Source organism: Lutjanus erythropterus, chromosome 14 (assembly GCF_056507025.1).
Source record: "Lutjanus erythropterus isolate fLutEry1 chromosome 14, fLutEry1.hap2, whole genome shotgun sequence".
In the NCBI taxonomy this organism is placed as follows: Eukaryota; Metazoa; Chordata; class Actinopteri; order Lutjaniformes; family Lutjanidae; genus Lutjanus; species Lutjanus erythropterus.
The window spans coordinates 17,686,427-17,830,605 of record NC_139330.1 but is presented as its reverse complement, the minus strand read 5'-3'; the positions used below and the strand labels follow the sequence as shown (position 1 = coordinate 17,830,605).

The 144,179-nt window shown below is 39.2% G+C and overlaps 3 protein-coding genes across 18 annotated transcripts in view; 1 reads left to right on the top strand and 2 right to left on the bottom strand.

The window, feature by feature from the left end:
• The window catches only part of hif1an (hypoxia inducible factor 1 subunit alpha inhibitor), a 10,698-nt gene extending 5,008 nt beyond the window's left edge, over window positions 1-5,690 (top strand). Inside the window, exons 4-8 of the mRNA XM_084735760.1 lie at window positions 87-232; window positions 1,305-1,411; window positions 3,173-3,236; window positions 3,332-3,442; window positions 5,147-5,690. Coding sequence (XP_084591886.1) covers window positions 87-232; window positions 1,305-1,411; window positions 3,173-3,236; window positions 3,332-3,442; window positions 5,147-5,203 — 485 coding nt within the window. The 3' untranslated portion in view covers window positions 5,204-5,690. The remainder of the gene's footprint in view (window positions 1-86; window positions 233-1,304; window positions 1,412-3,172; window positions 3,237-3,331; window positions 3,443-5,146) is intronic.
• Window positions 5,691-9,501: 3,811 nt separating this feature from the next.
• Window positions 9,502-15,346, bottom strand: cuedc2 (CUE domain containing 2). Of its 2 annotated transcripts, none has more exons than XM_084735823.1 (9): window positions 15,219-15,346; window positions 13,343-13,507; window positions 13,105-13,248; window positions 11,306-11,367; window positions 10,974-11,095; window positions 10,675-10,842; window positions 10,504-10,568; window positions 10,365-10,425; window positions 9,502-10,280 (listed from the first exon to the last, which is right to left on the bottom strand). In XM_084735823.1, exons 2-9 carry the CDS (start codon window positions 13,414-13,416, stop codon window positions 10,134-10,136), a joined length of 843 nt encoding a protein of 280 aa, XP_084591949.1. In that variant the 5' UTR covers window positions 13,417-13,507; window positions 15,219-15,346; the 3' UTR covers window positions 9,502-10,133. The 2 variants fall into 2 exon arrangements, with proteins under 2 accessions (XP_084591949.1, XP_084591950.1); XM_084735824.1 differs by having other exon boundaries at window positions 10,974-11,092.
• Window positions 15,347-77,697: 62,351 nt separating this feature from the next.
• On the bottom strand, window positions 77,698-115,262 carry pax2a (paired box 2a). Of its 15 annotated transcripts, none has more exons than XM_084735190.1 (12): window positions 114,654-115,262; window positions 112,962-113,139; window positions 111,723-111,920; window positions 107,336-107,421; window positions 106,375-106,494; window positions 105,428-105,472; window positions 96,076-96,251; window positions 92,763-92,883; window positions 84,272-84,487; window positions 82,867-82,968; window positions 81,260-81,346; window positions 77,698-80,486 (listed from the first exon to the last, which is right to left on the bottom strand). In XM_084735190.1, exons 1-12 carry the CDS (start codon window positions 114,694-114,696, stop codon window positions 80,365-80,367), a joined length of 1,494 nt encoding a protein of 497 aa, XP_084591316.1. In that variant the 5' UTR covers window positions 114,697-115,262; the 3' UTR covers window positions 77,698-80,364. The 15 variants fall into 15 exon arrangements, with proteins under 15 accessions (XP_084591316.1, XP_084591317.1, XP_084591318.1 ...); XM_084735191.1 differs by having other exon boundaries at window positions 112,962-113,127; window positions 114,654-115,261; XM_084735192.1 differs by having other exon boundaries at window positions 77,698-80,505; window positions 114,654-115,260.
• Between the last annotated feature and the right edge of the window lie 28,917 nt (window positions 115,263-144,179).

Sequence of the window (144,179 nt, the reverse complement as noted above, 5' to 3'; positions counted from 1 at the left end):
CAGTGTAGGATAATACGGCTCCTCGTTTGTCACTGCACCCAGTGTTTTCCACACATCACACTTTCTATTAATATTCTCCCACACAGGCAATGTGACACCGGCACATTACGATGAGCAGCAGAACTTCTTTGCACAGATCAAAGGCCATAAGAGATGCATCCTCTTCCCTCCAGACCAGTTTGAATGTCTCTATCCATACCCTGTGCATCATCCCTGTGACAGACAGAGCCAAGTAAGCTATTGAACTTCATTTATGGAGTAGCATATGTAATTTAGTTCAGTTAGTTTCATCCCTAATGGTAGAAACAATTCACAGAAAGAGGGAATCCACTCAACATACATACATTACACAGTGGTGTCTAACCATTAAATGCATGGTTTGTTTTATTAGAGGTCGGGTTGCATTAGGTACTTATTGACAGTCAGTGTATTAGCTTCAGTAGGTGGCAGTTGACACACCCCAGGTTAGAGAAACAGAGAGAAGCACCAGCACAAAAGCTAAGCAGTGTACCACTGTGGACAGGATCAGCAACAAAAGGTATTTTTTTTAAAAAAGGCCCATCTAAGGAAATCACTGCTTTGACATCACACAGCCTTTTTCGACAGGTGTCAAGTGCTGTTACATGAGTCAAATATAGCTCTCACCCGACCGACCCAACTCCATAGGCAAAATCAGTAATTTTACACAGAAAGCAGGAGTTGCTGGTCTTCTACTGCCTCATCCTTTTTTTGTTGTAATGTATGACTTTGTTTTTTTTTAAAAGGATAGTTTGGATTAACCAAAGTCACACAATAACAGAAAACAAACAGACACACAGATTGTCGCAGCAGTAAACTAGCAGCTCCCACATTCTGCAGGATAAAATTACTGAATTACTGATTGGAGGTTGGTTGGTTTGGAGAGTGCGATATTCGGCTAAAGACGGTTTCCCTTCAGAAAAGGCAGTCTAATGTTAAAGAATAGCAGTGGATATATTGTGGTGCCCCTCTCTGCCTCTTCAAACTGGGGGCGTGCTGACTGCCATCTACTGTAGGTAACAGACTGACTATTGAAGAACCTCATTCAACCCCACATCAAATAAATCTGAACTATCACTTTAGGAAAATTATTATGAATATACTGTGTTAAGATTACTTGAAGTAAGCGCATACATTTGGTAAAAATTGGTACAATATTTTAAAGAATTACTTTTTTTTAAAGCAAGTGTCAGAAAAGTAGGAAGGATTTAAATGTCTTTTACATTATAGAAAACAGATGTATATTTATGTTCATGTTTTGTAATGTGTCCATTTTTCATTTATAGGTTGATTTCGATAACCCTGATTATGAGAAGTTTCCCAGGTTTAAAAATGTTGTTGGCTATGAGGCTGTTGTGGGCCCAGGAGATGTGCTCTACATCCCCATGTACTGGTAAGCAGTACCTCTGTACGGCCTTTCTTTGGAAATGATATATACCAACATCACTGATGTAGAAAATGCAGCTCCACCACTAAATCAGCTGATTATCTCCAGGGCATTGAGTTTCTTTGATGAACTGCCAGTTGATGTGTTTTCATGCTCTCTGCATTTCAGTGTGTTATTCTTTGATTTAACTGCTCAACATGCTGTTAGAAAATCATTTGTCAATTTTTTTTATATTGCGCGTTTACTGTTGCCTTATTGATTGGCCCAGAACTGGCAGACGTTTGTGCTGTCAAAAGTAACCACTGTGTAATGCAGTTATAATTGTTGGTAATAAAGTTGATGTGTTGGAGCTAGGGCTGCACAATTAATCGAATATTAATTGCGATCGTGATTTTGGCTTTCCACAATTAAGTGAACATGATCAACTGTGATATTGACGTTTAAAATCTGTGCTCCACTCATAGAAAACTCTGCTGCATGTCACATCAAGCACTTCCTAAACTAACAGCCAGCCGTCCTGCAGCCTGGATTTTGTAGCTGCAGTCCAGAGTAGAATAGAAATATCCCACAGAGAGCAGACAGGCAACATGAAAATCAAATCTCTGGAGCAGATGGCCAAGTATTAGTCCTTGGAAACAGATCATCATTCAATTCAATTCACTGGAATTGAATTTAGAGCAGGTCATGTTAAGGAAGAAAAAAATAATATGCAAAGAAAATGACACTGCACAATCCTGAGTTCTAAAATAAGCAAAAATGGTTTGGTGACAAAGAAAAACATGCAAAAGTGTTTCGTAGCTGCAGTTTTCAGGCAGAAATCTACATGCACATGAGCTCAAAGATCAAGCAAAGTTAGTCTGGCAAGCTGTCACTGCACCCACTCGTAATGTCTACACCGAGCAATTACGTTTCCTTGCGTTGGCATTTATTTTCAGGGAGTTGTCACCACTCATAAAAAGTGCAAGACAGCTGTGTGTTACCTGCTTCATGTATTTCCTCTTTCTCCCACAGTACTACAAAGGGTCTGAGATGATCTGTCTCTGTCCATCACACTCTCTGTCTCTGTCTGTCTGGGTGCAGGTCCTTGAAAAGTCTTGAAATGTTGGAAACAGACGTACAAATAAAAGGCCTTAAAAGTATTAAATAGTCTTAAATATTTATTTACTGAATGCTGTAAGAGACTCCAGCAATATTGAGCAAAAGATGAGCTGTTGAAAGTGGCAGTCAGTCTAATCTACAAGAGGAAGTTGACTAGATTCATCATAACAACAGACTGTAGGCTACGTGACACATGATGGCACGTACCTGTTAATTTAAAATTCACAAGAAAACTATAAAACATCAGTCAGGAAAAAATATATATATGTTTAAAATATAATAATAATATAATAAATAAATGCATTTCTATAAATGTTCTTTAAGTCAACCAGTTATTGTAATTTTTGCTGACAAAATATGTATTTAGTCAAAAGACTTCATCTATATTTTCACACTTGATATTTAGTTTTATTGCAAAATTAAATTAAATTTGATTTAGTTTTGGCATTAAAACGTTTTTTTAAAGTCTTACATTGAACTTGCTGACACATTTAGACACTCTTCTTTTATTTCTACATGCTTATACAGCTTGTAATTTCTCAACAATCTTTTACTTGCACACATGATGGTGACATTAAATAACAGGCTTGGTGGCAGTAAGAAGTACAGGAAGTTCCTCTTTTATAGCCAGAATTTGATTAATTTATTTATATTTTCTTCTCTCTTCAGGTGGCATCACATTGAATCACTGCTGAATGGTGGAGTGACCATTACTGTCAACTTCTGGTACAAAGTATGCATACATAAATGATAACACTTCTTATTTTAACATGTGTGTTGTGTTCACGTTTCTTCATGATCACTTACCCAGTTGACTCATTTGTTCAGGGAGCCCCCACACCCAAGAAGATAGAATACCCGCTGCGAGCTCATCAGAAGGTGGCCATCATGAGAAATATTGAGAAGATGCTGGGAGAAGCACTTGGAGACCCACATGAGGTAAAAGCACTTGCTTTTAAACAAACTCTGTCCTACCGTCAGTGTACTGATTGCATAAGTCACACATGAATGTCACACTGACAGTTTCTAGAACATCAAATCAGATCCACATTTAGGTCACCTGTTACATGAAGTCCCTGGGGCATGCTGACCCTTCCAGCAACCCAATTACTGTGAATATTTATGGCGCACCTGATTTAGTACAAAGGAAAGACTCATGCAGTCTGAGACAATGAACAACTCTGATTCCAAAAAAGTTGCAACACCGTGTAAACTGTAAATAAAACATACTGGAATGATTGTGAATCCTTTTCAACCCGTATTTAATGTAAACAACGTTCATCAGGTACCTTCATCTGGTACCTGATGAACATCATTTAAACCAAAACTTTAGTTAATAAAGGTATCAGCAGAAAGTGAGACAGTGTGCAGGAGTTTCTCTAATTGCCTTTGAGATGAATCTTCCTCTGATGTACCTGTCACACATTCAGGTGTGCAGAGATTTTTAAAAATATTTTTGACACCGATGTTTAATGAAATGCAGTACAGAGACGAGATATTTAATGTTCAAAATGAGAAAGTTAATTGTTTTCTGTAAAATATAGACTCATTCTGAATTTGATGCCTGTAACACATTTAAATAAAGTTGGGATTAGAGCAACAGAAGACTGGGACAGTTGTAGCATCACCTGTTTGGTGATAGTATCATGGTTGGATATGAAAGGAGCATCCTTGAAAGGCTCAGTTATTCACAAGCAAGAATAGGGACAGTTTCCTCGCTTTGTGAAAAACTGCGTGAGCAAATAGTCCAAACAGTTAAAGAACAACGTTTCGCAACACACCAGTGCAGGGAATTTAGGGATTTCATTATTCACAATCCACAGTATCTTTAAAAAACTTAGCGAAGCCATACAAATCTCTGCATGTAAGGCCCAAGATTGAAAACCAAACATTACATGCCCGTGATCTTTGACCCCTTAGGGAGCACTGAATTACAAACCAACACGAAAGGTGTTTGTCACTGCATCTACAAATGTAAGTTAAGACTCTACCATGCAAAATGAAACGCTTACAAAGGAGAAGGGGTGATGTAACACAGTGGTAAACATGTCCCTGTCTCAGCTTTTCTGGACTGTGTTACATGCATCAAATTCACAATCAGTGTATATTTACAAAAAACAAAGTTAATCAGTTTGAACCTTCAATATTTTTGTACTATATTCAATTCAGTATAGGTCAAAAAGGTTTAAAAATTATGTGCTAACTTTTTTAGTATCAGGGTTGTATAATACGGGGTGTCCACAAAGTCTCTTTGCAATTGATGAGATATGTTAATTAGATTTGTTCTATGTACTCAGTGGTTATCAAAGTTTTTAATCACATTCATGCTTCACACATGAAGCATAAGATCACTGATGCCATTGCCGCCATTGATGAGGCTATGTTACAGCGAACATGGCAAGAAATCAAGTACCATCTCGATGTGCTTCGTGCAGCTAATGGTGCCCATATAGAGGTGTATTAAATGAGGAAAAAAAACTTCAATATCTACTTTTCATTTTGTAATAATTTCCACAGATTTGTCTATTCATTTGCCTTTGTAATAAATCTGTTAAATTGTAAAGAGACTTTATTGACACCCTGTATGTCTAACACTACATGAAGTAGCTCATCCTAATCAAGAATCCTTTTGTTTTTCTGCAGGTTGGACCTCTACTAAAAACGATGATTAAGGGCCGATATGACCAGGATCTCAGTTAGAGCCACACCCTTTAAACTGTTAAGTAGACTGCTTCTGAAACGGTATGCGTGTGAAAATGAGACTGCTGCGTGTGTAATGCACATTCTGACTTTGGAGCTACGTGTCACTGCATGGCAATGAGCGGCCATCTCCAAACCATTCTGCTTAAGTTGTCTCCGAGTGCCATGGTCATCGCAAACAGTTACCGAAGACACGTCTGAAAAATCTCATGGGAATTCACCTACTTGAAGATGTCTTTGAAGAGGAGGCCTAATTTGGCTCAAGTCTATATATATATTTATGTGGACCAGTCTCAGCAGTCTCATAATTCAACCTAATGGGTATTTGGGTGCATTTGTTTACCCAGTCAGTAGATGCTGTCTGAGATCGGTACCTTTGGAACAACCTCAGCATTTTGACCACTAATGGATGAGTCAAGGGGAATAATATATACAGTACACATCAGTTAGATTCAGGACATTTCTTATATACACGTAATAGGAATGACCGTACACAAAGACAGCTTTAAACCAGATTTGGTTCATACCACTAGAGTTGACAGGTCTTGTGTTTTTGAAATATTTATCAATGTAATCTGCATTATCTCCACACCTACTCACATGATTTTAGGGAGTGATCAGCAAGAATTCTCTGTTGCAAAAAAGAGCATGAAAACAGTAATAAAACACAGAAGTACAGTGATTAAAAACAGTGATGGAATGAGAAAAAATGTGTGGGTGTTAAAAAAGGAGGCTCATATCTTCAACTGAAGGAATATGTGGCTGCTTGCAGCTAAATTATATTAGCTGAGTGATTGCGTTGTGCTTTACGCTGTTGCTTGTTTGATTTATATTTCAAGGACTTTGTTGGGCGTGCTAGTCTGCTTACCAGTAATAGGTGACAGGGCACTGAAATATGAATTGCATACTTCAATTTTAGTTGCAAATACAGTTAACTTTAAGAATTAAAAGAAAATACAGTAAGTTGATGTATGTGGAGAAACTTCTCAGTGATTACAGATGATGTTTTCTTGGGAATATGATGGTTAAAATTGTTCTAAGTGGTTAAAGTGAACTGTTCAAATGATTTATGTTAATGTGTTGTTAACTGACTGAAGTTGCAGGATGATCTGATGGGATGTAGATTATGTTTCAGCCATTGCTGTGCGACATAACGCACCATCTAGTGGTCAAAGTTTGCAGTTGCATGTTAAGCCTGACATGTTACCTGGTCCATGCACTATACTGCTACAATACGGATATTCAGTATGTTGTGTTAAATGTGACAGATCTGCGATAAAAATTCTACTGCAATATGTACAAAAGTCTAATTTCAGGTGAAAACTTGCTCTTATGATTACTGTAGGTTAACAATCCTCAGAAATCCACTTATTTTTTACTTATATTCAGCCATATTCTGAAGGGTTCAGACTTCAAAGTGCTCTCAAACAGTTTTAAAAATGTACATTAAACAAAAGGGGAGGATAATTTCATGTTTGTGCTGTATGTGCCAAACCAACATACAAACCAGTAGATGTGCATCTCCATATTCAGAGAACTTTGTTTGCATGAATGGATGAACTTGTATGTGGTTAACTATAAAATAGGAATACCCAAGCACTTAATCCACCAGGAAACACTGGCCTGATTAGATTGAACCTTTGAATTGTTGATAATGTGCATATCTATTTCTTACAAATTGCACAGCGATGTAACAGGGCTACTTCCTCTATAAAAAAAAGGATTTACTTTGTTTCATGTCTTGCTTCAATACCCCTGTTTACTGTATGTGCCTTGCTTTATGGTGGCATGGCACTAAGTGTTGCAAGGACTTGATTTTTTACATCTTTATTTTGTGGTTAAAATGTTTTGTTTTCACTCTGGCATTAAACAGCTTTAAATGTGGGACTGACAAGGGTTCATAGAGATAGAGGCATGTTTTCTATTAATGGAAGACTTTTTTTTTTGTTTTAAACATGCAGAATATGCTCTTTTTGTCCCTCTGATTAAAGTTTGTTTGTTGTTTCAAAGTTGTATACTGCTGAGTTGTGAATGACTGCTGGAAGATGTGATGATGAAATAAACTGATGGATTACATGTGGGGTTGTATGAGGTACTTATCCATAGCCAGTGTATTAGCTACAGTAGACATGGACAGGGTCAATAACAAAGGGTATTTCAGCAACTTAACGGTCCATCTAAAACAAACCGTATCAGTTTAAGTTTATGCTATATTCAGAATATTTTCACAGCTTTACCTGCCATCAGACAGCTTTTTCTGATGGCAAACCGTTTCAAATTTTTTTTTTCAGATGGACCTTTTTTAAGTAGCTAAATTACTTCTTGTTGCTGACCCTGATTAGCTTCCATGCTGATACTGCTCTCTGCCTCTCCAAAAGGGGGGGGGGGGGGTCATGCCTCATTCAACCCTACATCAAATAATCTGAACTATCCCTTTACGTAACATGAGTGAATAACTCAAGGAAGACAATGTGACTGATCTACAAAAATTAGTATTTATTGACTATAAATTGTGCGTCAGCGGTTTCCTGAAAGCGCAGGGTTAAAACTGAACAGATGCTCTACAGTAACACCATCATATAGTAATTAAAGACAACATTGCTGCTGATAACAATATGTATCAGTAACAACACATCTTTTCAACACTCGATTGTGTTACATCAACACTCAGGAAAACTATATTTTACCACCAATCAAAAACTTATAGCTTATAGTTGCTCCAAATGGATGGAAAGGGGAACACAAATAAAGTGTTATAATTAACATACACTTGTAAAAAAAAAAAAAACTTGACCAACCCATTTATCCTGATATAATATACTGTATATAACTAACAAGAATCAAATAGGAACCCGATCATAATAAAAAATTCCACAACCAACAATCACAAGCGAAGCAAAATTTCACGGAACACAAATAAGATGAAAGGAGCTGTGATAGAGGACAACTTCAGTAACGTCATGTAAACAGACCCTGAAAAGCACACACAGGCCTCTTCACAATAAATACGTGATCAGAGACTTTGCAAATCTAAACATCTATATCAAAAATAAAGACGATGCTGTGGGAATGAACTTGAAAATCAAGTCCTCCAGCAGCATGTTTCGCTTAACATTTAGGGGGCAAACACAGACCTCCCATTTCAGTATGCCAAAAGTTAGTGCTGTAATAGTTTGGGCACCCCTTGAGAACTGAATTTGTTGTGCTAGAAAATTAATTACCAATGAATTTATTGATAGTTATACAGTATTTTCTATTGCAGTTGAGAAACAAAATGATATGTAAGGTGTGTGTGAAATTAGTGCGCCCCATTTTTTAAATCATGGCTTAGTTGTGTCACTGACAAATATTAAACATTTACTTTTTTGCTGCTCAAAGACTTGCAGGTTTCTCGGGGTAGCAAATCTCATAGGGCTGCAACTAATTATTATTTTCACTGTCAATTAATGTGTTGATTATTCGATTAGTTGTTTGGTCTGTAACATATCAGAAAATGTTGAAAAATGTTGATCACCGTTTCCCAAAGCCCAAGATGGTGTCCTCAAATGTCTTGTTTTGGCCACAATATTCAGTTTACTATCATAATGGAGGTAAGAAATCAGAAAATATTCACATTTAAGAAGCTGGAATCAGAGAATGTGGGCTCTGTTTTTCTTGAATAAATCACTCAACCTAATTAATCGATTATGAAAATAGTTGTTAATTAATTTAATAATTAATGCAGCTCTAAAATCTGACTGTTTTCCATTTTTTAGAAACAATAAACAATAGAAATAATGTTAATAAACAACAAAAATAATGTTATATAGTGTTTTAGCTTAAAGGCATGATGGAAGATAATAAAGAATAACCAGGACCGTGGCCTTCCTCTTCTGAACTCAGTTACTTATTATTAATATTTAATTGTCATGATATGATGCAATAACTGATCCTGGAGAAAGATCGTCTGCCAAATGAGGCCAAAAACTGCCCTACCGCAGCTTTAAAAGTGGTACTTGACTGCCTGAAAGCACAAAACCTTCTTCATTATACAAAGTTATCAGGATAGTTTTGCTCAAACCTGGAACACAGACTGACAAAAAAACAGTCTATTCAGAAAAATCATTCAGATAACTCAGTTAACCTGTGGTTCTGTACACACTATAGTCCAAGTCAACAATGCTGTAGGTGCAACTGGACATCTGTGTCACACCATCGGTATCCAACCATACAAGGTCACATTCCCTCAGGTGAGGACTGCTGTGAGCTAATTGCACAACATACAAATATTCATTAAAAAATATCTATACGTCAGACAATTGTTTCATTTGAAAAACATTTTGTAGCACAACAAACTGTCCTTAACAGGCTTGACCAAACATACTCACAGCACTGTTTTCCTGCACGATGTAAAAATAGAACTTTAAATGAAATTGGCATCAATGATGTAATATGTACATATAAAAGCAGTTGAGACTTTGAACGTCTAGAAGAAACTCTACAGCACCACTAGAACTTATTTACAGAAATGACAATTGATTCATCTTTACAACTCTATGTCGTAAGTATGAATCTATATTGTACTAGGTTAAAGAAAAAGAAAATTAAGACGTTAAAAAAAGAAAATGTCAGTGCAACATCAGACCTGCTGAGATGGCAAAAAGTAGATAGGTTAGGCTGTTACACAAAGAACACAAGTTACAACATCCTCACCAAAATATCACACTAAATTTCAAAAGCTCTTCAAGGAAGTGATGCAACTGAAACACTGTAATTGAACGTTTGAACCAAGGCATATAATGGTTTTTAAAATAAGCCACTGACACAATAACAAATATCTTCCTTTACTTGAGAAAATTCTAACTAATTCAGGCTAAACGAGCTTTAATAAATTAAAAAATAGTGTAAACAATAATTGTCAGTAGCTGCTCTTACAGTATTGTGCTCGTCATCAATGGAATCGGTACTTTCGTGCAGGCTTGAGGTTGACATACGTCTTCTTCATGTCCTCTGTCTCTTCTTTCTTCACAAATTGATATCGTTCTCCTTTGGTGGTTACCACCTGGTTGCCATGGTACCGGACAAGCTTCTTCGGAGCCTGTAAAAACCAGAATGCACCGGTTTTATTCCATGAAACAGATCTGATTTGGTGAAGAATAAGTGAGATCAAGCAGAGGCTTACATCTTTGGGGGCGACAGGGCGGTGTGTTTTGTTATCATCCTCATTGTCCACCAGCATGTACCTATGGAGACAAAGCATAGTTACTAACACAGAAACAAAGATGTTCTACCCCCCACAGGATAATACCAATCTTACTCACTTCTCGAGGATGCTCTCTTTAAGTTTCTGGTCTGCCAGTGGGGAAATACTCTTCCCATGGTTCACCTGTGGCAAAAGGATACCATCAAATCACACTGCTGACATTATACCAAGTAGGCTGTGGCTGACATGAAACACAGTGGCACCATTTCTGTGTATTGCAGAGACTCACATTAAGAGGAGTGGGGCTGAGTTGGACATCGCCCTCTATGATAAGGCGCACAGCTTCCTCCATGTCTCCTTTGGCAATTGACAGGGCACTGCGAGCTTCAGACAGACTACACTTGGGAAACATCTCCAGCAGGTGCTGCTCCTGGGCCTCCCACTCAGACACTGGCGGCTGGACAAATACACAGTCATGTTAACTCTAAAATTTAGACTGATGTCAACATTATCAACAGTAGGACACACTGAGTGAAAGTGAAATCGTGGTAACAAGAAAAGGAATACAATGTGTGCTGAAATGATAACCTTGGCAGTGGCGCCCTCTGTCTGTGTTTTAAGGCACTGTGTTTCACTTCCTGGAGGTTCACTGGGCAGGGTGATGAGTTTCAATGAAATCTCTTGTGTCGTTGCCTTTGGCACAGTGTCTTCTTTGTTGGGTAAAGAGGAAACAAATTAAAATCTGTGCCCTGTAGTACAAATGTTGGGTTGATAATCCCCATGTAAAATGAATGTCACTACCCAATAAAGTTAATTTGTTCAATGACTCTTTTGACAACCTTCTGAAAAACAAGAACCATTTACATCGAGTTAAACTGCCACAATACTGTATGTATTAGAAGTAATAATAAAAGCACTACCTGAAGTCCGAGCAGTGGCTAGTTTTGAAGCCAGGCTGAACATCATTTCGCAGACTTTAACACTGCAGAATGAACACAACACATTTGTAACTAGAAGAGTGCGCCCAGTGGAGAACAAATCTCTGCCAGCGAGCTCGAAAACAATATTCAGATAAAACCCCTTTGTAATCACCAACATTCTGATTAGTAAATGTAATTTAATCACATATTTCCTCTAACGGATTACAATTACATTTATTTTGAATTTAACTAGTTACTCCCTAACATTGCTCATAGGTAAGTTTTAGTCTAGCAGTTGTTGAGGACTTGCAGCCCCAACCAGCCCGGCCACCTATGAGGAGTGAGGAGTCAGCAGTTAGTAGTGGTTATATATAGGTTATACTATATATATATATATATATACACATATATTTTAAGGTTTCTCAGAAATTGTGAATCACTGCAACCAGGAGAGGTCTATGAGTATAAAAAAACATTTAAAGCTAATGGGTCCAGTAGTACACAAGATTATCTGCCATGAAGTTGCTCATTGTTCATGTGCATACAACCTATTGCATGATCTCCTCCAGGCATGTAATAGTATCAATAAATGACAGTGTCATGTAGTTGATTTAGAATGGGAATTGAAAAGATGTTCAACTGTTTTATTATCTCAGTCTGAACACAGTGTAGAAACAGTAGAAAAAAGAAAGATGTTTCCAGAATTTCTGTAGGTTTCAACAAGTTAAATTTAAGACCTTTTAAGTCCATTATAAATGCAATTTAAGGCCTATTTCATCATTCTGGAAAAAAAGTAGTTATCGGTTCCATGTTGGTTTCAGTTTGTAGTTGTTACAGCATGATTACAACAAATATTGCCCAAAAACACCTCTGAAAGTGAGACTGAAAAATGCAACTATACATAAGCAATGCTAACTTCATTGATCCAATTAGACCTATCAAAATCATATTGAAGTCATATTCAAGACATTTTAAGGCCTAAAATACAGATTACTGGACATTTTAAGACCCAGTGGACACCCTGTATTTCAGCCTACTGCTTATTTGAAATGGTCAGTTTACAGACATCACAACATGAAGCCATGCTCTGGACTGGTTCAAGCCATGTAGATGCATGGGTGTGATGTCATTATTTTGCAATGTGCAACTGTCAGAAATACATTCTGGAGTTGATCAACTTGGCCGCACACAATTCTGGTGGGCTGCAAAATTTGGAACTTGCTCTTAATTCCCATCCGTATAGTTGACAGCTCTTGTTTATGACAGCCTCGGGGTGGGGGAAGAATCAATTCTTGGATGCATTGTGATTCTCTCTTGAAAAATTATGAATCAAGGCAGAAAAGTAAATAATCAGAAACTTAAAATTCAGTTCTAAACATTATGATTGCCTGCAACAATTTTTGAAAGACAGGGCTATATATTACTCACAGCCGAACCAAGTGTATGGTGAAACATAACGGACGTAAATAGGTTCATCTTATTTACGTTCTAAACTAGGCTACTGCTTGAATCTTGGTGAGGATGGCTCAGTGTGAGCAACTGCACATGGACACAATCTGACTGACACTTCTTTAAAAGCTAGCGTATGCAGGTATTGTGGTTTCAAAGTTGAAGGGAGACCCCTTAAAAGTCTCAAGTACTCACCCTAAGAAAAAAATAAAGCATGCACAGAAATCACAGATTTATCTATAATCATTTGATAATCGCATCATATCCCTCTGAATCACACTAACTGTGATTCCCATCCCTATCACAGACATAGTGCAATCATAATAGTGAAAATGTGAATGTCTGCTTACCTCTCAATTTCAGCAAAGCCAGGTATGTAAGCTTCTAGCATTTCTGCAAAGACCTCCACATCAAAGTTCTCCTCTGTACTGTGCTGAGAGCCAAGATCCTCCAGGACTCCCGTGATGTAAGACAGAAGAACATCATCCAGTGTGCTGCATTCAAATGTAAAAAACACAGAAGTTACTGTAAAACTGACTGAAATATTTTTTTTTTGTCAGGATGCAAAAATGCTGGGGGACTGTTTACCTGAGATCTGCATTAGGAATGTAAGTCTGAATAAATTCATTCAGTGCACTGTGAATGATTTTGTGAAGATCCATTGCGTTCTCCTACTCTGCAGTAAATGAAATACCGGAGTTTGGATACAGCAGATGGTCAAGGCAGTTATGATGAGCAGCAGTGACTGCAAACCTAGAACCAAACACAACAGTTGTCACCCTTGTGCCAAAAATAGTACACCAGAAGCTCAGACATACATAGAAAGGTTACAAAAGCATTTCTTACGAAAGCTTGGTTGTGAGAGCTGCAGCATCGTAAAGACGTGAGACGCTGGTGGACTTTTGCCTATCAGGGGTGTCAAACCAATTTTAGTTCAGGGGCCACATACACCCCATTTTAATCTCAAGGGGGCCGGACCAGTAAAACCATTTCATAATAACCTATAAATAACAGCACCTCCATTTCTCCCCTTTTTTAATATAAAAACATACAAGTACATTGTGTGAATGTTCCCAATTGATGAAACATCCATCTATAAAACAGATGATGAACAGCCTGAGATGTCTTTAGAAAAATAAGTGCAATTTTAATACAGTCTTAATTTTTCAATTTTCCAGACTTCCAGATTTCCACTGCTGTGTAGTAACACTGGCATCACCACACAACACCAACTAAAGTGGAAGCTAAAGAGGAATAAGGTTAAGTTATCCCTGGCCTTACAACATATTTACTAATCAAGGAATTTTGGCAGCACCATAGCAATAAGGTTCCACTATGGTGACCAGATGTACTGAAAAAAATCAGGACAGCCCTGAATTTAAAGCAGCTGTCTTGAATCCTGTCCTGTTTGTTCTGGAAATTAACTATTACGGTAATAGATAATACCAGGATAGGTAGATAATATCTACCACAGGCAGTATGTTTGACATCCCTATTACATGAACTCATCACTAGCCAGTCAAGTTAGCTGGGATGCAACAACTAACTAACATGAACTTCTTTGAGGAAGCTATTAACTTAATCACTATAGGGTTAAGTTACAAAGTAGGTTTATTAAGATAAGATACCGGGAAGATACAGGGAAATTTAGTGTTACAGCAAAGTGGATAGCAAAAATACAAAGAAGCATCAATTAAAAAATAATAATAAATAAAATAAAATAAAATATAAAATTATGGGCAATAGGAAATATAATAAATATAAACAATTTAAACAAAGGAAATAAAAAAAAAAATAAAAACAGAAACACTAAAGTTAGGAACAGTATCTACAACATAAGAAGACTTAGCAATTGGATTTAAACCACTGTACAGAGGGAATATTCATACTGCACTTAGAATGATGATAATACACCTGATTATTGCATATTGAAGTTAAAGTTCAATTAGCAGGTGAAATATTTATATTGCACACTGAATGATAATACCTCATGTTAAAGTAACCCTTGTAGGTAGCGTTAATATCATCAAACAATGCTTTTGCATCACACTCATGTACATCAATATAATACCACCCTTGCAGGTTAGTTCAGGTGCCAGCGATGGCATTGCAGCTACTCGGACGTAACGTTGGTTATCAGCTAACATAACGGTAATGGTTAATTATTAGCGCCACGGCTACGCTATCATCATCTAAACCGTTGCAGGACAGTCGTGTTATTATCCACCTCATACAGAAAATTGTTCTACGACCTGTCATATTTTCTCAACATAATCAGTGCTCATTCATCGACAAGGTTAAACTTCATCTTCGTATCCAGAAACAACGGTAAGGTTAGGTCGTTAGCGAACTAGCACTAGCTAGGTTAAGTGGGTTAGGGTTAGCTAACAACAACTGCTAGCTAACGGTTAACATTTAACGCTAAATGAACCACCGGGGAGACAGTTAGCAGAGTAACACTTACTGTGACAGAATTTATAGACACCAAAATCAAAGTTTGCCCCAAATGTTTGAAGGGGAAGCTGGTGGTCAGTGCAGTGGTTACAGGTTTTCCATCCGTGCTGCTTGTTATGGTAGCCCGCACGATTCAAAACATAGATACGTCATTTCCGCTGGTGGTAAAACAGCTGGTTTAAAAAAATACAGGTAGCTATTACTTTGAAAAGGTCGATATATGTGAAAGGTCTTTAGATTGATCAAGTTAAAATGGGCTTGAAATGTTTAGTGGAACTATGGCATAAGGACTGTGTTACACCAACCAAGATAAACTTAATCTAAGATTTGTTCTAATCAGAGTTTTGCAGAGCTAGGTTTAAAATAAGTGAATCCAGATTCAAAATTATTCAGAGGTCTGTTGCACACACACTGTAAAAACATTTATCTCAGTTTAGTAAATCCAAAAAATGTCAATTGATTAGTCAATTGACAGAAAAAGTCCTGCAGGACATTTCTATCAATTAAAGGTCCTAGACAATACCTGCATAATTCCTACTGGACTAGAAACAAACTCATATTCTGGATGGACTTTTTTGTAGCTGCTAATCAGAAAGTATTTTAATAATTGATCACTTATTTGAGTCATTTCCTTATTCCTGCTCCTCCAATGTGAAGATTTTCTGTGTTTGTCTGTTTGTATCATTGCAAACTGGCTGCAACGTAAGATTATTTTCACAATGATTAATCTGTTGATAAACCAAGTTTTGTCTATAAAATGTCAAAAATTGTCAACAATGCTCATCACAATTTTCCTAGAGTACAAAGTGACATCTTCAGTTTGCTTCTTTTGTCCAACCAAGAGTCTAAAACCCTGAGACTCTTCATGTACTATCATAATGACAAAGAAAAGCAGAAAAATGGCTGAAACGATTAATTGATTCTAAAATTAGCTGGCAAGTAATTTTATTTTCAATCAACTAATCAATTATTTGATCGATTGATTGAATTGTTGCAGCTCTAAACTAGATATTTCTCATTTTCAGACCGTTGATTGGACAAGACAAGACATTTAAAGGCCTTAGGCTCTGGGAAAATGTGGCGTTTTTCAGAATTTCTTGACATTATATTGACCAAGTATTGATGATAAACCTGTTTCCTGTGTTTTAAAAAAAATGAAGGAAGGCTTAAAAACAAGCAGAGTAAAACAAACAAGAATGGACCTCTGCATCAATATTTGATTCCCTAATAATTTCTTCCGTCCAGCTGTCATCAAACATTTGTCTCCAGGAGATCATATTTTACTTTTTTTTTTCACGCTCCACGGAAAACCAAGGCTTTTACAATAAATGTTAAGCTTTTTGTGACCCATCTTTGGTTCCTGACTCAGTGTCTGAACACTGGTCTAGCCTACACTGAGCCAGTAAATAGTCTACTCTCACTTGGACATTATCTTATATCTTTTGCCAGATCCATAAATAGTTGATGACCGAGGTGTTATCTGAGGCAACATCAGTGATGTCATCAGATCCTGCTCTCAGTTACCTCCGCCTGTGTTGGTATTATAGCAGATATGTACCTGTAAATCATTAATGCCCATTCAATTGTTTCCTTGCTCCCTTGGCGGTATCTCTTGCCGGCTGTAGTATTTCATGGGGAAATATGGTACACGCCGCTGATAAAACAAGCAAGAACAATTCTCAACTTGGCTGAACTCTGTTTCAACTCATGAGCTCATGGCTAGACAGGTGGGGCTGAGGTATCAGGGCAGAGCGTGTAAAATCTACAGCAAAGGAGAGCATCTCGGTTTCCTCCATGTGTGTTAACAGCTGACACTGGGAACAGTCAGCAAGCCATATAACACACACTAATACACGCACACACTTGCAGTAACATCAATACAGTGTAATATTATGTTCACACTGCATTAATCAAGTGTGCAGCCACAAGCTTCAGACAACATTTGCTTACTATACATATGAAGTGAACTCTTAATTGCAGATGTAAGACGTGACAAGAAGTTTCAAATTAGACCAAAAGAAGAAATAACATGGTATTTATTAGAAAGTATTAGACTCTTTATTAGACCCTTATTGGACTTTATTAGAGGATAATTAATGATACATTACAACACAACTGTACTGTAAACTGAAATGTTTCCCGCGGTTAGACTCTTTTTAGAGGGAAACGGGGGCACATTGCAACAGAACTTTACTGTATTTGTATTTGCTACTTCCCCATTTAAAAACATGTGACCCAGATCTACCAAGTAAAGGCATCGGTCTTGGCTACTCTGCCAATACTACAGGACCAGTCAAAGACGGTGTGTCTCAAGTAGCAGACATGTGATTTCACTTTAGTTTACAGTACAGTTCTGTTGTAAATTACCCTCTAATTGAGTCTAACAAGGGTTGAATGAATGACATATTATATAGATTTGTCTAATTTGATAAAAAGGCTTGTTATATCTTGTTAATATACTATAAAATAAAGTGTGACCCAAACATGAATGATCTCTAAGCAACTCTGTGTCCTGTATATAATCATTTTTATCCTTCCAGTTCAGATTTCAGTGGTAAAGCTGAAACTGGTTTCCTTTTTTCTTCTTTTCAAAGTGAAAGCTGTCCCAACACAAGGTGGCAGCATTGAGTTATTAGTGACAGCAGGACCTCATCCATTTCTCTGAGAGACGGTTTGCTTTTGACGCCTTCCATTAGAAACAAAACAACTGAAGAGATTTGTTGCTTATATCAGATCCACAGTAGTTAATTGTATCTTGGGTGAAATACTCTTATTATAATTTTTAGAACAGATTCAGACTTGAACGTTAAAACACAGAGGTTGTGAGTAGAGTTAATCAATAAGAAGCAACATCCATCTACTTATACTTGGTCAGAAAGTAAGAGTAGCTGATGTGGTGGAAGATTGTTACCTCTCATTTTGAAAGATAGCAGTCCTTTATGGTATTTAAGTTGTTTATATTAGATCTGTTTTTCTGATCTGCCTTTTTAAACAAGGACTTCACATCTTTGTGTTTGCAGAGGTGACAGCAGTTTGTGTGACTCCATGCTTTTGTGTGAATGAAAGAGGGAAATACAGAAACATCCTCAGCCAGTGTTCGTGTATCCAATCAGTATTAAAAGTTTCTCATAGAAGTATAGCTGCAGTGATTAATCGATCATGACCCGATTAATAAATCAATCGCCAACTCTTTTGATAATCAATTAATTGGTCTGAGTTTCTCAGAAAAAAAAGTCAGAACTTTCTGATTCCAGCGTCTTAAATGTGTATATGTCCTGGTTACTTTACTCCTTCAGTAAACAGAATATATTAGTGTTGTGGACCAAACAAGACATTTGAAAACGTCACCTTGGCTTTTGAGAAACACTTATCCACGTTTCATCATTTTATTACATTTTATAGACCAAACAACTAATTTATTAATCCAGGAAATGATCAAAAGTTTAATTGTCAATCATTAGTTGCAGCCCCATATCGAACAAAAATGTGGAATTATCTCCACTTTGCAGATAGAACCATTTAATGATAAAAGTTAAAATATTATTTTGGACTCCTGCTGTAGCTACACACGTCCTCAAACAGTATCGCAAACATCCAGACAACCATTCAGCTGTATAATAATTGTATAATCACACACATACAATAAGTTAAATCAATGTATACAACTGATTAATTGATTATCACAATAGTGGCAACTATTTTTCTTGTAGTCGAGTAATTAATTAATCCACTAATCGTTGCAGGTCTAAACTAAATATATTTCAGTATTCTTTCAGGACTGTTGATTTGACTAAAGGAGACGTAGACTGGGAAAGTGTGACATTTTTCATCATTTTCTGGCATTATATAGATCATCCAACTAATTGATCAAGAAAATAAACACATTCTTTAGTGTATTGTGTATAAGACCTGGTTTTAAAGATATATTCTTTTGGGTTGTTTGTCCTGGTGTTCTGCTATCGCGGCGCTCCTCACTCAGACAGTTTCACAAGAAACAAACATCCTGAGATATATTCAGCTGTCTAATCACTGTATAATCATATACAGACCAACACTCATACAGTAAGTTAAATGAGTGTATATAAATGTCATATACTGTCAGTAATAACAAGGAAGACATTGTGCCTTTAGCCTTAAGCTACATTATTATTTAAAATGTTCATTAACGGAGTCAGAAACAAGTAGACTGGTTCAAGTTAAAATGGTGGCAGTAAAATAGATCATTTAATGTATTTACTTTTACTTTTACTTTATGTCAAATGAATGTAATATAAGTTTGAAATAGATATAGTGTCAGTTTGTCCAGAGCACACACACTATATTAAAGGAAATGAAATTGGAAATTAATGCATTTCCTTTGCTTTTAAGCAAAAGGAAAGAAAAGAAGAAGACTGTTTTACAAATGTCTAAGAGGTATTTTATTCAAACACTAAAGAAATAATTCAAAAAGTATAACGGTATAAATACATTTCATGTTAATGTAAGTGGAAGTCAAACCTTAATATGTGCTAATGGTATGTTTACTCATTTCTGCTCCTATATGCCAGGGTACAATCAAGCATGTCATGCAACAATGTCGAGGCAGGGCACATAATGTGGATATTGTACTGGTGGCACAGATTTCCATTTTCACACAGACAATGGGGGCTGGGGGGTTGGCTGGGGCTGGGGGGGGTGGGGTGTCTGAGCGAAAAAAAAAAAAAAAGTCTTTTTTACAATTCTCATCAGAGTCACCAAAACACTGAATGATTTACTGCCAAATTAATTACCCTTTACCCAACTTTAGACAATAATGCTCAGCGCCGTCTGTCAGAGCAGTATTATTCTATTAACGTTCGATTTGCAGTTCAGCCAGAGTGACTTCATATTTAGATTTTATTGTATTTTCTTAGTGAATGTGTAGCTTTGAATCCACAATAGAAAGGCTCAGAATTATCTGACAGTTGAATCACCTGCAGCAGAGATGGGATCAGCACATTATTTGGAGAGAGAATTTGTTAAAAAAATTTTAAACACTCAACATATCTGTTCCAAAGCATCACAAAAGATGCATTTACAGAGTGAATTCAAGCACAGTATACTTTAATTAATTGAAACTTTTACAATATAAGGCCTCCTTCACAATCATAACCCATCTTTAATCAAATCTAAGACTTACTAATCATCTCACCTCTCTCTGCTTGGTTTTGAAGGTTGTGTCGTTCAAAGCGTTATTGTGTCGATTTTTACAAAAGTGCAGTATTAACAACACTTGTGAAATCAAAGTTGGCATATGTTTTTAATTAATTTTCACACTTCTTCATCAAGAGCTGCAGGTTAAGTGACTTGAAGGGACTTGGAGCGCGAGCATGAGATTAGCTGGCCGGTTGTCCGAGGATGCGGCTGACCTGAACCAGATCCGGGCCACCTGTGTGGGCTAGCCTGCCCTCCCGTCTGCCTCCTGTACTGTCTCCAGGAAGTGGTCACCAGGCTGCCCATTGCCACTTTTTCCCCTCCCCTTCAACTTCACCAACCAGATTAATTATTTAAGACAAAAAAGAAAAGAGAAGACGATGTATATGAGTAGGTTATTAATTGGGTTGTGAACACTTTCTAAATTATTAATATGCTGTTTACAACCAATAACAAAGGGGCAACAGTGACCTGCAGCTTGCCAAATAGTGAGCCCACATTTATTTGTACTGTTAAGCCTCAGATCTCATTGCTTGATTAGCATGCTTGATCTTCTCAGTCTGCAGCATTTATACCCATCAGCTTCATTAGATATTTGTAAATAAATTACTAACATTTAACCATCGTCAGCATATCCTAATAGTCAAAAAGTTCCATTTGACTTAGCAAATTAACATATGAAATCACCAAATTCACACATTAAGGCTTTGGTTATATTGTTTACATTAAATTTTCCAAAAGCATCTTTTTACACGTTAGTGGATGTCGCCAAACAGTGTTCAAGGTTTATGTTTTTTTCCTTCACTACCCAGTTGGGCAAACAGGCCAGAAATCTACTTGGCCAACATCAGTTTTTACCTTCTCATGTCTTATTTATTATTTATCAAATAACAATGAAGACTAAAGTTAGTCATCATGTTTGATCTAGGGCTGCAAAATCTATAAACTGAAAATAGTGTAAAATATCCATCCCAGTTTTATGAAGTCCAAGGTGATGTCTTTCAAGGTCTTGTCGTTCAAAAACCCAAATATATTCAGTTTAATATAACAATAAACTGAGACAAGCAGAAAAACTCCATATCTGAGATGATAAGAGCAGCATTTTCTGTCATTTTTGCATGAAAATTTACTTTTTAAAAGTATTTAATTTATTACCATTAATTGATTAACAAAAAACCTTAAGACTTTATTTTTTTTTTTTACCACTTCCCTGATCAAGCAAGTGAATTGCTAGATTGACTTGCCTGACATGGCATGTTACTTGCCCCAGGCAAGCAGGCAATCCTAATTTTTTAGCTCTGCCAGATAGTGAACCCAAACAGATGGGTGAAAACTGCTATAACTTGTTTAGAATTATTTATTGATGATTTATAAAGTGTTTACAACCTAAGTGATGATTTGATTGTAAAATATTTAGAAATCATTTATAAGAGTAGTCTTATTGTTAAGTGATACAGACATTTTGAATATGCAGTCAATAAATATACAATAGACAAATAAATGCAAGATGTAGATGATGAATGTAAGATGTTAGATATTATATTATTTAAATAAAAATAAGAATCAGAAAAAAAGGCATAATAAGGCAAAATGGATGGGTGCAATAAGTATTCAAAAACACAACCAGCCTGTGTTTATGTCAGTGAATGGGCTGGTCTCAGTCGTCTTGGCCTGTGTGTCTCTGTTCAGCAGTCGATAGGTTAACCTGCCTGTGGCATCCATCTTGTGTGGCCCCCCTCGCATTACCATTGATCTGAGGGAAATAAAGAGCACACGTGTTATTATATACAGCCCAGAAAAACACCCTCTCACAGTGATGGAGTGAACAGGCCAAATGTATGAAATATTGCCCCGGCGACATATTCTGTCTTCCTGTCAATAGTGCAGCCTTTGCCCACAACCTGGATCAATAGGGACTTATCTTTTCATGATAACACATAACGATGTTGTCTGTTGTCTTTTTCTGATATTGAAGTTCTAATTCTATCCCTCCGCCTTTTTAAATCATCCATACTGATACATGTACATTTGGACAACTCTTTTTCTTCTGTTTCCTTGTTTTTTTCCCCCCCCGAATGAAATAAAATTGGCGTGGGCCTGCTAGTCTGAGACATGGCAGTTACAAATTTACATGTTGGTTTTCTGGACGTTTCTCTGAAGCTTTTGGGGGTCTCTCATGTGTGAGACTGCTCAGCGGAGAGAAGACACCCCTCTGTAAAAACATCTGTTGTGGAAATGGCTGTCAGACTCCCTTTTGTGGGCTCCGTCTCTTCTTTGCACAGAGATTGTCATTTGTTTTGATCATTTATGTGGGTGAAAGAATAATGATAAAGAATCTGGAGCATGTAGCCATGCAGTTCTGCAGTCTGCAGTTGGGCTGCATTTATTTTATTTTTTTATTTTATGGAGAGGAACATTTCTCTCTGATTTAGTGGCTTTGTGGTCTGCACATTGAGGCATGTCATGTAACTATGTTATTTAATATAAAAGTAAACTATAATGCACTGCGAGTGACATGACAAAGTGAAGTTTTTAGAAATATTTTGCAATTAACCATCTCAGTAAGCATACGTTCTCTGTACATTATGTTGTGTTATGGACAAGCTGCATAAAGATGATAACAAAAAATACTCTTTAATTATTCATGATGTGATCCTTATCATGTATGGAGGAAGTCACTGGAAAAGAGAATTTGGCATTGTCTCTTATTGTTTAGAACGATTTCATTGTGGAAAATGCAATTTCTCTTTGCACTGAGAATAAAATACCAACTCAGTCATCCATTCTGTCAGCAAACAGGTACAATACCATTCAAACGCTGTAAAAAAAAAAAAAAAAAAGCAAACAGGAATTTAATGAAATCAACTAATCTTTTCTCATTAACAATGTAAATATTCAGGTTTTATTTATTCAAGTTAATAAAACTAAAACATATTTTCAGAGGACTTCATAACTTACAAACATGAATTGTTGTAACTTAAAGTCTCTGACTTGACATGATAAGTTGAATAAATGTACTGGACAGAGTTCAATCAATTCATTAATTTAAGTTTCTAAAGAAACACGGCCAGCATATTAGCAGACTTCCCAGCATGCTTTGTTTAAGAGTTAAAACTCTCATAAGATCCTTTTTTTAAATAGTAAACATATATGGAAACTTGCTGTGTTTCTGATACACTTTAAGATCATTAGTTTTCACAAAAATGAAAAAAAGTACGAGCTAGAATTGAATTCTAATTCATGTCCAAACTGAAAAAATGTCAAAAGAAAACTGATATAAGTAAAAGGAAATCAAAATAGTTTGTAATGTTTGTCAGTGTGGCTAAACAGTTGTTCAGTTTAATAACTTATTTAACCTGTTCTCTCAAGTACAAGTGATTTAATTTGACAGGAAATATTTATTTGTATTGGATCATTGCAAAATTACTTCATCTTGTCTTTTCAAATTCAGTCAGTTTAAAATTTTAAGGCAGCTCAGACACAAACTTTTTAAAGTTAAAACAAATTAAATTTTTTACAGTGGAGTGATAAAAGGCTGCTGTCTAGGCCCTCGAAATTTATTGTCAACAAAAGCTCTGTGTTCTGACTTTTTTTCAGATGGCCCAGGGTGACGCCACTATTCTCCACCTACACAGGAAGTGTTTTGAGAGCACCTGTCCAGTCGTGCTACAAGGCACATCACTACCACTCCCAGGTCAGATGCCATTTATCTCAGTCAAGCTTCTCTTTCAGCTATTGTCCACTCACAAATTCTTTTCAGAAATAATCCATTGCTTCATGTGAAACTCAAAGGATTCAGACACGTTTTAAACAGGTGATATTTCCATGCATGTTTTTCTGTGTTTGATGGAGCATATACAACAGGAAAATCTCTGAATTGTTGAATCATTGGTGCCAATGAAGGAATCTGTGTGCATTGTGACAGCTGACTGATCCAGCCAGAGCTGTTTATGTACAGGGTTGGGCCAGAAATAACCAGACAAGTCAAATATTATTTTTCTCTTTAAACATCTTAAGACATTTTCAATGCAAGTAAAATGCATTTTTGCATTGGGTTCTTTTTCTTCCATCCTCAAAGATAGCCTGTATCTCAGACATGATTTTCATGAGTTAACACAGCATTGGTTATCACAGAAAAAGTTTCATGATTTTAAAATGGCCATATTCTAAATTTTTTCTAATATAATTTGGGCTGATTATAGTTTCTTATTTTTTGTAATCTGATTACATAATCCACATTACATGTAATATATATGGACATTTAAAGGTAGAATAAATAGGATTTGTCAGGATTTTCTGTTTGTAAACACACCAGAGGGACAGGTGAGATTGTTGAATGTCATTGTCGGGACATTAAATACCAGTGGGTTGATAAAGTGTCCTGAGCACAGCAAAATAATGAGAAATTTGAAAATATGAATGAGTCGTTTTATTCTATGGATTGTTTTTTGGGAGAATCCTGCATAGTTTGCCTTTAACGTTGACAATATCTCTTATAATATTGTATTAGTAACTGTATTAGATGATAAAAAAACGGTTCTGGACATATAGTTCTTGTGAATCTCAACAGCCTGTTTGGTTTTCACTTGATTTGAAGCATCAATATTGGACCATGTTAGACATTTTCTGAATTTTCACACTGGCTGAAACCAGAATGTCACAGTGGTTTATACTGCAAACGCTGTCATTATATTAACTCTTCATTTCTGTGACTGAGTGTAAGTAATAAGTAGGTAAAATTAAAGTATGCCTCTATGTAAAATACTTAACTGTCACATGAGACCTGGTTTAAAAAGGTGTAAAAGATGTCTGTATTCATGTGATCCGTAACAGCACGATCCCTGCATGAATTAATGGGACGCCTGTTTGTGATTCTATGATTTTCCTGCAGAACAGGTGAGTGTTTGAGCAGAGTGACACCTCATAAACTAGCTGATAACCTGTTCTGTGTCTTCTTATCTGTCTTCCTGACAATCCCAGGTCCCTGAGCGCGTTGTCGTTTCCCCTCGGGCCCATTATCAGATCCCCTCTGTAGGCTCCCAGCAGCTGCAGTTATTGTGGAAGACACTACTTTTATAGCCCCATGATGTCTGTGACAACACTAGCTTTTATGGGTTGGTAGTTTCCTCTTTTTTTTTGTTTTGACCGAGAAGATTCTCCTCCAATTATTTTCTTTTTTCCTCATCAAACAAAATCTAATAATAAAAAAAACGGCTGAAGAATTTAATGCTGAATTTGATATTTTCAGATATTATATCATTAAACATCTTTTTCCGGTCATGTGTCAGCAGTGATCAGCCCCTCACACTATCTGTGGGAAATGTGTTATCTCCCTCTGCCATTCATGTACACATTTATTGGATTCCAAGTCGCTGGGATCAATCTTTTGGCCACCAGAGGAGCATAACTAATGGCAACATTAGAATGGCTTTGTGAGAGGGACTGGCCGGATGCGGGTTAACCAAGCAGGAAATAATCTAGGATTTTATATCCTGCATGAATGGCCATAGGATATGCTGAGAATAAATTAATCCCCCCCAAAATTTTAGCAGTGAGGTTATCTTTTGAATGAAACAGTTTCAGAGGGGCGGGCGGTTTGTTTGGCTGATTTTTTTTTTTTCCTGAGGAGGCGGAGGAGGAGGGGGATGTTTGCTCCCGCCTGCATGAACACATGTGGAATTTCTTGGCGGATAATGACCGTCATCTTAATGCTCAGCCAGGGTCAGAGTATCTATTCTGTTTCTGACCACAGGTCTAGACGGCCTTCCTCTGGAAAGCCCTTTCCCCCTCTTCCTTTTAAAGAGCCACTTCTATTTTCCTGTTGTGCCCAAACAAGGATTTTATAAAACGGGTGACATCGCCACACAAGCTGTCTGCCGAATCCCCCTTAATTAAAGTGACTTTTAAAGCCTTCCTCAGACACTAATAAACCCCCTCTCCATTAAGATCCTCCTAATTACTGTGTGCAAAGGAAAGGGGGACACACTGAGACAGACAGTGTGGAGGTAAGCCTGCTGGCATTTGGCCCCATAAGCTGAGCGCCACACAAAAGAAAATGTCCCCTGGGTTACCCATCCTACCAGAGAGGTTCCTTCCCCTCTCCTGTTTTCTTCTTTATGAATGAAAGTATATGACATGTGGGCCTGACAGTGTCCATTCATGGAGCTGCATGGAGGAATGTGTGAATAAGAGCTTTGAATGAGGCATGAATCACAGCCACCTGATTAGTCATTAAGCAGTCTTTTGACATTACCATTGTTTAAATGTGCATGGTGGAAGTGAGAGTGCTGTCATCTATACGCACCCGTTCACTCGAGTGAGGCTGATTAGAAGAGATGGATGTTCAGATGCTGAAAAGCATCATAAAGCAGAGATGGGAAAAGTACACACATTCTTTACACAAGTAGAAGTGCAGATAGTTGTGTAAAAAAAAAGACTGGTAGAAGTAGAAGTACTGATTCAACTTCTTTACTAAAAGTGGAAAATTATCAGCTCTGAAACGCACTCAAAGAATAAAAGTAAGAACATTTCTACAGGCTGTTTCTAACCGCCAGCGAAGCTAACTGAACCTCTCTGCCATTGAGTCTCCTTCTCTGTCTGTTTTGTCTTGTTACGTCTTTTGTCTTGTTTGTCCTGTTACATCTTTCACAATGTCTTTTGTCTTGTTATATCTTTTTTGTCTTACGTCTTCAACATCTTTCTTTTGGTTACGGCTTTTCTGTCTTTTTTGTCTTGTTTGTTCTTTTAGCCCTTTTATGTTGTCTGTTTAGTATTGTTATGTCATTTTCTTCTTGTAAAGGCTTTTGTTTCTTATCGTTGTGTTATATCTGTATTGTTAATTATCAATAATAATGTATTAAAACTAAAGTAACGAGCCAGATTCGGAAAAAGGAGTAGAGATCACAGATATTTGTGTTTAAGTGTAGGGAGTAAAATTTGTCAGGAAAATAAATACTCAAGTGGTGTGAAAAATCTACTTATCTACAGGAACAAAGTATTTGTACTGAGTTACTTCCCAACTCTGTCATAAAGCTTTTTCCTTGTGAACATTTCAGAACATTCATTTTCGTAAAAATGCTACCTGTTAGGTTTATGTTGCATGTTAGTCCCACATAAATTGATGTGGACAAGACAATCTCATATCGTTACGTCACACTGAACCACAAGTACAGAGTGTGTGGACAGTCACTACAGCTTCAGTGGCAGAGGCCTGCCCAGAGAGGTTAAACGTGTTTGGTTCATGTCCTGGTCTGCAGATTAATGACATTAACGAAGTTTCCATTAGTCGTGCAACTGGGGGAGACATGGGCGTCCATGCGGAAAGCCACATGACCGAGACAGAGATAAGAGAAAATGAAATACGTCTTCGTGGAGACAGGAGGGGCCAGGAAGTGCCACTCCAAATTAGCCGCAGGCCCAGTTTGTTGTTACTTCATTAACCCAACAGCCCCGGGAAAAATAAAAAGTGGGGTCACAACCTTTAGCAATGGGGAGGCCTAAAATTTGCAAAGAGAGGCTTCCTCAAACTTTGGGTTAATGCAACTATTGACACAATACAGACAAGTGTTCAAGAGGGAAAGTCATTGTTACATTTTAGTGTTTTACCTCAAGCAAGTCTATTTGCACTAGTTTTAAATTCAGCTTATTATCAATATAGTTATTAAAGGAACACTGAGAATGTAAATGATAACATGATCGTTAATTAAACTTTGGTTAATAGTTATTTTACTGTTAACAGTCAAATAATGTTTATACATGCTTTATAAACCATTTATTAAGCAGTTGTAAAGTTTTATAAGCATCAGTTGCAACTTAATGGCCGTCCAAATAATGTTTATAGATGTACTACACAGTATTTTAACCATTTACTAGAGGTGAGATATCATTATCTGTATCTATATTCAGATAGAAGATGCAATTGTGCCTACAAAACATAAAATGATTTAATATTGAATCACATCACATTATTTGTACGTTACTGCTGTCGGCATATTCAGGTGCATCCCTACTGTTCACAATCAGGTGCAACTTCTACAATAGCCGCCAAAATATTGTTTTTGGACAACAAGTTCTCACTCCCAACTCGTCAAATATGGCAGCTTAGTCAGTGGCTGAGGTTCAGGAAATATCATGGCTTGGGTTAAAATAAGTGTGTTATTATAAATGTTATGTGATGTTATTATAAAGTATTAGTAATCTTTTACTTCTTTTAAAGCTGTTAAATGCTAAAAATGTAAATGTCATTTTAGTCAATATACCTTTAAATTACACTAGATTCTGTGAGGTTAAGAGAATGACAGTGAGTGTTTTTCCAGTACAGATTATTCTCCTAGATTCACATCTGACAGCATGTGGGTGTAAAAGTTCACACAGCCACTTTGTCAGTCACTGAACCAGCTTTTAGTGCATGAATCAGACAGAAACACAGTGTCCTCAGGAAGGAGAAACCTCACACAATGTTACATGAACGTATCCAACACTAGACAGTAGCATCAATAATATAAATTCATTATCAGCTGTTCTACAAACGAGACTGGATCATCAATATTAGATAATGTGCATTGTGCTCTGTTTGTTGCTCCCTAACATTTGGTGGTGCACTTCAAAACAGAGCTCAGTTGTATAATGGCGTCCTTGTTGTTGTAACGTGAGCTGCGTGTGCAGTGGCTCTTTATTTGCAGGCAGTGACTTTATTAGAGTCTATGGTTACAGACCCTTGGAAGGAGAGCTATTGTATTCTCACCCCTTCTCTGGCAAACATACCTCTGCTGCTGCTCTCTTCCTTTGTACACTCTTCATAACAAACAGGCCTGATGGGTGCTTCAGAGTGTGGGTACAAGTATCAGCATTACTTTGACTTATTGTTTTATTGATTAAAGGGAGGTGGATTTATAAAGTTACTTAAAATTTTGCCTCTTGAATCTTAAAAATTCATTACCTTAGATCCGTATTCCTTGTTTATTTCTTAAGAAGTCAGCTAAATTATTCCTACCTTTTCTCTAGTTTTCCCTCACCACACACACACACACACACACACACACACACACACACACACACACACACACACACACACACACACACACACACACACACACACACCTACTCAGCAACATGGATCAGCTGACTTGGCTAGAAACTCTGTGGCACAGGTAGACAGAAGCAGGGTCCAGCGAGTGTCTACTGAGGCTGCAGACACATCTGCCTGCTTGATTTCACCTGGTAACTGAGCATGTAGTATTTACTTCTCGGCTGAAATGCAATCAGGGGCTGGTAGCTGGCAAGGAAGCAATGAGCCTGCGATTAGGTGCAGCTTTTTTTTTTCTACCCCTCTCAAGAAGTAAGGAAGAGTTGAAAAACTAGGTGGGAAATAATGTACTGTAACAGTCTGGAAACTTGCACAAAACTTCATGTGATTTTTTAAATATATTTATACACAAAGGAAACAAATTATTAAACCATTAAATACAGTACAATCAAGTCTCCTATTCATTTTTCCAGTCTTGTTTTCCAAAAAATATTTTGGAATAGTTGTTAAGGTGAAAAAAAGTTGTGTGGCATATTTCCCATTATTTTAAATTAATTTCATTTATCTAAAACTAAAGCCATGAATATAATAAGATTTTAATACCATATAATGTATAGCAAATAATAAACTGTAAGAAAAATGTCGTTTTAACTTAAAAAGGTTCGTGTCTGGGTTGCCTTAAAAGTTTAAGTTGACCAAATTTGAAGACAAGATGAGATAAATTAGCTTTAATTCAAACAAATAAATTTGCTCGTCAAATAAATTTGATATTAACTGAGTTGTACTCGAGAAAACATGTTCAATAACAACAACTCTTCAGTCACACTGGCGAACAATACAAACAACTTTGATTTTCTCTCGCAATCAAACTGCATGCTGGAAAGCTGGACCTATTTCTTAACTTAGTTTAAACTTAATTTAATGAGTTGACTGAACTATGTACATTCATTCAACTCATCAAAAGACTTCATTGATACTAGAAAATATTCAATATCTAAATTCCTGCATGCTTTTTTTACAGTGTAACATTTTACTACCTCAACATCCAGTTTTCCAGTTTTATTAAACTTTAAGTAGCTTTAATTGTTTAAATCAATTGCAGTACCATGTACTGTGTGTTAGCTTTGTAGATGTGTTGTCCATTGTTTTATACACATTTGGTGTCTTGTATCTTTGGGAATGCACAGCAGGAGTTAATGTGATGATAGACCCACCAGGATTTACGAGGTTAGGTTGTAGTTTAAATTAAAAATAAAACAGCTTTATGCAAGATGATTGAATGTAAAAAGAAATGCATTATTATGAGCTGTTTCACTGCTGACGACCGGAGAGAGCCTTGTGAATTCCTGATGATAAACGTAACAGTGACACTGCTGAGGTTCCTACGGTAGAGTGCTCCCCTGTGCCCGTATAAACATTTACATCCTCGAGACAAGAGTCACCTCTCTAATCTGGCTGGAGAAGTGTGTGGAGAGGCCCTTTATCCCACCCTGCTTTAACCGGTTGCTCACAGAAGAGCCATTTACCTCCACTAATGGGGAGTGAGTCTTTCACCAGGGGCCTGTTTGCCTCTCAGCCGCCTGAAAGAAACTTCAGCAGAGAGGAGACGTTAAGAAAACCAGTTAATCTGGAGCATTCTGTCTGTGTCTACCCGGGGAGTGGACCGAGCTCCTTGGTGCCTTCTCAAGAGGCTTCTCCTCACAGCTACTATAGAAGTGTTAGATCAGCACTTTTCCTCCGCCGCCCTGATGAAGACACAGTGGTTAAACAAATAAGTGGTTAGCCTTTTTTGGTTATTGTTTACTCAGTTTGAAAGCTTTAAAAATGTTGCTGATTTAGGCTAACAAATTAACTGCACAATATTAATTTACTGTATTGTTTGTGGTTATTACTATATGCCCTTTTACATGTATGACAAGGCCTTATCATAAAGAAAAAGTACTGAAGTAGTGCAACAAATCATATTTTTTAAAACATGCAGGCAGCTATGTGAGGCTGTATAGAGCGGGGCTTTGAGTGAAAGCTGAAGTTATGTAACATTTTGGCATTAAAATGCATTAAACTATATTTTGTTGTGTACTTTATCCCAAATTTTTTCAACATTCGCTTCAAACTCTGAGAAAACCATGGTTTATTCAAGATAATTGTGTGTTTCGTTCCAGCTGCTACTTGCTATAATGTAACGTGAGTAAAACTTATCTTGTCCATGAACATGGATTCTGCCTGAGTCACGTCACATGATTTTCATCTTAATTGGAGGTGGTTTAACAATTAAAACAACAACTCCCATGATGCCATAATAGTTCTGATGTCATCAAACTCCTTCTTTTGTTATTGTTTTAACGTGAGAGAGACCCCTAGTGGCAGAATTTACATATTGTTCGTTTAAAGGGCTGGGGTATTGTTATTTATTTTTAGCTTTACCTTTTAAATATCATTCTGTAGCTTCACATTAATGTTTCCTCTGTATTCAAATCTAAACGTTCAAATTTTGCTCCCCTTTTAAGCCCTAGCCCAACTGGCCACAAGCTCCTACATTTGGTGGAGAAAGTATGTTTGTGGTTGCCCAAATGTAAACTTATGAGAAAACAATACAGAAAAGGCCATTTAACACAACTTAACAGCGCCTTCCTTACCTGTGACACCTGTTGTCTGCTTTCCCCATGAATTGTGATGTGGTGCTTCCTAAAGGCACTGTTTTCAATGAAAAATGGCTAGTTGAGGAAACTTGAGGCACAAACTGCAGTACATCACATCCTTACATGTTTCATATTTTAGTTACTCAAACTCCTTCTACCATTTACTTCTAAGTTTTCGTTGTGGATCATTTTTTCATAGCCCACCTTCTTCTTTAAGAATCATGTAAGCAGTTTCAGCCGGCTTTGTAAGCCCAGACTTCAGTAGCCCCAACATATCAGTAGCTAGCTGGCTGGTTAAAGTAAAAACATGAAGGAAGGCAGTCCGGGGATTAATCTTGGCGGCCATGTAAATGGGTTATTTGGTGGCCACGAATTAACCATTAACATTAACCATGTCTTAAGGTCTCACCAAAGTTAAAACAATTCATCCTGAGGAGAACATTAATGTCCCAAAAGTACCAAAGTTCATGGCAAACCACCTAATAGTTGACAAGTTATTTCACAAAAATCCAAAAACATCAACCGGCTTCGGGTGCTGGAGAAAACCCACAAAACGTGGGTTTTAAACAAACAGGGAACAAAACACATTCTTTCTCTTTTACGTTTTACAAATCTGACTCTACCCTATACAGAGAAACAACTTATTGATTTTAGAGCTGTGGGTAACTCTCTGAATGAGGCAATAAAGCTTCGCTCTCTCTAAAAGCAACCTGAGGAAACAGTCGTACCAGGAGGAACAGAAGCCCTACCACACTCACAACCAAGTCACCGTTACTTACCTTTGTTTGTGAAAGTGGAGGCTTTTAACCCTCAGACACTCAGTCTTTACTCACCGTTTATGGAGCAATCCTACTGTGGCAGGAGTGCTAGACCAAGGTCATCAGTGGCTGCAACTGGAGTGACTTGTCGTTAAAGACGGGACAAATAAACACATGAGGAGCTCTGGAGAATGGGGCTAATCATGTGGGTAGCCACAATGGCAGGTGGCTGGCAGGTTTGGATGAGCAGAGAAAACAGTGCAGGGTGGGTGTGGAGTGTGGGAAAAGCATTTTAGGGAAATCCAGCATTGCAACAAAATGATTCAGTGGACAGAATCAGAAATACACAAAACACATCCACACACACACATGTTCCCACAGAGGCATGCATGTATAACACACACACACACGCCCACACACGGGCACTCGCTTGTGTTTCAGTGGGAACGACAGATGCCGTATGGACTCTTGTATTCTCAGCAGTAAAGGAGGGCCCTGAGGGTCTCTGCTGTCTGACAGTACACCAGGGATCAGCTGTGACACAGTGACACCGATCCCCTCATATCACACACAATGCTGTCCTAACACCGCTGTGTGTGTGTGTGTGTGTGTGTGTGTGTCTGTGTGTCTGTGTTGTAGGATTTCATCATGTCAAATATACTACAGCAGATTTATTCATGTCTGTATCACATTGGCTTGTCTGTTTTTATGCACCTTCACAGAGCAAGTTGTCTGCCGCACTATTATACTGATTTTTTTCATTTGTTAGTATCGCTTCAAAATGAGACTTTTGTGAAATAAATGCATGAAAAGGTTTTTTCTTTGTACGTGCATTTCATTTGTTTCACATGTCAGTGTCTGTACAGGCAGAGGGAAAGCTGGGAGGTGCTGTTAGTTGTACTGCTCATGTTTGGCCAGTTGAGGCCATGCTTTCCTCAGGGTGAGCAGAGTCTGACTCCAGCCTCCATGTACCCTGTCACTCTGGCCCACTTCTTTCCTCAAAACGAAGCTGCAGGCTGATATATGGGTCATGCAATTGGAAGCATTTGCACCATCATCTTACAATCTCTACTCTTCGACAGCAGTGGAAATTTAAAAAGTACAAACAGTTTAGTTAAGTTTTTTATGACATTTTGAGGTACTGACGACTTATATTACCACTGCTTGTTTTTTGTTTCTTTAAAATTTTACCTTTCATTACATTTAACTCATTTTTTCTTCTTAGTGTTTACAGTTACTTGTTACTTCCTAGAATATGGTTTTATCTGCAAAACAAATTCAGGACTAGGCTCAAAAAATAAGATATTTTGCCTGAGTGCTGTGCAATGAATCAAGATATTATCAAAATGGCAATATGGCCAAACGCAAGATGGGAATCACAGAAGCTGCACTTTTTTGATATAAGAAAAATGTGTAACAAAACAGCATTATAATTAAGTATTGTAGTGCTGCTGAGATGCCCCGGCCTACAAATCTTGTTCCCCTGTTGTAAGGAAACATGTTTGTTTGGTACAAACCCCAACAAATGTCACATCATTCTAATTTTAATATGTCTATTTTTGTGGTTTGTTTTTTGTTGTTTTTTTCCTTTTAACTTGAAAATGAAAATTGTAATGCAAAAATGACCATACCTGGTATTCATGAATCATATCACAATTGCAAAATATATATAAAATAATACCATATCGTATAGCCTGATTTGTATTAATCATTTAACAACCCATAAGTTGCCCTTTTTACTTACATTTTATACATGTCATAATATATAATAAGTACAATTTTGAATAGAAGAGTTTTTTTCATTGTATTGTTGACTTGACTTACGTGAAGGATTCAAGAATGTTTTTCACTTTTGGCCCATAAAGAAGTCATTCCAACAAATTAGAAGTTTTGTGCAAATAACCTTAATCTTAACAGTATCACCACATTTGATCAGAACAGTTAAGTTTATGATTTGTTACTTGTTCAGATTTTAATTTAATCCTTTTAAAGTTTCTTTTAAGGGGGAGTTTTTCCATACTCTTTCGAGGATCTATAGGACAGAAGATGTTGAACGCTGTACAGATTGGAAAGTCCCCTGAGGCAAACTGTGATTTGTGATATTGGGCTGAATGAATAAAATTTGACTTGTCTTGACTTAAGTGTGCTAAAATGTATTTGATATTGGAATGAGAACCTCCTCAAAACACATTGGTTTAGCAGATATGACATGACATATTTACACAAACCATGAATAAGACTCCCAGTATGTTGGAGACTGATACTGGTTTGGCATCACTGGTCCATGTGCCGAGCTGGTCAGTCTCTCTCCAGGTGCGGACTTTCTCAACTGAAAACCACTATGAGCCTGTCGAATAAGTCAGGCCAAGGGGAGATGTGTGGCCTGTGAAAGGGATATGCTCACCCTGCTAGTGGGCGCAGAGACGCTCCTTTGTTTCCTGGCATGTCTCACATACTTCCAGAGGCCAGATAAGCCCCAGCACCATGAAACACTGCTTTATGTTTGGCCTCGGTAACGTCCCAGAGAGGGCAGAGTGGACTCAGCGGAGAGACCAGTCAGTGAGCAGGTAATATGTCCTCAGTGTCACACCTTATTAAAGGGACAGACGCCTATAAAAACCCTGAAGTATTCAAACACCTGCTGGAAAATACTCCCCTAACCAAACGACTTTAAATATTCCTCCCTCCAACTCCTTCAATGTCATTTTTCTTTTATTTCCGTCCTTCTCCGAGGAGAAGGGGTAAGCTGGAATGGTGAAAGGCAAGGGGGAGTTGGGGGTGGGGAGGTGGGGGCTCGGCTGTTTCCTGAAATCGGATTAGCAGCTACTCTACACTTACATTGCAGGGACTGGGGCTTTAGTTTAGCCCGGCTCAAGACCACCCAACAGGTAAACAGGTACATTACTGTGGAGCAAAAAGGAAAGTGAATGGTGAGGGGATAGAGGATAAAAATACTCTGGACAGATGGATATATAGGGAGTGAAATAAATACGAGACGAGCTGGCAGACAGGTGAAGGTGGATTCCTTAGTGTGATTAATCTGAAATTAATTCCAAAAACGGCTCGATTAAGAGGTGGAAATCTACAAATTGCAATCAGCGGTTATTTTAAAATGTATTATTTACCTGTCAAAAATTGTAGTCAGTAATCTAATCCAAGTATCACAACATGAAAGTAATGTAACTTGATTAGTTTCCGTTACTTTTGGATTATCTCAGCACCAAATATGGTGATGTTGTTTAGCTTAATATAGTGTTTTAAGTTTGTTGTAGGGTTAGCAGTGGGTCTCTGTAGCTAACACTAGCAGTTGGTTTGTGTAGTTTATGTTAGTTGTTGGTCTCAGCTGTAAATTAGATTAGTTGAGTTTGTGGATGATGATGTATATTCACAGATGAAAGCAGCACTGTCACAATATTGTGATGCCGTTCCTATTTTCTGATTAAAAGACAAAATAATGGCAAATTTTTCACCCAATGAAGCATTTTATCACTAGAGGGCATTGTAATGAATTAACAACTGTAAGCTTAGCTGGTTTCACTGAGTGGAGATGTAAGACTTGTGAAAGTATTCTGTATTTTAAAATTGTAATCCTCCTAATAATCCTCATTTTTACCAAATGTATCAGTAATCTGACTACCTTTTAATCTGTAACTGAAATGGAACACAGTTAACTTGTTTTTGTATTCTAATTATGTACATGTAATCCGCTACTCCCCAAGCCAGGCAGTGAAACAAGCAAAAAAGTAAAAAACTTACTTTCAAAATTTATTCTCAACTACCAATTTGTGAACTTCCTCTTCTTGAACCAACTCTCTGGACCCTCACAAAAGACCTACATATCTCAACCCCAGCCCTCCCCGCTCACCAAGATATCTAAACCTCACACTGTCATGCTGCTGCCACTGCATCCCACAGAAAACCTCCTGAAAATTAGTTTTTGGCAACCGGCTCGCAAACACACTCTCCTGTCTGCTGCAAGCCACCAAGGCTTTGTTAGGCAGGCCTGCTCTGAGCCCAGAGCCTTCAAGACCCCCATTATGCAGCAGGACTCAGCGGGGCAGAAAGAGCAGGAGTGTTTTCGCCAGTCATGTGGGCACACAGGCATTATACACTCTTCAGTGGCACTGTAGATATTTTGTGAGTCTTACAAACAGAGGGGGAGGCCTGCAAAGGCTGCAAGAAGTTTTGATAATTGGGAGTTATATAAGTTCCAAAATCCTCACAGGAGGATTTTAAGTTTTTTCCCTTCCTTTCCCCCTATTGTGTGTTTTGAAAAGCTGTGTGTGAAGGCCCCACTGCGAAGGTGACAAATCCTTTGACATAAATCATTGTGTAAAGGTTAAAGGAATACAGTCAAGTGCTCAGGAAGAAGAGCCTCTAATTGCCTGCTTTGCTCCAGCTTTGCCGAGCAGTGTTTTACAAATTAAACACCCCTGCACACTGTGGAGCATTTGTCTGTGCGTGCACGCGCCTCGCGCATGTGTGTTTTTGTGTTTACATGTACTGTTGTGTGTGTTTTATTATGTCTTATTGTAAAAATAAGACACAGATGCGCATATCAGCTGCAACTGGGCAGGAAGAGTTGGAGTTTTTACTAATCAGTGATGGACAAACTCAGGGCTCCCTGCATCTCAGACATCACTGCTTCTGTCAGGGGCCTTGAGTGCAGAGCAGGCGGGCTGAGCAGCTCTGATCAGCAGTGTTGTGTTATGTTTTTTTTCACACCGGATCACACTGGGGAACATGTGTGTTTGAGATGCAGGGATGCATGGTGCTAACCCTCCCCTGAGTGGTAATGCATGAACTGTTAGCAAAACATTGTTGCTGCTGCTGTTGCCTTCTATGTTAATAAGACGTGGATTGGGGTGGGGGGGTGTGTGTGGGGGGGGGTGCACAGATGTAATTCAAGGTTGACATCACAAGATTCATAATGCACCTATAGTGAGGGATATCATGCATTTGGCAGACCTCAGGCGAACTTTCAAAGTCAAGATGCTGGCAGATGATGATTTCACACGAGGCAGCTCAGATAAATAATGACAAAATGATTTTAGATTAGATATTTCAAGTTTTATTATCACAGAAATCAAATTATCCTCATAAAATACATGTATTCAGTAACATCTTGACACAGGAAGCCCTTGCAGCTCATTACAAGCCTTCTGTATTTGTAATCGCTGCACCTTTTATGCAGCATTTCAAGCTGTCAAGCCGCTTGCCTCCGTGTCACTCAGTTATACGTTGTAGAGAGAAGAGTTCAGGGTGTGTAAATGTATTTATGAATGCATGATTTTGTGAAAGTGTGTACTTGGCTCTCTCCTCTTGCTGTCTAATAACTGGTAACCCCAGCTGTGAGTGTGTGTGTGTATTTGTCTGCCTGTGTAAAGCTGAGGCTCGCCGGGGCACTGAGGCGAAACTTGGCCCCAGTCAGGCCAGTGCGCAGAGGGCAGAGACCAAAAAGCCTCCAGCCGTGCTGTCTCTCTTTCTCTTTCAATCTCTCTCTCTTCCACTGGGATTTGGAAATAGGTAGCCCGGAAGATGTAACATGTATTTATTTTGTACACAACACTCAGGGATTTTTTGCCCTTTTGTAAATGCACATGCAGTACATTTACTGACCGTGCTGCAGCAGCTGGCAGGAAAAAACATCAGCTTTGTGGATGATTCAATAAGATTTAATTTCACAAGCAAGTTTCCTACTTTATTGACTCTGTTTCCCAACTATCAAATTGAATAGCAAAATGTGTTAGTAATGGCCAATCATAGAAGCCTTTTCTGATCTTACATGTGCATCAGCAAGATGATGTCTCCCAAAATGATTACACATCACCACTCCAAAATTAAAACCATTTCTTGGTCTCACACAGCTGAGATTAAGGTTTAGTTACGTGTATATACAAAAACAACTCGGTTTGGGTTGAAGAAAGATCATAGTACCACTTATTCCTTAATGTTAAGGGACCTTTATTGTCATGGCTGTGATAATAACCACATGGTTAAGGTCAGGGAGTGATTGTAGTCATGACTTGAAGAAAGCTGCATTGACAATTGTAAGGAAGCGATTAGTTCCAAGTTTTGTTCACCCATCCGTCAACCCTGACCTCTTCCCTCTGTGGGTCTTTAACATGTTATTATTTCCTCCTTTGCTTCTGACGAACAACAGTCATAATGCCTGCTGCCTCTAGGGCTTTGACACTTGAATGCATAGACAGCGTAAAAGAAATGTCCATAGCATCCAGGTCTGAAAAGTGAAGCCAATGTGAAAGTGCTTTAAAGGACCAGTGTGTGGGATTTAGTAGCATCTACTGATGAGATAGCAGATTACAAAAATGTCTCTCCCTCCCGTTCAAAGCGTGTAAGAGAATGTACTGTGGAAACATAAAATGTTCTCTCTAGAGCCAATGTTTGATTTGTCTCTTTTGGGATACTGTAGAAACATGGCGGTTCAAAAACCAAGATGACGACAGCCAAAATGTCAAACGTGAGGCTTCAAAAAACCAGTGGATGACATCACAGTGGTTACTTTTTTACTTTCTTTTGTCACGTCTTTCATACAATGTCTGCTTGAACATAAGCAAATATCATTTTGTGGTGTTTGCTAAAAGGACCTCTTTGATAGCCCACTTCACCTAAGCCTACTTCCTGCGACTGACCAGCACCTGATCACTAATACTGACCGAGCGGGGGAAATTCTGTTTACTGGACTAATACCTCTGTTTTTCTTGAGAGTGGTTTCCTTTTTGTTGCATCATCTCAGTGGACACAGATCCTCTGTGCCTCCTTCTCACCTCCTTCCTCCCTCACAGGACCTTCCAGTAGCCTAAAGAGGAAAACCAGCATGGAGCCAGGGCCACTGGTTAAGCATTTTCATGCTGGATTTGAAATCAGATTATATATGGGCCTGCTCAATTGACTTAATGGATTTGAAGAGACTAGATCCTATTAATAAAGGAATAAAAGAGATGGAGAAAAGCAGAAAAGGGGTGACTTTGCCCCCAAGGCTGAGGCCCCACGAGTGGGACTAGAAGGCTAATCTGCCATGCAAATTAAATCCTGCCTCCATGAACTGGCCCCTCTAATGTCCTCCATTACACACCTTTTATTTGCTGTGGTCTGATATTACAAACAGATACGTTTCCAGCAACAGTCAGGGACATCACACTGGTACAGGAGTGATTACTGGGGAAGATGAAATTTACATCCTTTCTCATTCTGGGAAAGTGCTCTTTGCCTCGGAGGAACAAGCAATGGGAATATTCCAGGATGGTCTTCAGATTGGGACTGACACTCGTTTGGTGTCCTCTCTGGATGTTTTTTTTCCCCTCCTCCTAAAGAATTTGCCTCCATGAGTTCCAGGCAGGATTATGATGCAGTTGAGACTGAGAGGTTTAATCAGTGAGAGTGGCAGTATTTGGGCCGTAACAGAGCTTACCTCACCGTTTTCTCTTTTGTCTTAATGAGGTTGTACTTTGCTTCATTCCTTGGAAGTCTCACCTCTCACACTCTGTTCCTGTCGGGCTGTCAAAAGTAGCTGTAAAAACACACATATGTCACATATGCTAATCCGATTTGCACTTAATCATGACAGGGATTATACTGTACGTACAGTAGCCACAAAGCTGTGAAACTTTCTGTGTTTTCCAGCAGCAAAGTTCACCTTCCTGCGAGTCAGGCACAAGTTTGCAGGGCAGACAATTTGTCTCTGATTAGGAATTAAAAGTAAACAAGGCTAGCAGAGGTAAAATCCTAAGAACTCTTGCATAAGTAGCTTTCAAGGTTCGCTGTTTAGGCTTTGTCTTTGAATAATCGCAGCAAATGAGTAGATGAAATACTGGCTCAAGTGTTTGTTTACTTGCGCACTGGCCAGTTGGTGGGAAAGTCTGCTTTCTGCGCTTGAGACAGTGTGAGCTGATATAATTAATTTTCTCTGGGTCAAGCACTTACTTCAAACACAGCAGATGAAAAGAATAAAGGCATGAAAAACACTTACATATAATTAACTATCTACATCAAACTCTTTCATATAAAACTAGCAGACGTCCCTCAGTACAGTGCAGATCTCTGCAAGACCACCGATAGAACCAGCAGTGGTTTGCAGTTTTTGCTGACCACATAAACTTAATAAGTAAACAAAGAACAGGACAGTGAGTCCAAACTTTTCACTTTAAACACTGTTAGCTATTCAGAATAAACCAAACATCCAGGTGGCCTCATATAGATATATATGCAATATAATAGATAAAGAAATCTACTTTTTTGGAGAAACCTACAAAAGCTGAAATTCTAAATCATTTACACTTGTTGGTGATCAGAGCCTGCATGTCCCAGTGGAAGTTGTATCTATTCAGAAGATTAATGGTTTTGACAAAGAGCTGATTAGGTCACCCTCAGTAACCCCAACAAGTAACCACTATCATGTTCCATTCCTCACATTTATAACAAACCAAATTTCATCAAAATCGGTTCAGGATTAATGAAATTATAGTTGATTTTAGGAGTCTCCATCTCTTTTTTTGTTTAGAGGACCTTGAACGCTCCATACAGCAGTGGTCAGCGAGATAGTCTGCAGTCAAATGGAGATTTACTTTCATGGATCATACTTTATGGAGTATGAAATTAATCTGCAGATGCTCTAGTTTAAGATGAAATGAAACTTTTCTTTGGATATCATCTTTTGAGCCAAAATGTGGCCTGCAACAGAGAGGGTAAGCCTTGTTTTTAGCCTAGCAGTTGTAAAGACTGAGGAGTCAGCAGTCGGAATAAAGCAGAGCAGTCAACGACAGAAGTGGGCCCCCAAAAATAATATCATGTTATTTTGGTGTATTCTGCAATGATATTCTCGACAGTATGACAAAATACTGACAATTATCTGGGGGTCAAAACTCACAATAGCTGTTGATCTCTGGTTTTGGCTCTCCTTGTGCTCATCCGGGTGATTCTGCTAAATTGTGATATGGAATATGCCATCAATAAAATATTTCTTTCAAAAATTGTGAATCACCAAAACCCTGAGAAGTCCTTGCTCAAATAGCCAGAAATGTGCACAAATAATGTTAGACTGATGGGTCGAGTAGTATGTGAGATTAACTGCCATCACGTGATAAACCTGACAGAGATAAGATTTCATTAAACCTTTTAATAAGGGAAACTGCAAGCATCCAAAATAAATTGTATAATTGTAATAATGCATGTTTATGTGTCAAAGAACAAACAATCTACCCTCTCATTGTCTCTTCTTAATGACTGAGGCCAATAAGAAATCATAACTTTCACTTTAACTCCCTCTGTCACGCAAAAAGAGCATTTGACGCTCATATTTTCCTCTACATGTTGAAAACAGTGTTCTCCTCTTTCTATCACCTCCTTTATCAGTGTAGGAGGAGCATTATTTCTGTCCAATCACAGCTGAGGAAAACACACAACTACAACCGAGTGCCAGCATTTCACAGCCTATTATCAGTGTTTGACTGTTTGACCAATCACTGCAAGAGAAACTGCTTGTGCAGGATAAACATAAACTAAATATAGAATATATCCTGTGTCTTTGATATCAACATCCTGCCAAATAAAAATGAATATCCACCTTTCAAACAAAGGTATGCCTGGGAGTGTGGACCTCATTTCAAGCACAATTAACTTGAAATGGAGTGCTGCAAGATCAATAGTCCCCAGTTGATCCAGAGGGAGCTGTCAGTCTATGGAAATGGCACACATATGGTAATATCCCCAGCTTAACAACAACTTAGAGGATTTACTGTTGCTGTTTTCAGACCCACATGAATAACAAACAGTGGGCCACCCCCTGGGAACCATTTTGTTTTATCCCAGCTTCAATTAATCTTTAAGGGGGAGGATACCATTCGAGAGAAATGGCAGGGGGGATATGAAGAGGGCGTTTGTAGATGTGAAAGGTATACTGCTAATTATGAAAATTACAAATAGACAATCGACTCATGCAAATTCAATGATGTGTGTGTGTGTTCCTGTGTTCTCGTCACCTAACTAGCTTTTCATCATCTCTTTTTCTCTCTGTCACACACACACACACACACACACACACACACACACACACACACACACACACACACACACACACACACACAGAGACAGATAAAGTGTGTTTGCACTTTCATTTTCTAATTAGGACACTTTTGTCTCAGTGAGAGCTCCTATTGACAGGCACGCAGACATTAGCAGGATTATATGAGTTCTTACACTGATGAGTGTGATGAGATCTCAGGAGATGTGTATGGATTTTACCTCCTGCTGACTGCACTTCTCTCCTCTTTAGCCTCGGGCCCAGAAACCTGTGGCATAAAAAGGCTCGGCCGAAAAGAAATGAGAGCGCGGATAGCTGGCAAGCGCAGTAGTTATACGCTCCAGTGTGATGTCATTAAGTCAGATTCGTTTAGCAGAGTCAGGTGCGGACAGCCAGCACGTATAGACAATGCAGTGTCACCCGAGAGCGCCAGGACGTAGGTCAATTCGAAATTGATTTACCTCAACTCTGCGATTGATGAAGTCCGTTCAGGTTAAACTGCAGAGTTCTCGATTGGACATGCACTTTGGGGAGTCGCTATTGGAATTGACTTCTGTGTGTCGCCCTCAGCTCAAGCCAGGTGGGAAATTGAGTTACAAAGCACAGCATGAGAGGGATAGATGACCTCTGTGACAGTTATACAGTTTGTGTCTGTCTTTCATAACTCCAGCTGAAGAAAGTCAGTTGATTGAACTGAAAAGGAGACTAAAGTAAAAAAAAAAAAAATCCATATTATTCTTTTCATACTCTTGTAATCTTGAAGGAGGTTGAGTCCTCTTGAGAATAAGAGTACAAAAGAAATGGCGCCATTCAAAAGATGACTGGGAAAGCTCTGCTGTTCTCTACTTTCACAGTATAGTGTTTTCCCAATTTTCCCAGGAGATTCCCGTTTTTCATTGCCCTCTCCTGGCTTCCTCTTGGGGTCACAATTCCAGCACTGTGCTGTATAATCCCTACAACTCCAAACGCCTACTGTTTCCACTCAGACAACAATTCAGAATCCAGTTCTCCTTAAAACATCCGTGTTTGCACCTTGTTCTCCTCAGAGAGAGGAGAGGGATGAAGAGCACCAAGAGAGGGAAGCAAATTTTAGATGTCCCGGAAAGAAGAATTCCTGTTTCATATGGAACATTTTAAAATGAGCACAATTTTTGTAAGAGCTGAGAAAGTCCACACATGGGGCAGAGGTGGGGCAGATGGATGGCCCAAATAAACACAGGTCTTTGACCCAGGAGACTGAGGTGTGTGTCCAGTGTGAAAGCAAAATGTTATTAAAAGCACAAGACTTTTGTCATAAGTGACATATGAGTGACTTTCCGTGCTGTGAGTCACTTTAGTAGTCACTTTCATAGTCATAGTAGCCTCAAACCTAACCATGTAGTTTTTGCGTTGAAACTTGACCAAACTGCAGCCCTTTCACAACGTTAATCACACGTTAAAATGCCATTTCACAGCATTAAGCATGTATTACAGCAGCTAAAGGGTACACAGACGGGCTATGACATTTTAACAGTATGTGACAAGTTGGGATGAGAGTACGCAGGCATTTTTGAAGTTTCAAAGTTGAGTGTGACATGCATTCACTTTATGAGTTGCATATCAGTTTACTTTTCGTCAGTAATGTTACCCTCGCCTCGAAACTTAGTGACTTTCCCTCTTTAGCTTAGTTACCTCACTTTTCAGTTAGCATGGCATATTTTGTTAATAGTATTTAGTGTTTGCAAACAAACAGTAAATAATACTTGTGAAAAGCAAAGTAACTAATTTAAAATACTAAGGCAAAGGTAATGTCACTAAAGCACTGACTGGAAGTAAACAGATGAGCAGCTTGTAAAACGGATACACGTCACACTACACACACTTACACATTGTGCAAATAGAGAATTGGCAAATTACAAAATGATGGGGCAGTAAGAGGTCTGTAAGAGGTATGTAAAACACCCTCCCTCCTTCTCATTCAGGAAGGCGAGATTGTAGGTGGAGACACATGACAGGCACAGAGGCAATTCCCTGTCCTGTTTTCCAGGTAGTGTGTAAAGCTAAATCTAAATTTCTGCTATCATTTTGTCACTCGCCTCTGACGAAGGAGAAGTGATGTTGGTAAAGAAATGAATAAATGAAAAAAAAGAAAAAAAAACTCGCCACAGCCCGCGGCCTGTGGCTCTTCCTGACTCCAGCTTTTATCATGTAAATAAGGCGAATGGGACTGGGTTAGGGGGACAATTCCCCAGCCGCCACTTGGGCCAAATACAACTTTCCTGCGCTTTAGGCCCACAATGAGGAACGTATTTGGAGGCCTCAGTTTTAATTTAACTAGAGTGGCAGCTGAGGGGGCACCAGGGACCTCATCTCATGACTGCTACGATCGCTCGGGTGGAAGGAGGGGAAACCTCAACCTGGTGCCGTACATTTCAATGTGCAACATCTCCTCCACAGCTCCATCACTGCTTCTGTGTGTGTTTATGCGTGTGTTTGTGTGCTGCAGCTGACTGTTGCACTCGCTCCGTAACACCTCTTTGGTTTCCCAGGGAGGAAACACGCTTCTTGCTCCGCTGTGACATTTGATTCATTACGATCTGAAACAGCACATCAGTTCGCTTATTATGTCTTAAAAAATCCTCCCAGCGTCCCAAAGAGCAAGGGGGAAAAAATCCACCAAAGAGGCACTGCCTTGAAATTGACAGCTGTTATTGTGCTGTGCCATCTGGTGCATTTGCCAGGGAACAGAAAAGGGTTAATATTCTATGATGTGTGGTAGCAGTGGCACAGCCTCTTTTGCACAGCCAGAGTGAGATACCGGGTGCCAGGAGTCTGTGCACCCGATGGAGAGAAACCCTCAACATTAGCATGGCACCATATCAACCAATGTGGCTAATTTAATGGGTCAAATACGGTTGGGAGGGTGCCAAAATAACAGCCGTAGCAGCAGAATTTCTAACAGGGCGGAGAATCACAAAGGAAAGTTGCAGCTCCGCTAGGCATTATGCAGCTTTTAATCATAATTCTCTCCTGATAAACTGTAGCAATCCTGGAAATTTTATTTTCCTTTTTTGTTAACCCTATCATTTGGGAAATCTGTGTGCAGCTTGTGTCTATTGGTGTCCCTGTGCGTTTGAGTGCAAGTATGTGTTTTGCTGTGTTGGAGCTGTCATTATTCATTGACCACAGATGTAAATGGATCTAAACAATGGGACGCGCGTGCTGCGGGTAGCGATCGCCCCTGGAGAGGACAGGGCCTGCTGAAATTAATAGGCCTCCCGTGGCTAAATAAGCAATGGCGAAATAAGCCTAAATGTCCCCCAATCGCATGACAGACAGGGCCCAAGAATCCGAACAGCAGGTAGTTATTATATGAATTGCTGGAGAGGGACATATTGCAGACCCAACATGCCACATCAAAACCATCACACTGCACTGGATTTGAATCATTATGTGTGCACAGTACGTTTCAGTGGAGAAAAAAGCTCATTTGCTGCACAATGTGTCCTGCTATTTTTGCTTTTTGCATACCAGTGTTTTTAAATAGCACAATTAATTTGTTCATAGCATGTACAGAGACCCTTAAAAACCAATGCATGACTTTCCATTATATGATTACTGTTAAACTTTTTTTTTTTGGAAGAGATGCAAATCATGAAACATTAAACATTAAAGCAATGTCTTTCTCTCAGAAAATAACACATATGGGCACTCATATGCCCAAAGCTCTAATGTTGAAAAAAAAAATGCTGAAGAATATGGGTATAAATATGCTCCTTAGCTGGAAGACACACTTCTTTGAGCCATCGGCTCATTTCTAATTCTGAGTGCTGGTTCACAAAATGGTCCAACATTTAAAGCAACTGGCAGGGGGTAAATTAGTGCTCCGAGATGAATTATCATACAATTAAGGACCCCAGAATGTGCCAAAACACAAAACACACAATATGGAGGAAAGACCTACTTTCTCACTAATTCATCAGAGACCAGGGTCCCATCTTTTTTTTTAAAGGAACAGGCTTTGACTTTCTAGCCCAGGGATACTAAACTTGCTTTGCACAAGGGTCATTTTTGCAAAAAGATAGGAGTCCAGTGGCCAGTTAAGAAATTAAAGCTAATAATATTTATCGGAAAAAATGAATAAACATTAAAAAGTAACACATCTTTCTTGGTAAAATTCTTTAATTTTCAAATGTGATGACTTAATAAGTCAAGTTATGACTATTCTAGGTCCAATGATTGATAGGCCTATTGGACAGAAGAATCAGGTATTTTACTGGATTCATTAGCTGCAACTGCATTTAAGTTGTAAATGCTTTGGGTGCATTTATAATTTATAGTAATTCATACAACGTAAACAAAGCTGGAATATTTTTTATTATGCAATGACTGAACCAAGAATGGCATATTTGAGCTCTTTCAGTTTGAAGTACCAGCTTTTCATTCATCCTAACATGTATGTTGTAGCTGTTGCTCTCTGTCCTTTCTTCTGGCCTCTGTGTGGTGGTGAAGGTGGCTCTGTTGGGGAGATCTGAGCTGTGTGGAGTGATGGGACTGCTGAGGTGGTCAATAATCTATTACGGCACACAGCCCTCCGCAAAGTGACAAATGTCTGTCAGAGAAATGGGCCCAGAGAGGTCAGAGCTGGGCTCCTGACCTCCGTCCCCCTCAGCCACCGCACATAGATCGAGCAAGCTGACGCAGACTACAGTGAAATACTCAGTTTGATGGCAGGCAGGTGTCTGTTTTTGTGTCCAGCTGCCTTCATGAAAACATAAAGAATTTCAAAATTTCATTTATCTTTGCAGTCGTGTCGTGTAAGCCTCCACAACAACAAATGTTGCAGTCTTGTTTAGTGCCATATAAAATAAAGCTTTAAAATTCATGAAGGGAGGGGGCTTTATGTAGATATGAATCATCTTCCTCTTTAGTGACATGATTCCATCACAGGAGAAGCACCAGTCAGACACTCGTTCACAGTGAGCAACGATCTACAAGGTGCAACTTAACTTTTCATACAGGAATGGATTAAGAAACAAAAGCAATCTGAGCCATCATGGTTTCTAGTCTACTAAGCCTTTTGGTTCTCTCTTTTTTTCTAATACTGTCCCCCTTTGAAATATTTTTTTCAGCTAAGTACCCCCTGAAAGATGCAAAACATTTTTTTGTTTTAAAAAAGCCTATAAAAAGAGGCATAATTCAGTACTGTGCCATCAATGTGAGCTTGTTGAGGTAAATCCCATTAAAAGATATTTTTCCTGGTATTGATGGTATTTTGTTGGCTCTGTTTTGCTTTGTATTTTACTTCTTTCTCTGTGTTTCAACCACAAATCCATTTTCTTGATTTTTGTCCATCATTCAATACTGAAACTGGCTTCCCGCTCACAGTGAACATGATTGCATTGTTGCTTTTTTTCTTCTGTGAAGTTTTATGGCAGTTGACAGCTTCCAGGTTCTTAAATATAACATATTTTGTAAAAATCTCATGTGCCTCCTCCAAAGTAGCTCAGAGTCCCCACATTTGAAAAAAATTGCACTAATCTGCTACTGCACATTTTATATGGGCATCACGGCATACATTTGATTACTTCAGTACAAGCTGATGTCTCGGTCGTCATACTTGTGGACAGAGAGTGCATTTTGGACATTAGCATATGTTGTTCATGTAAACATCATATTCTGGTTCCAAAAATCTATTTTTCTGTGGTACTGTGATCAGACACCTTATCCATGTTTTGTGATTACTGTCTCCCATGCCTGTAGATCCAGCGACAATTGAAGTTGGTCAGTAAAACAAAACAAAGAGAGATGATAAACGACGTAATGATGAAAGTTTGAGTTTGGCGATGCAGAGAATAAACTGTATTCAAGCGCTTGTTTCTAATTACCAGTGACTAGATGGAGAAGACAAATCCAGCAGAGTTCAGACAGCTACACAAAACTAAACTGTGGCTGACATGTTGAAGAATCTGCACAAGGCAATCAGGAACGTGGATACTGTTACGATCATGTATACAGAGATATGAATCACCAGGTTTCTCATGTTCCCTGTAAATGTAACATCCTGATTAAGATCGAAGCCGGGATAAGAGTCAAAAACAGGGTACCAGTGTGCATGTAAATGTACTAAGTGATAACACTGAAAGCTTTGTGACTATGAAATAGATAGGATCATAATCCATAGGTGATTCTCTCCACCGCTGAATATACTTCATGTGAATGAGTCTTAATAGAAATATTTCTAAGAAATCCTTCTAAATGAAGCTTGGATGTGCATACAAGTCTATGGATATAGAGTATGATTTAGATTCTGAGGCCTGTGTTCTAGTCTTACAGTTCTCCTGCAGGAGGCACAATATTCTGTATGTCTTGTTTTTGTTTGTATGTTAGAAGGGTTTCTTTTGTTTGCCTTCTAGTTATATTTTATTGTATCATATATGTATTATATGTGTGTCATATTGCATCAAGGGCCTGGGTTTGTGACATAAGCATAAGTGAGAATTCATTTGGTGCTGAGTGTAGAAAAAGTCGCTCACAGCCTTTTGGAGTCACCCTGAGAAGAGTCAGTGCTCTTTGTGTATTGGCAGCCCTGCTTCCATGTTATAATGATAGGAATGGACGTAGGCCATTTAAGTATCAAATCAATAGCAAATTAAATTTTTTAGCAGTGCAAGCTACACTCAGAATCACCTGTAATTAGCCTTGACAGACTCTGGTTACGCTGCTCTCATGTCACTTCGCTCTCAATACACCCACCGCTTAGAACTACTCACAGCAGATGCTGATTATAATTCATATCTAATTAAAATAGTGCAATATCTATTATTGTTTTTTTGTGTTGTGTGTTCCAGCACATTTCATCAGCCATCTGTGCTCCTTATATGTTTTTTATGGGTGCAGACAAATGGCACATGTATTCACAACGTTACCTGAACACCTGAAGTAGGTTAAGCAGAAACACACGCGTCTAGCCTGGTGGTGTGGTTTGGAAAATGGGCTGGGACCTGATTTAGATAAAAACACGATGACCCACAGGCGCTCCTATAATGAATAATGTGTCCTCCAAGCCTTTCGTTTTCCTCCAGCTTACTACATTTGTCATCTTCATATGAATAAACAGGCCTATTTAATCTCGCTGTCCTTCCATGGGATTTTGTGGCACATATACACTAACAGCAGACTATGTGTAGCCCACAAACATGCTTGTTTTGTCCCGTTTCCTTTGAATGGTTATCAACAGAATCTCCATTGCAAATGAACTACAGAGAAATGCAGCACCAATCTGTCATTCTCTGAATTTATGTGGAAACTTTGACAGTGTTTGGAATTAGATCAGACCTCCACATGTGATCAGGAAGTTTTTGTGTAACACAAACCTCAGTAACAGCCGCAGCTTAAAGGACTACCTCATCTCACCCTTACCTTCCAAGCATGCAGGGGACCCTATGCTGGCTGCAAAACTCATGCAAAACCTGGACGGCCCTGACTAGTGTCTGTTTGTCTGTTCTGGGAAACTGTAGAAATGGTGGTTCAGCATGGTATAACCAAAGTACAGAGTGTGGAGTGGTGGCTGGAGATGTGCCAGTTCAACCCCAAACCCCTATGATCTTGGGGCACCTATGTGTAGAGCCCCCTTGCTCTGACACCTCTCTCAGATGCATGTCTATAGGTCCTGTTTGTATTATGGGCCTGTGTATGTATGTACAAAAAGTACAAAAACAATTTCCCCTCAGAGATTAATAAAGTATGCCTTCTTCTTCTACTAAACCAGTCACAATCTTGCATGGTAATATTCCCAGGATTCAGCAAAAGTGCCTACATATTATTCACAGTTTCATGCCATTTATTCTTGTCACTGTATGTGTGTAAAAGCCTACACAAAAACACAATGATTCTTATTTTCAGGTGGATATACACACACATCTTTGCCATACTCTGTCAATAAACCCCTGCAAATTTCACAAACTGGACCTTTAAGCATAGAAGGCTTCAAGGCTGCAAGGAGAAGCAGTAAGATGGTAGAAGTGTGTGATGCTGACCTGTCAGTCTCTCTGTGCTCACCTCTGCAACACATCTACTGTTGATCAAGTGGAAATTAACTGCACCTGAATGACACGCCATGCTGGGAATCTGCACATTGGCTCTGCCTTTTTAATAGACTTACACCTCATTTGGCCTCTAAAGCCTGTGAAGCCTCCCATGGGATGGCCTGAGGCAAAGACGCACACACTCACACACAAATGCATGCGCATACAGAAAGCCAGAAGGAGATATGTGTACGCCAGAGGGAGAGACTTAGAAAGATGTGGGGAGAGAAAAAGAAGGAAAAATGTAAAAAGGAGGGAGAGAAAGAGAGAAAGATTGCTTGCAGGAGAAAGATGAGAGGGAGTGTTTAGAGAGAGGAGAGCCACCGATCGCGGAGACAGAAAAGCAGACAGGAACAGACAAAGAGACAATGGTAGATAAAGGAGAAAACACAGAATGAGCTTGTGCTGTCTATGTCGGGCGGCAGCGACAATGCCTGATTAGGCCATCGAGGGCTGAACAATGCAGTCCGCTTCCCCTTCATAACAACAGACCTTCCTGTCTGACCCCATAACCTCTGTCACCGGCAATACGTGTCACAGCAGCGACGACACCCTGTCAAACCCACCCCTCCCTCCCTCCCTACATCACCCTCCTCCCTCCCTCTCTCCAACCTCAAGTCCGTCAGTCCAACCCTGTCAGCTGATGAACCCCAAATTATTCACTTTTGGAACAGCAGGTGTGATACAGGAAGATCTTATGTTTATGGTCTTTTCATCATTAGACACAAAACAATGTTGCTCAAAAACTCGTCAGTGTTGGCAGAGAGCTAAAGGGAAAAAGGTATGATTCAATCCTTTGCACTATTTTCCTTCTTCCTTCTTACCATGACCAGCGTTATGCTTCATGTTGGAATATTTTTAAGTTAGGAACTCATTTGAATTCAAGAATAAACTAAAACTTGTGCTGCAACAAAATATGAGCCAAAAGTTTCTGACTTTCAGGAAACTTATTATAACATCATTTGAACTGAAACAGCAGCTGTTTTGTTAATCAGTTAACCAAGTTATTTTTTTGAGCAAATAATATTACCAACTGCAACCCAAACAATCTTTGGTTCCCACTTTTCTGCTTTTATCTGAGGACCGTTGGTTGGACAAAGCAAGTAAAGAAGGACATCAACTTGGGTGTTAAGAAAATTACTATTCATAATAACAATTTCTGACATTTTAAAGTCTGCATGATACATCCAGAAAATTGTAATCAGATTAATCGATGTGTCTGTCCCATATCTCTAATTAGCTAATTAGAGGTACCACATTCATTAAGTTCTATATAAACTGATTATATGACTCAGATTAGAGCATAAAAGCATTTGATTTCTACGACATCCGTACCACTATATGCTGCTTTTTTATTTTGCCAATATATACTGTATGTACTGTTATGTATAATGTGCTTTTAAGTGTGTGACTGTCAGTGTGTCGTCCACTGGTGTCCTTGGTGGTGACAGACAGGTAACAGACAAAAAGAAAATATAGAAAACAATGAAGTCAATACTGTCAGAAATTCTGTTCATATATTGCTTTTGTTTAAATTTGATTCCCAAAATACATTTGAGAAAAATGTAATTATATTTACTCTTTTGTTCCATGAAAAAAGTCGTAGTTAGTGGGTGTGAAAAGTCTCACTTTCATAACAGATGTACAGTCAGTTTTTGATCATCAGTATGACTTGTGCAGAAAACCATGAATAAGCAGTTATATAAAATTTTATATTGATGTAGAAATGATCTTATCTCTAAGTAAAGTCTGGACTTGATGCTGCTGAGTATTGCAGCTTGTGAGGCGTGCACGCTCCAGCCTGTACTCAACTTTGTATTAACTTTATGAAGACTGTGATGGGAATTATCAATTACAGGTGTAAGGAATTAACAGGCTCAGTCTACTGGCAATTTAGTCCACTGAATAATTTGTGCTGCTTGTGTTCAGTCTCCTCTACCATTGCTGTGATCTTGTCTTCCAAAAAGTCTGATTTACTGTTTTGGTTTATCGCTATTCCTGAATGCCATCTTAGAACCTGCATTTATGCTTTATATCTGTTATGAAATCAAATTTAAGCTCAATGTCAGAAATAAATCACGTGTCAACAAAAAAAGCAACTTGTTTAGGAAAAAAACAAACAAACACAAGGTTAAATAATAATAAAATAAACAACTCCTGTGTTGTGCTTCAAGTCCCTTTTGACTTTTCTCAAAATTTAACCAAGACTGTGATCTTTGTCTAATCTTAATCAAGCACTACAAGTAACTTAAATGGGGCTCATGAAATAAGTGGTCACTAAGCATTTTTTTCAGCCATATTCTGTATGAACATTTAGGCAAAACATTTTGGCAGATACACACGACAAAAACACAGGTGACATTTCATCATCACTCAAAACATACTAACTGTCGCAAATTAGCAACATATAAAAATGTAATTTCTGGGAGAATTCCTGAGTTGGTACTACTTTTTTTTTTTTTTTAAAGAAATCTCCATAGATAACATACCAGTGCTCGCAAATTTCCACTGGTTTGTTTTGTATTCAGTCTGTGTAGTTTGATGTAACTCCAGCAGATGGTTACATCAGAGTTAAAAATCTGCTGCAAAATGGCATCCCTCTATCAGAAGTTAACAGTTAACAATTAAAGCAATTCTCCAGTTAAACCAGATCTAATTAGCTTTTGCCAATTTCCCCCCTCTCGTACCCCTAAACATTCCATCTGCTGTATTGGAGCTCCTGATAGTGAACTCCTCTGTTAGGAAGAGGAGCCTCTGCAGAGCTCGCTCGCTGTTTTTTTGTTTTTTTTCTTTCGGTGGCTGGTTTGAAGTCATCTTTTGTCTGCTGAGGGGGGGTTATTGTCTACATATTAAGTGAGGTTCTGTAAGGGTTTCAGCAGCATCTTGACTCCCCTAAGCTGAGGAGCAGCTGAGGTTAAGTGGTCTCCTCGCTCATGGCACCCATCTTCTTCTTCACCGTGACAGCTGGGGACCAGACCGTTGCCATAGATACACTCTCCACCCCCAGTCGACTGCTCATTTGAAGTAAACACACACACACACACACACACACATATAAAGATATGCTGTATACAGTATCAGCTAATAATGACTGATCCTTGATCTTTTTCCTGACCTTTTGACCAGTTTCATGTGTCCTTTTTGTCTTCATATCCTCCTCCCTGAGCAACTAAACTAAAAAGTGAATGTTGAACACCATGCATGCTGACTCTGAAAGCAGAAAACTCTTTTCCTTTCATGCACTCTAAGGTTTAATTGTTATCTATTAGAACTGATTATGAAAAATGGAAAGTCAGTTTTTGGAACAGTAAAAATAAATTTCAGTCACTGTCGATGACTGCTTTTCTGTTTGTTTTGCTCAAATTGCAGAACTTTTCACTGGAGGTGGAAGAATTCCAAGAGATAAACCAGTGATCAGGAAAATAATTCCAAATATTATTTTCCAATAACACACTCCACAGGGCAACTTCTTGTGTGCCAAGCTACAAAAGACACAGGTCTTGTTCGCTGATTGAACAGAAACTGGAATTTTCTTTGTATTCAGGAAGACTTCTCTGAGCCATAAGTTTGGAAATGTACGTATACAATAGGATCTAATTCATGTTTGTCCTCAAGTATACTGAATGACTTTAAAGTTTAAAAGATGGTGAACTAAAAAAGACATACAGTAAATGATAAAAAGACCCAATAAAACAATCTGTTAGACAATGAGGCTCACAAGCACCTTCACATAATTTACCATCAACATTACTGATGATTTACTCTGCTTTTCATGCAGTGACTTATATTAACTGCAAACGCTGAGGTTGCAAACAAATATTTAAGAATAGAAATGTATAAATAGATTAACTCATTAATATCTTAAGGTAACAATGGAGCATTTGTTTGTTTCTTTCTTTCAGAAACTAATGAGGACCAAAGGCATAAAAGGCCATTCAGTCTCATTGGGCATAATTGATCATTTCTCATTAAACAAAAACTATGTTCTAAATAACTGTATTTATTGATGAATATAGCTCATAACATCATATCATATCATATCATATCATATCATCATAATATTATTGGGCTGAATTTATGCCTTAAGCTTAATTTGACCATAGAGTGGTCTCTCCAACATAAAAAATTATATTTTTTATGCAAAAAAAAAACTAACAGCTTGACAGTTCATAAAGGAAAATTTACAGCACCTGACTGACCACTTAAAACAAAAGAACAGCCAATTATAAAATAGAGGAACTTAATGCAATGTCACAAACATAATAGTGTAATAATGAAGGCAGCTGAATAGGCCAACAAAGGCCCGTAACATCAGTGTATGAGTGGTATGTGTTATTATTGGATCGTATTTCAGTCTTTGCTGAACCTGCCAGACTTAGAGACTCAAAGACTTCTCAACATTTTGGTTTAGAGTTTAGACAAAATTCTAATTTTCTTATTTCCAAAGTCAGCATCCAATTATGACTCAGCATGATGTACACAAAAAGTAAGGATGGACCAGCATGATATTTGAGAAATTATCTGGAGATTTATGAATAGATCAGACTATAACACCCCTGAAGTCACTGGGTAACCTTGCTTACCCAGCATGCCTCTTTCTGTCATGGTGAATATAGACAACAAATACCCCCTGTATATGCATAGTCCATGTCAATACCAAGGCAAAATGTGAGTCAATATTTGATCTGTTTTAATTGCACTGTTTCTAATAACAATGAGTTTTTCCTGATCAGTGAACATTCTCTCCCCATGTTTAATAAATCTGTGTGTTTATAAACTTTACAACAGTGAGAATCACTTTTAAAGTGTTCTTGAGATATCTTGTTCCAAAGAAATGGATGACCGGAAAACACAAGGCCTGTGGTTACGGCTGTCACCGGTGCAGAGCCATAAAAAAGGTTTTCAAAGTTTTTCAAAAAATGTAAAACACAGATCCTTCAGCATGCAGCCATGAATGTGCACAAAAAATATTAGTATGATCAGTCCAGTAATGTGCAAGATTAGCTGCAGACTTAGGCCTGGCAGAGATAATTACAGATCTAGTTTGAAACACACCTGAAAACTACTTTTTTTTTTTAGTTGACATTAAATGAAAAATATCATATCGTGCACCTATTTAATAATATATGCCAAAAGTACCCCAAATCAATTATTTTATATTCTTGTATCATAATCTGTTTTATTCTTGTAAAATCTAATATGATGTGTGCTTGCATAAGCTTGGAACAACTAAATTTCACCAATAATATCTTGACATCCATCCATCAATCAGTCTTCAACTTTAGGTGGCACAAAAGTAAAATTTATCAGTTAGCTTGCAAGCAACAGCATGGTACATGGCACAGACACTTGTCACTATTCCTTTTCTGCCTATCCTTTTTCACTCAGAAATATGCTATGCTTATTCTTTCTAAGATCTCCTTTTCCTGTTAACAAGTACACATTACTGATGGTAAATAATTTAGCATTATGAGTTTAAGTCAACAATTTCACATTACTTGTCTGCTGGTATACTCATATTTCAGTGCCTATAGATTATTAGCAGCCCATTACTGTCCATTACAGGTGGAGCTGGTGGGATTGATGCTGCTGTGACACCTCTCTAGGTGTGTCCTGTTCACTCACCAATAACACTGTCCTGTGTGATCAGACTTCAAGAGCAAAGAGGTAAAGCGTTTGGATGGGACAACGAGGAGGCCCCACCCAGGACCCTGGACCAGCAGGCTGAGATTAGAGGACATTTGTTCCACAATATTGCTGCCTCCTGGTTTCCTAAGGCTGGTGCGTTTGCACAGAAGGTGCAGGCAGATATTTGGGCAGCGGCCAAAGCCTTTCCTCGCTAGCGGGCCACCTCGCTAGAGCTGCAGGTGCTGAGAAGGACTCCCCACTGCTTCCTAGTGTGGTCTGCGACCCTACAGGCTGATGGAACAAATGCTGGTCTAGGGAAAATAAACTTATCTCATTTGGATGACAACACATAGCCTCGGGTAACTGTGTTGTGTTGCACCAGTTTTGAGAAACAAGTCGGATGGGGTCAGCAGCTCATGTTGCGTTGTGAAACAGAGAGAGTAGTTCTGATGTACAATTCAGTTTGTCTCAGGATTTGCTCTGTCTGTTTGAGATAGCTCAGATTATTTGATGTGGGGTTGTATGAGGTATTTATCTATAGTCAGTGTATTAACTACAATAGATGGCAGCTGGGACACCCCCGGTTTGGAGAAGCAGAGATAAGCACCAGCTCAGAAGTTAAGCAATGAAATATTGGGGACTTGTTTAGCAACAAAAGGTATTTTAGGCACAAATAAAAAAAATCAATATCAGTTTCAGTGTACGATATATTTAAAACATTTTCACTACTTAACCTTGCTGTCAGACTGCTGTTTCTGATGGTAAATCACCAATATATATATATATATATATATCTTTCAAATAGCTTTCTCTCCAAACCAACCAAAGTCCATAGGTGATATCAGTAATTTTACCTTGCAGAGTTGCTGGTCTACCACTGCATCGATCTGTTACTTAGTTAGTGGTATTGTGTGACTTCAGTGTTTTAAAAGGGCAGTTTGAATTCACTTTAGTCACACAATAACACAAACTGAGTAACATATCGAGGGAGTGGTAGACCAGCAACTACCATGTTCTAAAACTACTGATTTTTCCTATGAAGTTTGGTTGCTTTGGCGAGAGCAATATTTGGCTTGTGCAATGCAGTTTCCCATGAGAAAAGGCAGTGTGATGGCAAAGTAGAGTGGCAAAAATATTTTGAATATAGCATATACTTTTAAGCTAACATTGTTTTGTTTAGGTGGACCTTTTTAAGTGGCTACAGTACCTGTCCACAGCAGTACATTGCTTAGCTTCTGGGCTGGTATTCTTCTTTGCTTCTCCATACTGATAATCAATAAATACCTCACACAACTCCACTTAAAATGATCAGAACTATTCCTTTAATATCTAAAGTTTTTTTTTAATCAAAATATTATTATTTATAATTTTTAGATGGTAAAGATTTTACCTTATGTTTTAGGAGCCTCTGGAAGGTAACTGGGAATGTTGGAGCTATTCTCTGTGGAAGGGCTCTCTTCTGGCTGACCTGGCCCTGACCCCTGAGGTGAACCCCATCACACAGAGGTGTTAGCGTGCCACCCGGCGTGATGGATCACCCCTCAGATCCCTGTGATCTAACAATCGCGGCCAATCACCAGGACTCTCTATCTGTTACTATAATGATCGGCAATGATTCGGGCCTGGAGTATTCAGATGATGGATGGAGGCTCATGCCGGGTCCTGGGAGAGGGCGAGTCAGGCAGGATGGAGCCAGGACTCGATGTCTATTGACAGCATTGGTAGGTTGGGTAGTTGTTAACATCTTTATCATAATGAAGTGGGGATACTTAACCCTGGAGTATGTGGGGGTCTCTTGGTGCCTTAACTCTGATGTTTAAGGTGACCCCCCTTGGGGAGACGCCCACACATTGGCTAACCATTTTGCCAGATGATATGCTAATTTTTGTGACCTTAGATTGAGCTGGGTTACTCCCACGTTTACTGAAAGAGCAGAGGATGACAGAAGATGATGAACTCAGCAGGAATTAAAAGGGACTGAGATTTTATTTACGTCTTTAATTTAAATTTCATTTCACTGTAAAAAATGTTTTAACTTAAAAAAAAAGTCTAAATTTATGTTGACTGAATTTATAAAGACAAAGTGAGGTGAACCAACCAACCAACAACTCGAACATTACAAAAAAATTACATTTTCTCTGTTTGAAGAGTGAGTTCTTCATTGATTCTTCAGTCCTTCATTTCTCAGCTGCTCAGCTTCATTGTTTCAAGTTTCAATGCTGCTCTAACAGTACTGGCACAAAAACAATATGTGAAAATGCTCACAGTCATTTAGTGATTTTTACCAGAGACTTTATCATGGTTTGCAGTGTTTCCATGATTGTGAAAACAGGCAACCATGGCGTATTTTAAAGTGTATTATACAGCTTTTCATGAAAATAAGTGAATATATGCTGTTTTTTTAAATGCAGTTAAACACACTAAAACTACCTGATTGACCCTTTTCCTATTGCTAGTGGACGAGTTTGCCTCTGATTCTATCTGAAGTGTGCTCAAAATTTGAGACTGATCTCTTGTTGTTGTGCAGGAGAGCAGAGAGAAAGGCGGTGGAAAGTGTTGGCGTGTTCAGCTCTCAGCACTTTTGTAGCTTCTAACTAAATCTCTGGTTAGAAGGTAACATTTTCTCCTGCATTGCTGTTTGTAATTTCAGATATCTGCTTTATTCTACTGTTCCATGTTTGGTTAATAGGAGTTGTGTTAAGTTACTGCCAATAAAAAAAACTCCGCTTTCACTGATTTTGCTGCTTCATAATAAGAGTTTTTAGATAAAATAACTTTTATTGTTAAGAATTTATACGAAACAAATTGTTTATCTGGCATTTTACAGACACTTGATTAGAGACAAACATGGGTGCAAACTCCAGACAGTCAAACCGAGTCAAGCCAACAACACAAAAAAATGAAACATGACCAATGCCGAAAATTATGATGGTGATCGTATCCTTTCCCACTGAAGACAAAAGTCAGATGTTAAGATGCCACTCATTGCACTCCTTGACCTCTGATGCAGAAAAGTACAATGGAACCATCACTCAGAATTCCAAGTTAGCAACTCAGGCAAGATCCATAAACACACCTGATGTCAAAGCAATATGGAATCGCATACACAAGCAGCAACATTTTCATCAATTTTTATTATTTTCCCTCGTGTTTGTGTTGTGAAACATGCTCAAACAACTTTGAGCAATGGTGAGCAATTTCCATTTCCATTCAGTTGAGTTGTGACTGATAGAAGTCTCTTTTGAAATGTGCTAATCTGTTAAATCAGTTCATAGACTTAAAGTTCATACAAACATTAGTTTGCTGCGGGAAACCATGTTTCCCAGAGCAGATGCACTGGGATCCATTTAGACTGGAAGTCGGGAACATCAACTTGGAACTATCGACTTCTGACTTGCAATGGATTGCATCATTAGAGGGTGTTAGTGGATTTTTTGTCCAGTGTAAAAAGGGCTTTAGAGACAGCAAGTTTTCATCATACATGTTTTCTTCAAACTAAAGAAGTGTCTCAAGAGATTTAATTATCAAACAATGCATGCTGGGAAGTCTGCTAATATGCTAATGATGTTTCTGTAGAAACATTCACTCAACTCAATTCAAGTCAAAAAGACTTTTTAAATTTTAAGTTTAACTATCTTGAACAAATAAAGCTAAATTCCTGTATGATTTTTTTGCAGTGTTTTTTATCAGTTATTTGAGTCATCAAACAGCAATGCAACGATTTTCCACTACAGTCTTCTCTCATCTATACAAAAGATCAAAGTAACACAAATACTAATGTATACAACATGAGCTCCATTTGTTTGGGGAAAAAAGCATTTCTGCAACACTAAAAATGTTTGAATCTGGGTTCTGTACTGTATCTCTATATAATACATGCAGCGTCTATGTCTGGCCTTGGATTTGGGTAAAGGCTGTCACAAGCTCACATGAGTGCATGCATCACGGAGCAGGGGTACTCATCCAAACCCCACCCAAAAACCCACTCCCCCGGTGCGGGGAATTACTGGGCCTCTCCCAGCTCCTGGTAACCCCTTCATTATCCACACACCAATGGGTCCGGATCAGATTCAGCCTTTCTGCAGGGGGGAAAGAAATGGAAATTGGGAGGCAGGGGCTGCAGTCCATGCATCTGAACAATGCCTCAATGTTTAAGAAATGGCCTCGCGGATGGGAAGTGATAGGGTTCAGTTGTTGGTCCGGACTGAGCGGGCTTCCTTGTTTTCATTTGGTCATTTGTGAGATGATTCCTCTGGATTTGTGGTTATTTTAATTATCACATGCTTAATTAGCTGCATTGCTTCGGAGAAAAATAAATACTTGATCCTACATTTTGCTTTTCCCCTAAACTGTGTGGCCTGTGCTTCACCATCTCTCTGTCTCCATCTCTTTTCCTCTCTCTATGTCCTCTATTCATTTTTAAATTAACCTCCTAATGGACCTCATCTGTCCAGAGAGAGCCTATTAACTAAAGCTCTACTCTCATCCAGGGTCCCTGCCACAGAGGGCTGCAGACCCCACCCACATGAACCTGTCCCTTACCGCCCATCAAATGAACAGCCTTGCACATCAGGAAACAAAAATCAAATGTGGAGAAAACCAAGAGGTAACAAAAGGATTTCATTGTATATAGTTAATTACCTACTGGCCCTTTTCCGAACCGGAGAATTAGAGGGCTTTAATTGCTTTATCACCTGGGCCTTGTGAGCGCAGCAACTCAGCAATCAGCCTGATTTGTTTTAAATGAGCTGCCATGGGATGGGATGGGGAAGCTTGATGCCCTCCAGCACCTATAGGTGAAGTGCTGGACTAAAGGGGTGTAGAGGTTCCTGAATAGCAAATTGAATGCCTGTAAATGAATGTAAATCAACGCTGTCAGTCCCTCAAACTTCCCTGAACATTTTCTGCTGGCCAAAACAGTCTTCAAGAACCAGTATGCTAAAGGGGCTCTCCGTTTTTTTCTTTTTGAACAGAGGTTTCAAAACCCCAACACACAATCTCCCTCAGGATGTGGTGGTAGCCTTGGGATTTCAACACCAGTGTTACTGAAGCAATTAGCATATTCCTGTATTAAAGGAGGGAAGCGTGACAGTGTTTTCCAGGATGTCAGTATGTATCATTAAAAGGCATATTTTAATTAGGGACATGTTAGTTCGTTACACTAAATGGATTAACATTGCTTGTCAAGGGTAGAGATATGTTTTACATTTAAGTCCACTGGGGAACAAGGTCTCAATTTAACAAGACATCTTAAGTTGAGATGGGTCTTGTTAGTGGGGACTCAGAAATGGCACTTAGACAGTTTAATATTTTGAAAATGTGTGAAGACACTGTATCGCTGGGCTGCTGTTTGTGTGTAACTGAGTGTAAGAAGTCAATTATTATATTGCAATTGTCTGCAGGCTGTGATCTGGAAACAATGCACTCAAAGGGCAGACAGTTTGCTATCATTTGCAAACTGTATTATTAACAAAAGACAAACTTCAACTCAAATTGGTTTAGTTTTTCACATTATAATTGGTAAAACGAACACGAACTCTACAAAATATAATACAATATAATGTCAGCACTTTTGTTTTTGCTCCAATACTTTTTCTGTACACACAAAATGTCTATTTTTTATCAAATTTTGTTCACAATTTAAAAAAAAAAATCTATGTTAGTGAGCGCTTCTCTTTTGCCAAGATAATCCACCTGACAGGTTTGGCATATAGAGATGCTGATTAAACAGCAGGATTATTGCACAGGTGTGTCTTGGACTGGTCATAATAAAAGGCCACTTTTTCTCTTTATAAGGCACTGAACTTTGGCTGTTTCACATAAAACTACAGATATCTTTATTTCCCAGGAGCCACTAGATCCATCTACAACAGGATGGTATTTTTTCCTTTATTGTCAGATTGTTGGAACTGAAGTGAGCAGTAAGTACTGACTGATTTGAAATGAGAAAGTCGCTGGAGGTACGTTTGTAATGGACCAGAGATTGATGGTGAGGGTAACGTTGGTGAATTGTTTCGTGGGGTGTATAAAGTGTTGGCTCCGTTGCATTTCGGGTCCAACCAAAAAATCCTGAAGACTGACATGGTGAACAACAGTTTAGCTTAACTCCACAATTCAGTATTACATAGTTCTCAGTCTTTTCATGTGTTTTCAGCAATGATGTTTGTGTTTACAGGAAATTTCCTGAATGTCCTTTACAGTTTAGACAAATTTGTGAAAAAAAGAGAGAAATAAACCTTTGTGTGTACAGAAGAAGTCTCATTTTTATATCAACTCAAACAAAACTATTGCATTTATAATATATTATTATATTTGGTTGAATGTAAGTTAATTTTACCAATTATAATGTAAAACTAAACCAATTTCAGATGAAGTTTGTTTTTCTTAGTGTGGAAATTATAGCAAACTGTCTGCCCTTTGAGTGTATTATTTCCAGATCACAGCCTGCTGACAATTGCAATATAATAATTGACTTTTTGCACTCTGTTAGACACAAACAGCAGCCCAGCAACAACGTCTTTTAACATTTTCAAAATATTAAACTGACTGATTGGTTCTAGCCAATCAGAGGCAGAGTAGGGTGACAACCTCTACAACTTTGCCCTCCTGGAGCAAAAAAAAAAAAAAAAAAAAGGTATCTGTAGCCTTATAAGAAACAGCCATAGTTCAGTGCCTGATAAATGTCTTTTTTCAAGATAAAACTATAATCTCAGAGTGGCCTTTTATATGACCAGTCCAAGACAAAACTCTGTCATAATCATGTTGTTTAATCAGCATCTCTATAGAGTGCTGCAGTGATGTTGTATTTTTTAGGCCAACCTGTAAGTTAGCGTCATTCTGGTTCTGGATTAGTGCGGAAAATTATCTCTGTGCTGAACAAAAGTTTATGATACTATGAAACATTTTGTTCAGCAAGATAATATTTACAAATGGCCACCACTTTTGACTGACTACTTTTGAATGACTAGTGTTTGACGTACTGATGACATTTAATGTCTGAATCAACCACTGTGGTCTCATTAAGCCACTCGTTAATCAGCACTTTTTTAAAAGGCCTGCAAAATTCACAAATTTGTCAGGTGTTTCCTGACAAATTTTGTGTCAAGAAACAAAATGTGACAATCTCTTAAGTTTGTGTTAAACATTGACATTATTTTAGGCAAATAATGAACCAGCTGACTTTGAAAAGGTTTGAATTCCTGCAGCATCTCTATACACCAAACCTGTCAGGTGGATGGATTGTCTTTGCAAAGGAGAAGTGCTCACTAACATTGATTTTAACACATTTGCGAGCAAAATTTGAGAAATAAAAATCTTTTGTGCGCATAGAAGAAGTCTAAAATCTTGTGTTGCATTTATATTTTTGTTGAGTGTATTTGTCCCTTTCAAAGTTTGCGAGGAGAGATTTTAAAGCGAGGAGCTCGCCAGTGCACTTTCTGACGATGCAGCGAGTATAGGTTCTGCATGACCGTTTGGATCAAAGAGTGGTTATCTCTCCTATTGAGCTGTTCTCACCTCTGTCTTCTCTCATTATGGGCTGGACAACAAGAATTTCCCTCCATTAATCAGAACCCAATTCCCGGGTCAGCCATCACAGAACTCCTAACAAGCCAAAATGCAAAAAGAAGTGTGGAAATAAAAAAAAAAAATAAAAACAAGACAAGCATCTCCTGAATGTCATAGATGCCTGAGAATTGATTTCTTCCCTGTTAGTTGGAGAAAATGGGCGAGAAACTACTGCTTAGCCAGAGGTTCTACTAAATTAGATTCACTTTGTGTGTGCAGTCAGCAGTCAGTCAGCAAAGTCAACTTGAACTGGTTGTGAAGTAAGCATATATTCATATAAATTGGCTTTTTTCTGCTGTGAATGAAATAATCCCCCCCACCTGACCTCAGTGGATAGCTCTACATACGTTTAGACAAGTTGTTTCCATCCATACATGAATAATAGCTTGTGTTATATACAGAATGTATTTCCAGAGTTTCTATCAAGAGCACGTCGAAGGATTTTCAGACTATCAGGGTAGTTATTGGGATGTGAACCCTGCAGCTGTGTTTTCACATTTCTCACACATCTTCTGTGCTAACAACACTCCTGCAAGGATTACATCCGAGAGGATATACAGCCTGAAAAAGTGGCATGTACACATTCATGAAGTTCACACTAAAAGATGAGATTCATTCAGACTTGGGCAACAGACTGATAAAAATTCTGCATTTTTAAATCAAATGAATACCAAAGTACATACATCCGGAACTTACAAACCTCCCCGTGTTGTGCCATTTTCCATGATTAAAAGATGATCTTCAGTAGAATATCATCACTCCCCTCTTCTCACTGTCACTTAGCCCTGTCTAGGTATAATGTCCTGCCCTACTTTGCCAGTTCTTGATTAAAATGTTGACTTTTTGCTGGGTAATAACCTGATTAATGTAATTGAATGTAAAAGGGCGTAGCTCAGCAGCACTGCTGATCACTGGAGATGGATTAGGAGAGAAGGCTTTCAAATTGAATACAGTTCTCCCTCCTCAGCTTGTTAATTGTGCCGTTTACCACTACCTGAGTCAGTGACCACTGCTATTTAGTCTCTCTAATGATGATGCACAGTCCGACCCAACCACAGATAATTAAAAAAGCCTTACCCGCACCCACCCCCCCATCTCCCTCTGTCTGGAGTTTGGTGTTGCATTGACAAGCCGCACTAAGGCTAGATATTGAGCTGTCCGCTTCGCAGAGTCTTGGCTGCAGGACCACATAGCCTTCTATAAATGCTGTTGTGTGTTTTCCAGAAAGAAAGTTAGCTATAGATCCTTTGTGTTTGGCTCTGATTGATGGCAGAAAAGTGTGAGGTTTCATCATGTTCTTCCTGTCAAAATGGTTCTCCCTCGTTGTCTCACTCAAGCTAAAACAGCCGCTTTTGAGCTATTATAAATCAAAAAGAGAAGAATTTTCCTTTTGTTAGGCTTTATAAATCAATGCTTACCAGTTGGAAGTCTTCAAGGAATTGTAGTTTATTGGATCCTCTTCATAAGCTGAGTCTGAAATCAGTCAGATTTTAGAACGATCACTGACACTTTAAGCTTTATTACTGTCATAGCATGCCATGTTTATAACCTGTACCTGGGTAAACTGCAAAGAAATCAGCTGATTTTGTTCAGAAAAAGGTTAACAGGCCCACATTACTCTGACATGTCTTACGTGTCCCTGTGTAGCTTTGTTTTGTGGCGCAGAGCAGAGGCTCTCTAAGTTGCGTTGGAGGCATTACAAGCAGCACACTGACATGAGTTTCTAGTCGGCAGGGACAAGTGACATTTTTGTTTGTGGCACTGCTGTGCAAAGAAGTACTTAACCTTATTGTCAAGAACAGGCAGTGAGAGCAAGTACATGCTCTTTTCAGCTCTGCTCGCTGTTTCGTCTCTTGGGTCTATTTTCACTTCTTCTCTCTGAAAGACCTCAGCGGTGAAGAAAATGGACAATGCTAAATGCTAAATTGCAGTATGTAATCTTTGTGTCTTCAATTTGATATATTTTACTTCATTTATCTTAAGATTATTTTCGTCATTGATTAAAAAAAATCATTTTGCAACTATTTTTACAGATATTGCAATATGATTTGTGATTAGTGAAAATTAAAATTTTTGCATCACAGTTTTTATTCTTACTGAAAAAATATTAGAATCTGTAGTGGTATAATTTTCTATCATCAAGTTCACTCCATCCACTGTAGTGATATAATTTTCAAGCACCAGACTCACTCCATCCAAGGCAACATTCCATTCTAAGGTGGATCATGATGCCCATCCAGAAGGATGATGAGGCAAAGGACCTTGTAGGTACTTTCCCACACCTGGTGTTTACCACACGGATTAAAAGTCAGTAAAAGCCAGACTAGCTGTTCTTTTCATGTAATGCATTAACCAGAATTGTCATTTAACTATTTTTAAAAAATATAAGATTAATGCATGCGAACCTAAGGGAAGCAGCAATTTGCTAGAAAATGAATGACATTATGATCCCATAAGGTAAAATTTAATACACAATTATGTTTGATTGTGAGCCAAAATGTTCAAAGTGGGAGGAGGCTCCCAGAGCCTCCTAAACAGTATATAACAAGGTGTTTTGCACCTCTTTCTTCAGTCTAAACCTGGGTTTGACTCAAGCTTGTTGATTTTTCTACCTAGAGAGATCAATAAACTTTGTGTGGCAGAACTTTGTTGCTCTTCCAGTGATTTTTCCAGATTTTGCCTGATTCTTCTTTTTGATGGTTTGAACTCTGAAAATATACAAGTGATAACAGTGGTTTTTTATTAAGGTTTTTAGGGTGTTGTGGCTCTAAGCCCAGACCTTACTGGCCTATTTTTCTGAGCTTTTTTGTCACAACAAATCCAGATGATGTGAGATTTGTTGGGGTCTGCACCAAACAAAAATCTGGAATATCTTTACGGTACTTCATTATAATACTGTTGTGATTTGGATATTTCATTTGTCCGTATTGTGATTTCAATAATATGTTGATTAATTGTGCAGCCATATTCTTTATTAATCTGCAGATTTATTGCATTTAATCAATATACTGTTTAGTCTACAAAATCTCGAAAACAGTGGAAAAATGATCCTGTCTGATCCAATTTCTTATAGTCCATGGTTCTTGTTGCTTCTTCAGTCCAAACAGGTACTTGGTACTCTGCCTCTGATTGGCTTACACTGATATTTTTAACACAACCTCAACAAACACTCCTCATACCTAAACCTAACCCACCCAAAAAAACCCCAAAGAGATTCAATTTAGAATTATATGAAATACAAAAAAGCATGATCTTCTCACATTTTTGAAGCTAGAACCAGAAAAATCTGATTAAATTAGATTATCGAAATAGCTGCAGATTGATATTCTGTTAGATATCAGATCAGATGATCAAATATTCATTTTAGTTCTACTTCATTTGATCCTTAGTTGGATTCCTATATACTCTGTATGTATCAATGTCTTACACTGAAACAAATTTATATTTTTAGCAAATAATGTGAAGAGTATTAAGGGCAGGCACAGGAACACTGTTTTTTATTTTGCATTTTGAGAACAAAGTCAAAATGTCAATAATAAAGTGATGAGAGATGTTGAGACTAAGTCAAAATGCCATTCAGATTTTATCTTTAAAAAGCAAAAAATAAACTGGAAAAAAAATTCTTCTGCCCTGGCACATACTGAAAGCTCCACTTTATTCTCAAGATTTTAACTTTGTTTTTGATATTTCCTCTGTGATTTTTAAGGTTTGGATTAAACATGGGAATGGTAGCTAGACAGTGTTCGCTCACTTTAATGTTATATATAATGCCTGGATCTTCAAATAAATACAGACAAAACAGTTAATTCCCTGTTATATCCAGTTTTAAGTTATGGATGCCTTATGTGTCCACACTCTGTTTGATTAGTAAAATAACCGGATATTATATAATTCCACTGGAAATTATTCAAGTTGAGAATATTTATTCCTAGGAGAAACTTTTTCCAATCCATTGCTACCATGTCAGATTAAAATTCATCCTTTCTAAATGTACCCTGTTGAGGCAGCTCTAGACTGAGGAGCATTTTAAGAGGTCTGGGAGGAGGAAAAAGCAGTCTGTGAATTTTCACTGCTTGCAGTCTCGAGCAAGTGCTGAAATAATTAGGGGGAGAGAAATCTTTGGCTTGTGCAAACTTCCTTCCACCATTGCAGAACAAAATAATAAAGAGAATGTGTGTGAGACAAAGGCAAGAGACCCCCACGGTGCCTGGGTCTCTGCTTCCTGTCATGAGTATTCCTGCGGGGTTTCACATGACAAAACGCAGAAAAGTTGTTTTGTCCCCGTGCCTGTCACGATACACCCTCATAACCGCAGCTGTGTGTATGTGTGCGTATGCGTGTGTGTGTGTTTTGTTGTGCACTTGCACGTGTGTGTGTGTGTGTGTGGCTGTGCTTTTCTTTTTTTGTGCTGGCATGTTGTCTCGCTGTCTTCCCTGTCAGCTCATAGCCTGGCACCTGCTCTCATGTTCCTAATTAGTCTCATTTAATTAATTATATTCTACAGCACATCTCCTCTCTGTTCATATGCAGTTTCTTTCTGTAGGTTTCACTCCCATCCTTCTAATCTTCTAACTCCTTACACTTTATATGCAGAGAATATGAGAGTCTTTGCATGTGTTCAGTTGCAGTATTATGAAATGCAAAGGTGGCCAGAGCTACAGTGGTAGTCTTGTTGAATCGAGCACTTTTTAAATACTAAACAGTCTTTTCAGTTAAATTAAACATGTTAAATAGAAAAAAATACTCCCTTTATTTGATCATGTAATAATATCCTCAAAAGCTGCACTTTTTCCACCTTTCCAAATTTGATGAGAAATGAGTGTTTTCGCTGGCGAGACGCGCTGACAACCAGCTGACTCTCAGACAGAATCTCTTCAGTAAGCTGCAGGAAAACAAGTCAAGTTTCAAGCATGGTGAGTAAACAGAAATCAGGGAAGCACTTTACCTGTGACAGTTGGCCTAAGCACCTCTTTCTTCTCTGTTAGCTTTTCTGTTCCATTTGTCAGGTTCACTTGGCTTGTATGCCAGTGTTGTCTATTAGGTGTATTTTCACTGTGCTTAGCACTACAGTAAAGGACTGAATTAAGAGGAATGGGACAGAGAGAGACAAAGGAAAAGAAATGAGTTTATTAGCCCCCAGAGTCACAAGAGTAATTACTCATCATTTGGCTGCACGAAATGTAAGTTAATAGTAAGAAATATTTATAGTTTTAAAACACAGTTATAAACACACTAAAGTATCTGACAGGAAGACTGGGTTGAAACAACAAAGATTAATATAATCTAAGATTAGTTCTAATTAGAGTTTAGCAAAACTCGGTTTAAAATGAGTAAATCCGGATTGATAATATGAAAATGAAGCGGATCTCTGTTGTGCAATTAAAAATCTAAAGTCTAAGTTTATTATTGTAACTGAAAATGAAAATAAGATTTAATGCTTCCTTACCCAAATTAAAATAAATGAAAATATAAAAAATAAATTCAAGTACTAGTCAACTATAAAGAAAAAACAAATGTTACATTGTGTGCTAGCAAGCTAAAAAGTGAAAAACAACACAAATGTTATGTTTTGGCCTAGATAAAAACTTAAAAAAAAAAAAAAAATCAAAAAATGTTTTTGCTAACTAGCTATGGAGAAAAAAACATCACACTGTTTGCTAGCTAGCTAAATTGTAAAAAACAAAACAAAACAAAAGTGTCAAATCGTTTGGTAGCTAGCTAAATAGTAAAATATATTGTTAGCCTAGTTTCCTCCTCATTATGGCTCATCAGAGAAGCAATTTCTTGATGGCCAGATTAGCAACTGGAGTGAAAGAAAGTGACGTCACAAAACTCAAGTCTAAATTATTATTTTCAATCCGTCTCAGAAAGGCAACTATTGTAAAAGCTAAACCTCAAGTGTAAGTTTAATGTTAATACTGGAAAGTTTAAAGTTTTTTTGCAACATAATTAAATTTAATCTGGGTTTAGAGTAAAAACTAAACTGAGGTTTAATGAGAGGTTTAAATTTTAATCTTTTAAATCTTTAAAAACTAATCCTTGTTTGTGCAACCCAGCCTAAATCCTGTCCTAAAACCACCTTTATGATGCATGAGGTGTGATGATTCTTTAAAACCAAGTGACACTAAGAAGGGGGCATCCAAGGTGCACAAGCCCATCAATGAACGACAGTGGAAACAGCGTTGGATTTCACTTCCTGATGTCAGAGAAGAGGGGTAGCCAGTCGCAGGCAGCCTCCCAGCTGCCCCTCATCCCGTGTTTTCCACTAGAGGATCCTGGGCTTAAAGAAAAGATGCCGTTAATAATTTATAGCCTTGATGAACACCACCCAACACCGCCACAAAAGACAAGATCAAACTTTTGGCAAAGCCGGCGCCGCAGCGGGCCGATAGTGTTTCCCTGCGTCGCTCGCTGTACGTTGACCATATGGACATCATAATCACCCGTGGGATGAATCAGCAGATTCTTGATCTGGAGCCCAAAATCACACGACACCTTAATTAGCTGGTGTTGATATCGCCCTTCACAGTGCTAATTTGTCACCGCCAACAAAACAGCTTCTGGCAAGCATGGTTCTGTTGCATTTTGTCGAGGAAAAAGAGACGGAGCATTTGAGGTGACAAATGTTTGAATTATGGCAGTCAGATCCCCTCTCTGACAGGTAGAAGCATTCCTTGTACCAACAAAGATTTCACATTGAATCATGTTACATATCAACAGTCAATTATGAGGAAATAAGCATGAGTTTGTCCTGGTTATTTCCTGAATAATAAATGCAGCTGCATCATTAAATTATTTGGGACTGTGTTTATTCCCAGTGTCATGCAGATCCCAATAAGGTGTAAATAATTGCTGCCCTCCTTGGGAGGCGTAGCCACCATGAAGCAGTGAGTTGAAAAGGTCAGACGTGTTCTGCACGCCAGCTCTAAAGTGGTTTATTAGCATCCCAACGACATATTCAGGAGATCGTCTGAGACATAATTACCTGGATAAGGTACAGATGAATACTGTATTTGGGGGAGAAGGCAAGGTTGGTTGGATATTGGCTTTGTCTCCATTAACCTGGAGCACGGTGTTAAAGGATCTGTTTGTGGAGAGAAAATGACAGGGAGTTGGGCTGACGGGGCCGGACTGAGACAGTTAAAGGCCCCTCGCTGCATTGGATAATTAATAAATAAAATACCAGGGGAGCCCCTGCCATGCCTTCGTCTATGACAGGGGCTGTCTCCAGTGCGCTAAAGCATTAAATGACCAATTTCTGTCAGACTAACTTCCACCACGCTCTCTCTCCCGCTCCCTTTCTTTCTCCCTCTCTCTTCTGCTTGCCCTCTCGTCTGCTCCGCACTCACCCCTCTTCTCCCTCTTCTCTCCCCCGTTCCCTCCCTCGCTTCCTCGTTTTCTGAAGTGGGGCTACTTTGCTCTCTTTGCACTGAGTTTTTCAGCGACTGATGGCTCTAGTTCATTTCTGCTGAATTAATTGGTCCCTGAATGAATTCTGTTGACAGGGCAATTCATCATGTGTTTGGCCTGACAGTGACTGGGTGTTGGGTAGGGGAGGGGGGGTGGAGGCGTCGGGGAGTGTGTGTGAGTGTGTGTGTGTGTGTGTGTGAGTGTGTTGGGGGGGTGGCGAAGCGGTGTGGGGAGCCAGTCAGAGGTGGTGGGGGTTGGTGATTGTGGCCTCCCACTTTTCTTTCTCCCCTCTTTGCCTCGTCTCTTCTTCTGGTGCTCAGAAAGCTGGACGCTCTTGTTGCACTGTTTTACCAAAACAGTTGGGACTCAAACAAATAACCCCCCCCCCCCCCCTCAGGCTGGACTTCTGTCAGACCCAGGCCCTGTCTCCTAGCTTGAAGGGGGCACACAGGTCAGTGCTACCCCATTTTGGCCTTTTGTTATGCCCCTACACACTTTGGTCCCAATTTATTTTAATGTACACTAACTTTGTATCAAAATAAACAAATCTGGAAATAATATGTTCTTTCTTAGACAGCATACAACCATTTATTAGACCCTTATTAGACTTAATTAGAGGGGAATTAGAGACACATTACAACAGAGTAGAACTGTAAACTAAAGTGTATCATTTCCCACTGTTAGAACTTTATTAGACTTTATTAGAAGTTAATTTAGAGTGCATTACAACAAAACTGTAATGTAAACTAAAGTGTATTGTTTCCCAATGTTAAACCCTTATTAGACATCCTGAGAGGGTAATTTGGGACACATTACAACAGACCTGTACTGTAAACTAAAGTGAAATCACATATCTGCTACCTTCCCCTTTAACAACCATATGGTACATCCAGATGTACCAAAAAAAAGGCCAGAGTTATAGAGGTCAACCAAAGAAAGGGTGTCTCAAGTCATAGATATGTGATTTCACTTTACTTTACAGTATAGTTCTGACATGTGTCACTAATTACCCCTAATATAGTCTATTAAGGGTGTAACAGTGGGAAATTATAGACTTTAGTTGTCAGTGCAGCTCTGGTGTACACTCTAATAACATTTAACAAGGGTGTAACAGTGGGAAATAATACACTTAAGTTTACAGTGCATTGTTTTGTCTTATTTGATACAAAGTATGGCTTGTTATGTCCTATTAGTGTACTCTAAAATAAAGTGTGACCCACACTTCCTCCCCAACCTTGAGTCCCTCCCCACCACTTGAAGCACAAGAACACCATCCCTCGCCCCACAGCTCCTCATCCCTTTTGCAGAGTGACATAATCAGGTAGCGAGGCATATTTAGTGCTTAATTACACAATGTGTCGCACAATGGCCATTCAAAACGATAATTTAGCTCCTGAAGGGAAGTCGCTCTGCACTGCTGACTGATCTAACTGGGATGGGAATGGTATAATAGCATATAGTTGGCAGATGAGGCCTGGGCTGAGAAACGCAGCAATTGCATTTCTCCAGACAGCTCTTCGACTGCTCATTATTCTAATTGCGAACTATGTTACAGTGCAGGATGCACACAGAGCCCGAGCATCCTCTGAGCTTGAACATGGAGGAAACCTCTTTAGGCTGTGTTGAGTCAATCAATGCTCACTCATTACAAACATCACAAAGTCATGTTCTTGTCGCCTGGATGGTCTCACCCGCCAACAGTGAAAATAACCTCATAATCATCGTTCTGTCAGGATCAGGATCATCAGAGACCGGGCTTGAACTCTCTGACTCCCCTGCCACACTGAAATAATCTTACTATGAGATGATGATCTATTTTCAGAGGGGCATTTTCGCAAAGCTTTATTTTAATTTTCAAAGCCTTTCAGCCTTGGACCAGGCTGATAAACATGCAGTTGCTTCTTCAGGGACACTTTATATCTGTATAACGCAAACATATACACGTTCAAGATATAAATAACATGAGAAATAACTCTTAAGTGGCTTCACATTATACCTCTGGAGCACCGTAGTGCTGCCTCTTCTCAACCCAAATCCATTTGGGATTAACAGAGTTAACGAAGGCGCCGTTGTGAACAATACTGTGCCCGTGCAGCCACTAATTAAAGCTGCTTCTAATGAGGGCTCGTTGATTGACACAGCAGGGTTGGCCTCTCCCCTCACCAGCATCAACTATGACAGCCACATGATGAGGCTGATGACAGGCTCCCATGCAGGCAGATGACAGGACGTCACTGCTAGACCACCACCACTCCTCGACTCTGAACAATACCGCACTCGTGTCACACCTCAAGATTCATCCAGTGTTGCTCTTTGGTTGTCTTATCGATGTTTACACAAAGAGAAATGAGTATATTATATGTGTTTATACCATACTGCACTGGTGGAAAAAGTATTTCCAACCTTCACTTTGTTGCAAAGGCTCATTTTTGTTCCCTTTTCATATAAAATACATCTGTTTCAGACAATTGCCCACATACTTCCATATGTCCTTTACAATGGCATTGATGTCAAAACAATACATTGACTAGAGGGCATTACTGAGAGTCAAAAGTTACCCCCAACAGAAGAGTCAAAAGTTTCTGACAACAACAAACATGGCGACACTGGAGGATGTCGGAAAGATGTACCTCTTGAGAAAGAGTCAAAAGTGGAGGCAGCGTTGCAGGTTGCAGTGGTCAATGTTTTTTCACTAACCAATTTACAACAAATGTTCTAATTCTGATACTTCAGGATTTTTAAAACGTCTGCATCGTTTCCAGTGGTCGTGTGTATGTTGAACTATTGGCTATACTGCTACAGTGCCCCCCTCGACGCTCTGTTTATCATGCAGAAATACAGATGAAATGCATGTTCAGGCAGATGAATCCATCTGTATCTGCATACATATCTAACATTTAACGTAATGAGCCTTAAAAGTACCACTGCAACAATATAAAAATAATCCATCTAAAGGAAAAGTCCTTTAACCAGATGTTAAGTAAAAGTACATAAGTATCATTGTAAAATGTAACTTGGCCCACCATTGATTAATATTAATGCATCAAAAGTTGTATTTAATGTTGTTGCTGGCAGGTGCAGCTAGTTTTAAGTACTTTATGATGTTTGTTAGGTTATTCCAGTGGTTTGCAAACTAAAGGGTCACAATTAAATCTGAGAAAGAAGAAGATGCTAAAGAAGAGAAGTCAATGTTCTGCTACACAATTTAATGTTATTCTTTCTATCTTTCTGTGAAATACTGGAATATAAATTTTTGACCTATTTGGGTGTTGAACAGCTGTAAATCTTCCACACTTGACCTTTAATGGAACATCTTAAAAAAGAAATAACTAGCTTTGTCACAATATCAATACTGAAAATCTATCAAAATGAGATTTTAATTTTAGTAATTTAAATCAAAGGCAGAATCTGCAATTCTCCCAGAATGTTTTTCCACTCTAACCCTGCCTACTTGGAGCATCCGGCACATGAGACATAAAGATATAAACAAAACTTCAAAGACGACACAGTCCAGCTTGTCAGCCATTATATCACATTTTATCTTTTAAAGGAAGAAATGCAATGATCTAGATGTTGCCTAGACATCAGTGTTGAACAAAATTGCACAATTGACAACAAGTTTAAATTAGCATGAAAAAACTCAAGTAAAGCACAAGTACCTCAAAATAATACAATGTAAAAAGGTAATTAGTTACTTTCCACAACTAATGTCAACCATCAATCATTTTTAAGAAGTTTAAGTAGTCAAGGTTATTTTAAAAAAATAAATAAAAACTATAGAATTGAATGCAATGTCTCGATGTCTGAATAAAATTTAAACTTTGCAAGGGATTGCTTCAGACTGTGTCCATCCAGCAGCTCTTTAAAATGGGCTTATCTCACTGTATATATTATCAGTGACAGACATGAATCATGCCACAGAGGCCTCGCTGTAGGGCATCACCAAGCCAAGTTGACAATGAGGGTGAAGTGTTTGAGTAAATCTTCGCGCGAGGCCCATTGGCCCCCGTGGCAGGCAGGCAGGCAGGGCCTCTCTGTGTGTGCGGCGTGTTTGAGAAGCCCCGAGGATGACAGGTGCTTTTCGTAATGCCTAACTGATGAGAGCCAATCAGTGCGCCCCATTCTGCTGGTGTGTGTCTCTTCTCCTGTTGTTGTCATCTGGCCCGCTAAAGTAAAGATGAGCTTGACTGACAGATGCATCGCGGGTTCACAGTTTATTGGTTTCTACGAGAGAGCCAGATATGCCAATTTAGACAGGGTAGTGACAAAAAAGTTCCCATCTAAATGGAATAATTTTACCACTGGGAATTCTCAGCTGGGAGAGGAAGGAGTGTGTGTGTGTGTGTGTGTGTGTGTGTGTGTGTGTCTGTATGTGTGTGTGTGTGTGTGTGTGTGTGTGTGTGTGTGTCTGTGCATGTGTGTGTTTTTTCTTTCTTTTAACAAGGGCTGAATGACAAACACATAGGACAGTTAGGGGGCTGACAGAAACAGCAGCTTTTGATGCTTCACAGGGGATCCATGAAATAAACAATAGGCAGAGGAAGCAGGGAAATTGAATTACAACTGGCTGGGCTCGTGTGTTTCAGAGTACAGAGTGCAGAGAGGAGGTGAGGCAGCAGCAGCAGTGTGGTATAGCAGGACGAAACCGATGCATCATTAAATATACTGGAGTCAGAAGCTGCTGGGGCAAAGCTCTCTTGCCTCTCCAACTGTCCTGCTTCTTTGTTTCTCCCTCCTCTCTCCACTCCTCTTTCTTTTTATTCTGTCTCTTTTTCTCTCTCTGTCCTGCACACACAAATCAGGGTTTAGTATTAATGCATTATGTGTTTTATGTAATTAGATTACACAAATAAGACACAATAATCAGCCTGGATTACTTCTGAAAATGTGTAGTCAGATTACAGTTACATTGTCAAAGATTACTTGATTGCATTTTTGATTATGTCTTTAAAATACAGAATTCTTAACCTTCTTTCATAAATAATGCCTGAGTAACTAATTAAAAGGGTTTCTTGGACAACTACTAAAATAGATTTTATTTGAATCAAAAATGTTTTGAGAAGTTTAAAGAAAAAAATATTATGTTTATGGAGCTCAATCTTTTTGTGACTGCATCCAATTTTTTCAGAATTCCTGCATCTTGTCCCCACACTGTTTTGGGTGAGAACAACCTTTCAAATTTGACTGGCCATCAGTACAAATTCCAGTTTGCTAGTTTTAATGCATAAAATAAGAACACTGTTTAGCTATTAAGAGCCCAAATCATTTGGCTAGATAGGTGAGCAATTATGCTTTGTTTTATGTTTTTGACAGGCAGCAATCATGTTACGTAGAAAAAAAAATGAAAGAAATAAGGATCCTTTTAGGTTTTCTCCATCTAAGTGGACAAACCTGACATATACGTTTACCTCACTGAATCTTCAGGTAATGTATTTCAGACATCTGTCATTTTTTATACCATTAAGACACTTTATTTTGCTGTTTTTAGCACTGTTGAGCAAAACTCCATTCTAAAAGCAAGTGTGTTATTTTTTTCACAGTAAAACGTTAGTGACACCATAAGAAAGACTCTTTTCTGATTGATCTACAGACACATTTGGCACACATGTAATTTACTCAGAAACATCATTATAACTTACTTGTGAAGTGTTTGATACAGACACGCCCACTGACTGGCTGCACTTACAGAGTTTATTTTCACCCTCTGGGGGCGTGAGTGCAGGATGGGACATATGGCTGCTCTCATCCACAAGGTGCAATGTTTTCAATGTTTGATTTTGAAGTAATCCAAAAGTTATTAGATCAGATTACATTTTTTTTTTGTAATCCAATTGATTATATTACTAATTACACATATTTCCATATAATTTGTATTCACGGAGTGACTAAATTTGAAAGTAATCTGACCCAACCCTGACACAAACACACATGCTTTAACATCATGCAATTGTCCTTTTTATTGCACACTCAGGCCACTTTTAACAGGAATCATAATGTATATGCTTTCTACACACAAACAGCGTGCTCTGCAGCCATCATGTATTTCATATTTGAGAGCTGTAACCCGTATGAGTGCCTTGACTGTTCATAAAACCAAACATCAATACACCAGCAGCAGCCGGGAACCTTGAACTCTGAATCATTTTCTTATGGGGTTAATAATGAGGGGGACACCGAGTCAACGACTGACATATAAAAGAATTTATTTCTCATGTGCACAAAAAGAATTGGAACAGAACTGAAACAGAACAATGATTGAGGCCACAAGGCTTTCCGTATAGATTTTCATCAGAAATCCTTTTTTATGTCCATGACACGTCTCCTGTATCATCTTTACAACAGCAGAAGACCCATTCCTTCAGAGGTGCTCTGCTTCCTGGAGCAGAGACTTCGCCTGAATGACGGTGGCTTGCACTCTGCGCCAGTGTTTCATTTTCAGATATGTCGAGCTACATGTAGACAGAAATAGGCAAATCCCAAGTGCAATTTGTAGAGAGGAGAGCTTCTCCTGGAGAGCAGGGCCGCAGTCTGTTTTCACTGTTATCTGGTGCCCTCAGCAACGACAGTTAACCCTGGTACCAGATGATGTATTTGCTTGTGTAGAGTTAAAGTAAACTTCATCTTGGATGCCTTAAGAGTAAGCGGTTCCGAGAGTGGAGGGAGGGAGGAGAGATGGGTGGATGTGTTTCTATACATGGAGGCACAGATGACTGTAATTTGGATTAACATAATGATCACGACATCTACTAACAGCAAACAGGACAATATCTTTGATTGTTGCCAAGGACTTCAGTTTGATCACGTCTTCATTTGTGGAGCAAAAGTGAAACCATTTTCACGCTGGAGGTCTTTTGTACTTTTATGCCGTTCTCCATGGGGATTACTTGTTCTGAGCCCAACAACAAAAGATGATACAGAAAGCCATTTAACTCATTGCATAGTGACATAAAACATCATCATGACATTATCATGAAAACAAAATAAAATGACAAAGACAACCTATGTGATGTTAGCATCTGAAACCTGCCACTACAGCACATGTAGCCGCAGGTTATACAGTCGTTGTGCCTTTTCCTCAGAGCACAACATTACATTAAGACACAAATGTAATGTATGTTTTTTTTCTGTATATCTACAAAGGGAGCCAGTACATTAGTATGATACTGCAATGGTGTGTGTGTGATATTATTTACAGAGAAGAATTGTCTTCACATTATTCACAAATCATTCTACAAAGCAGCATTTTGTTGCAAACTGATGGAGTATTGAGTCACTGAATTTCACCTTTTTCATTACAGTCATATGCATTATGTTGTTTGCCATACATGTTCAGTGTTGACTACTTATTTAAAAGATAATACTGCTTTATTTATGCATACATATACTGTAAATAAAATATTAAATATCAAACTAAGTCTTTGGCAAATGTAGTTAAAAGTACATTCACAAAATATTTTTCAAAAAAGCAAACAGAATCAGTATTTCCTTTCAGTCCCGATGGAGAGTAAATGAGCGAGGGTGGTGGTGAATGTGTGTTTGTAAAGGCAATTAATTTCATTGAACAGGCATGAATTTACGTTGAAAAAACAGGTTTGTAAGGCAATTGTTGAAGCTAATTTACAGTTGGTTCACTCAACTGCGTACAGCTTTCTAAACTGTGTAGGCATCTAGTGGTATGACTAAGTAGCTGAATGAAGTATAACCCAGGAGAATTTATTCATGTAGCCATAAGGCCATGGCTTACAGTCTGCTCAGAAACTCGAAAGCGTCGCTTTTACTCAGAAAAAGATGCTCACACAAAAACATGTCTGTCTGTCTGTCTGTCTGTCTGTCTGCTTTGTGTTTCTACACCTACATTATGCAACACATTTCAACTCATGTTTAAAATTGGTAGGTTTATTAAACTTAATTGTAAGTGAATGTACCACATAAATTAAATAAGCTGAGGTTATAGTGCAAAAAAAGAGCAAAGACGATCATGCATGGACATGGACATGACTGGAAAATAAGGGAAATGTGACTGAACTACTCTGATGTGAACTACTCTGAAGAAATCTTTGATTTTTTTACATTAAAAATAGTGACAGAAAAAATAATTTAAAGTATTTAAAATTCTGGCGAGTCCATTTTGTGGCCGCCATGTTTTTTAATACTTTGCAAAATGATTTACATTTTTACATCTGATTGTTTGCCACAGGGAGTGTGATGTTGCCATTGGTCTAAATATAGGGTCAGTAAACGTTGTAGGACATGCTGTGTTTGTCTGATAATGCAGGTGGGACTGGAGAAATGGGAGCAGAAGACGTAGTCAAAGCACCAGAGTAAAGCCCGCCCTAGAGTGTGGAGCCAGGATCTCATTAAGAGTCAGAGAGGCCCCACAACACTGGTTCAAGTCGCTGCACCGTCCAACTATGGGACCACTGTCGTCTCCCCTGGACTTCTCTCTTTAGAGCAGAAAAATACTGCAGTTCATCACATAAAAGGAATGTGAGGATCCATGAATAAAATAACAACAACAACAACAGCAACAAAGAAACAAAAATAAAAACCCACAACATTTTTTTCCACATGGTATTCTTCACACTGTTTTTCTTCAATTTATATTTTATAATATATATATTTATATAATCTCTTAAAGTCATTCTGGAAATGTTCAGGCCTGTGAGAGATTGAGGGCATGATGGGTGAGTTCTGAACGCCCGCGGGCCCCTTTTTGACCCGAGAGTGTGTTAACGCTGAAGCTGGGCTAGATGCACCGGCGTCGACCTCGCCGATCCTTCCTCTTCCAGATCACGCAACTTCACGGGGTTTCCTTTAGGATTCCACCTCGCTTCCCTTTGACCTCAGTGTTTCTCAGACGGGGACAATATGGAGGCCGAAGCCCTGGCCCTGCAGTTTGAGCTGGTCTCCATGGTAACTAGTGGCGGTCGTAGGCAGTGGCAGCAGTGGGAGGTGCGGAGCCACGGGATGCGGCACTATAATAATAAGGGGAACCTGAAAGTTAACAGAAGAGCGAGCCGTTGGAAACCACGAGATCAAACGTCATGTAAGAGGGTGTTATACTGCAAGAACAGATGGAGCCTAGAGGTTTCTATTATTGTTTATGAATATGATTTTGATTAGAACATGGCTAGATGAGATTAAAATTCATTAAAGGGATAATTTGAATTATTTAAAGTGGGGCTGTGTGAGAAACTTATGGATAGTCAGTGTACTGGAGAAGAAGAAATGCCCAAAGTAACAAGAGCAAAGCAATGTGCTGCTGTGGACCGGGTCAGCAACAAAAAGTATTTTAGCCACTTAAAAAAAGGTCCATCTTAAAATAGCAATATCAGTTTAATTGTACGCTATATTTAGAATATTTTTACTTTGCTCCATAGATAAAATCAATAATTTTACTTTGCAGAACAAAGGAGTTGCTGGTCTACTGCTGCCTCAGTCTGTTGGTGTGTTTGTGTCATTGTTGGTGTTTTAAAAGGATAGTTTGGATTCAGCAAAGTCACATAATAACAAAAACGATGTAACAGATCGAGGCAGTGGTAGACCAGCAACTCTTGTGTTAAAATACCTTTTGTTGTTGACCCTGTTCACAGCAGTTCATGGCTTAGCTTCCATGCCGGTGCCCCTCTTTGCTTCTCCTCATGACTGACTATAAATAAGTATCTCATTCAGCCTCACATAAAATTATCTACTATCCCTTTAATGCAATAATATCTTTGATAAGTTTTTGTTTCATAATAGAACTTACTTAGTAATGCTGGATTGCTGAACCGCCATGCTTCGTTGTAAGTGGTGTACTGTGGATGAGAGTAGGGGTTTCCAGAAAAGTCCCCTCCTGGAGAACAAATCAATAAACACAAACATTAGCAAAGAGCTAACAAAGTAAAAAAGCCTTTCCACCAAGTTACATTACAATCTTGTCCCACAACAATATGTCTGTGGTGTTTTTATCCTGGCTGCTTCAGTCCCTTCAGGTGAACTGATTGTTTTATTAATCCTCTGTTAGTCTTTAGGATTTCCTCTATTCTTTCCTTAAGTGAGAATTCCAGCGCTTTTTTTCCTGCTTTTAAGCGATGATGCTTCGCTTCAAAACTCCCTAATAGGTTCTTGGAGACTCTCCTTCGCTCTTTGTCCTCCCTGTGTGGGTCCTGGCGGAGAGGACAGGGGGCTGAGGGGATGTCAGAGAGCGATGCTGTGGGTCCACAGGTTTCTTTCTTTTATGAGACTATAAAGGCTGGGTTTTATATGAAGCTGCTGAAGAATGGCCTTTGCTTTAACAGTGTTTGGGGCCAGTCACTAAATCTTTGTCATTCACTCCCAGATGAAAAAGAAAAACCTACAATCTGGATTAGGAAGGTGATTGTGTGCTTGTATACACACTTTCCACTGACATATAATCCAACAAAGGGTAATTTTCTTAATTTGAGAGCTTTTACCTCCGTGTATATCGTAAAAAACACCGAGCTCCTTTGTAAATACTACATGCCTGCTGTGATTATTGGTCAGTGTGAAAGGTACATGTCTCCGAGCAATAAAGGGAATTGTGTTTTCAGTTGTTTGGAGGAGAGATCTCCACACACGCTGGCAGCTATAGCATCCTCACTGCTGGTCGTGTAACTCGAGCTCATCCCTGAGAGATAGTGATTTAAATATTTACAGGCCCTCCACGCCTCTGTGTTTTGACCCTTAACTGTTTGCTGTGAACCTGAACTGCAGGTTAAGTAGAGGGGAAAGAGATACGCTCTGCAGCCCTGGGTGTCCAGGGAGGCGAGGAGAGGCGCAAAAGCAGTGTTTATCGACGGGGCTGGTGAGAGTGCGCTGTGTGGACACGGTGAGGGTAATGAGCGCTGGGAGCTGGAGTGTAACTGAGAGGAACTGTCCTATCTCACGGCCACTGATTGTGGTGATCGCCTATCGAGTTCATCTAATGTCCTCGTCCGCAGACGCTAACCACAAACTAACCGCAGTCTAACAAAGCTATAACAAGCTCACTTCAATCCTTTGGGCTAAGAGCAAAGGGTTTTAAGGTTTGTTCACTAGTGAATGGGTCTTTTTTTAAAGGTGTAAATGCATCAGAAAGATAGTTTATTGTTGTGTCTCATTCCCAGGAAATCACATACTGATGTTTTGGGTTTGTAAAGAGTCCCAAGCACAGGAAAATGTTGCATATTATATATTTAATGCACGTGTTACATGTACACCGTTCCAGAAGTGACAGAGAAGAATTACCACTTGTTTAGCTTAAAGTGACCTCAAGTTCTTCAAACAAGATCAACTGAAGGGTACTATCTAGTGAAAATAAAACCTGTAAAAGTAAAATTAATGGCATCGTAAAAAGGGAGTAGTGTCACCTACCAGGAACCATTCCAGCGAGTGTGGAGGTGGGGTAGCTGCCTTGTCCTGTGGGGGGGACATGAGGCGGGTAGCCAGGTAAGGTGGTGCTCGCCATGTCTCGACCTGCAGGCACACAGGAAGAAAACTCTTACAAGGATGCTTCAACACAGAAAAGTTGCATAACTTGGCATAGATGTTAATCAACAGTGTTTCCACATTATGGTGATTAAAGAACATATTTGCTGTTGCAAGTAGTAGTACCTAAATATATTGGATTACAAGCATGGACAAGTGTAGGTTCTTTTTTTGTTAAACTTCATTATCATTCAAGTGTCATTGTATCTTGGTACTTTTATCCTCTGCACCCTAAATTATGATATTTTATAAACAAGGACCACACTGAAATCATTAAAGTGAAGTGATGCATATAGTTGCAGAGAATAACAAGCAGTGTCGCTGTCACTCACAATGCATCAGACCATTTCATGTCTTACAGTAGGCAAGATCATTTTGCAAAGAAAAATAGTTAAAAATGGTTAAAATGACCACAAATATGAAAAATCTTTTCAAACTGTGGGGTGGATGTGGTGAATGTATCTGATTTATGTACTATGTAAATGCACCAGAAAGATAGCTGATTATTGTGTCTGATTCCCAGGAAGTCAAATACCAATGTTTTGGGTTGGTAAAGCGTCCTGAGCACAGAAAATAATGAGAAACTAAGAAAATGCTGCAGGAGGGCAGGCTCTCTGTCTCTGCAGGTGCAGCTTGAGGTGGGGAGTGTAAGCATTTTTCATGCCAGAAGTTTGAGAACCGAGGAACACCCATGACAGGCCACCAGGCAAACTAACTTATCTTATCTAACTATCTGTTTTCTGTAGTGTTAATATACGGACGTCCTGAGCAGCTTTTAAACCGAGAGGAGCATCGCTCTGCCCCACATTCAGTCCTGTAATTAACAGTGACAGTATCGGGCCTGGTTGGATGAAGGGGGCACACAGGACAAGCAGATACTGGTCCAAAGCAGGCCACAGCATCAGCCCTGTGTCTCTGCCTGTGCACCCCACTTACCCCCTTCTCCACCCTCTTTGGCCTCCTGTGGCCCCTCGTACCTTGGGCCTGTCACGAGGCTGGAAGGACCTGGAGGCCTATTGTTAACCTGAGAGACGAGCAAGGGGTCAGAGCTGGTGAAAAGCAGGGTGGAAAGGGGGAGAGAGCAGCCGCTGTTAATGAGGGAGCAAACAGTGTGTTTTGCTCCACAAAAGTAGGGCCACAAAGCATGATGGGATTAATGGCTTTGCGATGTGAGAGGCGGATGCCTTAATATTTGAACATTGTCAAAAACGAACACAGAGGGAAATCAACTGAACAGAGAGAGCTTGATTGGATTTTGATCGGTCAAGGGGTCTTATGGGTAAAAGTGTACCTGCTATAAAGGGCTGGCTGGCATACTGGCTGTAGCAGGGGCCGTGGGCATGGGCGGGGTAGCTGGGAGTAGAGGCATCTACAGAGAGGCTCGACTGGTGGGGCAAGATGTCAGCTAGAGCAGAGTCCCCAACAGAGGAGGGGGTGAAGGGGGCAAAGGATGCCTCATGGGGCTCCCGCTTTACACACATGGAGGGTGGATATGATGGGTGAGAGTCTGCCAGGTGGAAAAACAAAAGAAAAAGAAAAAAACTCGATGTGATGCAGACATGTGATGCAACTCCACACATTCTGTACATACATTCAATCAGCCACTCAGAGGGACGGTGCACTCTTAGAAATAAAGGCGCTAACTAGAACCATACAGTGTTGTTTGGCTTGTCCCCATTGGAACACCCTTTTTGGTTCCTGGTAGAACCTTTAATAGAGGTTTTACATGGAACCTTTTGAGAGAGTTCTACCTAGAACTCAACATAAAAAAACGGTTTCACCCAGAACCCCCTATGAGAGAACTCTTCTACGATGTGAGGGTTTCACATAGAAGCCTATTAGGGGTTCTATCCAGAACTGTTTCATCTTCTAAGAGTGCCCACCCAGGAGGTTCTACCGAGAACCTCTTTATATTTTAAGGGTTTGATCTAGAACACAGGACATTTCTAGATTCCAGGGGTTTTATGTGGAACACACAGGAATTTCGACTGCGAACTGTTATGTTCTGAGGGTTTTATCTAGAACACACTCAGGGAGTTGTACCATGATTTTTTTTTAATGTTTTGTTTTAATGTTTATTTAGAACTTACCCAGGTGGTTCTGCTGTGAACTCTTTGGTACAAAGGCACCTTAACAAAAAAGTTCCTTAAGGATTTCAATAATTCTTGAAGAACTTCTTTCACAAAGGGCTCTTAATGGAACCCCTAGTGGTACAAAGAACCCCTAAGAAACTCTTTCTTCAAAAAAAGGTTCTTCAGAAGCAAATGGTTCCTGGTATAACCTCTGCTCTTCAGGAAGAACCATTTTAGATCCCTTGTTTGATGTAAAGCTTTTTAAATGTCCAAATAACAAGTGGAAAACTACTGTACAGGAATCAAAAATGTGTTGCAGGAGAAGATTTTACATTTGTTTTGCATGTAGAGCAATAAATGAAACAGAGAGATCCTTTGCATATTCATGGCCTGAATTAAAGGAAGCCTAAAGGGCGAGGAATACTACATGAAGTGGGATTGCTACCGCACATTAACTTCCTATCTTCTACCAACTTAAGAGCAGACATTTCGTATGAATTCTGAATTGATAAGCAGCATTTAGAAGTTGATTTGTTCATTTACATACCTCATAATAATAATCTCATATGCACCCAGCAGTAATTCACTCAGCTAAGTGGAAACATACACCAGTGAAATGTTGCAACAACACATCGCGCCTGATCAATCAAGCTCAAATGCGTAAAAAATTTCCCCAAGGTTTTGGGGGAAAACAAACAACATAATCTCACGGCTGCTTTCTCACAACAAAATCACTCCCACAAATAACCAAACAATCGGCTCGCAGACAGTTCAGAACTCTACACTTTGATCTAATTTGGCTGATGAGTCTTGGCGTCTTTCATTTCAAACCGGCTCTGCCTCTTGAACCTATGCAATCAATGTGAGCTCTGTCTCCTCCGGCCTCGCCACGTCTGCCGCAGAGCCCGCTCTGTTCGCTGGGGCCTGTAGGGAGAGATGGCTCTTTTTCCCCGACACCATGATAGCCTCATTAGCTGCTTCCCCCATCATTGTTATTTTACAACAGGACTGTGTGTTGCGATTCCTCATTAAGATAAGGGCTGTTCTATGGAAGGGGGATGCAGCACTGTCAGCCCTATGAACCTACTGCCAGGGAACTGACTGCTTTCCCATAGAGGTCTATAGCAGCTTCTCCACATCTCTTTGTCTTTGTGACAGCTGTAAACGTGGATTTAGACAGAGGTAGTGCAATTACACCGACCACTCTCATCTTATTGAGACAAATACCACTGTCACAGAAGGAGCGACACAATGTTTAACAATGTAAGTTTTTAACTTATGATCAAATCATTAAAAAGAGTGGTTGACATGACTCTCTGACACGAACAGGAATATTCTAACGAGTGGGCTTTGCGTTTAATTGGATGGACCTAAAGTTTGTCACGTGCACCGCACAAGTGTGTCATAAATTTATTGGAAACAGGGTCCGACTATAGGAATGAGTGCAAATGACTAGCACTCAGTTCTGCTCTTCAGTTAATTAAATCGAACATGTAGTCTTAAAGTCTTTAAAGTTAAAACAGCTTTCAAAAGTCTAGTTACCCATAGTTCAGTTTGAGTGCATAACAACCTCCATCCACCCCTTATTCACTGATATGAGACAATACAGTGGAAGATGTCAGAATCACCATAAAAGCACTATATTCAACACACACCTTTACCAGTAGTAGATTTACTTGAAATATTATCAAAACTGGAATACGGCCGAGTGCAAAATCTAAATTAAAGACGCACATTTTGGATAGAGAAAATAGATACACTACAGATGTCCTGGCCTACAAATCGTGTTCTTCAGATGTATGAAAGCATGTTTGTTTGGTACAGACCCCAACAAATGTCACATCATCCTGATTTGAATTGTTTTTTTAGTGAAAATGAAAATTGTGACTCTAATTATGAATCATATCACAACTGTACATTTCTGTTTTGTAGTGCACAGATTTTCTTACTGTTCAAGCACAACTGTTTATCACCTACATCAATCATCTTCTTGCACATGCATTTCATACTGTTTAATACTGCTTTATACTGCACAGTATATGTCTCATCTTGTCTACCCTGGTCATCTTGTTCTTATTCTTTTTTCTTACTTTACTTATTAAAGACAGAAAGACACAGGGAACTAAAAAATTCATTGCACTGATAACTTGTTTATTTCTGTGTATGGCAATGAAGCCTTTGAATCCCTTGAACATGATTACTTTTTTCCCATACTGTACAGCCCTATCAGCAGCATTACCATTTTTTAACCCACATGATCGCTGCAAACCTAAACTACAAAAAAACAGAGAAGACATACTCTACAAGTGCTGGCCTTAATAAAACATAATGAAATGCCAGTGTGTGACAATTTAGAAAAGCAGATTGCTTAGATTGCTTATTAAGTGAACCTTGCTCATGCAGGTACAGTATATTATCGCTCTAAGCAACACTTACTTTGTTATAAGAGTGACTCTGGAAGGCTCACATAGTATTTGGGAATCAGACAGTCAAAATATCAGATTTTCATTACATGACTGTCGTGGTCAAAAGATTTCACAATAATGATGTTATTTAAATCTATAAAAATTTTGAAAAAAATGATGCTTTCAGTCAAATAAATTTTTACCTTTGTTTATTGTGCTTTTTTTTGTCTCTTTTTTTTGGCAAATGAGGAGTGACACTGTAACAATAACTGTACAAAACTGTACAAAAAGTACGTTTATACTTAATGGATAGTGAAAAGGTGTGTGTGGGGAATGAGTTGGGGGAGGGAGACAAAGCAAGAACAGAAAGAAAGGGAAATGACTTAAGAGCACACAGTATGTTTAAGAAATGCTGGATTATTTAAACAATATTATTTGTATTATTAACATGATGTATTTCATTTCTTATATACCAAGGTTACCGGTATATAGTGACACAATATCTGGGACATTAGTGTGAACTTAAGGATCAGACTGAGGGTGTTTACACTGTCTATCTGAGACTTCCTGCAGACTAACTGTAGGCTTCTGTTTTCTCAGCGCCTGAGCAACCGTTGTCAAACAGACAGGGGTTACGACGCAACAACAACCGATACAAACGCTGCGTTCAAGACCACTGAACTCTGAAACTAATCAGACATGGTGTTGCTTATTGTCCTGGAGACGAGGCAGAGCGCGGGTAAAGGGAGCCTGTCAAATCACAGGCCCTGATGATGGAGATGGAAGATAAACTCAGGGTCCTTGGGGACTCTTCTCCCCAGCAAACACATCTCTGAGAGAGTGGAGACGCTATAGAGTTCTCCAACATCTGTCTCAGCTTCACCACTGATACCATGTCTGCAGACCCCATCAACCATAGAAATGAACTGTTTAGAACCTGCAACAGTCCTCTGAGTGATGCGCCCAGATATAGCTGCAACAGCCTGCTCTCAAGTGAGCATTTCATTTTTAAACGTACACCGAGGAACTTTGGTGCGCAGACCATTTACTGGCAGAACTCTTGTTTTCAAAAGGCTGACATTCAGTCTGCAGATAACTTTTTTATTCCTAGAGTATGTTCAAGATCACAGCAAAACTTCATGTTTGCATCAAGTACAGCCAGTTAAACCCCTGCCTTCACTCTCCTGTATTGACGAGGTGATAATTTATTACCAGAGAGAAACAGAGGATTGTTTGTTGAAGGCTGTGGTGAGTAAGTAAAGAAAGTTTGCAGGGCCCAAATAGCTTGAATTCCCCATCCACCAGTTTAAAGTCATTCATTATCAAATGTGTGCTCAAAGGTTAGTGTGCTATTGTGGGGGGTGATATAAACATTAATTTCCGAGCTCGGGGCTGCGGGCGTTAACTGAGCTGAGACAAGCCGTTTGTCACCAGGCCACACACCAGGCACGGCAGGTTAGGTGGCTGCTTGTTGTTTGCCACCCAGCAGAGAGGAGCTGGTGCTGCCAAGTCATAAACCGGGCTCAGAGTGTGGTGTAGATTTCAGGTGAAATGAATCTTTTCCAATTAAAGTTTCTCCCACCTCTGCTCTCTCATCTGTACAGTTTGTCAGTCATATAGCGAGAAAGCGAGATATAGGTAAGAGGGTAGAGATGGAAATGCATTGGATCTTCACATCTGCTGGAGTTGTAGTAGGTCAGAGGGGTGCCCATTTACACCCAGCCTCCCCACAGGCTCTGCTGAGAGTGATTATTGAGCCCAGCCTGCACAGAGACCACTGCACTCTCACTGGGCGTAACCCTATTTAACTACTGACAAGTGGCTACAATATTATACTATAATTTGTTCCACAAATGAAGCCGGTGTCACAATTAGAATAACTACAGCCAGTATGCACTGGATCTGCGGGATACTGCATTTTGCTTACTCTGTTTTGCAGACACATAAATGCTGGACCAGAGCCAGAGACCAGGGGTCAATCATAACATGTTGTTCTATCCATGGATGCACTGAGCAGTTCACAGTGTTCATCGACTGGACACAGACGCACACACATGTGCAACAGCTTCTCTGCAGCTCACATACACCAGAAACAAAGTTGTTCTCTTCATATAATCTACTTGCCAGTATTAGCAAAAGGCTAGATTTGTTATTTTCTTCATTATGCAGCAGCCAAAATCATCTGCAAATGACAAACTTGACTTGCAGTCAGGGCAGACAAAAACAGAAATGTTTCCTTACATGTGGAAATCTATCAGGGTTGTTTCACCAGGGACAAATGACTTCTTAGTCCTACTGCACTTGAACCTGGACACTCTAAATCTACGGCAGGAGTGCCCTAAATCTCCCCCTGATTTGGCTGCTGCCCTCCTTCCTAGGTAACCGTCTCTTTCACACATTTGGGTAAACAGAGGACACAAAAGATGGCCGACATTGCTTTCTCTCCAGCGCCCTTGGAACGCAAAACTGAGCACTTCATTAATCATTCATCTTTAATAGATTATGCAAATTTCAGGACATAAAAATCAACAAGATCAATAACTGCATGAATTTTAATTGGGAGCAGAAAACATTTAAGGAATGAATATAATCTCGTAGCTCCATCCAGTATGAGAGTGTAATTTATTGATAATTGGATCCCAGCCTAAATGAGGAAGGTAATTTAGTATATTTCAGCCTTGGCATACATTCCTATTTACAGGGTTTGCTAATGGCAGAAAAAATAATATTATGCGCTGACAACCTACACCCAATCAACTGCTTCATGCATTACTTTGCATAGTCGTTAAAATTAAATACTAGAAGTTTACTGGAAATTACTTCTGGGTTGAATTTCAAAACACTCAGACACATTTTTTATTGCTCACGCTAAAGTATGTTGTCATATTCCACTTTAAGAAAAGTTTTGTTCGTCCTCCTCCTCATTATGCAATATGTGGCCCTCACATGTATCGCTTCAGGAGGCCCCCGGGCCCCCAGGTGGCTTGAAGGCCACCTGCTATGAGTGTGCTCCCTAGAGCGAGACCGCTTTCATAGGAGGAGCCTCAGCGCAAAAGACAAAAACACACCTTTCTTCTCCTGAGGCCCAACTTTCTGGGGCAAATCTACCTCCCACATATTCAGGAATAAAAAAGGGGTCTTTCTTTTCCCATCGCTCTGTGCCTGGGTCTGGGGCCGGACTATAGGGATCATTTGAGAAGGGCCACTGCAGTTTTCAATCATGCTGTCCTCCTCTTTACTCTCTCTCTCACACACACACAGAGACACACACACACACACACAGTGGACTCATTGACTTTGATGCCCACTGCATAATTATGGGTGTTTTATTAAAAGGCTGGTATATTATTCTGGAGTCAGTGTGGCCGTCAGTAAACCTAACCTCTCCTGGGAAAAGGCCTCAGCAACCACATTGAAACAATATTTCAATTAAGCAGGCGGCCATCAACCTCGACAGCAGAGCAAAAGAAGCCGTAGTGCCATAGAGGGCGGGTTGGTGTGGGTTATATGATACAGATAGTTAATACTACAAGATATTCAATACACCGCACCTGCTATTACCTGTTGGCTCCCAGTGGAAGTTACTATTGAAAACAGGGGACACTTCATAGGTTGGAAAAAAACTGTAATTTCAGTGTGTCTGCGTCTCATCTGTATCTGGGTCTCTGTCGCTGTCTCTCTTTCCACAGCATGAGGCAGCCAGCCAGCCACGGTGCTATTCCAGCCGCTGTCAATCAACAGGCTATCATAGCCTTTGATGACAACGTCGTGTCGCGGCGAGAACAGCAGCTGTCTCTTATGAGAAGTGCTCCCAGTCAATCTGTTAGCGGGCCAATCCAGGCTAACACAATAGCCAGTTAGGAGCAGCGTGTGAAAGGCCTGTAGGATTTAATGGGCTCAGATGATATATCGCCCAGACTCTGTCCCTCAGAAATAAACACACAGACAGCTTCAAAAAGTGGCCAGAAAGAGGTCTGTCCATTTGATGACAAGAGTTTTAGATAGAAGTGGCAGTTAAATTCTTGAGGGGTCGATGATGATGCAATATCAAGATGATACGAGTGAACAGATACGTCATTATTTGTATCTGTATCTGTTCAACCAACAAATTTATCTATCTCTGTATCTGTACTTGGATGGAAGACTGGAAGTAGGTGTGGTTTGTACTAGATGTCATGTTTAATCAGGCAAAAGTTGTATTTCTAATCTGATAATTACCGGCAATGCAACTGTTATGCCTTTAAAGCATCTAAATGATTTAACATAAAATGCATTTCCTCATCCTCATACTGTCACTTTGTCTTTAGGTAAACTAAGTTTTATGAACTATCTGAAGCCCACCACCACCTCATGAAAAATCAGAAACTGTGAGGTTTTATAAATGAAAAGATTCTGTTTTGCATTGGAAATATAAACTCTACATTAAAGACATACAACAGTATCAGCTAAATAATCTTGGTGCATTAAACCATTGATTAATTACGGTAGATTTGATCTTTTTGAACTATGTCGAAGTAAACATGGAGTTGATGTTTTCTGAATAATAACAAGCAACTTTGGAAAGCTCTTTCCATTGCGTTAGTTGTACTTTTCCGAATAACGTATTGGATCCAGATGCGTCTCTACAACATGATTCAAGTACTTAGTTAAAGCTGACCAAATTTGAGAAAATAAATTCTAAAAAGTAAATAAATTTAAATCAGTGGAATTTTATGTTTTAAATATTTTAATCCACAAGAAAGAAAAGCTACAAACAACAAACAACTGACTGATTATCATTATTATCATTTAGTATTATTACGTGAATTAAAGTGTAATCTGTGTGTCAAATGGCAGTTTACAGTGTATTTTCAGGACATTTGGGTGCATTTAAAACTCTTTCGATGCTGCCTCCATCTTTATCAGCTGCAACAGCCTGAACATGTAGCCTCTGTTGATTATGGAACCAAATTCGAGTGTTTTTTAATATCTGGAGGATGAGGAATGAGTAACATTTGGACAATAGTTAAACAGATTCTCTTGGGTGGTGAGGTGGGACAAAGGGGGATTTGGAAAAATGGGATACAGTATTTTAAAATGCACTATAAGTATGATGTGCTTGGTTTCATTTTAACTAAAAAACTTCTGGAGAGCAGTTAGGGAGATGCCATGAAACAATATGCAAATATGTTTCACGCACTGTGTTTGTGTTCTGTGTTGAGCTTGACCACCTTGCTGCAGATGTCTCCGACCTGCTGCAGCTGTGTGCGTGTGAGTGTGTGTGTGTATTCTTTTAGGGATCAATCTAGCGTGAGTCAGATTGTACCTGTCACAACAGAGTAGCTCTGGGAGACGCTGGAGGCGAGGTCGGAGCTGGCGCTGGTGGAGAGGCTTGGCTTCACGTCTTCCAGGCCGGTGTTCAGGGACGGGAGAGAGTACTCGTTCGCCTGTGGACAAATACACAACAAATGCAAAAAAAACATATGTCAGTGGAGAAATGCGCAAAAGAGCAGTTCACACAAATAATTTCACATTCCAGCAGATTGTGTCATGATCTGTTTAATATTGCTCATGCACTGCATGCAAGCCCACTTTGGTGCCAGATTTAGAGCAGATTCAGGAGTCTATATATGAAATATGTCTGAAGGAAACCCCTGGTGATCTGAGGAAGCTGTCTGTGATCCTCTCACTGTGTTTCCTTCTGAATATTTCTTGCGAGCACCTCCACACCCCCCCCCCGCCGTCCTGTCCCCGCTCCCCATGCTTTACCAAGACCTATGATGTATGCATGCATTAGGGCTTGTCTGAGGAGAAGGCAGAAAGGGAGAGCGGGATGAGAGAGGGATTGGGAGAGGAGTGAAAGGACGGGGTGTCAGCTGGCTCTTTGTGCTCCACTGCAGTCATCCCTGTGACCAGTCAAGGGAGGAGACATTCAGGGCTTTGTTACAGGAGAGACATGTGGTGTGGTTTTTTAAAGGGGAGTACAACCTCAAAATCAACCTTTGTGCTCTGCCTCTAGGATGAACACATAAAACTGGGTTAATAAAATGATAAAATAGTGTGGATTGTTTTGCACCTTTTATACTTTTATTAGTATTTTTTACTTTATATTGGAGGTTTTCTTTTCAGTTGTGATAAAACACACTGCTGCAGCCATCTTTCAAAAGAAATGCAATACTCTACTGCACAGCGCCAGAAAACTTAAAGGGACAATTTGCCTCAAAATCAAAACTACATGTTTTTCACTGTACACTGAGTGGAAATAAACCATGACAGGGTGATGCAGGACCCTGATGAGCATCAGCCTGCTAAACAGAAATAACAGACCTCAGAATGCTGTAATTCACCAATCACAATCAAGTATTTCACTAAGACATGTCATTTCTAATGGGATTAAATGGTATCCAGCTTCTTATGCTCAAAGTGCAAAAAATGCATTTGAAAAACTTGACACTGGTGTCTCTTTCTAGAGATGTTGTGAGCAGTTTCATGTAGGAACTACTTTCACTCTATAGAACCTACTTTCTTTTTTACTAGAAATAAAGTAAGTTCCTACAGAAAACTGTGGTTTTAAAATGTGTGGGTTTTTTTTGGCACTTTGAGCACCACAGACTCAGTGGCATTTAGTTCCAAAACTCTGCAACTCACACCAAAATAATCTTGATGCATGCATATTACCATAGATAAAGGAAAGATATCTTTTGATTTTGGGGTGAAGTGTCCCTTTATTGTAAGGATCAACCACCAACTAGTCTCTTTAGTATTTATTCCCTTTAATCTGAGGTTAAGACTCTGCTCGCAGCTGTGATGAATCCGGTTTGTTAATGAGATGACACTTCCTGACCTGACTCTTCTTCTTCCTCTTTGAAAGGATAAGTGTGTGTGCGCACATTCTGTGTGTGCGAGTGTTTGCATCAGGGTGCGTGTGTGCATCTGTTTGTCTCAATGGGACTGGGGTCCCACAGGGGCGAGCTGGTGACCCCAGTCTTGTCTGCCTCTATCCCAGATAAACTCTAATTGTCTGCTTACAACTGTTCCCTGGCACTAGGCTGGATGTTCCTCTCTATTCCGCTGGGCCTCAGCAGCACAAGAGCCATTTTGTCATGCAGATGGGCTGTGGGCAGGGCTGGGCAGGGCTGGGCGGAGGGCGAGTGGCGAGCACAGAGGGGCCTGAATGACCTGACCACATGGCTGCCAGAAGTGTGGGAGGGATGAGGCCTATTCAGCCAGGCCTCTTCAAAATGGCTTTTTAATGCCCTGACGCAGACACCAGACAAGCCCCTAATAGCCTAATATCCCACCTTTTCACCAGTTTAAGAAAAGGAGGGGGTGTTGGAAACAGGGAGAAAAAAGGAGGCGCGCGGAAAGAGTGCAAAGCGGCCTGATTAATATTACATTAAATTAAAACTGATTTTTCTGGACCATTCTGATGCCGTTTTTCTCCCCCCTCCTCCACCTTCCTCTCGCCTTTTTAATACCTTCTCCTCCACTCTTTGTGATTGCAAGTCATTTCCAATTCGTTTTGGTATTGATCTTGCCGTAGAAATCACTTTGGTAATTAGCTGCATTAGGGGCTGTATAGCGGGCTGAGGGGCTGTCCCTCTGATTTATCGCCGCTGTAATTCCCCGTGATCGCGCAGAGATGAAAATGAACTCAATTAGGGCACTGCTAAGGCTGCATGGGCACCCACATAGAGTTCCAATGGAAAAATTAATAGTCTCGTGTTGTTTAACAGTCTAATGAATGTAAATAAAGGTTATCCGCTGTAATAGGCTGTAGGCTTGTAGGTTGCTTTGAGCAAGAAGTTGCACAGACCTTTTTGTCACCTGTGTCAGGACGTGTACCACTTAATTCACTATATGATGCTGCAAATCAATGTAAATTATTTTACTGTTGACTACCACAACTTAAGGGGAAAATTTGGCCCTTTTTACGTGGCTGTCAAGTAGTGTTGATAGTAAATGTAGTCAGCTGCTCAGTGTGTACTACTGTGTATTGACCAATAAATCTGCCAACCTATACATATTCATAAAAGTGCCCTCTACGGTGCCCTTACAGTGGAGAAAATGTGATAAAATACCCTCTATGGTGCCCATACAGTGGGGAGAATGTGATAAGGAGCCAAATAGGCTGCCCCACATGCTAGTTTGCCTCTATGAGCCTTTAAATGGTTAAATAGTTAATTTTTCCATTTGTGTTTTTATTACAGAAATATAGTCGTTGCTGTATTTTAAGTCACATAATTAAACAATTTTAATTAAACCAGGGTTTGGAACTGTTTCACCATGAATGCATCACAACTTTTGTTGTGCTGGTGCCCCACTGTTTACAGCTGGTGTCATTATTATTTTTTTACATCCCTGACACTCAGACAGGCTCAGTCTGACACTGCCTGTCTGAGCTATTACTTTGTTGGTCAAAATGTAGTGTTAGGTGACAAAAATACTCATCTAGCACTTCTCCTAAGGTGGAGACTAGAAATCCAAGCATAGTTCTCCTTTTACCATCAATACTGACTGGTTATCCAAATGTACATTGCCAAGTTTTCTCTTTATGGACAGACAGGAAGAAAGAAACCTGCGCAAAAAGATGTAGGCCTAAATATCATAGGATGTAGAAAGAAATCTTTGTGGCCGACCTGCTCAGGTTTGATGTGTTCGGAAGTGGGGAAGACATCAGGGTAAGAAGGACGTTCAAACACGCGGTCCAGGGCCTCCAGCTGTTGCTGGGTGAAGGCGTCTGCTCGCAGGTGCTTCCTTAAACTCTCCACGCTGCCCTGAGAGTCGCTGCCAGGGCCTGAGCCATCAGAGCCATCTAGAGAAAAAGGGGGAGAGGAAGAAGGGCAGATGGGGAGGGAAGGAGGGAGGGAGGGTGAGAACATTCTGCATCAGGGCACAGCTCCAGTCTTTTTGCCTGATATTATTCTAGGAGAATGTTTTTTCTGAGCTCAACGGGTGTGAGAGTGATGGCACGAGGAGCAGGAGTAAATTCAGGGAGACCCACCAGCATGCTTGCCTTTTATCTCCCTCTCACACACATTCACTCAGTCAAGCAGCCTCCCCCCGCCTCCACCTCTCCTCGTGGCCACCATCAGCACGGTCATCATGTGATAGGTCTATGGTAATTGATGGATTACCTTCAGTGCAAATATATACTTGTAAGGGAGAGCGTGTGTTTCAGGAGGAGAAAGTAGGGCTGGCGATTACATACAGAGCCTCTCATTCTGCCAGCGGGAAATGGAGAGCCATTATTTAACTGCACTATTTCCTCCTGAACATATTACCCTTCCCTCTCTCTGTCTCTCCTTCTCTCCCTCCATCCCCCACATATTGCCTGTCTTCTGGAAAACAGAATGGAGTGGGGACGGCACTCAGGGCCGAATGAGGACGGGGCGTTGAGGGCAAGCGTATGCATTTCCTCACTCGGTCACACTCTATATAAACAAATGAGCCTGTGCCTCCCTCGTTCTCCTGATCTCTGACCCTATCAACTCGGCCAGCTAGGGAGCCCGCCGCCACTTGCCGCTGCTGCAGCTCTCCCTTATGCTCACTCATCAAGTCCTGAACACTGGAAGAAAGAAAAAAAAAAATCTGCAGCTAAAACCTCCAGCCAGCATCCCAGGAACCTCCACTCCACTGCCACTGCCACCCTCCCTTCCTCCCTATACCCTGCCGCCAACAGCGGATGAGGGCTTTAGCTCCCATACAAATCTGTCATTCTAAATTTGCAGCAGATTATGTTCTCTCCTGGGCGAGCCAGCGGTGATATATGATATGCAAGGCCGCTATTGATTGCCTGATCCGCCGGCAGAGGAGGGAGGCGAAATGAACTTGGAATGAACATCATGCCTCAACTCATTGTGCGTATAATACTCTACTTAATCCCACATTTTTCTGTGCTATGGAATTCAATTGATCAATCATGTTCCACTGATGGTACCATTTCAGGGGCGTTATTGCCATTCTGCTCGGCTGCTTGACCTTTTTTCAATGGCTGAGGCCAGAGGATGAACCCGACTCGCACCAAGAAATAGATCCATGGAGAGAATGGAATAGAGGACTGCAATTGGGTATGAGGGTGTGTGCATGTGTGTGTTTTACTGCTAAAATATATTGACTTTAGCTTTGTGTAACATTTATGAAGGAATTAGTTTTTTTCTCCCAACATGTGTGTTTTTAACAGAATATTTTAGCACAGGCTTTTTCCCTTGGGTGGAGGTTTGAGGGTGCTGCTGCTGCTGCTGCTGGAGCAGCATTAGTGTTGCTGTATGAAACTCAATTGTTGTCAGTGGTACAGAGGAAAATGGAGTCATTAATTACCTCGTATCAGCTGGTCGGAGAAAAGAGGCAAGCTCGATCAATAGCAACTGTTTGTCATTCACTCTGGAGGAGCGTGCTCATACTCAGCACCCCCTCACACACTTTCCTTCTGAACTGGCTGTAAGAAGACATACATTCTCATCACAGGATAGTTTTCGGTGCCTTTTCTGTGATCAAAACTAGAGCCAGACTAATATATTGGCCCACGATGTTATCTGCTTGATACTGGCCTATCACATCATCTATAGTGGTATCAAAGTATATGTTGTTCAGTATGCTCCAATATGAAAACTTTTTTACATTAACAGAACATTATGCAGATTGTTTTATTTTTTAGCTTTACTGGTAGCATTTTATGTGTATTTGATCCTTTTTTACATTCAAGTTTAATATGTGAGGGATAATGTACAGCGAGCAAGCCATTATTCTGGAATAAACAACAACATGGTGATGCAGGACATCGATGCTAAGTGGAGGGCTCTTGAATCATCCTGTAGGGGCTTATTTTGCGATTATGACCCACTCATTGTACATTATCTCACTTATTACATGGCTACTTACTGAGAAAAATCAATAATTTCACACAAAATATTATTTTTAAAATGACTTTATGGATTTAAAAAATATTTTATTGCTTCTCCAGCGTCTAGGATCAGAATAGCATCCGTAGCAACGCATGCATGCTTATGCATATATTACTTCTTAGTTAAATTTTTGATTCTGATTGGTCTATTACAGCATTCTAAAGTCTGTTATTTATATATCACAGACCACTGCTATGAACGACCGACTGTCACTATGCACACAGTTCTGATCATGAACTTCAGAGGAGCAATAAAATAATTTTCAAATCAATTAAGTCAATTTAAATTGTGTCTAATTATTGATTATTTTTAAAAGTAAGTAGCTGTGTAATAAGCAGGATAATGTACAGTGAAGTCTTTTACCCCCAAATATTGACATTGGCTCCAAACATCCAATATTGACCAGGTTCTGATCTAAACATAAAGCAAAGCCTCACCGCCAAGGTTAAAAAAAAACATTGGAACATGCTAATTGACTGATAGATATTCTAACACACGGACAAACAATAAACAACTAAATTAATATTAGCAACACTGATGTTGTTAAAGGTTTGTTTAAAGACTGAAGTAAAAGTAATGATAAGTAATGATTTAAAAACTGGAGTAAAACAGGCCTAATTTCTCAAATACACACATTTTTTCCATTTCTAATTCTTCAGTTATATATGTGAATATATATCAAATTTATGTGGTCAAAGAATTACTGATTCGGCTTTTAAATAGAAATTCTAGTAAATCATTTATTTTCAGAATTCGCCATTAGAGGTTCGTGTTTGACATATATCATAAGATAGCTGCAATAAATCAGATTCATCCTTTGACAGTCAGTGTGTCAAGTGGAGTGTGAAGCCTGACTGTCAGATCGCCTGCGTATGTGTGTGTGTGTGTGTGTGTGTGTGTGTGTGTGTGTGTGTGTGTGTGTGTGTCTCATTGACTGGCTTGTTTCATTTTCTCAGTGTTTCTTCAACCCCTTTGGGTGTCTCAGCAGGTATTCTCTTATCACTCCCACAGCACCAGCTGACTGCGTCTCTTCGTTTTAACACCAAAGTGTGGGGAGACAAACCGAGATAAAAACAAGACTCTCCAGCAGTGACACTCACACATCAGCCCTAAATCAACGCACTTTCTGGTGAATACTTTCTTTGATCAGCTTGGACAGACGGACACCGTTTGACCTCGCTGTGTCCAAAAGTTATAGGCCTATACTTTATTTTGACTGTAGAGCTTTGCACCAAACTGAAACCTCCAAACGCAACCTACAGTCATGAAATTGCAAGTTCTTATCTAACAACACTGTGATAAAACAATCTAAAAGTTGCTGTAATCCTTTCACACTCATGCACTTTCAGCCATGTGTACACACACACACGTACAGAGGTAACCAATGGCAGCAGCTACTGTGAAACAGACTACAATGGTATCAAAAGCTTGTTCTGTTTTGCTTTGTCTCTGAGGGGGATGTTAACGTCCTGCGGTGGCATGGTGGCACTTTATGTCCTTCTTTCATCTCCCCTGTTCCTGTGATAAGATAACTCAGAGCGGAGCAGAGGTGGGGGCTTGTTTGAAAGGCAAATGAATTCCCGCACACACTCTCTCCGTAAATCAATGGCACGGGGTTTTCCGAGATCAGAGGCTGCGAGTCCTCTGCTGATAGGTGAAATGATGCTATCGCAAATTGTGGATCATTTGTTGATGTTTTTAAAAATGCAGTTATGCTTGAAAAAAAAAAGGAGAGAGAGCACAAACAAACTGGTATACCCAGAGGGTGAACACTCCTCCCCTGTAAGCTAGCTATATTTATGAAAGCTCTGAAGCGGAAAGGAGAGAGGTGGGTGGGGTGGGGGAGACAGAGGGAGAGAGGCAGCAACACTGCCATGGCTGTTAAGATCCTGTTATGTTGTGGCGTGTTTAAGAGCTTTATTAATTCGATTTAGCACCACCAACCAGTGTACTGACTGTCAGCAGGCATGGCGATGCTTATTTGATATTTGCACTCCACTCACTTCTAGCACTGAGGCTGTGTCGATAGCATTTTGAAGCACTCGAGTTATTTTATTTACTTTGACTTTAAATTCTCAGATCCAGACGGAAAGTTTATAATAAATAAATAAAAGTACACGACTGTTTGGATACAGTTTGTGAGTAACATTAATACGAGGGTGGCTGCACTTCAGATTATAGAGTGAGTTGGCCTTTAATTGCAAGGTTGGTGGTTTGATTCCCTGCCAATCCTGTCCACACATCAAAGTGTCCTTGAGACACTGAACCGCCGCTTTGTGGCAAAATGTGGATTTGGAGACTATTGCAATATATTCTAGATGATATACAGTATACAGTATATTATATATTTACTATGTCCTTAAACAAAGCAGATCGTTACACTGCAAAAATGTGCATGTTTTATTTATTCAAGTTAATTAAACTTAAAAATTTCTTTCTTTTTTCTTTTAAATACACTTCAGAAAGTATAAACATGAGTTCTTCTAACTTGAAGTCTTTTATCTTGAATGAATGCACTGTACAGAGTTCAATCAGCTCTTTAAATTTGATACAAAGACTGCTTTCCTGAACACTTCAAGATAAGTCATGGTTTGTTGTTTCCACACTCGTGAAAACACTGCAAATATGTTTTCTCAAGTACAACTGAATTAATATTGAGTTTATTTGGTTAGAAAAGTTTGTTTGTTTTGAGTCATTACAAAATTACCTCAACTAACCTTTTCAAAGTCAGTCAACTTAAAACAAATAGTTTATTTTTACAGTGAAGAATAATAAAACTTTATTAAAAATACTTTTTCCAGTTAACCCTCTCCCTCGGTAGTATGACTCCATTCCCATCTCTTATTTCCTTTGTCCTCCTCTGCCTTCATCTCTACCCTCCTCTGGACCAGTCTGTCGTTTAGCGTTCGCCACCCTGTGTGTGGCGAGTATTTGTGGAAATGCAATTAACGTATCCCGTCTTTTCTCTTGCCTTTTCTCCCTCCTCAAGCTGAGTAATGCACCGCTCCATTAATTCTCGGCATCGCTGCCCGTAATTGACTTTTCTCTGACATGATTCCTCTCCATTGAGTGAATTCCCTCTCCTTATATTTTTGTGACGGATCTCATTGTATATTATTTACAACTATATTGTTTGTGGGGTCTCATGCAGCCATGTCACTGAATGCGAATGGTTAACAAACCACAAGACTTAAAGAGAAGAGGGGGGGCGATAAGAGGAGAAATTAAATGTTGAAGAGAAAGAATGACAGAGATAGAGCAGAGCAGGAGGAGGGGGAGAAATGCAATGTCGACCCTTTTGTGTCCTCCTCTACTGTCGGGGCCCTAACAGCTTCTTGTCTCTATGTTACGCTCTGTGGCCCCTCTCAAACCTGGGCTTTTCTCTCGCACACACACCCCATCAGGGCCATCATGGTGCTCATGATTCCATTTATTTCTGTCTCGCTCTGGATGCATTTATTTTCTAAAGTGATCCTCTATTGACTCATTGTCATGGACTGGCTTGACTAGCCAACCAGTGTAGGCCCAGGTTCAAATCCATACACTAACTGATTCAAACTCCACAAATGGGTCATATGTGTTAAAAGATACACACCGGACAATCTCCAAAAGGGCCAAATATCACATTTGAACAAATCAAAACAGCCACTGTATTCATTTTTCCTCAAGCTATTGAACAAGGTTGATATGACTCCGGCTGCTGCGTGCCATCCTTCTTTTTATGTCATGAATGAACAACCTGCTGGGCCATATTTTTTTCTCCCCGCTCACACACTCATCAGCTCCTTCTACACTCATCCCACACCCACGCTACAATCACAAGTTATGACCTTTGCTTTCTCCATCTAATTTATCACTGTAGCTCCCAACTGCCTGTCCTCCCCAAGAGCTGCACTGGGCTCCATCCAGGACGCAGTAAGCCAGCGATGAGAGAAACATACACTTAGGTCACATCAACCTGACTGAACACAGCAGCAAGGTCAGGAGGAAGCTGTCACTGCGTGCTAAAATGAGGAAAACACTGGATTTACATAAAACTGCTGCCCTTATAAAAACAGCATTTCCTTTACAAAGAGAACAAATTAGAGAGGATATGTCTCACATGATAATTATCTTAAAATCATGCTAGCAATGGATTGGATGGACATGTAACAGGATTACATCATTTGAATACAAAAAAGGGATTCCATTACAATTCAGTTTAGGATCTGATAACAGATGAGTAAAACTGGGGGATTATCAGTAGGATTACAATTTTAAAATAGCACGTTACACTTAAGTGTAACGCGTCCTGGCCTCTGATGAAAAAATACTTTTACCTGGACCAGTATTTTGTCTTTAAATCAGAAAAGAGGAGAACAGAACACAGAACAGTAACACTTCTGCCATAAATTGTGGATATACTGTCATCTTCCAAAGACTTGACATCTAATCTAAATAAGTATTTACAAGTAAGACCAACCTCTAATGTTAGCCACACAGACCAAATGCTATCAGTAGCTACACAGACCAACTGCTAACATTAGCTACACAAACAAACTGTGCAGACCAGCCACTAGTGTTATCTGCACAGGCCAATCGTTAATACTAGAATACTACAAGAACTACTACTACTACAACTGTTAGGCCTACTGCTACAACTGAAAAATATTTTGGGTGGTGTGTGGGTGAAAACAAGCTCCAGAATAATTTTATGGCGGTTTATTTTAAGTTTTAGTATGAATAGCTACCGAACAAAGAACATGTAAATTTGCTTAATTACTACTTTTAATCTAAACTAGCATTTGCATATAAGAAAGGAAGGAATAGCTGAGCAAACAATTAATAAACACGGAACAAAAATAATTTTATTTGGTATTTAAATAATCCAAAAGTAATCAAGTTACATTACTTTAACATTATTAGGGATTAGGTTACTGACTGCATTTTTAAAAAGGCAATTAGAAATTATATTGGAATACATTTTTAACCCTGCTCAAAATTATCTTCGAGAAACAACTGGAACTTTTTCAAACAAGTGCACAGACTTCTCGTGCTATTATACACATTTGACAATCACACAGCAGTTGTCACCCAATCCTCTCTGCCTTTTCTTGGCTTCCACTTCCACCATAGGTTTAAATGACTGAGTGAGAGCATGCTGTACAACAGGCTAATTTCCCCACTTCACTATTAATGCATTTGGCAGGAACAACATTCCATTTCCTGTAATGAGATACACAAATAAATCTGGCTATGGATAGATCCAGGGTGGGGTGGTGGTGGAGGTGGTGGTGATGGTGGTGGGAGGAGGAGGAGGAGGAGGAGGAGGAGGGGGGTTGGTGGGGGGGCAAAGGAGGGGGCGCATTGAGACGCATTCTCCCAGCACTGGCATAATTGGTATCGCTGCTTGCAGACATGCAAACCAATCTCTCCACAGATAGGGTTGAGACTCTCTCTTTTCCCCCCTTAAGGCTATTTCTTTTGTCTTTTCGATAGCTTGCACATCCAAGATAGAGGGTGGGAGGGAGGGGGGGAGATGTTAATTTGTGAATTAATAGCTTTTCTCTGCAGAATTGCAAATTCTTTTAAATGTCACTATGTTCACTGTGTGAGGAGCATCTGAAGCCGCAGAGTTACAAACACACACATTCCCATCCTGTGCATAGGTGTGTATGAATGTATGCACAAATTCTAAAACTAATCCTTGCTCAACTCTCATCCTGGCTGCCAAGAAGACCTCCTTCTTCCCTCCTCCCCTCATGAACCCACTTTTTTCCCTCTCATTCCCCTGCTCTGTCTTTCTTCTTCCTCCTCCCATCTTCACTCGAAGCCGTCCAGTGTAACATGCTACTTTTAATTTGCAATAACACATGACAAGGACAGATTAATGGCTCTTATGGCACCTATGTCCCTGAAGCTCGTCTTACGGGGACCCGGTGTACATAACGCGTGTCACACTACATTATCTCTACAGCCCTCCAGTAATGGGGACCTTTTTCTTCCTCAAAGGGCAACCGCTGACTTCAGCCACTATACCGGGATCACCACCATCACAACACCAGTGGTACAAAGACTGCAGTGCTTTTTTTTTATGTTCGTCAAATTATCACAGTGTAGGCACAAACATGATGCTTTCAAGCTTCAAATCTTTGATTAGTTTGCAGACATGCAACAGGGTCCAGTGAGTAAACGTGAAAACTATTTGCTGCGCCGGATCTCCCCTTTTTTTTAATTCAATTTACCCATTTTTATATTTACTGAGTTGTCTGACAAAGTAACGTGTTAACATTTTTGCTAAGGCTGCAACTAATGATTATTATCAGTATCGATTAATATGCCATTTTAACAATTAATCTATTAATTTAGTCTCTAAAATGTTAAATAATTGTGAAAAGAAATCTGTGAAAGATTTCCCAGAACCCAACATGACATCTTCAAATAGCTTCTTTTGTCTAACCAACACCACAAAACCCAAAGACTTTTCATTTATTATCAGACATAACGAAGAAAAGCATTTTTTTTACATTTTTGCTTGAAACAATAACTTAAGGGATTAATCAATATTCAAAATAACTGTTGATTAATTTCTTTCGATTGAATAATTTTCTGCTTTGACACAGTCTTGACCAGCTTGAGTGCAATATGGTTTGTTTTGTAAAATAACAACAATGCTGAAGTAATTTTAAAAATGTGTGCCATTGAAAATTACCATAAATAACCAAACATAAAAGCTGCGTTTTTTTTTTTTTTTTTTTTTTTTTTTACATCAAATTAAGGGGAAATTCCAGATTTAGAATCAATAAAAAGATAGTCGTTGTTAAAAATCCACAGCTATCTTTGCCTGATATCAATTCTAAATGAGCTACATTGTGCATTACTGTATATTGAACTGCATGCCATTACATGGAAAATGGGATTTTCCACAGTTACTTTAGCTTCATTTATTTTAATTTCTCGGGAGATTATTTATTGGGAAAAAATTCCCTACCCCCCGCGTCATCCTCATAAACTCATAACACTGCAAGAGCAAAAACAGCAATTGAGAGGAAAGTGTTGTCATCTGATTGACCAAAGCAAAAGAGAAGGTTGTCTAACTTCAACTTACAATGTCCTATTTTCCTTCCATCCAAGTGGTTGCCACTCCAGAGAACTAAAGAGACAGAAACATAAAAGAAGGAAGTGCCCTGTTTTGATGAGTGCTCTTTGAGATCATTTTCAACCATATCATACCATCAGCCACCTCAAAGCACACACAGAAACACACACACACACACAGGCACAGAGGCACACACACACACACACACATACAGCCCCCTCCCTGCCTCCACCGGTCTGTTCCTACACCTGTTCAGGCCTCCACCAGGGACATGTTAATTCATAGGCATTAAAAAAGCCAATTGTTTGCAAAACCGATAATCTATTAGCCCTCGGGCCGTGTGTGTCCACTCTCTTGCCTCACTGAGGAATGAGAAATTCTGGCTTGGACCGGATAGGCCTCCACTTAATCTTTGAGCATATCTAGGCCTGTTTTCTTGCCAGTCTCCTGGTAGTAGAGTCTAGTGTAAAAAAAAAGACTTTGTTATTGAATATTTTAATGCTGTTCAGCACCACAGCATAAAATATAATTCAGTCAGAATGTTAAGTAACTGACTGATAGTATCAAGCTTCTTTTTCTGCCTTTTTGTTATATTATAAGAATGAAAGCGAGGAGCAGCAGCATTGATGCCTTGCCAAGGGGGATTAGAGTTGTATGACAGCTATATGGGATATCTACAGTACATCTGAGCATGGTATAAAATTGAGATGCAGCTCTGTAGGCGTATGGTAAAAACGCAGGGCATCAAGAAGCTGATTGAATCGCAACACTCTCTCAACACTCACCCTGCCTGATATACAACATAACAAGTCACTGGAGACGGCACACAGAAACACACTTGGCTGCAGCGCTGTCATAAATGCCATCTTCTTCACACACAAGGAGAAAAAGTAGGAGACGAGTGATGGGGAGAATTAAAAAGGATGGAAAACAAAGGGATCTTGTGTCTTCCTTACCATCGTCTCGTTTCCTCTTCTCGCCGTTGGAGCGGGGGATACCCAGGATGCCGTTGATGGAGTAGGATCCTACGGGATCGTTGGAGGCGCTGGTCACAGGGGGCGAGGCTGTGCTGGGCACTGATGGAGAAAGCTCAGTTAGTGTGTGTGTGTACAGTATGTGTGTGTGTGTTTATTCAGGTGCATTCAGGTGTTCATGTTCAGGTGTTCCTTCTAGTTTCCGGTTTCAGCAGCCCTGATTGGCTAATGTGATTGTGTGGTAATCTAGGGCAGCAATTTAAGATTATTTTCATTATTTTTACAATTAATCAATTAGTCTATAAGCTATTAAAAAATATAAAAAATGGTTATCACAATTTCTCAGAGCCCAAAGTGATTTTTTTGTCTGACCAACAGTCTAAAACCCCAAAACTCTTTATTAGGGTTGCAACTAACCATTAATTTCATTGATTAACCTGTCAGTTACTTTCTCAATTAATCGATTTGTTGTCTGGTCTACACAATGTCAGAACATGCTGAAAAATGTTGATCACTCTTTCCCAAAGCCCAAGATGACATCTAAATGTCTAAATGTCTAAAATGTCTAAAAATGTCTTATTTGGCCCGCAACATAAAGATATTCACTTACTGTCACAGAGGAAAAAAGAATCCAGAAAATATTCACATGTAATAAGCTGGAATCAGAGAATTGTTACTTTTTTCTTCAAAAATACTAATCGATTATCAAAATAATTGGCAATTGATTAATAATCGATTGTTGCAGCCCTTAAATTGCAAAGAAAAGCAACAATTTCTCACATTTAAGAAGCTGGAACCTGCAATTTTTTAAAGTCGCTTGAAAAAAGACCAAAACTATTACTCGATTATCAAAATAGTTGGCAACTAATTTTCTTTTGATCGACTAATCAGTTAATCGTTGCACCTCTACTGCAATGTGTGTGTAGCCTTCGTTCACGCTCACCTATGGTGTGACCGGGCGTGGAGAGCGGCGTGACAGATCCGTCAGGGGACGGGTGGAATGGCTGCTGGACTTTGGTGCGGATAATCCTGGTAAAGTGAACAACAGACACGGATCAATCAATACTGCTTGCAGAGCATGGAGATTTCACAGCAGCCCGGCCGCCCCGGGACACTTAAACACGGCACATCAGGTCCACTTACACCCGTGCATGTACAAGTGCTCCATGGTTTGGGCCGCTTGTATCCTCATATTCAGGCCCCTGTCACAAATAGCCAATCTCGGGGCTTTAGGGCCAATCTCCGTGCTCGTGTGTGGGGCTGAATGGGGGGCTGCCCCCTGAGATTGTGGATTCAATCTAGCTGGATTCTGAGGTTAGAAATATGATAAAGTCCCCACACCAGTAAGATGTGATGTGGCGGGAAAGTCTTCATTGCACTTTGGTCTGAATGATCTTGCAAACAAAGCATGAAATCACATCAATTCACCTCAATGATCAGCTTCACTGGCTCTACCTGGCCAACTCTAATAATCTCCCTCTCCTGCTCCCCACTCCCCTCTTTTCTCCTTGCTCGTGCTCTCTCCATCTCTCAAACCTGATCTTTCACTCCTCTCTCTCCCCAACCTCATCCCCTTTTCTCATTTCTGCTCCACTGTCCAATGTGCACTCTCTTTTACTGTACTTGCACAATCTCTCAAACCCCTCATCTCTTTCTTTCCCTCTCTCTTCTCTGATTCATTTCTTTATTCCTCTCTGTCACCTCTCTGGTGTCTGTTGTAGTTTATTTTTGGTCTTTTCGTTGCTCAGTGTAACACACAGGAATCCTCCGAGCTCACTGAGGATCAGAGCCTATTGATTGGGACTGTGGGATAGAAAAGTTGACGACGAATGGCAGCGAGGAACAGCAAATGCAAATGGTGATCTATAAATTATATGTGACAGGAAAGCAATAGTGTCTTATTGGCCCAACCTGAGACCACTGCTGAATCTTATGGATTTGAATCTCTGCTGCGCTTTGATATAATTAAATAAAATATAAAACAAACAGTCCCAATAACCTGAAAACTTTGACACAAATTAGAGACCGTGGAGATTTTAATTCTTAATGCTACTACAAGGAGTTTAAAACTGATTATGAAACAGTCTAAATTGAATACTTATATCTCTATATGAACAACATAAGCAAACAAGACATCACCTAGAATCGGCTGTTTCTATATAGTTATTCTCATGATGTTCACATTTTCCCAAGAAAAGTTATGTTAGCCAATTAAAAATAAGCAGGAGATATTTCTTTAGATCATTTTTTGACATAATATTTGTGATTTTGGTGGAGAAAACGCTGCTGCTTTTGTCCACATAGACTTCAAAAATCAACAAAATATGAAAGTTTTAAAACAGGAAGGTACAGTGGGATTTACACAAGCCCAGCTCAAGCTCTTATGGGACATGATCGCATTACATTAAAGCATGACTATGGTAATCTTTTGATTGACAGACGGACGTGAGATCATTGAATAACAGGCAGCGTTGTGTACCAACAGAAATCCCACAAGGAAGAAGCCCCTCTCGCTCGAGAGGTGTGACAAAAACAGACTTTTACAGACTGCAGATGAGGTGTTCACATGTGCATGCAGCATCCAGCAATGAGCTATCAATTCTGCATCAGGCAGCTACAGGGTTAACTTCCTCAGGGGCAAAAATGTACATCAGACTCTTTTCATTCCCCTCACTATCTCATGTGTCCTCCATACTCTCTCCTTCAGGCAGGGCAACAAAGGCTATCGCAGCCTTCTCCAGAAAACACACATCAATATTTTATTTGAATTTCTAACATCTCACCACAACAGTTATCTGACCTCATGACTCGAGGGAGCCTCATAAATTCAAGGACTTTGTTTCAAGTCTATGTTGTTGATATTGAATAAGCAATTTGGATGGGTGAATTAACGACTCCGGTGTTTGGATGTTGTAAAAAAAATATATCTCCAAAGAAAGATTAGAATGTGGATCAATATGATTGAAAGCCGCTTAGGACCTTCTGGGTACTGCCTGTGTCCACTGGGCACGGTGCAGCGGGTGGAAACTCCTCTCTGCGGCAACAAAACAAAGTGCAACCCAGTCTCTGTGTAATCTTTAATAATTCATGCAGGAAAAATGTGTTTAAAGCCAGGACATCCTCTTTAGTCAACAGAGCAGAGGTCAGACCCTTAACCACAGAGACCACCAGGGGTCCACTGTCTCTGTCTCTCCCTCCCCTGCCTGCCTTTAATACTTCTCTTCCTCACACTCCTCCTCCTCCACATCTTTCCCAATCCTCCTCTTAAGACCAGCAGGAAAATACAAACACACTAGACATTTTAAAATAGTCTGTAATGTGAAAATTATATACAACTATTAGTCTCATTATTTCTCAGCCAAGGATCCATTACAAGAGAAAATTTAACCCTTCGTGTGTGCTCCATGCAATAATTTGATGTAGCCTTTTTATACTTCTAGTTACTTTTCTGACAGAACAACACAAGACAAATGAGGTAGAAAGATATTATACATCTATTAAAATATCTGCAGCATGTCAACACAGAATACGCATGTAGAAAGAGTGTGTTTCCATCATTACCTGGTGACATTTGGGTGATAGATCCTTAACTGGCATGAGGACGATTCATATATTAAGAGTTATAGATCAATTAGAATGTAATCTATGAACTATTCTAGATTTTTAAATTAAAATATTATTTGTTGAACCATAAACCCCTTTGTTAAAAAAAAATATAATAATAAAAAAATCAGGATCATTTAAATGAATGAATCTGAAAACTTTTCAGCCCCCCCCGGCAGAGTGCCATAGACCCCTGGAGGTTCCCTGACCCCTATTTGAGAACCCCTGCATTAGTCAAGTCAGTTTTCTTAGTGTAGTGCCAAACATTATAGAAATGATCTCAGAGCACTTTTAAAAAAGACTGCACTCTTTATAATATTATTTACAGTTACCACCACGAGCAAGCACTAAGACGACAGTTGCAAGGAAAAACCTGCTTTATTACTGGAGTTTAAGTTAGTTAGTTAAATTTATTTCAAAATACTTGTGTGCATTGTTATGCTATTAAATAAATATAAAATAAACGTTCTTCAGTGTTAATATAAAGTTGGGGGACTAGAAACTTGCTTTTTGTCATGCTGTGATTTTTGATGCCATGCTTTTGTGCATTGCAACAAGGTCTGATGTTAATTATTGACATGCAGGCCAGCTTTGTCTCAAAGGACATTTTTTTTTAAATAGTGCTGTTCAAACCAAGCAGAAAAGTTTTCCAAAACTAAACTTCCACACACCCTTGAATACATTTTCCATGGTTTTTTGAACAACAGGTGAACGAAAGACCTGTTGAAATCATCCTTTCCATGGCAGCCTGATTTTAATATTTCTCTTATCTTCCCTCTCCTTTTTTGTAAAAGATTCATCCATCTCCTGCATTTAGCTGGATGTGTTATGAGACTCTCTTCAGCTCATTAAAATGTAATGCCGATGACCAGCTCTCTGGAACAGTGCCTCCTAACCAAAGTTCATCACTCGCAGCCACTATGGGGCTTTTTTCACTTTGCACACATGCACTGCTGGGGCTTTTCATCGGCGTCCTCTGTCTAAAGACACTTTGTCCATTGCTTCATGTGGAAAGGTGAAGGTGTAGGGTGTCTGCAGTGGAACAGAAACTCTTTTATAGTCCATTTACCCACAAATCAACACGGTTTTTGGACGGCAATTTGTTTTAGTCTAGAATTATTCTTTAATTAAACCGAATAATATTTATTATAGTGATAATAATAGTCTAATAATAATATGTGATTAAAACAGGAATAATTCAGAACTGTAAGACCACACTACTCGCCTAAATGCGTAATCTGTTGTCAGTCCACATTCACCTCGCTGTTGGAAAACAGAGCAATTGGTTTGGCAATAAAGAGGCTGCTGCCGCCTCTGTCGCAGTGTGGTCCGCGTATTGAACGACTTTGTTGGGTATTTCCCTCTGCCTCTGGATCTGGTTACGCGGTATTGATCGGTTTTTATCGAGACAGATGTGATTCTTCGTGGCCCCAGCCTCAGCCCCCGTGTGCTGGCTGTGTTGTGGAGGGCCGCACAGGGGATTGAATTGCACTTGTGAGACCACCCCGGATAGGCTCGGCTGGAACTTAAGATAAAATAGCTATCTGCTTATTGCGGAGCTGATTTATCCAATTTACGCATGGGATTTTTCCTCATTTTCTCTTACATTTATGCACACATTTAAATAAATGAATACAAGCCAGATTTCAGAAAGGATTCCGCTTTGGAACAGTTCGGCATGCTTTTTAAAAAAATAATAAAATCAAATCAATTTAATTTCCACCTACCTGTTGATGGATGAAACGCTGGGGACGGTGTCGTTGTCACACACGGCCTCAGCCAGTAGTCGGTCCCTTATCTCCCAGGCGAACATGGTTGGATTCTGGCGCTTATATTCTGCAATTTTATCCACCACTTTCGGAGTTGCAACCTTTGGTTTGGAGCCACCAATGACTCCGGGTTTAATACTGCCGGTTTCATAGTACCTGCATGGAGACAGAGGGAGTGTTCCTGAATGCATCCCTCCTTATAATTCAACAATCCAGTCTGATTGATGGCTTTAAATGTCATTTGTGTGGACACAAATCTCCGCCGACCTTCTGCAGTTACATGTAAAATTACCTACAAATATGATGGCGGCGTTTTTAATCTATTAATTGGTGTGGAAGTGTGCTGTTATATGAGCCTAACTGAGTGTCAGCTGTAAGGTGAACAGAGCGGATTTTTAAAACGAAAAGCAGTGTAATTAAAAATCACACAATATAAGCAGTGAGACGGACAGAACAAAGGACAGTTTGGACCTCATTTCCAGGTCTCCATGAGGTTACAGCAGCATGCACGACATGCCACCATGACCTATTGGTAAATGTTGGTGACAAACATTCAGTGTGTGTGGAATGAAATACCTCTGAAATGCCTTCTGATAGCTGAAAAAAATATATTTCAAAATATTATCTCACAGCATTTTGTGCTCTGAAGTAAAAATGATGTAGAGCTAATTTCTCAGCTTTAAAGTAGATGAAAAATATAGGAACGTAAAGAATGTATTTATGGTATTTTTCTAATGGATTATGACACTCAAATGTGAGTTTATAGCGGCCGTAGAGTGTGGTGTGAAAAGTCAGTTTTTAAGTTGGTACTTTGATGGTACTTTACACACTTTCTTTATCACCTCCAGTCTCCTATAATATTAATACAGCCTCATATTCCTGCAGGATATTTTTTATCCTTAATGTTTAGCTGTAAACTCTCCTCCTAAAATTTATTTCATGATTATGATGCTTTTCTCTCGCAAGGCTGCAGGTGATGGATAGAAAATCTCGGACGCAGAACTGCTGTGTTCAAGCAAAATAAAAAAAAAAGAGAGAGAGAAAGAAAAAGGAGAAAAAAATGACCTGCCTATATAACCGATGACTGAGGCTGAAATAGAGCTGGGTGCGCATATACGAGCTATAATAGAAGATTGATGTTTGACACACACAGCAAGGGCTCTGTTGGTTGGTTGGTGGTGGATCCCCTCCTTTTACCTGCCGAGGATTTTGCTGACACAGCCGTGACTGACCCGTAGCTGTCTGGAGATGTCGCAGGGCCGGACGCCCTGGTGGGCCAGCTCCACGATCCGCTGCCTCACCACGTCCGGGAGGGGTCTGCCGTTCACAAACACCCCGCCGAGCTGGTTCACACCGCCGTGCCCTGCGTGGGTTACAACAGCAGCACAGGGGAGCATAACATTACATACCTGCAGAGGACATATTTTCTCTTCATCTGGACTCGTTTTTTAGTATTTCATTCAATGGGCGAGATGTATGTGTTTTATTTTACTTGATTTATTTTTTTAATGTTTTATTTAGTTTTTGTTTAGTTAAATTACTGTTAACCTACACACATACAGTACAATGTACGTTATACCCACCCATATGAGCACACACATTTCAATTTTGGTCAACAGTCGTTGTTGCTGTATGAATTCTGAATTTATCTTTAGTGGATTTTGAAATAATAATAATAATAATAATAATAATAATAATAATAATAATAATCGTTGGGTAATATGTGATAGAAACTGAAGCGTAAAATCAAAGTAGGATTGTGCTGTTTTCAAATAAATAAAATAAGAAATAAAATTAAATAAGCAACATTAAATGTAAAGAATGTGAAAATAAATAAATAAATGAACCTCAGTGGCCCTTTTATTACCACAAAATCTAAAACTCTTCGGTCCCCTTGTTAACATTGGTCTGGTTAGGCAATATTTTCCAGGAGCATCTCCTCCTGCTGCAGCTTAACACATGTCGCCGATATTATGTTTCAACCTGTTTAATTTTCCTTGCACAATTATTGTAAATAATTGAAATGAGCTTTGATAACTCATATTACAAACGCGGATGGTGCGAATGAGGAGGAATAAATAATTTACACACAGCCCGGGTCTTCTTTACCCATATCGTATGGAGAAGGAAAAAAAAAACAAAGAAAATGAAACAGCTCAGTTGAAGAAAACTGCTTCATTTTTCAACCATCAGTTTTATTTTGAAATCTAAAGCGAGAGCTGGCGAATAAAGTGTCACGTTTACGTGCATTTACACACAGCAGTGCTGTTGTCTCTGTCATTTCACAGGTAATAAAAGCTTTGTATTTAAATTGGGAAGTTTCTGCTCGGTCACTTAAAGTTTAATAGCGCAAACTAGTCTACATTTACTCATTTTGATTAACACCCGAGTCCATAAAGCTTCACAAAACGAACTAAAAAATAAAAATAAGAACAAAAGTCCTGTGTTACCCATGTGAGCTTCAAAATAATGAAGGAATGTTCCTGTGTTAAAATATTTTAGTGTCTGCTGATTGTGTTTTTTCCTGCGTCCTAGCCTTATTTTTTATTATTATCAAAATCAACGTATTTTTTTTTATCTGTTTCAAATAACTCTAGCAAAACTTTGCCACTGTTTTAAAAGGGAAATGGGGCCCGGAAAATTGATTAAAGATACTAACATGTTTAATATTAGAAAACTGTGTTTATCTTCAGTACAGTAATAAATCGGTGGCAAATTACGAGCCTTAATAGACTTAAAATAATATATATATATATATATAAAGAGATCATGCATATTTTCTAACTTCTTGCTTTCCGTGTAAATTAAATATCTTCAATCTATTTTGTGCAGTAAATAAAGTGACAGCACAGACATGGTGTCGTGTAAAAACTTATTCAGTATACTCACGGTGCATCGCCGAGAAGGGGTCTGCTTTGCAGTGAATATCCATGGGATAGCAAAGGAAAGAAAGGTAATCGACTGAGGTCGCCGTTTCGCCTCTGTGGTGCAGCTTTAAAGGAGTAAAAAAAAACAACAACAAGGATTTCTCTTTTGGTGTAAAACAGTCCGTGTGGGAGTCCGCAGGTTGCAGCAGTGGTGAACAACTTCTAAGTTTTCCTCCTGTGAAACTCTGCAGAAGAAGCTTGGCTGTCAGGTGCAGAGCATGACCCACGCGTGTGCAGAGAGCGCACCAGTCGCAGCAACATGGACTCAAAGCGGCTCACTGTTTGTGTTTAAAGGACATCATGAGGAAAACAAAGCAGCAGCTGAGTGTCCACGGGTCCGCTCGGGAGTCTGCGGCCGAGAAATCCTTCTCCTCTGCCGGCGTGGAGGAGCGGCGCGGCGCGGCGGGCTCTGCTGTGCTGTGTTGTGCTGTGGTTTAATCAGATAGGGGCGGAGATGACAACAACATGGAGCAGTGTGTCCCCCTCTCCTCCAGAATGGGCTGTGCCTGAGCGAAGCTTTGGGCTGAGAATGAAACCCCTCTCCTTGTGTGTCTGTTTCTAAAAGCTGCAGTCCCACAGATCACCAGCCCACCCTCCCCTCCCCTCCACCCCCCCCTCTCCTCTTCTCTCCTACCTCCATCCCACAGATCCCCTCGCATAGAGATGGATGACTTGTCAGACAAAGGCAATAGATTCCAACACTTTGTGATTCGCCCACGTAAAAACCTGCAGCTCAAATGAGGAGGTCCCTGCATCCGACAGCCAGGAAGGGGAGGGAGACGAAATGGGAAATGATGAGACTTTGGGGTGAAGAATCAAGGAAATTAAAGGCAGGGGGGTAGAAGAGAGGTAAAGCACTGTCAGGATGGTGTGTGTGTTGTTTAAAATCGAGAAATGTTTTCATATGAAGGACTCGTGATAGAAACACATGAGGAGACTTTGGCTCAGGGGTGGGAAGATTTTTGTTGTTGGCACTAAATCTTTTAAAGTGATATTGAAGACCCTAAAACAAATTATTGAAAACAACAGTAATAATTAGAAAATCTCTAAATGTTCTTGTAAATTAAATAATAATAAAACTGAACTATTTCTCACTTTCCTGCTGCCCAATAAAACATTTCTACGCTTCTGGTTTAAAGTGTAAAAATAAAGTTATTTTTTCAAATATGGAAAAGAAATAGCAGCAGAAGTAAAGCAATAAAATCTATTTTCACCTCACGCGTCTCATGTAAATTACTTTTCAGTTCTAAAAGGCATACTATGCATCATTTTCCAAAAGAAAAAACAAAACAACAACAACAAAAAACACAATGTAAACACAGTCCCTTTCAATCATCACTTATGTCCCACTACGAGTGTGTAGTGCCTGTATTTGCAGAGACCCTGCCCTATGACTGTAGTTACTTATTTTCTCATCATTTTGATGCGTTCAGGAACCTTTACCATTCCAAAACGTCGGTATTTGACGTCCTGGGATCGAAGCTCAACAATCAACTATCTTACTGGTGCGTTTAAAAGCAGCTCGGTCAAAACTCACTGATTGTTCCTTTAAATTAATCTGGAAAAAAAACCTTTGACAAATATTTTTCCAGAGTCCTTGCAGGCAAAACCAGTTTCAGTTACAACGAAACTGCCGTGCTGTTGTGGTCAGACACTGAGGTGTGCAAGGTGCAGCCTGCAGAGAGAGAGTCAGTCAGTCAGCAGGCCATCATCATCATAATCATCATCATCATCCTCCACTCACCGCCTGTGTGCAGCATCGCTCTGTAGATGGCGCTCATACAGTAGGTTACAGCCCGCTGTGCTCATGCAGGCGAGCAGGCGGGCAGGTAGGCTGCTGCTGCTGGGGCTGCTGGGGCTGCTGGGTCAAAGGTTGGCCTGTAAGCCTACTGTAGCTGAATTATGCACTCTTAATCTCTTCCGCTAGAACTAAATCCGAAAGGAAACAATGAGGAAAAACACTCAAAAAATATCTTTTAAAAGTACTCACTTTAATGGTTCTGTAGCATGAGATTAACATTAAGTTCTGCATGTCTCTAACTAACTGATATTTAGCGAAAGCAACTGCCGTTTTTTCCTGCATAATAATGTCAATTTTTTTTGTACCTTTGCATGATTTTAGCACAATGTTTATGTACATGTGAAGTGTTTAATTGTGGTAAATTTAATATAGGTATAAAACTGCCATCTTTCTTCATTTTTCCTTTATTTAAATTAATGTTTTTTGCTGTTCAGAGACTATAACACAATGTAATAATAATAATAATAATAATAATAATAATAATAATAATAATAATAATAATAATAATGTGATATTTTGGTGGACTTTATGGCAAAAGACTCCGTGTTGCGTCCAGCTGCCCTCTGGACAACTTTAAGGACGATTCCTCTTTTTGTTTCTGCTCTTTTTTGGGGTGGAGGGAGCTTCTGGTACAATATGTAGCACCATGGGCTGTAATTTCACACGTCAGTGCACTTTTGCCCTAAAGCTGCTGCTATTTCCCCCACAACACCCCGATTTGCCCCCCGTATACCTCTGTGCAGTGCCACGGTGACGGTGTCCCGGTGTCACAGCAGCGCTACAGCAAAACAAACGGCGTGATAATTAAGAAACTGTTAGTCCTGACTTCACCCCTTTTAAAAGCCCAGACACCAAGGACTTAATGCGATTATTGACTTCGATTTTTTTTTATTTTGCCTGTGTAACACAATGAAGAGCCTCGACACAGTTACCACACAATATAAGGACACCTGATTTTGAATATATTTCATTTAAAATAATTACAGAAATGTTGCAGCTTTCAAATCAAAGTGTTTTTTTACTGGTATGAGTGGATGTTAAATTTTAGGCATGTACTCTGACTAATGTTTCCTTCAGAAACTCACTTTTCCGATTTAAAATGCAAATATTAAGTAATACAAATTAACTAATAATGATAAATAGTAACAATAAATGTGTTTATTGGTATTTAAATACGAATATTGAAGTGGAGAGGTAGAGGAGACAGAAGAAGGAGGGGATGATGATGAATTTCCACGGAGGACGAAACAAATCCTTTTCTAAGCTACGTTTTTTGAAACATATGGCCTGTAACGCGCGTCCACGTCAACAATCGATATTTCTGTTCTTATCTCTCTGTTGTGTCGCTACTGCAGGAGTTTCTAACATTAACGTGTCAGTGTCCCTGGATCACCTTCACTTATTAAAAAATAATTAGATATTTTTTTGATCTGAGTTCAAATATCTGCCTCTAGAAGTTGAAATTAAAGAATGAAATAAAAGATGCATAGAAAATGAACATTTTTAATTTTTTTAGAATAGGAACTTGGAATATATTTGAGGACCCCTAAAGTCGCCTGACCCCAGTTTAGGGGTCACAGCAAGTTGAAAGTTTGACTTTGAGTGTGTGAAGCTTGTTAAAGATTAAATTTCGTCTTGTGCAAACATTTGTGTGCAAATGTTTGAATATTGAGAAATAATTTTAATGATGAATTGATTTATTAAAATCAGCACGAACATTTTAAAATGTAAGCACTTTCAACCTGCATTACTTAAATGTATGGACGCCATTAAAACAATTATCTTATTGAGGACGACCAGGTGTCAGTGAAGCAAACGCTGACAAAACTCACTTGCCATGAGGCATTCACTGTCAACTCTCGCACCTGATATATTTAAGAGCTAATTTTACCAAACTGTAATTCTGCACACATTTCCCTTGGATCTATTTTCCCCCATTAGCCAAAACATCCGCATCATACCGGGAGTCACTTGTAATATCCCACAATGATTTGGTGTCTCCTGACACCCAAAGCCATATGGGTAGGCTATGCCAAACTGCAGGATATCAGCTGCGTCCTTAGATTGCTTATTCATGTGCTTTATAACGGGAGCAGATGGATATCAATTTGACTCTATCCCCGACACCACCACAGATTGATTTTGTACTTGCTTTTAATTTTGCCATAATTAATTAGATCATTACAACTGTTTTCCATTGATCTTCCCATCTAAACCCAAAATTGAGAGGTGAATTAGATTGTGATCTATGTTTTCAATTACAGCCCCGAGCATATAGGTGATGTTAATAGACTGAAAACAACAACAACACAATAATAATAATGATAATAATAATAATAATAATAATAATAATAATAATAATAATAATAATACACCACCTCAAAATATAATTTCTGTCATAATAAAATAACAACAAACGACGTGGAAATACATTAAGTCACTACTCAACGTGAAAGGAAAAGCACAGTTTGCTTTGTTTTACCTTTTAAAAATAATAAAAATCAAATAAAAATCCAGATATATAAGGAGGGAGCTTCATGCAGCCTCGTCACAGTTTTGTCCCACACATGCAGTGCAACCAACATACCTGCAAACAAACACTGACATTAGTATGAGGCAGAGGCAGAAATCCTTACCTGATCGACCAGCGCTGTGAGGCATGGCTCTCCCTTGTCTAATGGTGCGTCTCCCCGATGCAGCCCAGTAGATCTGTCCGGCCTCCATGCGCTCCCTCCCCGGCTGGGCGTCGTGCTTCTTCCCGCTGGTTGTCAGAATCTTTGACCGATCATCCAAAACTAAACGGTTTAGGCGACAACAAAAAGCGGAAGCAACCCTGCTCCAATGAACTAGGAATTGATAAAGGAAAAAATAAATAAATAAAAGAAATCAAAGAACACAGAGCGATGCAGGTGCTGAATTAAAAGGAACTGTAAAACTTGATTATATTGGTGCTTAAAAACTGGATTTTAGCGTTCAAACAGCTGGAGCTCCCAGTGTTTGACTCAGCACGATGGATTTTTTTATTTTATAAACTTCATATTTCGCACTCATTGGTATGTATTTAATTTACTTTATGCATTTTCTTCGAATACTGTACAATTTTCAGCAAATATGTTGAGTTAGTTTGTGGTTGAGTGACTTTGCCTGTCTGCTCAGCGCATAAACTCAGTGTGAAATTATTAAAATGTTGTGAAATTATTTATTTTTTACCATTCTTGAATGTACATTTTTTGTAAAAGAAATTAAGTATAGATACGCAAAAATATTCCAGCCTTGTGAAATTTAGTTTTGGTAACATCTAAAATCGATATGACATCATTATTTATAATTATAGCTGTTATTATATTATATTAATTATTTATTAGTATAGTTGTATTGTTAACTAAGTTACTTTCGTGGACAGGCTTATAACAACACAATGACGGCTGGTAAACATTTACAAAATTGCAATGAGTCTCTCCCTCTCTCACATGCACACACACACACACACACACACACACACACACACACACACACACACATACACATGAGCATACACACACGCGCGCAGAAAGGTGTGTGCGTGTGCTGTGGGTGTGTGCAGAGGAAAAAGGCACACACAATACAATGGTGAGACTTCAGAATTAATAATCAATTAATATTAATTTAAGTAAACTCTGTGAATTAAAGGTCCAGTCACATCTTCTGTTCTAAGATTTCACTGTCTTATCGTTTCATATTTTTACCTTTTTCCTTATCCAAAATGTTTTTTTTTTTTTTTTTGGACACCTTGGCTCTAAAACACTTATCTCAGAGCACTTGTCTTCTCCTCCAGAGATTAAGCTCAGTCAGATATCTCACAGATACATAAACTTCACAGAGGAAACTTTCTCTGTGTGTTTAACAGTGTGAGCGAATACAAAAAAAAAAGTATAAGGGAGAGTATAAAACTTAGCAAGTGGAACATTAACAGATGAATAACCAGTAAAAATGCAATATTACAATATCCACAAGAACGACAGAGCGTGGTAAAGCTATAAAATTCAACATTAAAAGATTATAGCTTCTCTATCGGCTATTTAACAAACATTTTGTATTATAAGTCTCTTTACAGTGCTTGAAGTTCAGAAATGGCAATAAGACTGCCACTGGACCAAGGACCAGTAATGGATATTATGGAACACTTTATATCTAAGATATTCAGCTTAAAAAGACCTGTCCCTTACTTAAAATGTCAACTCTCCCTGCTGTCTGCTTTTTAAAACATCAGGTCTTCATGACTGGCACACATTAATATTCATTTTAGTAATTTAAATGTCCTTTTATTTATGCTTGATTATCTGTCTTGTGTATGTCAATAGGTTGCATCAATTTCGTTATTGTTTGTTTGTTGTTTGCTTGTTTTGTTCATTTCATATTTTTTTTATAGAGGAGGAGTCTGAATAAACCTTTTAGGCTTCTGTCCACTGCTACACTGCAACTACTATCCTTCCTATTGGTTTTATAGTTTGTATTTTTATTGTGCAAATGAACTAATCGTATATAGAATATGTATATAAAATCCAAACAGATCTGAAAAATGAAAGAAAACACATAAATATGGATTTTAACAGTGAGTGTGAGTGAGTGTCTGGGGCTGCAACTAACAATTATTTTCATTGTTCATTAATCTGTCGATTATTGTCTCGATTAATTGATTAGGTGTTTGATCAATTAGATGTCAGAAAATGGTGAAACATGGCAATCAGTATTTCACAGCGCCCAAGATGACGTCCTCAAATGTCTTGTTTCGTCCACAACCCAATGATATTCAGTTTACTGTCATAAAGAAGTAAAGAAACCAGAATATATTCACATTAAAGAAGCTGGAATCAGAAAATTCTGACTTTGTTCTTGAAAAATTACTTAAACTGATGAAAAAGTAAGTGATTAATTTAATAATTGCTTAATCAATCAATTGCTGCAGCTCTGCTTGTCAGTTTATAGAACTATGAACTAGTTATAAAAACATGTTGTGCACAATTTATTATAAAGTTTGCTTATACGTAAGGTTCTCCATCATAATCCATAAACTACAAGAAACAGCCATCATAATTTATAGTAAATTACAAACTTACAGACTGACACACTCACACACACACATGCATTGATACACTATTCTATTGTTCTTTATTGCTGTGAGTATTAAAAATACATTTCCAGCAGTAAGAGTTGAATCTACCCTGGCGATCTTGACATTAATGATCTTAATAAGTGTTTTCTTCTCTCTCTATGTGTTCATGCGACACACTGGGGGTCTGCAGGAACATCCGAATGGGAGGAACCCAAATCGAGGAGCTTAAATGGCCATAAAGCTGTGTGGGCTGTCAGTAATGGAACCTAAGCTCTTCTCAGAGCCACACACCACATTTACGGGTTATGACCAGAGTCTGCAGGAGAGGCAGATTGAAAATTGAGGGAGAGGAGTGATTTTGGTTGGACGGACGGTGTTATGTGTGTGTGTGTGTGTGTGTGTGTGTGTGTGTGTGTGTGTGTGTGTGTGTGTGTGTGTGTGTAGGGGGGAGATCTTATGGCATAGTCCATTAGACTGGTCAATGGTATCTACTCTGTCCAAGATTGCCAGGGGGCTGAAAAGGAGGGAGTGTGTGTAGTGGAGGGGGTGCAGGTTAATGTTGAAGTATCTTCAAACCTCTCTCTTCCTGTCTCCTCTCTACAGACAGCCAAAGTTCTCACCTGCACTTCCACCCCTCATCCTCCAACACCCCTCAACACACTGCCACTGCCACCGCCACCTCTACCCCTCCTCTCCCCCCCTCCCCTTTTTTAAAAATAGTGTCCCACTTGCTCATGGGCTGAACATTAAATAAACCTCCCTCCTTCACCCTTCATGCCACCACCACCCCTCCCCTCCACCCTCATCTCTCCCTGGCAACACCTCCTCCTCCTCACTCAGAGGCCACTGTAACTCTATGCACCAGCCTGTGCCCATCATTTATCACACGCACATCAGCACAAACAAGACACATTTAATAAATCTCCAAATGTTGCCACCTCTGGTTGGACCTGGACGATACGTCAGTCCAGAAGAAGATTTGTTCAAAAAGCTGCTTAGCTGATATTGAAAATTAGTTTCACTTTCTTTTCTACTGCCCATTTTACGAGGAGCTGCACAACACTTTGTTCAGTAATATTAAAAACATGCACTGACTTTGTAAATGCGGATGATGTGCAAAGATTGAGTTGGCTGTTCATTCAGGAAACATTTAGATCAGCTAGTTACCTGGATTGATCAATAATTGATCATCTATATCAAATATGTTTTCTTTTTTGAGATATAGTCATACTTTACTATGATAATTTGTTTTATTTATTTTTGTTTGTATATGTAATACTAACAGATGTATGTTTTGTAATGTGGTGTGTCTTTTAATCCATGTAGGATGGACCAGAAATTGCTTGATATGACATAACCACTGTCTAACTAACTGACGAACTGACTAACTAACTAACTAACTAACTAACTAACTAACTAACTAACTAACTAACTAACTAACTAACTATATAATTAAAACATTCTATGGTCTGTTACTTCCATGTAACAGACTGTTACAAATGAAGAATAGACTCCACATGAGCAATAAAATAATCATTTTAATATTTTGTGTCATTGAGTTTCTTGGTAAGTAACCATGTAATAAGCAGGATAATGTACAGTGAGCAGGTCATTATGGTGAAAATATCCTGCATCTCTCTGTTGGGGTTTATTTCACAGTAATGACCTGGTGAAGGTACATGATCCCTTAGATAACATTACATACAGTGATTATCATTAGAGGTCCACAGAGACATCAATATTTGTTATCTGATGTGATTAACCATCAAAATTATCTGTATCCGTCTGTCTATTTGGACAGAAGACCAAAAGTGGGCGTGACTCATACCAGAGTCATGTTAAATTGGGCAAATGTTTTTTTTAAATACTGACATATAATTGATTATTAAATATATTTCCACATCCTCATATTGTACTCATTTTATTTTTAGCAAAACTAAGTTTTAAGAACTGCCTGAAGCCCACCACCATTTTAGGAGGGGATATTGAAAAATCAGAAACTGAAAAAAGTCCCATTAATTGAAATATTCTGTTTTGCGTTGGAAAAAGAAACTCAGTAAAGATATACACATATATAAATGTATCTTTTAGTTGAAGGGAATAGTCTTAGTGCATTAAATCAGTATAGGAACAACACTTCTTTAACTATGCCAAGGTAATCATAGAGCTGACTAATATTGAGCAACTTTGGATGGAAGAAATATCTGTTTCCATCACATTATTTATGCTTTCCAAAATAACGTATCCGGATACAAATGCATTCCAAATGATTATATTCCTAAACAGTATACGAATGGTCAAATATATAGTTTGCATCAGTTTTCTTTTAATCTGGAGGAAAACGGACGTCCAAACTAAGACAACCACAGGACAATATGTTTCCTGCCTGATGTCTGGATGGTTTGTTGGAAATCTGGGCTGAGCGACAGCCAGTATCATCATCATCAACTCTTGCCAGCTTTTCATATTTAAAGCCAGCAAGGGTTTAATTACCAAATGATGACAGTGTCATATGGTACCATGATGGCACAGAATGAGGGTGTGTAATGCGTGTATGTGTGTGCGTGTGTGTCTCTCTCTCTCTCTCTCTGTCCCGGTCTCTGTTGTACACATTTGTTTGTGGCAGAGTGTGAACACCTCTGTGTGTTAACATCATGATTGTAGGTAGATGAAGGGTCTGAACAGGGAGACAGACAGCGGGGCAGGAGGTGTTGTGGGAGGAGAAAAAACACACACACACTAAAACATCTGTAATTTGTAATTCCCTAGTATTCAATGGCTGCTCATGGATTAAAGATTAAAATCTATTGTCTTGACAGATGGGAGAGAGAGGGTAAGGAGAGGGGGACACTCATGCACATCCCATTTCCATTTGTATATGAGCAGCACAGTTTGGCTAATCACAGTGGAAAAATAAGCTGTCTGCTCGCCTCACTCTGGGCAATGCCACTGTGAGCCTTCACTCCAGCTGTGGAGACATTAGAGACAGAGGACGCGTTCTGCTATGATGGGACTGTGTCAGCCAACAACGAGTGTTTGTTTATTAATATTCCAGTGGGAAAAAAGCAGAGAGACGCACTGTGTGATCAGCAGATACAATAACTCCCACCTTTCCAAAACATTAAAGGGATAGTCTGGATTATTTGAAGTGGGGTTGTGTGAGTTATTTATCCATAGTCAGTGTAGCAGCTACAGTAGGTATGAGTCAGTCAAATCAGTTAAGAGAAGCAAAGCACAGAAGCTGAGCAATAAACTGTGGTGGACAGAGTGAGCAACAGAAGTTATTTTAGCCACCTAAAAAAGTCCACACAGACAAAGACAGACAGCCTGTCCAAACTAAATAGCACTCTCTCCCAACCAACCAAACTCCATGTGCAAAATCAGTAATTTTACTTTGTAGAACATGGGAGTTGCTGGTCTACTGCTGCCAATCTGTTAGTTAGTTTGTGTCATTGTGTGACTTCTGTGTTTTACAAAGATAGTTCAGTTCACCAAAGTCACACAATAACACAAAAAACTAACAGTTTGAGGCAGTGTTAGACCAGCAACTGCTGTGTTCTGCAAGTTAAAAATGACTGATTTCGCCTATGAAGTTTGTTTGGTTTGGAAGAGTGATATTTGCCCTATATAATGGTGGTGGTGAAAATATTCTGTACAGTTAAATTAACACTGAGTTCTTGTTAGGTGGATCCTTTTTAAGTGGCTTAAATACCTTTTGTTGCCGACCGAGTCCACAACAGTTCATTGCTTAGCTTCCATGCTGGTAATCCTCTCGGCTTCTCGAAACTGGGAGCATGCCGACCGGAATCTACTGTAGCTAATACACTGAATATAGATGAGTACCTCACATATCCCTACATCAAATAACCCCAGGTATCCCTTTAAAGCAGTTGTGAGGAAATGAGCTACCAGGGTGCTGTGGATGACATCAAGACAGCACATTTAAGTCCAGCAAAACATCCAGTAAGGTGACGGTGTGGTTATAATAAGGCAGGGTTTTTCTGTAATTAAAATGTGTCATTGGCTTGTTTGAAATGTTGATAATTGTGCAGAGAAAGAGCACAAGACGCTGCATGGATGAGTTAGAATTTCTTGTTTAGTCTGTGTGGTCTGCACTGAGAGGGCTGTGTGTGTGTGTGTGTGTGTGTGTGTGTGTGTGTGTGTGTGTGTATGTGTGTGTGTAGGGGGTAATGGTCTGGTCAGTGGAGTGAAGCAGACCACCTGAGAGTTGTTTTTGGGCATTAGTGTGTGTTCTCTCTCTCTCCCTCTCCCTCTCCCTCTCTCTCTCTCTCTCTCTCTCTCTCTCTCTCTCTCTCTCTTCTGTGTGTGTGTGTTTGTGTGTGTGTGTGTGTGTGTGATATATGACACTGGCCATCTGAAGGAGGTGCCTTGCTCTCCCCTCTCCAAGCTGCATGAAAGGGAGCTGAGAAGCCTGATGAATTAAAGCCTCTCTTCAATAAAACATCAGAGTCTTTCAGTAACACACGCTTGAGATGCCCCAGTAATTGACTTTTGGACTTTAGGATTTACATGAACCCTCCAAAAGCAGCTTACCTGTGCAGCGATGCCCCTTGAGTCCGCATCCATTCCCTGCTGATGTGGATTTCCATAAACTCATGCAATCTTTTTTTTATTTTTTCCCCCCATCTCTGATAAATGCAAAACTATCCACTGTAGATAATTTGAGGGATTTATTGAAGTGTTTGAATTTATTTATCTTGAATAAGAAATCTTGCCAAATAAATCTTAATCCATCGATATTTGGCACAGTTGTGTTAATGTAGTCGGCCTGTGTTTGCTCATTTATAGAATTAACATAAGTATTAACATTGCTCTGATTTTATTTTTCTACTTGAAGGGTTCTATACTTGCAGTACAGTCAATTCCACGGTTTGTATATTAATGTTTGACATTATTCAAAGAGAAAATTTTGATCATGGTGGACAAAATATAACCTGCCTATTTTTATGAAAATAGTAAGTACCACTTTACTATAAGACTGCCCTTATAAATGATTTATAAATTGTTTATAATTAGGTTATTAATTAGATTGTAAACACCATCAATCATCAATAAATATTTATTTACTAGTTATAACAGTTTTCATACATGAGAGTATGAAACATGAGAGTTGTTCCTTCATGTTACACACATCGGCAATATAGATAATTAAATTTAAAAAATGATAGGATGAAAAACTAAACTAAAATAAAATAAAATAAAGCATACAGTTATTTACATATATACATGCACATATACACCCAGAAAATAATGCAGTAGTCCATTTTGTTTAGAATTGTGTCATAGATTTGAGCACACTATTTGGCAAGATCCAGTTACTGCTAAAGACTAATTAATCTTATTAATGAGGTACTAACATTTATAACTGGAAAAAAAGGAGTCTTATTGTAAAGTGTAAAATACATCCCCATTTATTAATTATTAACATTACAATATATCAACATCTTTGATAATACTGAGGGAGGCTGCTGATAGTGTGCCGAAATAATAACGTCAATATAAAGATATAAAGAATTATTGTGTGTGAATGTGGTAATTTTTTATATTAATTCGATGCCAAATGAAACTTTTTGACTATTCAGATATGCTGACGGTGTTTGACTGTTAAAGTTATTACAAATATGAAGCTGACAGGAATAAATGCTGGCTGATAGAGAAGACAAAGTAAGTAAGCAAAGAGATCTGAGGCTTGATAGTACAAATAAATGTGGGATCACTATCTGGCAAACATCAGCAACAAATGCTTATTAATTATTTATGAAGTCTTAACAACCTAATTAATAACCTGTTTAGAAACCATTTTTAAATCATTTATAAGGGTAGTCTTATTGTAAAGTAATACTAGAATAACAGTGTATCTCATGAAAACATCTTATTGGACCATAAAATAATACACACATAGTGGACGTGCACAGTATATTGGATGTCAAAAAGACACATTTGTGGTATATCTGTCAGACCAAACATTATTCATTGCAGTCGGTCAAAGTAGCCCAAGAGGCTTCGGCACCTTTTTGTTTTCACACAGCAAGAACCCAGAAGCTTATAAAACGATCAGGACTGGTGCAATGTATGTGATTTATTGGTCCAAGGAACATTTGCTCCTTTTATCTTTCACCATGAATGGAAACTGAATTCTGGGCATGAATGGGAGACTTGAAATTACAATATTACACATTAGATCAAAGTTAAAAATGTAGAAATCTGTGTCTTGGAGAGATGGTGCTGGACAAAGTTGTGAATTTACTTCCTTGTCTCACACGGCGCATAATAAACTCTTTAACAAGATGAGGAAAGTAAGAATGAAGGGAGATCTATGGGAGGGGCAGAGGAGCTTGGCAGATTTAATTAATTACTGCATATTAAAATGTTTGTTTACAGAAGTGAGCAGCTACAAGAGGTCCGATGTTAATTAATTTAAGGCGTACTTCCCACCAGCCTCAGCGATGTGTCACAAGCTGCAGAGCTACTCCCTTTGGCAGGGACTCTGCGTCTCATTGGATATCCATCAATTGCTGTGAGGTGTGTAAGAAACAAAGATGCATGGTGCACAAATTAGACCCAATGTTAACATGATTGCATATTAAGATTTCTAATTAGCGAGCAGAAGGAAAAGGTGAAGTAGTAGAGGAATATGTGGTGCATGGCTGGCCATTCAGGAAACACAGTAGCTGAAGCATTGACGTTTATCTGTGGAGCATTTCCATTATTTTATATTTCAGTATTATTGAAATGACTGAATCATCCTGCTTTGTGTCCACGCTAAGCAGCCCAGACGCTTGTGTCCGAAGCATTTGTTGACGGATTCAGCGGCTGGACAAAGTCAGACTGCTTAACACATGTGCTGCCTCTGTCTGGTCTCCAGAGGTTCCTCTTCGGACAATGATGTATCTCAGTCCCCGTCGAGGTCAGCTGGACTGAGTCCAGAACATCACCTGCAATCAATAGTGTGGGTAAAGCAGGCCCAACTGAACGCATGTGAGGGCAAAGACTCCACTCAGAAGCCCACTGTGGGAAAAAAAGGCCTGCATGGCCCATTGCCTTGGTAAAACCAAACCACAGCCAGGTCTGGACGCCTGACACAGTGGAGTCTTTAGGAGAGAGGTGGAAAGATACTGAAAACGGAGACAGAAAGATAAAGAGGAAAGTGTGGTTTTGAGGAAATAGTGAAAAAATATGTATAAAATAAATGTGGTATCTTCAGTACATGAATGTTTATACTTACAGCAGCTTAAGTATTTTCAACAGTCTTTAAACTTTGCACTCCCTTAGAATTTTTGTGTGCACTGTCCAGAAATTTTTGCACAATCTTTCTCTGTCTGTAGGTCCAATAGGTGACTCTGACCCGAGAAATAAACTGGGATGAACCAAACATCTTACATGGTTGCACACTATGTAGTCTTGTTGGGTTAGAATATAAATAACACAGCTTTACGCTTTTACATTGCATGCAGTGCATAAGCCAAAGTGCTATTTTGTGTGTGGGTGATACGCCAGTCTTTCCCGTCAACTTCTGTGTGGAGCAGGTCCATAGTCAGGAAATCTTTGTTGTCATGGTAACAAAAATAATATGGTCAACAGCTGCAGTTTTAAGAAAAGAGATTGGCTTGGGTTAAAGTAAGTATGTTGTGAGTAATTTGATACATATACTGTTATGCAATTTAAAATTTTAAATAACGTTGACTTAACTTGACACTAACCCCGGCCTCCAGGTCTTGTGTCTTGACCCATCCGTCTAACCCACCTCTTCCATACATGACTTTCTCGCTCTTTATACTGGAGTATTACCTGCATGCAAAATTGAACGATAAGATATGGTACAGTACTGTACAAAATGATACGTACGATATGATACGATACAATATGATACGATACGATACAACTTTATTCTCAGTATACAATTTGCATCCCTGAACAGCTACATTAACAAGATTACACACAGATTAAACAACACTATCTTGGGTGAGCCCTCAGTTTGTTAAGATCAGCTCATAGGCCACAACAAAGAAGCAATATGTTCAGAGTCTGCAATAATTTCAAGGTGATTAGGTGAATTGTAGTGCATGCTGTCAGTGTGGAACAAGAGAAGGCAACACAAAAAAATGGCTGATAAAACCAAAATACACTTCAAACAATCACACACCTTCCTTTCAAAATGCCGGTAGCTGGTATAACAGCAAAGGTCTATTTGTTGCAGTGGGCTACATGAGGACACCATGAGCGAGAGAGGGGTTGTTCATTGAGGTGAAGAATGGCTGTATTTGTGAGGATGCGTGTAATTATTTTACTTCTTAGAGTCATTATTGGCCCTGCCTGCTGCACTGTCAGCGGCTAAGAACCCTTACATCTACACACGGAGCACCAGTGTAATGTTCCATCGTGGCAATCTAACATGTGTTTCCCTCAAATTGCTCTCTTACCTCTGATCATGATTATCAGACCAGATCCAAATAAGGGCAAACACCTCCTCCATCTTAGACAAATAAGCAACAAGACAAAACACAATTAGAAAAAAAATAGTGATACATTACTTCAGTCTAAATGATAAAGTGCTTGAAAATAATACTCCATGTGGAAATTCAAGTATTTCTTTTAAAACAGATTTAAATATTGATGACATAAATTATAATTTTATCATTTTATTGTGATCAGATTTTCATTATCATTTTATCCAAAGAGATGCAGACATACAATGAGCAACACAGCAGTGAATAAAAGTAATAAAATTAAACTATATTTATAAGGACTGATTGGTAAAGTATCATACATATGCGTCACTATAAGTCATTATGAAAAAGGAAATGAATATACATGCCAAGACATACATAAAGACATTATCCTTATGTTGCATTATATATAATATGATATATCACAAGCATTTAAACTTTGCATATTTTTAAAAATATTTCATTTCATTTGATGTTTTTTCATACATGTATTTATTTTGATAGTTGAGAGGAGAGACAGAAAACCAGGGGACAGAGAGGGAATGATGTGCAGCAAAGATCACAATCTGGGTATATTTCAATGTCAATATAGAAACTACTGCATCCAGATATACTGTAGCTGAGAAGTCCTTTTATTTGGAAGTTGATGAAAACCCAAATCCTGTCATTGTTTTAGGTCCCTGTTGACTCCATCTCCACCTGCCTGCTGTCTAAAATAGAAAATAAAAATACTAAAAGGTCAGTGGCTCACCAACCCTTCATTAAGAGAAAAAAATCGAGCTAAGCAATTTGAAATGAATCGATAAAACCATAAAACCACCACGTCTTACTCTCTCTGTCACACACACATAAACACACAGACATACACACACAAACGCACACCTTTTCCTGCAGAGAAAGTGACATAGAAAAACTAACCCATTTATCCAATATAGACTCGTGTTGCTTCTGCCCAAACAGCCATGGTGTATTTTTTATTCTTAACTCTCAGCTGCCGACAGAGCAGCGACTGCTTCCTCAATCAAGACCTTGGAGTGCCACAGTGCAGACTCCACTGCTGAAGATGCCTGGGACACAGAGGCTGGGGAAAGTGGCAGATGCTGTGCTGTGCATGGTGTGTGTGCGTGTGTGTATGTGTGTGTGTGTGTGTGTGTGTGTGTGTGTGTTTGTGTGAACTCTTACTGTAAGTGGGATTTGAAGAATTGGCACAGTCATCTGAGCAGCGCTCCGCATCTCTCACAAACAAATGAAGGCCCAGAGCCTCAAAGTGAGATTGATATCTCTTTCTGAACTTCACAGGGAATATTCTGAATATGGAGAGGGGTCCCTCAATCCCAGGGGACCCAAAGGGCGCCTCCTCTCTCCTCTTTTCCCCACCTACCCGCCAACAATAACAGGAAAAAATGGCCCGGGTACATCTTTTGTGTTCATCAATATTCACTCATTCATCGTGTGTCCTGGCAGCTGAAATGTCGACGAGCACGGTGCAATGGATGGGCCAGAAATCCACTTTGTCTGAAATTGAGTTTGGAATTAAAATAGAACAATCCCCAATTTTTCTGGACCGGAGGCAGAGCCATACATTTCACTTAGCGACTGAAAACTTTTCAATTTGTGCGGCGGGTCTTCAACAGAACCCAGCCATTAAATAGGTCAAGGATGGATGTACCCAGCCTACATTGCTCTCTGAGTCAAACAAAGAAAGTTGGAGGCACGTTTGCAAAACATCATTTGTTTCTCACAGAAGGAAATGCTTGCAACTGGGGTTTACACACATAAGCAAGTAATGCATTGAATAGATGTATTAGTTAGGGTTTTCTAAAGCGACAATAAGCACCGTGCAGGAATAGCAGCTACTAACTCCTTTCAGAGACGACTACAAATGGAAAATCCAAAATGCCACCACACATATTTCCAGCACAATGTGTAGTCACAGGAAACAGATCCTTGGGTGGGATTCATCACGGCCAAATGTAACGATTATCACCACATGGTGACTTTGACAAAGCTGGCCCTGATCTGACTCACTGACCTGGTCCTGCATGGGTCACAAACTAAGCAAAAGTTTATGACACTGAGGCAACGGACCTCTGAACACGTCTCTGTTAAAATCTGTCTCTGGGAAATGTGGTCATATCTGCCAGGATCAATACGACATGGTGATATGTTTTTAATCATAGGCAATTGATGCTGATTTGTCTGTCATTTTCATAGTGGATGCACATAGCTGCTCAAAGCACATGTCCACTCATGGGGTCAGTGATTTCTACTCTTTCAATATTAATTAGCCTTTTTTTCTGCTGCCATGATTTTAGTCACAGTTCTTCTGTCTTTTATACCTGTATTCAATAACAGTACACCAATAAGGCATAACAAGCTGTACTTTGGTATCAAATTACACAAAAACTAGAAATAATATTTTCTTTATTAAGCAGTATTAGACTTTATAAGAGGGTGATTAGGGACATATTATGACAGAACTGTGCTGTAAACTAAAGTGTGTTGTTTCCTATTGTTAAACCCTCATTAGACTTCATTAGAGTGTAATTTGGGACACATTACAACAGAACTATATGTCTGTACGACTTGGTAGATCTGGATCACGTATTGTTTTTGATATGATTTGACTGTAGATTACAGTACAGTTCTATTGTAATGTGTCCTAAATTACACCTCTAATAAAGTCTAATAAGGGTCCAATACTGTCTAATAAAGGACATATTATTTCTAATTTTCATCTAATTTTATATAAAGAACAGCTTGTTACATATTACATATTTATCCTTCAAACATGCATATATTCTATATATCATCTCTTCATTTCTCTGACTGATGTGTTTATATTTGTAGATACATATGGTTTTACCCACCTTTAAAACACTGAGAACATGTACAATTGAAGCTAATCCCTCTTTGCCCCCTTTTAATCCCACCCTCCCAAAGCCACTTCATAATGATCTCCCCCTGAAAGGTAAATCAATTATATAACGACGACAAAAGAACCGTTTTGTCATAAAATGGTAATTAGTTTGGGTCCTGACCTCCCTCTTGGCACCTCAACTCCCCCAGCTGAGGACCGGGGCAGGTCCGCAGTCCACACTTAACGACAGGCAAGTGGAACACACTGGCGGAGCATTGTGGGGCCTTTGTCTTCATTCAGGGGGAGATGAAGTTCTCGCCGCCACGTTTATCAATCATGGAGGGGCTCCAGCTGTTCCACGCGGCTACGGCCTGGCTTCAACAGCCGGCCTAACAAATTGTCTGTGAATAGCGAGGAAAAGGGACCCCCACCACGCACACAAACAACATTAGCATCAACATACATGCACAGCCATATACTAATGCACAGACCAGCGTCACATGTACACAATCACACCATTCACTTTGAACCACAAACAAATACAAAAGCTTTCATCACAAATACATAATGCCTCCTATTGTTCATGTCTGGTGACAAATGTCTCTCTGCAGCCTTTTCAAAGACACGACCAACCCTGCCGTCTGCTCGCTGCAATTACAAGATGGATTAACAGCTCTTTCTAACACTGTCATCATCACCTTGCATGCCTTGGAGGAATCTGAGGATGCTGCATTCCTGGATGGGAATCATGTCCAATTACAGCTTAATGAATGAAGGCGAGACATACACTACTGAACAAATCAGGCATTCTGAAGCCGCTCTGAATTAACTTACAGCCAGAGCCGGCCCCAAGACTTTGGCGGCCCAAAACACAATTGCACACGCTGCTCATAAATGAATGAATGCACAAACTTTGCTTGTTAGCTGTGTTACCTACTACTCTTTTCTTGCAATATTAATACATTTTGAATGAATTAAACTGAAATAATCTGAAATATTTGTTACCTGGCAAGCTGGTTACTTTGGTTTCATTACATTACTACATGAAGGCTAAATGACAGAGCCCCAATGCCATCAAATAAGACAATGATTTTAAGTCCACAGAAATAATGAATGTACCTTAAGTGTTAAGGATGATGTTATTTTTATAAATGGCATAGACTATTTTTAGATACTATCTCAAAATAACGACTTCATGGGTTCTATAGGGAGAGACAACACATGAACAGCAACGCAATGAAAGTATAGTGTTTCATGTTTAATAGAGGAGACAAGTGTATATAATGCAGATTTTGCTGTTTATAACTGTTAACAGAGCCCTCAGTCTGCAGTGTAAACCACAGAATTGCAGACTTCATTAATTGCCATTATGTTGACATTTCTGTCCATATTTGAACACTCCCTTTCTTACGCTTGTCCACATGTGCACTTTCTCTGACTCACTCTCTGCATGTCTGCTGTGAGTCTGCATCACACTATAATAGCTTGATTTCCTGGCAGTTCATAGGAACGAGCAACACAGAAAGTCACACTCGTTGCGTGTTTGCATGAATGATCTGTGGGCTCTCACTGAAATGAAAAGTTACATGTCAAAAATACAGATAAATGAACATATGAATTAGCTGTTCTCCAAGGTCAAATAGTGATTGCATTGTTACTCTCACATGCCATGGTGTCAAAGTGATCTCCACTCTCACTTTTTCATCATATTCTGCACATCAACAAAATAGCAAGAGAATGAAGTGAAGGAGATAAAGAGAGTAAGAGAAGAGAGGGAGAGGAAAGAAGGAGAAAGAAAGGGGGATACAAATTGATCGTTTGGTGGCGAGATCAGTCATAGTCATCCTGGGCGGATGGATGAATGTCTTTGATGGCCACTGCAGGTTCAGGCAGGGAGATTGTCTGAAAACAAGAGAAATTGGTTTGGGCCCTCGGGAGGGGAATCAATGTGTGAGGGGCATGTAAGTGCTGTAGTGTTGTTTTGTGCAGGGCTATGGGGGTTGTCCAAAGTTTGAGAGGTCTTGAATGTGACAGCTGGATTCTCTTTTGAAATGTCCATGTTTCGTTTGCTTCTTCACAGAGAACAACTTTCTGAGTGGAAATGTGAAGACTTTCAGGGTCGGTTTCCAATTTTTGGGATGTCTATGGCAGATTCATGGCATTTAGATGTTCCAATTCCGTATCACAAAATGTCTCAATATAAATATTATTTTGTGGTAAAAGCCCCCCAAAAAACAGCAGTAACGCTCACATAGGACTACAAACACTGTATGGTGAACATCTTGGTAATAAAACATGATTAAGCTAAGACTGAGTCGAGGCCACTGTTGTTCTCTTATTGGAGCACAAAGCAAAAAGGTCACATATCAACAGAATGGGAAGAAATAACAGTTTTGACATTATGTCAAAGACATTCCTGTATTGTGTTACAGAGATATCTACTGAAGTTAGCATGCTAACCAGCTACCCACAGCTCATCCTGTCTTGTGAAACCACTTTGTACCTCAGGAGGCGATAGTGAGTGACCGCAGTGTCCAGTCTGCCCTCTGTTCAGCATGAGAGGATGATGAAGTAGCGCTGCCCTGAAGACAAGAAACTATGTTCAGCAGCAAAGAAAGAAGTGAAAGACAGGAGAAAAATATAAGTTAACATTGGCATTGCTTTCCACCGCTGGAGCTCTTGGTAAGTAAAAGGATTTAGCTGTTTGTTAAAAGAAAGAAAGGCCTGTGGGACAACAGGGATGGACACCCCAACTTTCTGGTGATATGCTGCCATCAGACTGTTGACTATGAATTTAACAGTGTAGCTCGATTTATTGGACCATCACTCAAAAATGACTTCAAATGAGAACTAGCATGAATATCTTTTGACTTAATTTGAAAGCAACCCTTCTAAACAGTAGCAGATCTACTGGTCAGTTAATTCATGGTTCTTTGCTTCATCTTGAAAGACAGACAACATCCTTATTCTTATGAACTATTTTTCCATCTATGGTGTCAAAAGAAAAAACACTCCAATACATTTCTTCTTTGGTGGACTGGTGTCATGATTATCTGTTTCGCACTGATCATTAGTTTCTACCATTTTTAACCAAGAATACTCCACTTTTTAAAAATATATATTTACCATTTTTAACAAAAATGGTAGAACAATAAGATCAACAATTTCCAAGCCATAACTTGTTGTGCTTATGCACTGAGTTTTGAATTCAGTTTATTTGTTTTCTCTGTCACATTCAAACAGTTATTAGATTTGAAATATAAAATGACAGCCCTGAAAACTGAGGTCCAGTGTGTAAGACTTATGGGAATCGATTGGCAGAATGTGGTGGAAATAGAGTATAATGTTCATAAGCATTTCCTTACCTTAGAATGAGCCCTTTATATCTACAGAGGCAGCAGTTACATAGAGATCACCATATTGCACTGCCATGTTTCTAAAGTACCACAGTAAAGACAAACCAAACACTGGCTCTACATATGTTTTTTTGTTTTTTGCATGGTTTTCCACAGCCACCTGTGTAGGCTCTCCTACACACTTGGAAGAGGAGGGGGCGACGAGTTAAGGTGCAAACTGCAAGCTCATCACTATATGACACTAAATCCTACACACCGGTCCTTCGACTTGGATGTGCTTGAAAATGTATTGTTATTTGAAAACATTTTAAAAAAAGAGAAGTGATAATATTACAAAAGACAGCATCACCATCAACTTAGGTAATTGGAACAAATGCAGATATCTGTCCAGAGCATTTGGCAGTGAGAATATGTTGATCTGCAACTATGCGTGCAAAAATGAAGAATCCAAATCTTTAAGGCCGTGATCAGTCACCAGAAACTTTATATGACCCCCATGTTACAATTGTTTCCTATAATTGTAACAATGTTAATTTTCTTTATTCATGACAAATAAGCATTTCTAATATATGTCTTAGGGCTATTTAGGTATAACACAGACAGTTCACATTAACTTTTACTCTTACCGTCTTCATCTGACACCTGCTGTCCAGCAGGCCTGAGGAGGTCAGCAGCTGGCCCAGTCACCATATTTCATTTTTCTCTTTTATGGAAAATCTTGCAGCTCCGAATGACGTCCCATCATCTCCTTTGGGTTGTAGGGCAGTAGTTTTTAAGCTTTGACCAGAGGAGGTGGTGAGGCAGGTGGAAGTGTTGCACTAAGAGTGAAAGAGCCAAAATATAATCTATCTATATCTGTGTGTGGGAAGCACCGCTGTACTCACAGGGTTTTTCACACTAATGGCAGCCACTATCTCATTCACGGTGGCAGTAATAGAGTTTTATTAACTGATTAGTCTCTATTTTCAGGGTGGAAACAAGAATCAAAATCTCATGCTACTTAATGAGGCCATTGTGACTTGAATAGTTATATGTGTTGGATTATGATTTTTCTGCCATGATAGTCTCTTTGAACGATGATGCAACCGACTGTCAAGTCGACTGTGCTCTGGTAATGAGTCATATGACAACTCCTGGGGTTTCTCCTAACTATCCAGGCAAATGTCAGCAGTCTACCCCCCATTCCCTTTGATGACCTATTAAATATTATGAGGACCCCCTCCTGTGTGCACTGTAGTCTCACTCATATCAAGATGGTGTTTAATGCCCATGAGACAAACAACAGACAGATTAAAGCTATTATACCCTGCTGCACTCCCACATTCACCCTCTACAAAGTGGAGTTGTGATGAGTTGTTTAATAGTTTTGTGGCTTAAAACCAGTTTATGCAGTAAAGCACAATGTCGGGTTATAAACGGCGTGTGAGAATTTATAGCGCAGTGATCTTTCAAAACAAAAGGAGACTTACTGACCTCTGCAGTGGCTCTGTCTCGCAGCGTGTGGCTGTTAGACATATAGAGGACTTACCTCCCTCTGATCCGGCAGTTGTTATTAATAAAGCTACTGAAACCTAATCAACTTCAAATACTGCTTGTCAGATAGACGTTATATTAAGACAAATGATGATTTTATTCTTGGGCAAATGACAGACTTCACATTTTTTCCAACATGGTCATTTTCTGGCTTGTGAGTCAAGTATAAGGAGCTAATTATATGACGAACTGAGCAAAAATAACTTCTCATTTTCAAGAATAATGGGAGAGAAATGTTATAGATTAATGGCACTATTTATCTTTTTTAAATTTCTGTCTTTCTCTGGCGATGGCAGCGCTCCCCAAGGAAAATATTCATAAAATGAAATTGAAGTCATAACTTAATAGGTTATTAAAATTTTTGAATGCATATCACTTCTCCTTTTGCGGCGCTGTAAATTTAAATTGAAGTTTGTGGCGTTCGGAGACACCGGCAGGAGTTTTTTATGGTGGCACAAGAGAGGGAGGACATGCATCTCTGTCAGTGGGGTATTTGCTATTCTAATTTTATGGCAGGCCAGATTATCAGGCAGGAATGTCAGTGTGCGCAGGCAGACTGCTGACAACACCTCAGCCCTCAGCCATGTGTTTCCATTAGAGAGAGCCAGCAGCGTCCAGGGGTTTGTTCCCTCTATTATTTTCTATTTCTGTCTTTTATCTTGATTTAAACTGAGACTTTCTGCATATTCCTCTCCTGTCATTTCTTGCCCTCGCTTGCCTCCACCCCTCGCACTTAGACTCTCCCTCTTTCCTTCGCTTCAGATCTGCTATTTTCTGTATTCCCACTCCCCTTTCCGTCTACCGCTGCTCCTCAAGGGGGGCTGAGATCTCAACAGACAGCAGAGACAGAGAGAGACGCTGCACAAATCTCAGGGGGCCGAGGTACAGACCGAGTGAAGGTGGGACACCTATCTTTAGCCTACTATCTATGTATGGACACAGTGCCAAAGAAGGTAAGATGTATGGAGGTGATTGAAAGAGAAAGAGAGAGGGGGGGGGTGATGGGGGCAGAGGGGTCCATCATCTCAGCTGGATGGGTGGGAGGGGGATTTTTTTCTTCAAGGTCAGGGGGCAAATTTATTTATTTCCCTGGAAGTTACAATGAAATTTTACTGAGTACTTTGCTCTGATGATGAGAGAGATCAGTGGCCATAAATTTGTCTTGCCATTTGGTTGCCAGTGATGAACCATTTATTATGCCGCCTTCAAGGACACAGCATGGTATTTGTATGATAGTGCTATTCTATGTAATGATATCCATTTCATTGTGCCATATAACACAAATGAGAAAATTAAGAATAAAACTGCTCGGTGCGGAGCAGGTCTAGCTTTATTCATCGCTATCTAATGGGATATGTACAGTAAATGTCACATGATATTTGTGATGCCCTTGTCCTGGTTTTACAGTAGCGGTTAAAATGTTGATGTTGTCTAAGCCTTCGAAAAGTACCAAGGGCTTCTGGGAAGTGCAGCACAGGTGAAAAGCTTGAGTTTTGGCAATTCAGTATACCTTATTTATGACCATAAAGCTAGAGGCCAGATTTTTGAGGCAGACACTAATCTCGATAAATTCTGATAGTGATACGTTAGCTGATATTCTTTATTTAAATGTATATAAAATACAAAGTAACATCAACGCATTGAAACATTTTTAATAATTATAAATGACTATAAATTTAAAAAGCGACAAAAAGAACAGCTTGAATTAAGGAAAGGGGTCAAATATACACTAAATGCTACCTACACTCTTAGAAATAAGGGTTCCAAAAGTGTTCTTCCTGAAGGGCTGAGGTACCCAGAAAAATATGCTTCTGAAGCACTCTTTTTGATGAAAGGGTTCATTAAGTGTTCCTTGTAAGAACATGTTTTCATCCAAGGAACCTTTTTTGGACAAAAAAGTTGAAATCTTTGAAGAAGGGTTTGTCAAGGGTTCTTTGTACCATAATATAAGGGAGAACCCCCGGAGTGGGTTCTAGATGAAACCTTTGGGGTATAAAAAGGTTCTTAGTAGAATCCCCTGTTTGGGAGGGTTCTCTGTATAACCTTTCATAGGAAGTTCTGTGTAAAACCTTTGGTTGTATGCACAACCCTTTATGTTGGGTTCTTGGTGGAAAGGGTTCCAAGTGTAACCCTTAGAAAAGGTTCTACCAGGAACCAAAAAAGATTCTCCAATTGAAGTTAAAAAAAACAACAATTTGCATTATGTTCTGAACAAATTGGAATATAAACAGCTTCACAGTAGAACCTCCTGGGTCTGTTCTAGATAAATCCCTTGAATATAAAAAGGGTGGGTGGTTTCTTATTAGCACCCTTAAATGGTGGAAAGGTTCTGGGTGAAACTATTACACAATACAGGGGTTTTATATAGAAACTCTCATCAGGGGTTCTAGGTAAACCTTTTATTTATGGTTGTACTTACAAACCTTTATGTTGGGTTCTAGGAAGATTTATCTGAGAGCAGAAACTTAAGAAAAGGTTCTACTGGAACTAAAAAGGGTTCTCCTGTGGGGACAAACTGAAGAACCCTTTATGATATATTAAGCACCTTTATTTTCAAAATTTTATAAAAGAAAAAAAACTTTTAAAAAGTAAATAAAATAATCTGTATTATGTTCTGTTAAAAATATCAGATTAACATTCATGCCCATGCAATACAGACAGATATAGCTGTGCAAGGCCAATACTGGACAGATAATATCTGTCTGACTCTACATAAAACACAACACTGCTGTAAAATTGTTCTCAGATAAATACAATTATATGCAATTACCTCCATAAAACAACAAATTTCACTCATGTTTGGTTTCTCACATTCATCATTCACAAAGAATGGGGCTCTTGACTGCACATTTTTCCCCTTTTTGTGCAGCCTCTCAACACACAACAGACACCTCCAGGGTCCCTCAGAGGGCATGATGAACTAATGCTCTTTATTGATTGGCCATTTAAAAGCCTCTTGTAGCCTTGGGAGTATGTTAATGCCATGAGGCCCTTTCCCCTGCTGCCCCGTGGTCCCCAGGGCCCTTGTGCGTATTCCTCAGTGGGCTATCATAGGGAGTTCATTAATGGTCAATTACTAATATCTGAAGAGGCTCATTGTGTTACGACGAGGCCGTAACTGGGCATCTGTCTCTCCTGCTTTGCAAGCAGACATCACAACAACAACACGGGGGCTTTTATTGCAGCGGGATCACACACTTCAGGCTGGAAACCACATGCCAAAAGGAACGTGTTTGGGATAAGGAACAGCATCCCATCATTTAAGTGTCTGTGGCTCTTATGTGGATTTAATGTTATTTATTTGACTTCTTATTTCAGCTGACATGTGTGTAGTTTTTGCAAGGGGGCCTTCAACGATTCCTTTGGGATTTTTTTCCTCAGTAATTTTCGATTTCTGTTTAGTGATTGTGCATGGTGAAAACCTTAAAGTATAACATATTGGAGCGCTCACAAGATCCTGACCTGTTTATGCGAGGAGACTTGATAGGCTGTCAGGCCCCAAGTGGGAAGAGCCCCCCTGAATGAGGCGAGGCATCCTTTTGACTGCCGGGCTGATATTTGTGGATAATAAAAGGAATAAATCAGACAATGGGGCTGAATATTTCATTTGTTATCCATATTCCTTATGGGAAAATGATACAGAAATGTAAAAACAGCAATTTCCCACCAGCCCCTGCTGGGATTGTGCCAGAGCAGAAGGGCTGTTTTCATGTCTGAAGATAAAGTGCATCTTTACCAGCCTATTCTCTCTGGTATAAATCTAACAGGCAGCTTATACATTACCTGTTCCAACGCTAACATAGTTCTGCATAAATATGTTATTGTAATATGTTATTATTTCCAAGTATTTTCCTCCTCTCACCCCCTGTCTGTCAACATGTCTCTTTCTCTCTCAATAACTGTCCCCGCTCCCTTCCTTTCATGTCCTATATCCACTCTCCAGAGGACAATATTCAATCTCTGGGACTTTGGGGTCGGCAGGATAACTTGTGATGACATTATAATGACCTTCACTTTTTGCTCCTTCTGGTGATAGATCCCCTGAGTTATCTCTCCCTTTGCTGAGAGGTGAAGATTATCTGAATGAAATGGGCCCGTGAAGTGATAACCACCGTGCATTGTGGGCACTCGGCTACTTTACAAAAGGCAGAAAATAAACACAGCAGAGTAGAGAAGAGGCACTGTGCTCGACTGGCTTCGGTCCCAGACTCAGTAAAAGTTTGGAATGTAGTTTTGAATGTTTCCCAGAGCTGATAAGAAGCTAATCAGAAGGCATATTAAAGAAAAAGTGACACTAAAATGAGTCACTTATCAACATGAAGTCATGAGCAATTAAATTTTTGGCAACTTAAATCACTAGTAAGCAGTTTCACTCTTCAACATACTAATTTAAACTTTTAAGAAAATCATGATCTGGTTGCACTTTATTTTAAAGTACACTAATAAGACTTAACAAGCTGCACTTGGCATCAATTAAGACAAAAACTAGAAATAATATGGTCTTATTAGATATTGATCAAATACATCTATACCTTAACTAGACACCATAAACCCAACGGAACATTAATGAGACGTAACAAGCCATACTTTGTATTAAATTATTCATAATATGTTATTTATTTGACCGTGTTAGACCCTTTATTAGACCTTTATAATGCTTCATTAGATGGTAAGTTGGGACAGATCACTGTACTGTAAACCACAGTGTATAATTTTCCACTGTTAGACCCTTTTTCAACTTTCTTAGCGGATAATTTGGGACACATGACAACAAACTGTCCTGTAAACTTAAGTGCATTATTTCTCAGTTAGTTCAGCATCGAATAAAATAAAAGGTCTAATACCGTCTAATAAAGATCATATCATTTATATTTTTTGTCTAATTTCATACAAAGTGCAGCAGAGGGTAATTAAGGACACTTTACAACAGAACTGTACTGTAAACTAAAAAAGTCTAATAAGGGTCTTACAGTGGAAAATAATACACTTTAGTTTACAGTACAGTTTTGTTGTAATGTGTCCTTAAGTACACTGTAGTCTAATAAGTGTCCAGTTTTGTCTGTTTTGATACAATTAATGTCTTGTTACATCTTATTACTTTACTGTAAAATAAAGTGTCTCAAAAGTACAAGAGGTGACTTTTCTTTTTCAGTGTACCTATGTCCATGATGAATGCCAGGCCAAATGCAGACAGTAACAATTCCAACAGTAAACTATTTGTGCAGAAGTCTGAAGCCAAGAAAAAGGCCTATTTGGTGGGCTTTTTATGCCAACTCAGCACTCTGTCCCACAGTGCCCCGTCGCATCTGTCAGTGGACCCTTTAGTGCCGTGGAGCACTGGGGTGGCAGGGGCTGAAAGCAGGGCAATTGGGATCAGTCTGTGTCCCACTGCCATTATCAGTTTTGCCCTGACAACACATCTACTTTTCACTTTCACCCCAGAAATGTGGGAGGCGGTGGGGGCCTTCACAGAGGCAGTGGCAAGAGCAGGAGATGATGGACATGAAAATGAGCTTCTCTTTTCCCCCTTCACTGAGTGGATGGAAGAAAATGTGGTGTCAAATCTTGTCAGAGCTTGGCTCCTGGCCAAGAGGATATTCATGCTGAAGTACGTCGTCCAGCCACCTCACTGCTTCTGATTTCACTGTTAGACAAGATGAACGGGCAGGAAAGTGCTGCTTGTTACACAGAACTTTGGGAGAGGTTATCACAAACTCATCAAAATACAATACACTGCAAATGCAATGCATGGTAATGTAAGTTAGAAACTATACTAAGGAAACTTGACATGGTCAGTTTGGTCAACTTAGACTTTTTGTTCGACTTCCTCAACAACATCTAAATTGAATCACAACTCAGTCAAGTTTGCAGTACGTAAGCATTAAATGGCTTCCTCTTCCTCTTGCTGCAAATGTCAAGTCAAATCATTGTTTTCTATCCTGCTGGTATAATGTGGTTTTCAGTAGTCTACCATACAGACCTTGAAATAATAGTTGCAAGAATATCTTACTTGTTTTGTTACAAGTGTATCATGCATTTTGTTCAGTCTTTGATGCTCCTAAATATATCAAGATGAAACATGTGAGTATTTTACAGTATAACAAATGGAAACACTCATGTTTATTGCACCTTACCAATAAATCAGTGTTCAAATCACGCTCAGTCCAAACAACTGTAATGCTGATGCTGTGCTCCAACACTATTTTAATTCTGCTTTATTGCAATAGAAAGAGTATGTTTTTAGACGAATCCAACTGACTCAGGTGTGTGTAGATGCACCCATCAGTGTGGCTACAACCACCTCCAAGCCAGAGTCAAAACATTATCAATAATACATATATAATAATATAAACATAATGTACAAAATGAAATACCAAT

Coding starts and splice junctions, on each gene's coding strand:
- cuedc2 (XM_084735823.1), bottom strand. CDS start 13,416: ATGGATCTTCACAAAATCATTCACAGTGCACTGAATGAATTTATTCAG. Junction 13,249..13,342: donor ATTCCTAATGCAGATCTCAG/GTAAACAGTCCC, acceptor ATTTGAATGCAG/CACACTGGATGATGTTCTTC. Junction 10,843..10,973: donor CAGAGGGCGCCACTGCCAAG/GTTATCATTTCA, acceptor GTATTTGTCCAG/CCGCCAGTGTCTGAGTGGGA.
- pax2a (XM_084735190.1), bottom strand. CDS start 114,696: ATGGATATTCACTGCAAAGCAGACCCCTTCTCGGCGATGCACC. Junction 92,884..96,075: donor AACACATCAAACCTGAGCAG/GTCGGCCACAAA, acceptor ATTTGTCCACAG/GCGAACGAGTACTCTCTCCC. Junction 80,487..81,259: donor CAGCAATCCAGCATTACTAA/GTAAGTTCTATT, acceptor TTATTATTATAG/TGCCGCATCCCGTGGCTCCG.